This window comes from Adiantum capillus-veneris, chromosome 22 (genome assembly GCF_014529385.1).
Source record: "Adiantum capillus-veneris isolate H3 chromosome 22, ASM1452938v2, whole genome shotgun sequence".
Lineage (NCBI taxonomy): Eukaryota > Viridiplantae > Streptophyta > Polypodiopsida > Polypodiales > Pteridaceae > Adiantum > Adiantum capillus-veneris.
In genome coordinates, this window is record NC_140952.1 from 133,770,080 (window position 1) to 133,914,258 (window position 144,179).

Below are 144,179 nucleotides of genomic sequence, written 5' to 3' on the forward strand. Positions count from 1 at the left end.
TTGTTTAAATAGGTGTTGAGAGTTGAACACATCACAAATTTCCACATTCACTTTGAAGGTTTTAGGTTACCTTTGGAAGGCACCGCCTTTACATGGTTCCAACCTTTGAAAAAGGAAGAATATGTAAACATAGAAGCACTATTGCAAGACTTTGTGGATGTGTTTTCCATGCAAGGGATTAAGCACAATACAACTTCGCAAATCCATTAAAGACAATCAGAGTATATGAGAGTCTGCATTGCGATTCAAGCAGTATATTGAAAGATTTCCACCACGAGAGGAGCCCCAAGAGGATATGCAAGTAGTGTTGTTCATTGAGGGAATCAATAATAAGCACCTCAAGAAGGATTTGCATTTGAAAAAGAGTGTGGCATTAGATGAAGTCACAAGAGAAGCTATCTATTTGGTAGACACCTACACAATCTACGGAGAGGTATTGCAGAATATGAATATAACTTCAAATGACTCACAAACTATAGTTAGCTATGCAAATATAGTGAGAAAAACACCATTACAACACCAAGTGAATATGGATTATGTTGAAGATGAAATTATGAAGAGAATGGATCAAACTTTAAGAGTCCAAAACTAGAGAATACCATCATTAGGACATTGCTTGACATGTGGAGGAGATCATCCCCGATGACACATCAGTGTCCCATGTTGCCACAACAATATCCTAAACATATGTGGTGTGCAATTGAGAATAAGTGGAGAAATCATACCACTGAGGAATATTATTACAAAAGGGGTCAAGTTAGGGAAAAGACTTATCATCCCAACCCACCAGTGAATCCTCGGTATCAAAAGAATAGGCCAACACCACCACCACCAAGATATGCATCAGGATCAATGAATCCTTAGCTAGGATTTGAAAGACCGAGACCAGTGTTGGGGTACCAACCGCCACTGCTAGGTGAAGACCATGCAATTGTGAGGTATGTGTATCCATGGAAATTCCCAAAAAACAACACCATAGTGCTGAGATAGTCATATTACAAAGAGCTATGGGTACGACCATGCATACGATCTTAACCCACTAGTGATATTGGAGTCAAATGACTATGAGAATATCGCTTTATCCTCTAGTAATCCTCACTTGAAAGGGAGAAGTGTATCTTAGAATGAAGGATTTACATTGAGTCAAGGAACACTAATGTTCAAATTAGCAAATGAAGGAGAAACTAAACAAAATGCATATCCCCAGAGATCATTTGCCCGGTAGACGAAACAATAGAGAACTCTCGGACCTTGTTTCAAGTGTCAAGAAGACCATTCAGCTAGAGATTTCCCCACTGACCAACCTAATGCTATAAACAATACTCCTCAAGTGAAAAAGAATGATTGTGGACATTGTGTTGAATGTGGAATTAAACATTTGTACCAGAGATGATGAACATTATGGGGGTCTTGCCCTCTTCAAGTGGTTCTGATTCTAATGCAAAAGTGCCATTGAAGGTGGTAATGAGAGTGCAAGCGAAGTGGCACGCAAGAAAATTAGTGATGACTCTAACAAGTTTGTGAGTGTGAAATCATCAAGTAAATCAATGCGAGATAAACTTAGAGCCCAATATCATAGGAAGCTAAAGGATGTTATAGTTGAGCTATCACAAGCTCAAGAGCAACTACAACAACCGACAAGATCTTCATCTAGTGCGATACTAGAAGAAATACCCAAAACTGAACACAAGCCAAGACAAGTAGAGCCAAAAGATGCTAGCTCAAGAGGTTTGGTCTTAGTTGATAAAAATTTTGAGCCATTGCAAGCAATTGTGAAAGCTTATAAAGAGAGATTAGACAACCAACACATGATGGAGCATTGGTGGATCAATTATCCTAATGCGGATATAGAAAAGCTGAGGTTGGAGTTGTGCAAAAGGTTGATTGATATTTCTCAAGAAAATGACAACAAGGAAGTGGATTGAAATGGTGCGGTTGAACAAGAATCAATGAAAGAAGCCGAAGTTCCAGCTAACGACTAGATTCACAAAAAGAGCTCAAATGAGAGAGATGAGAAAGAGAAAAAAATGGAGATCCAACATCCTCAAGGGATTGGGAATGTGATTATTTGTGGAGAAAGAGAAGCCAAACAAGTGGTAGCAAACACAATTGATGACTATGTGTACCAAATACCTCCTACCGCGCTAGAAGTTAAAGGCAATTGGCGTGAAGAACTTTGGGACATAATTAGGAAGGATAGTGATGACAATCATCAATGGGAATCAGTTTCTATTGCAGAAATGGATCTTGAAAAGGGTATGATGGACTTTGAGTTGCATTCCATGCATGGTGACCAAGGAACAAAAACTTAAGGACTCTACTTACGACCATATGAGGAAAGATCCCACGTTCTGGTTTTGGCATCTTAGAGAAGAGCTCATAAACCACTCATAGATTCTCAAGGATTGCAAGAATTTATGTCCACATTGATGAGATGTATGCTAGCAATAGTTGAGATGTTAAAAGTCAGACCTCAGATGTGGAGGGATGTCGGTAGATGTCTTGAGAAAATGGGAATTAAAAATCCTATTGAGACAATAGGTCGAGAAGTGGAGGATTGGAACAAGTCCAAAAAGGATGCAGAGCCAGTCCCCATAAACAAAGTGGGTGATTATTGTGAAGGTGAAGATGAAAACACTACATTGCCTCTAGAATATCAAGGAAAAAAAACCATAGCTATTCTAGACAGTGGTGTGGGTGTTGCCATAGCCACTAAATATATTTGGGAACAATGGGAAAAACCTAGTAGCAGATTTTGATACTGAGAATAACTATTCTTCACCACCACCTCCTTGGACACCACTATTGCCACTCTCCTTGGTTACTTAAGCCACCCACTCCTCCACCACCCTCTCATCTTCCACCACCTCCACCTATCCCCTCTCATCCTCCCTATCCTTTGCTCTCCATTCTCCTGCTTTCTCTTCCTCTCCCTGCCTCCGCACCTCTTTCTCACTAGCTTCTCTCTCTCTCTCTCTCTCTCTCTCTCTCTCTCTCTCTCTCTCTCTCACACACACACACACACACACACACACACACACACACACACACACACACACACACACACACACACACACACACACACACACACACATCGTATCCTCCCTTGATTTCACTCACTCCCTTGATCTCACTACCATGCCCTCAATTCATTACATACCTTTGCTGATGTCTCCCTCCTTTGGCCTCCACATGTCACTTTAGCCTGCTTCTTTTCTCTCTCTCACCCATTTTCTTTCTCCCTCCTTTGGCCTCCACATGTGTGTGTGTGTGTTTGTGTGTGTGTGTTTGCCACCTCCCCACTCGTGATATCGCTAACGGGGAAATCCAATGAAGGGGTGGGGGAGGGGGGGGGGAAGTGCAAAAGAGATTGGGTGGATGGAAGAGAGAAAGAGAGAAAATTGGGAATATGACCCACAATCTAAAACTTTGATTGACCTATACATGGACTGTACCATGTGGGTAGTTAGTCGTTGTACAATCCACATCTAGTGGCACTAGTCTAGAGGAGAAAAAACAGATGGTCTGTGATGTTATCCATAGGATTGTCCAATTAGAGAGGCAAAATAAAGGAATAAAAAATCCTTTGACAAAGTCTTATGAGATTCTTGGATATGGGCAAGGCCAAACAATTAACCCCATCACAAATGAAGACTCCTTTGGTGAGTCCCAAGGATCCTTTGTGTGTTGTTTTACTTGGAGTCTCAATGCAATTTGAGCCCACAAGCAGTAGCTTTAGTTTCTAGGCCTAGATCAACATTCTCTTGGAGACCAACCTACTCTAGTGATGAGCATGACAAAAAGTACACCCTTGACCTCGATCATTAGTACTACATCATTACCTAGTAGCGAAGGGCCTACAACAATACACAAGTGTGCATCAATCATGTGTACCTATTGTCACTCATGCTTATGTAGCTCTTACACCCCCAATTATTTCAATGGCTTATGCTCCACAATCGCATTATTTGAGCTCTTATTCAAATGGAGCCATGCGAGTTAACAATAACATGTCATATCCCACATATGATATGCTTAGGGCCACACTTGTGAACCTTGGACCATTGCATGTCAAACATTGTACCAAAGCACGGGACCCAAGGACTGGGCATATGCCATATCCAAATGCCAACCCCTATTCACATGTAGTTCTAGGAGTACCTACACCTACTATACCTACTCATTTAGTCAATTTTCAACGTTTTCTCAAACTATTAACCGATCTATCGTGGAGAATATGTGTAGCATAGTGGAGAGAGAGAGAGCTTAGCATCAAGGCGGTACAAGTGGCCAAGCTCACATAGAAATTCAGCGATGACGGAGACAGTTTAATAAATGGGTGCTCTGGTTACAACCAAATCATGATTTCCCTAGAGGGCCAAGCTAAAATTGTATTTATAATAGATTTTAGGGTGTTCACATTTTGTGTTGTAGACTTTGACTTAACAATTTTGCTACTACATTCCAATGATTAATAGACGCGGCTTTCAAGGAGTATTAAGGGAGTTATGTGAAGATTTCCTAGATGACCCTTGTGTTGATTCCTCTTGGAAAGATCATGTCATGTTTAGAGAAGGTGTTTGAATTGATTATATTGCATCTCATTGAACCCTTTCAAATGCCAATTCTGGGTTAAACATGGAGTCAAGTGTCTGAGAATGAAATTTCTACAAATGAGAGCAAAATTAAAGCCATTCTAAAATTGCCATCATCTACAAATTATAAGGGAGTTCAGACATTCATGGGCCATGTTGGTTATTATTGATGATTTATTTTATACTTTGCCAAGATCGCTCGTCCTTCTCATCAAACTTGATGGGATTGAGAAATGTGACCGTAGTTATTATTAAAGAAGGCCTTGAAGAGTGCCCCAATATTATGCCTGACTAATTGGAATGTAATTTTTCATGTGCATATTGATGCATCAAACTTTGCTATCGCGTGTCTTATAACTCAGTCAGAAGAACATAAATTGGATTACCCCATTAGCTTTGCTAGTCAATGCCACCAAGTTTGTGTTTTATGTTGATCATCAAGCATTACTATATCAAGTAAAAAAACCATGGTCCATGAAAATAATTACAAGATGGTTACTCATTCTCCTTAAATTTGATTTTACAATGGTTGTGAGGCTTGAAAAAAAACATGTCATGCCTGATCATTTGTCTTGCATAACAAATGGGGAAGCTCCAATTGGAGTTGATGATGAGTTGCCCAATACTTCCAAAATGTTAACTTTTAAGTTAATGGTTTTCCACCCGAAGAGCTTCAAAAGGATCTAGCTCCAAAATTAATTAAGGAATGCAAACCTTATTGATTAGCTTTTGGAACTCTCTGTAAGCGAGGAAAAGATGACATTTTTAGGCGCTATGCCCGTGAGGATGGGTACTTGTACATTTTACAAGAAGCACATCTGGGTGTAGCCGCGATCTAGGGAACTCACTACTTATAGTAGGGAGATGCCACGTGTGTGTACCAAAACCTCCCTTTTTACCCTCTATATACGGAATATGCTATGTAAATTTTATCCTTTTCCCTTCTTTGAGCCCCCTATTGTACACTCATATGGTAACTCTTAGTGAATACCTCAGGGTAGCGAGACATCATTTTTCAGGGCATTGACTAGTAGAAAGGTGTTACAATCACACTATTGGTGGCCACCTTTTTTAAGGATGCATCTATTTTTGCAAGGGTGTGTTGAATACCAACGTTACAAAAAATTACAACAAAAGGATAAGATGTCCTTACATCCTATTCAGGTAACCCAACCCAAAAAATGGGGCTTAGACTTTATTGGTCCCATTTGTCCTACAATCTGTAACACTCAATCCCACTATATCATCGTTTCTACTGACTATGTGATAAAGTAGGTTGAAGCTAAGGCTACACACAAGGTTTATGCAAGGACAAGAGCTAAGTTTCTCTTTGAGAACATTATTACAGAGTTTGGATGTTCCTTTGAAATTGTGAGTGATAATGATGTCCATTTCATAAATGAAGTAATAAGAGAATTCACATCAAGTTTCATGATACCCCACCACAAGTTTACACCTTATTATCCACAAGCAAATGGTCAAGCCGAGAGTACCAACAAAACTCTAATTTCTATTTTGACTAAGACGGTAGAAGATCATTGTACAAATTGGGAGTTGAAGCTTATATTAGCTCTATGGACTTATCGTAATGCTTATTATAAAGTGGGTATTAATTACACACCGTTCAAGATGGCATATGGCCAAGAATCAATCATTCCACGGGAGTTCATCATTCCCAATCTCAAGTAGCTTCTCAACAAGTTTGGGATGGTAACCCATTAGTCGAGCATTTATATATCCTTGAAAGGCTAGAAGAAGAGAGGCAATTGGCTGTGAAGAATGTCCTTGTGGAGAAGCATCAACAGAAAGAAGTGGTTTGACAACCATTTTAAAAACAAGGATATCAAAGTTGGTGATAAATTCCTCTTGTATGGAGTAAAAAAAAAGAAGAAAATGTTGTAAAATTACCCCACAATGTACCATTTGTGTGGATACTCTAAATAGAGTTGAAACCATTGGATTCCTCAATGGGAGTAAATTCAAAAGATAGTACGCTCCTTTAAGCCAAGAAGAGCTATGGTTCATCCATCAAAAGAAGGCAGCAAAGGCACAAGCAAAGTTGAAAAAGATACAAGGCAAAACTGAGGCTTAAGAGAGACAACAAGGTATTAGGTGCCAATGAGAGAATAATCTTGGGGTTACAGATGCATTTCAATTTGAAATAGATGAAAATTTTATAACTCTGATTTGTCTCTGCAATAACCAATTGAATTTAATAGCTCCTATGGGAAAGTACTATATAGTGTATTATTGGACATAGGAGCTCAACATAATTTTCTATCCTCTGGAATATAGTGTCAACTAGGAAAACTACCCTTATTCAAGAGTATAATCCAAATCAAGGGTATCAATAAGAAAAAAACTGCTATCTTTGGAATCTTGCTATAACATTTATTGATCTAGTAACTTGTGTGTAGCGGAAAATAGCAGGAACATAGTGAGCATTTCATTAGAATAGCTTCCTAATGAGAATAACAAGAGTGCTTGGGTGGAGAGAGCAACCAAAAACATAACACCTAGTTAGATAGCATGAACAATACTTCAAAAGAGAGAGAAATTAAGCAATTGACAACAGTTGAGGACCGGATTTGCATGGAGCCGGTTCCCCCTCCAAAAGGCTTTGTATTATGGTTTCTCCCATCAAGAGAGACATTTTACAATACAATTTCTTGTGTTCCTTCAATACTAGATAGTGCAATGAAGATGGAAACTTCATTCACTATGCAAAACACTTATCAAACACAACATCAATTCCCTCACGGTCTCACACACCTTCGAAGATGGTGAGAGCTAGCAGGACATGAGAGTAGATTGAGAGGAAGAAGGAGTATTCTTACGAGAAAGATGTACATCTCCTCACATAATCACTCATATTAACATAGCTTAGCTTAGTAATTAGCATGGTAGAGGAGATGAGCATGCATTGAAGCTTGGCTCTTGGTTGGATTTGCATCACAAAGCCAAGAGTTGTTGGTGTAGGCCTCCCTTCTGTTGGAATTAGGGTTGCAGAGAAACACACACAGCTTGGAGAAGACGAAGGAAGCTCATGGCACACATTAGAGAGTGTCTAACTTAGTGTGCAATGGAAAGATAGATAGCCCTAGATTGATGGGCGTATATACAATGCTCCAGGGAAAAAACCTCCTAAAGAGGGAAAAAATGCCCCGGCAGTCCTAGTGTGTTCACACAAATCACTACCACATGTATATGGTAACAAATCCACCCTGGAGTGATGCGGTGAACGAGAGCTGGCACATGAGTAAAGGGAAGTGCCATGCCCTGAGGACATGATCAGTACACAAAGGGGAGTAAGCCCAAAGCTTTGCGGAAAGCTTCAAGCTTCTCACGAGACAATGCCTTTGTGAAAAGATCTGCAAGGTTGTCCTGTGTTGGCACATAAGCCAAGCTGATCTCTTGTGCTGAGAGCCTCTCCCTGACATAGTGGTAATGCACCTCAATGTGCTTTGTGCGAGCATGAAAAACTAGGTTCCTCACAACCGCCAATGTGCTCTGACTGTCATTGTAGATAGTGTTAGCAGTGTCCTATCCAACACCCAAATCAGCCATAATGCGTCTGAGCCATACACACTCAATCGTAGCTGTGAAGACTACCCTGTACTCAGCCTCACAACTCGAAGTGGCCATAGTAGGTTGCTTCTTGCTCAACCATGATATACATGAACTGACAAGCATGAAACAAAAACCACTTGTGGACACTCGCGTGTCAAAAAAACCAGCCCAATCTGAGTCCGAAAAAGCATGTAAGTCTGGTGGCAATGATCCCCCCTTGGGATAAAACAAGCCAAGATGTAAAGTGCCACTAAGGTAGCAGAAAATCCTCTTGACAGCCTGCCAATGCTTAGACCCTGGGCTATGCATAAATCTGCTGACCTGTGAGACTGCAAACTGAATATCTAGCCTCGTGTTGCATACATAAATGAGGCAGCCAACAACAGTTTGGTAAAGAGTGACATCAGCAAGATCACCAGCATCATGTAGACTCAACTTCAAACCTGTTTCCATGGGAGTGGCAATAGGTTTGCAATCCTCAAGTCCAAACTTACATAGCAATGTCTCTATGTAACTTTTTTGACACAAGGCAATACCACCATCACACTGCTTAAACTGTATGCCCAAATAATGATGCAACAACCCCAAATCTTTCACCTTGAAAGTAGCATTCAAATCAGCCTTAAATTTAGCAATATGTCTCTCATTTGGTCCAGTGATCAGCAAATCATCAACATAAAGAACCACAATGAGAAGTACATCACCCTCATGCTTTACATACAATGTGCTTTCTGTTGGACTGTTACGAAAGCCTTGTTTGACCAAATGAGTATCAGCTTTGTCATACCAAGCACGAGGAGATTGCTTCAACCCATACAAAGCCTTGTTACATTTGCACACTTTGTCCTCTTGTCCTTTTATGACAAAACCGCGAGGTTGCGTTACATAAACTTCCTCAAATATGTCACCATTCAAGAAAGCAGTAACAATGTCTGATTGATGTACATCCCAACCAAAATGAGCTACCAATGCACATAGAAAATGCACAGTAGTCATATGACAACTAGGAGCAAAAGTCTCTTCATAATCTATGCCTTTTTGCTGTGCATAACCCTTTGCAACAAGTCGACCCTTATGGCGATCGATCTGACCATCGTCCAGGAGGCAACTCACATAAAGTCCATGTGTCATTTTCTATGAGTGCATCATATTTTGATTGCATGGTAGCCATCCAATTTTTTGAATTCAATGCTTCATCAAAAGAGAGAGGTTCCTCAACATCATGTAAGCTAGACATAGCCAAAGCATAACAATCTGATGCATAAGATGCATGGCGAGAGGCTGAACGAGTACGACTAGACAAAGGTGCATCCAATTTACTGTCATGCAAAGTGTGCACCAGCCATTTTTGGCATGCCTCTAGGCTGCTCATTTTCAGCCCTTTCCTCGTCAAGTACATCATGTACATATGCATTAGTAATAGGCTCATCTATAACATTTTCAGAAACCCCCATAAGCTGTACATTTGCCTCATTGGAACTTACATTCGTATGTCCACCATCGAAAAGAGGCAACAAAGTGTCATAAATGTCCTGTGAGCTTACATTACTGTCTCTAGTACATGACAGCAAGGGCTGAACAGAATCTTCCACAAACACTACATCCCGAGAAACCAGAATACGTTTTGTTTGCGGATGATACAACCTGTAACCTTTGCTTTCAACACTATAACCAACAAAAATACATTTGACAGCCTTATCATCCAATTTTTTGCGCTGCACTTGTGGCACCAAAGCATATGCCAAACAGCCAAAAACACGCATGTGCTCAATAGAAATCTTTCTATCATGCCATGCTTCATATGGAGTAATAGACTGCAAAGCTTTCGTAGGACACCTGTTAAGTACATAAGTGGCACACATGATGGCCTCAAGCCAAAAAGAATGCGGCAAAGCTTGACTTTTGACCATACATCGTGCCATTTCTGTTAGTGACCTGTTTTTCCTCTCAGCAACACCATTTTGCTGAGGCGCATAAGGCACTGTACATTGGTGTTTTATCCCACGACTAGACAAAAATGCATTAAATTCATGAGACATATACTTCCCCCTCGATCGGAACGGAGGGTGCCCATAGTACATTTCGAGACATTTTCAGCCATAGCCAGAAATTGTTTGAAGCACATAAAAACTTCGGACTTCGCTTTAAGCGGAAATACCCATGCATGCCTGGAGTAATCATCAATGAAAGTCACGAAATATAGGTAATTGCCCAAGGATGGAGTTTGCATGGGCCCACAAACATCACTATGCACGAGCTGCAATCTGCATTTGGCTGGAATTGAACCATCCTTTGGAAACTTAGAACGCTGCATCTTACCCTAAATACAGCCTTCACAAACATGTTTGACAGGTGCTTCAGGAGGCGGCAAAGAAGCAACCATATCAGATTTCTGCAAACGCAGCAAACTTGACAATTTCAGGATTTCCTTGGGTCATCAGTCTCCAAGTACTAGCAAAAGTCTGGTAGGAATCTGGTAAGGCATCAAGAACAGTCTGCACAAGGGAATTGTCTGAAATGACTTCTCCTGCAAAAATAAGTTGCTCGTTGATATCCTTGACACTAGTAAGGAAAGTGTCCATATCATCTTCCTCATGCATAATCTTCGACTCCAGCTCTTTACGCAGCAAAGCAATTTTAGCCTCATTACGACTTGCATAAAGACCAGCTAGAATATCCCAAGCCCGTTTTGCAGATTTTGCTGAATAGATGTGAGGAACAATGGTGCGCTTCACAGACAACGCAATCAATGCATGAGCCTGCACATCCTTACCATCGCAACGAGCTTGTTCTGCCGTAGGCAAAACAACTCTAACAGCAGCAATCCTTGCAGCAAGACCTGCAACATCCTCAACATCGCCTATATCCTCAAAACCAGGACGTACATCAATGCCCTGCATAATATTCCAGACGCCCTTTGACACAAGAAAGTGTTGCATCATATAAGACCACATAGGGTAATTGTCCCCATCCAACTTGTCCTCAGCAACAAACATCTTGAACACATCTGTGTTGTTGTTGTCAGCCATGGTAAATGCTGCACTTGATGTGAAAACTGCCCAAAAATAGGAGTTACGGAGCGAGAACAACACGTGCTATATAGCACAAACCGTAGAAGACTATAAGGCACCTGTTATGCAGAAAATGGCACTGACAGAAATTCTGTACAAAATGACGGAATAGCTTGTGCAGTACTGCTTGTAGTGGAAACGGAGGTTGAAATGAGCCCGAATAAAAAATCTGAGCAGGCGTGTACTGGAGTAGCTGGCGACTAAGCCCGGGAGGACACAACCTGCTCTGATACCAATTGTTGGAATTAGGGTTGCAGAGAAACACACACAGCTTGGAGAAGACGAAGGAAGCTCAGGACACACAATAGAGAGTGTCTAACTTAGTGTGCAATGGAAAGATAGATAGCCCTAGAGTGATGGGCGTATATACAATGCTCGGGGGGAAAAAACCTCCTAAAGAGGGAAAAAATGCCCCGACGGTCCTAGTGTGTTCACACACATCACTACCACATGTATATGGTAACACCTTCTCACAAGCTTGGAGTAGGTGGTAAGCTTTCCATTAAAGCTTGAGAAGGAGAGAGAGTCTTCTTTACTTCACACATGAGATTGTGTGAGTGTGTGTGTGATAATGCCTTGCAAAAATCAGCCCCCCCCCCCCCCTCTCTCTCTCTCTCTCTCTCTCTCTCTCGGTCGAGCCCTCTTGCTTTTTTCTCTTGCTAGCATCCTATTGGACCTCCCCAGGCTTAGCCAATTGTAATTAAGCAGCATAAGTGATAGCCTTCTGACATGTGTCCCCCTTTCCCCTTTTGTGAGAGATTTAGGTAATTATTTAATTCAACTAAACTCTCATTGGACCCCTTTGCCTCCTGGCCAATAGGAATCAGGCAAGCCATTAGGCTGTTGAATGCTCATTGGTCCCCTTGGGAGACTGTCCAATAGTCTTCTAGAGAGCTTAATTCTTATTGGTTCTTTTATTAAGTGTTTTTAAATTAATTAAACTAGATTTACTCTAGCATAATCCTCATTGGTCCACCTCCAAGGCCATCCAATAGGAATTGGGTACACCTTGTGGGCATCTGGGCTAGGGAGCCGACATGTGTCCCTCATTCCCTTTGTGTAAAGGGAGCTTGTGTGTGTGTGTGTGTATGTGTGTGTGTGTGTGTGTTTCTCTCTCATCCCCTACTTACAAGGCTTGCCCCCTCCTATGTAGGGATTGACAAAGACTTTTTGTGACACACACTAAGCATCCAATTTCCCTAGTGTTTGGCCTTTGGACGCAACCTTTGAATTTTGGAACCTTAGCATTTTGGAAGTCTTAATGGGTTGAACCTTAGGATCTTTTGAGCCCATTGTTGCACATAGCTCTTTTGCAGATGGCCCCCCCTTTGGATCCCTATTTTCCCTCCTTTGGATCCCTACTGTGGCCGGTCTGCTAGCTTAACCAATATTATAGCTTTTTCTCCCTTGTCACTTCCCCATATTAAATGATCAGTTTAACATGAGAAATTCATTTAGGAGAATTAGATATTGATTACTATGAAATTACCTCTCTCTTGAAATCATAGTCGTCCTTGACTATGGGGTAGAGAAGATAAAGCATATTCATTAGTCCTTTTCCTAGCGGGTAGAGGATCCCTATGTTACCCTATGACATCATTCCACAATGGATGACTAGTCCATTTGGCGCTTGAGATCCCGAGGTTGCCGCAAGCATGTCTGCACATTAGTCCTATCATCTTCCATAGTAGAGTGACGAGCTCTCCTTGGTGTTCGGGAGACGTCGTCTCCGCAAACTAAAGTAAATGCTTCCTCTTTCTTCCCTAGTGCAAGGGCTGAAATCACATCTCTAAAATTGGGATCAATAGCATACTCATCTATCATAGAGGATAGATCATTGTGAGTTGCTATGGAAACCGCATTCACTCTCGGCCGTCTTGAGAGTGCATCGGCTACTTGATTATGCTTGCCAGCAATGTGAGCAATATGAAAATGAAATTGCGAAAGAAAATTTGCCCACCTCATTTTTTTGTCGGAGAGCTTAGTCTGCGTCATGAAGTACTTAAAACTTTGGTGATCCGTTCGCAGAATGAAAGGAGTCCCCAATAAATAGTGCTTCCATGAGCCTATGGCATGTAGAACTGCAAGGAGTTCCTTTTCATATATGCCTAGAGCTTGCTCAACAGAGTTGAGCCTTCGACTTTTATAGCCTATGACGTGCCCTTCTTGAAGCAAAACAGCTCCAAGGCATTCACCACAAGCATCGCATTCGACCTCAAATGGCTTTGAGAGATCTGGTAGTGTAAGCATAGGTTGAGAGATAAGCTTTTCTTTAAGCTTTTCGAAAGCATTGTTCTCCTTGGCAGACCATGTGTACCTAATGTTTTTGTTTGTTAAGTCATGTAATGGCCCTGCTATTCGTGAGGACTTTTCTATGAAGCGTCTATAGTATGCACACATACCTATAAAGCTTCTTAACTCATCAAGATTCCTTGGTTTAGGCCATCCTTTTATTACGTCTAACTTTGATGGATCCATTTGGATGCCATCTTGAGAGATAATGTATCCTAAATACTGAATCTCTTGTAAGAAAAATTCACTTTTCTTTTTATTAACATAGAGTTTATTCTCTCTTAGAACTTGAAATATTACCTAGAGGTGTCGCTTGTGTTTGTCTAATCAATTAGAGTAGATGATGATATCATCAAAGAACACTCCAGTAAAGGTTCGATGAGGCCTGAATAGCTTCTCCATCAAGCGGTTGAGTGTGGCTGGTGCATTGGCAAGCCAAAAGGCATGACAATGTATTCGTAAAGACCAAATGTAGTGCAAAATGTAGTCTTTACAATGTCTTGATCAACTATCCTTATTTGATGATAGCCACTTTTTAGGTCAATCCTACTGAAGTAGGTGGACCCTTGTAGCTTATCAAATAGGTCTTCTACTCGTGGAACGAAAAACCTATTTTTGATAGTGATCCTATTTAGTGCTCTATAGTCGACACGCATACGATATGTGCCGTCTTTCTTTTGCACTAGTAGCACAGGAGAACAAAATGGAGATGAGCTAGGCCTAACCATGCCCTTCTCAACTAACCCATGCACTTGCCGCATAATCTCCTCTTATTGAGCTTGAGAAACTATATAAGGAGGTTTGTTAGGCGGTGAACTTTCTGGAAGAAGTTCAATTGCATGGTCATCATTGCCTCATCTAGGAGGTATCTCACAAGGGATGTCGTCAATAAAGACATCTTGAAACCCCTTGAGAAAATTGGATAACTCTAATTCCTTTTGATTGTGTATATTTTCTTTTGCTAAAACAATAGGTTCATTTTGAGAATCTTTAACAAAAGTCATGTACATGGAAATAGAGCTCTTTATTGACTTGTTGAAAGCTTGTGTATGTACAATGGGTATAGTGTTACCCATTTCCTTAGCATCTATATACATATCTTTTTCCTTGAACTTAAAGGAGATTCTCCTTTCAGGGAATTTAACATTGGCAGCCATGTGATCAAACGATGGTGCCCCTAGGATTACATGCTCATGCTTGAGAGGAGAGATAAAGAAGTCCTCTTTGTCCACATAGCTTTGGACATGGAGCCTCAATTTCTCGATTAAGGGAGTGACTGAAGCTTCTTGCCCCTTGAAAGCGCCGTCTGCGGGTAGGACATCTCCCATCTCGTAGGTTTGTATGCCTAGCTTGGTGGCCAACTCTATAGATATAAAATTATGAGTAGAACCGGGGTCAAAGAGAATAAAAGCATCATGTTCTCTTACCTTTCCCCAAGCATGGCATAGAGAAGATCCTTTGTGGTGAGTTTCCTCCTCTTGGATTTCGACCAAGGTAGCTCTAGGAGGATCATGGCGGTTGCTCTTTTGGGGACAAGCACGGTACGCATGCCCTTGTTCGCCGCACTTGAAACACCGGTTATCCTTGCGATAACGCTCAATCTCTTCAAGAGTGAGTTTATTTTTGCCTTTGTAAACTCCCTTCTCCTTAGCTTTGTTGGAATTGCCCTTAGGAGACTTTTGGACATTGTCCCTCCCCTTAGGCTCATTGGAGCCCATGTTTTCAGAGGGCTTAGAATTCCTCTTAGCCCCTATTTGGAAATTGATTCGAGAGGCCACCATAGTATGATGTATTATCGTTGATATGGTGCGTGGCCTTTGGGAGTTGACATACTCCACCATTTCTTTGGTTAAGCCCGCACAAAATGGCTACTTTTGCTCTCCAAAATCCAACTTTTTGAAGATAGTGGCTTTGAGTTGTAGGTCCCAAAACTTGTCTACATATTTGTGGATGGATTCATAGGGAGAGAGCTTCAAGATTCGCCATTCGGTGAGTACTTTGTCTTTGGAATCGATGGCCAAAAACTACTTCATAATGGAAGCTCTTAAAGCCTTTCATGTTCGTGGAGCTTCACCGTTGGCCCGTAGGCTAGACCACCATTGTCTAGAGGACTTTTGAAAGTGCATAGCTACATGGCGTAGCTTAGAGGACTCCGTGAAGCCCTCATCTCCGAACCCCGCATCAAATTGTTGGATAAAGGCCAAGACTTTGTCCGTAGCACTAAAAGTGCCATCATAGGTAAGGAAAGAGATGCTCTTCCCTCCCTCTTTGAATTTCTTGAGCTTGGATGACCTCTTCCATGTGGCATAGGATTTCCTATGGCCTCTTCTTTTTGATGGTTGAAAGGTTGCACCATCACTTTCTTCAGAAGATGAAGAATTTGAGGAAAATGGAGAAGAGGGTGACCTCTTTTTCGCCTTTTTCTTTCCTTTATCTTCTTTGTCTTCACCATCACTTTCATAAGAGGAAGAGGACGAAGAAGATGGAGAAGAGGGTGTCCTCTTTCTTGCCTTTTTATTCTCTTGCTTTTTGTCATCCCTCTTTGAAGTATGGTGTGGAGAAGTATGTGATGGTCTTCTCCGTTTTGGAGGTGATGGAGAGCGTTTAGCCTGTCATCTTTGTGGAGCCATCTCCGCCGAGGTGGCGGGAGACTCACTTCTTTCTCGTTCCTTCGGTGGAGGCTCTTGAATTCTCCTTCGAGAAGGAGATGCGTCATCAAGGAGCAAATTTCTGAGCCCTTCATAGGGATCCTCTTCTTTTTCCCAAATCGGAGAGAGACCTCTTTTGGAAGTCTCACAAGGAGGCTTCCTAGGTGTTCTCTCATCATGGTGGGGAGCTTGAAGAATCCCTTGAGCACGAAGCTGCCGTTGCACCTCACTTTGGAGGGATGGATTGCCCATGGATTGTTGAAGCCTAGAAACTAGATAGCTAATAAGCATCGTGGCATCATTAGTAGCTTGCTCATTAGCAAAATCAAAGTTATCAACATTAATTTCACTCTCTTTACTATTGTCATCCATTCTAACAAATTTTAGGTGTAAACTTTTTAGGTGTACTTTGGCACTTCATGCCCTAGTTGCTACTCCTCTTTACCCCTTTAAGAAAAGCACTCAAGCTACTGTACCCATGGCTCGAATACCATTACTTGCAAGGAATAGAAGAGAGGGTCATTCAACATAAAAACATCACCGGCTCCTATCAAGATTCTAATAGCTCAATAGTGGTTAAGCCGTAGGCAAGCCCCGTAGGACTCCACTATTAAGACCATAGCTCTCGATGGTGATGCCCCGTTAACTGCACAAGGGCAGGCGCACTGCAAGGTTGAAAAATCCCTATTCTACTTACTCACATGCAATTAATAGTACCAACCATTTATAGCTAGCTTGAGGAACTCCCTTCTTGAGTAAGAAAAGAGAAACCTTGTGCTCTGATACCAATGTAACATTTAATGGTCTAGTAACTTGTGTGCCGCGGAAAATTGCATGAACATAGTGAGCATTTCATTATAATAGCTTCCTAATGAGAATAACAAGAGTGCTTGGGTGGAGAGAGCAACAAAAAGCATAACACCTAGTCAGATAGCATGAACAATACTTCAAAAGAGAGAGAAATTAAGCAATTGACAACAATTGAGGACCGGATTTTCATGGAGCCGGTCCCCCCTCCAAAAGTCTTTGTATTATGGTTTCTCCCATCAAGAGAGACATTTTACAATACAATTTCTTGTGTTCCTTCGATACTAGATAGTGCAATGAAGATGGAAACTTCATGCATTACGCAAAACACTTATCAAACACAACATCAATTCCCTCACGGTCTCAGACCCAGGACCTCACGCACCTTCGAAGATGGTGAGAGCTAGCGGGGTATGAGAGTAGATTGAGAGAAGGAGGAGTATTCTTACGAGAAAGATGTACATCTCCTCACATAATCACTCATATTAGCATAGCTTAGCTTAGTAATTAGCATGGTAGAGGAGATGAGCATGCATTGAAGCTTGGCTCTTGGTTGGATTTGCATCCCAAAGCCAAGAGTTGTTGGTGTAGGCCTCCCTTCTCACAAGCTTGCAGTAGGTGGTAAGCTTTCCATTAAAGCTTGAGAAGGAGAGAGAGTCTTCTTTACTTCACACATGAGATTGTGTGAGTGTGTGTGTGATAATGCCTTGCAAAAATCATCCCCCTCTCTCTTGGTCGACCCCTCTTGCTTTTTGCTCTTGCTAGCATCCTATTGGACCTCCCCAGGCTTAGCCAATGGTAATTAAGCAGCATAAGTGATAGCCTTCTGATAGGTGTCCCCCTTTCCCCTTTTGTGAGAGCTTTAAGTAATTATTTAATTCAACTAAACTCTCATTGGACCCCTTTGCCTCCTAGCCAATAGGAATCAGACAAGCCATTAGGCTGTTGAATGCTCATTGTCCCCTTGGGAGATTGTCCAATAGTCTTCTAGAGAGCTTAATTCTTATTGGTTCTTTTATTAAGTGTTTTTAAATTAATTAAACTAGATTTACTCTAGCCTAATTCTCATTGGTCCGCCTCCAAGGCCATCCAATAGGAATTGGGTACACCTTGTGGGCATGTGGGCTAGGGAGCTGACATGTGTCCCTCATTCCCTTTGTGTAAAGGGAGCTTGTGTGTGTGTGTGTGTGTGTGTGTGTGTTGTGTGTTTCTCTCTCATCCCCTACTTGCAAGGCTTTCCCCCTCCTATGTAGGTATTGACAAAGACTTTTTGTGACACACACTAAGCATCCAATTACCCTAGTGTTTGGCCTTTGGACACAACCTTTGAATTTTGGAACCTTAGCATTTTGGAAGTCTTAATGGGTTGAACCTTAGGGTCTTTTGAGCCCATTGTTGCACATAGCTCTTTTGCAGATGGCCCCCCCTTTGGATCCCTATTTTCCCTCCTTTGGATCCCTACTGTGGTCGGTCTGCTATCTTAACCAACATTCTAGCTTTTTCTCCCCTGTCACTTCCCCATATTAAATGATCAGTTTAACATGAGAAATTAATTTAGGAGAATTAGATATTGATTCTTATGACACTTGCACACTCCCGTCATCTATGACAACAAATCCATGGTTCAAATCTTTCTGGTCGTGCCTATTGGCACTATGGAGGGTAACATAAACCTAGGGCACAAGTGGATGTTTGCAACTAAATGTACTATTGATTGGGGGAATGGGAGTTTCACAATGCAAAACCAACCTCTCAACCCTACCACGCAAGGAACATCACCTGAGCTATTAACTCCTGAGGGAACATACAACAAAGAAACATCACAAATCTGAGAAATTAAAACATCTTTTCTTGTGGCACAATCCTCTAAAGCTTCAACTTCCATGGCTTAAACAAATATTGTTACACCAAGGACTCAACCTGAACTGACAAAGCGTACATATAAATGGGTCCCAAATGCTTTTTTAACGTCCCATTTTTCTCTTTAATCTCGTTAAAAAGATAAACCTCTTAAGAATGCATCCACCTAACCTAAGAGATACAAGGTTACGTCATGTTGGGTTCCTAAACAACTATTAGAAGCCCAATGCTACTATGATGAAAATGATCAAATCTAGGTACCAAAATGTAAATTGAGTTCTTTCTTGTTGCCTAAAAAACCATGTAAATAAATCTATCCAAAGCCGATCGAGGATTGTGGGAAGGAAAAGATCACGGAGTACTCTACACCTATCCTAGGGTTTCAAAGCAAGATCAATTTATTCCACCTAGCTCAGGTTGGGGGAAGTAGCATGCAACTTCTAACTCCTCATGTAATTCATCCATCCATGTAGAAGATTCCACAAAACCTCCACCTACCACTGTCAATCCCAATGAAGCTACAAAAATCAATGCCTCCCATTGTAGATTTATTGTCTGATGAAACACTTCAAGTTCGTTCATGGGAGAGTACCTTACTGCCCTTGCAAATCAAGGCACCTTATGTGGTGGAAAATTATTGGCCAAAGTCCTTACCTCTATTACTAACTAGAGTAACTGGTTTCAAAGGGCGATGACATCTTTTTAAAAAGATATGATTTATCCAAGGAAGGTGGAATGCAACTTAGCGTGTATCTTCTTGTGAATTCCATCTCAGCTTTCCTTCCTTGACCTTTTAACCTCCAAATCTTAGGGAATGTGTATATATATATATATATATATATATATATATATATATATATATATATATATATATATATATATATATATATATCCTTATACTTAGACTAGCAAAACAAGAAAAAATAAAAAAGAAGTAAAAGAATGACAGCCATCTAGCAACAAAAGTGAGACATCACAAATCCACAAGACTCACAATGTCACATCATGCACACTAAACAACCCTAGAATTATTAAAAAAATGAGAATCTATTTGTATTCACAGATATGGCTAGTACACTAGAGTCATCCACCTGAACACTTTGTGAGAGATATCCTCCTCACTTTTCTCAAGTATGCACAAGACGTGTATTTCTCTTATATTCAATGAGTGGGATATTTTTACCTACCTAGTATGTGAGGAGAACTATGAGAATTTAGAATGACTGTTGCGTTTAGTGACCACGAATGATCCCTATGTAGTAGAGGATACTGCCCCACTAGCACATGCTTACCCCTTTGCACAAATTGCCTACTCACGCATGGTAGCATAATTGATTAACATAGACATACAAGAGGATGAAGAAGTATTAATAGATGACATTGGAGAAGCCTATGGTCTCACTGAGGATGACTTTATTTATCTTGATGATGAGGATAGAGGCTTACTCTTATGAGTGTCATCCAATCTATACAATATCTCTTGCCTTGATCCTATAGTGTGGTGTAGATAGATAGGTTAGGATTCTATATTTAGTTTTAATTTTTCTCAATAAATGGTTGATTCCTTCTCCCATTGATGTGCCTCCTAGAGGTATGTTGTAATGTTTGCTAATGAGTACATGAAGATGTTGCAGTAGCTCAAATTTTTAGCATCACGGGGTCCTTTTCATGTTCGCACCAAAACACACCAAGGGATTGCTGCCAGCACAAAACACGTGTTTCTTATCCGTTCTTGTTTCTTTTCTAACGTTCATGTGTGCTTGTTTCAAGAGTAGTCCATAACAAAGTATCTAACATACTTGCTTAGTATGCTACTTTAGATTCAATAAAATTTTACTCGATAGTTCCTTGCCTCGGTGATTAGGAGTTCCATTTAAGCTAGTTTAACTGCAATAGAGCGTTAAAGATCCCCTTTTAATACTGTAAAAAGATACTTTTCTAATTCTTTGTAGTACATTAGGCTCTTAATTCTATGTTATGAAGCATTTTGTACAGTGTGTTATTGCTTTCTAGTGGGCTTAGTCCCTCTTGCCCTTTAGATTAAGTATTATCAAGGAAGTTTTACTATTGTGATGAGCCTAGGGTAGGTAAAAGTGTCAAGATGACGCCCAAATATAGACAAATGCAAATCAACAAGCAATAAGAGAAAAAAAATAAGAAGAGCCTAAAAGTGAATTAAGGCCCTACATGGCAACAATGTCTATAAAGAAAACACTTTGGAGGGTTAGCCAAAGGGAATCTATTTAGGCAATGATTTCATGTGTGATTTTCTTTATCATACCTCAACTTGACGGTCTTTTAAGTATAACATCTAGTTAACCCTGGATCATGGAATAATCTGCTCTCACATTTAAAAGCTCTAAATTGGCTATGCAAAATTAGAAGGATTCATTGTGGGATTAACAATTTGACCTTTATAGCCCTACTAATAGTAGAACTAATGAAGCTAGAGTCCTTGATTCATTGGCCCGATTACTCTTGATTCTTACTCACTACATATAATTTTTAACTAGATGTTCCTATGTGAATGCAATTGTTGTGCTATTTTCTTGTGCTTTTGTAGTGTTCAAGTAAAACTGGAAGTCACGATATTGCAGAAGATGTGTCCAATGCTGTTCACCAAGATATCTTGATTGTGAGCACGTCCATGGGTCACTAATCTCATCAAGATGTTTACTCCTGATTCATACTTGATATCAGGTGCAATTCTAAGGATGAAACTTATATCAGGAAGGGGGACATGTTAGCCTATGATTGCATTCTTCTTATTTGTAGTATTTTTAGTCATGGATCGGGCTTGACCCTCACGTCAATGCAAAGTCATTGATTAGTTGATTGCTCATGAGAGGTGCACCACAAACTTTATCACAAATTGGTGTTGAGACTGGCCAAATGTGAACACCTATATGTGAACAAAATGACCCATATAAAAGACATTGTACTTAGTTTTTGGGTTATAAATGTAGATGCTCTTGCTCTCCTTATCTCTTCCTTCCTCATCCTTTGGCTATCCATGTGTGAGCATGAGAGAAAGAGGGTACATGGGCGATCGAGCATTGGCGGCGGTACGATGGTAGTGAGGTGGTATAGTAGTAGAGGGTGAGCTCCCTCTTCATTGCAGCATGAGATTCCCTTCTAGATGTGGTGACACAATGAGGTGAGCGACACACTGTCTGCATCTTTCGAGCTTGTCTACAACAAGGTTGTGTGTTTGTAGCCTTCGTGGCTCGCACACGATGCATAACAAGTCCCCATGTAGTTGACATGTGATGTCTATATCAAGGAGATCTTGAATGTAACAAGGATAATTGATTGAGGCTGATCAACTGATTTCTTAAGTTTCATATACCCCAAAGTAACCATGATTGTACCCAAGTAAAGAAGATCTTATGGGATTTAAAAGGAGCAGAAATCGCTCCAAACAACCAAAAGTGTTTTCCAAAATACTATGAGGGAAGTCATAATATCAGGGATCGAGCAACATTGCGAACAAAATGTCTAGTATGTTGGTATTCCCAAAGAAAATGGTCAAGAGTCTCATCTTGACAAGAACATCGCACATAGCAAGCCGATGTAATGTGACGAGATGTTAGGTAACATCCAAGAGGTAGTTTCCCTATAAGGAATCTCCATAAGAATAAACTCTCTTTCAAGGGAAGATTAATTTTCCAAGTCTCTTGTTGCCTTTTCCACCACCAATGTGTTGGTTTGTTCATGTTCCTTGATGCATTGCAAAGGTAAAAACTCCAAGTATTAGGCTGCATCTTTTGATAGAGATGTTTGGCTAAAATTTGCATGATTGAAATCCCCATAATACGCCAATCCTCATGTCTATCAACAATTGCAAGAAGGGGAATTGACAAAAAAGGAGATAACGTTATAAGGGCCTATAATGCAATACAAGACCATAGCTGCTCATAACATTCAAAAATGAAAGCACCTAGCTTTGATCATTGACCACGTCTTCACTCATCCTTACATTCTTTTGAGAAATGAAGTATCTTCTATGGGGCTCTTTTTTTGCCAAGGTTTTGGAAAAAATGGTGCTGAATGTATACTTTCAAGTGTCAAGGGGTTACTTGTTTGAGCATCTCTTGCATGCCGAGTAATATATATTTTTTACCTCTTTTCAATATGCCAAAAGATACGAAGCAAAGGGGTCTCCTTGTATATGGCCCTAAAATTGTCCAAAACAACCTGCCTAATAGAAGTTTTCCAATTCTCAAAAGTATGTGTCATCATTTGTTGTGTGCACATTGATGCTAACTTTTGTGTCCAAGGTTCTTCTTGTTGAATAAACCTACGCAACAAGTCCTTTTCCGTGCCAATACATGGATATGGATATTACAAATGTTTTATCCCCCATGTTTCTTGGAGTACATAACTTCTCCATGGACAATAATCTCAACCCTTTCTTTTGCTGATTAGCTTTTCCAAATTGCTTCGATATTTCAGACATATAAATATCTATTTTGTACAGAAGCCAATGTATTAACGACAACAATAATCATATGTAAGCAATCAAGATTGGTTGAATAATTTGAAGCCTCACATGCAAAGGCCAAGTAGAAAGCTTCCAATAATGCATCTTTTGTTGTATCCTCTACAAGACCCAATGTGCCTGCTTGCAAGAGGAAACATACCAAGCAAGTGGATATCTCAAATGTCTTTACCTAGCAGCGAACATAATGCCAATGTTTTGCATGAAGAGAAAGTGATTTGGATTTATGAAAATTTACTTTCTGTCAAATTGCTAATGCATACAATTCTAATGCATTATAATTGCTTTGACATCATAAGTATCTTTTTTAAGCATAAACATTGAGTCATTAGGATATTCTTGTTGTGCAAGATGTTTGCATAATGGGATCAATCCATGCAATTGGTTTATTTTTGTTAGATAATCCATATACTTTAAAAGAGGGTGCATTCCAATTGTATACAATAATGCACTCAAAGGGAAATCTTGGCTCACTCATCGACCTAAAGTCCATGCATCAGTAAGTTTGCCATCAATAATTTGTGAGGATTGATTTTGATCATACAACCAACAAACAACACTCCTCACTTTATTGCCAAACCCCAAATGAGCCCCCCGTGAGCCATAGCCATAACAATGGAATCCCAATATATTGAATATTGAATATTCACTTTCATAAGCAAGATATATTTTTTTGTAAATTTCATATATTCAATGCCCATGTATGCATTGGCTATATTATCATTTTTTCCCTTTTGGGAACAAAACCATATTGAATGATATGCAAGCCAAAATAGAGACATTTCTTCAAGCGATCAACACTTTTTCCATCAATTTATAGATGACTCATCAAAGTTATGGGTCTTCATTGGCCAAAAGATTCACATAAAGATTGTTTTGGTAAAAGTTTGACTAATCCCTCCTTCCATAATGTAGGCATCCATTGTGAGTCCCATGCATGATTCATCATGACAAGCAACATGGAAAGCAACGGATGTTTTAACAAGTTCCAAAATTATGCAAAAAAACTACACTGTTAAACTATCCTGTAAGAGATTTCCAATGTCCCAAATGTTTAAAAGACTTTGATCGAACTCTTCTGATGTAAATGGAACCTTCATGCTCAAAGCCTCCTCATTTGAGAGAATAGATTGAACATGAGCCATTAACATTTCCCTAGCATGTAATACACACACACACACACACACACACACACACACACACACACACACACACACACACACACACACACACACACACCTTACATGCATGCACACAACTTACAAAACATTAAGAGAGTTAAAGCTACACGTTGAATGTCCTCCATTTCCTCTCCAACACTTCTAAGGGATATGTATAGTTTCGATTATGCATCATGAACAGTAAACAATCCTAGCCATTGGATCAATTGGTTAATTGGGGTGAACTAGGCCACCCTACATTCACCCTCAATTTCACTTGCAACTAATTAAAACTAATTCAGCAACAAAGATTGCTTATGATTGCATTGAAATAGGCCTTATTGCTTCAAGGCATGTCTCTCATGGCTTGATTAATTCTTGGTAAAACCTAGCCACTTGCTACTCTATAGACATGAGATGTGCATTCTCCAAAGAGTGAGGAACATAGAGAGTAGTATACTTCAAAGCCCAAGAGGTCTCCAGGTGGAAACAATGTTATTAAAAATGCTTTTATTGGTGGGGTAAATGCAAAAACCTTCCTATAAAAAAATTTGTTGCAATGCCAAAAAATTGTTCATCTTGATAGAACAATATGTCGGTGGTAAATATCTCTTTTTCCCTACTTCTTTGATTTGTTCCTAGGATTGCATATATCCTTAGATTCCGCTATCTAAGTGATAAATGGGTATCCATGTATCTAGGATGCATGATACAACCATCTACATAAAAATGTCACGAGTAATCCATGGGGAAAAAAAGGTCTAATCGGACTCCTCTCTATATACTTGTGTCAATATGTCACACGTTCAACTCTGATTTGTTGAGATTGAGTTTATAGTAATCTAAGTTGTAAAACATGCCTAGTAGGCATTTATAATTTTGAAATAGTGAATAAGGTGAAGAATGAAAAAAACGTATACCTTAACCTTAGGAGGAATTTGAATGGTATGGACAATGAAACGGTCAAATAGATTGGAAAGTTAGTGTTGTAGCAACTATATAATGGTTTAGTACAAAGTGGATTTTCTTCCAACATATATGTACCTCTCTTAATGAGGCTTTATCATTTCCTCAATGGTATGTACTATAAGCATTTCATATCTAATTGTGCCATTAGTATTAGCATGCGTCTCACTGTAATATATCAACTTTGAAAAATATCCATGGTATAAATATCTAGTACATGCAAATAATGAGAAAATAGTAAATGACCGCATGGAACAAAACCAATGATATTTGTTGAGCCTATAGAATAAACATTGATACACATCATCATTTATCCATATGATATAAGTGAAAAAGACATGTAGAGATATCATTTGGTCGCACATAACAACAAGAAGCTCACACAATGCAAGGAAGAAAAGGTCAGAGGTCTACTATGACACTACCTTGCCATCAGCAACTGTTGTTTAAGACAAGCTAATATACTTAATTAAGAGACTATAAATGTTTGAGGATATCAAGGTTAGCATATTCAACATGATCCCACCGGGCTATCTACATACATTATTGGGACCCCACCAAGGTACTATCTAATACCCCTCAAGGATTGAAATATCCTTTCAGAGTTTTACTTCTTGAGCTGTAAAATGCAAGGTTAGATGTTAATTTACACATTCTTATATAAAAAAAAATGGATGGCGAAACTCACCTTCACCTCTTTACAAGACATTGTAAAGAAAACTTCGGTGAGTTGCCTAATTAAAACACCAAAAAATAGTAAGGCCATTGCAGATAGGTTCTTTAAGCCATGAGACCAGGACTACTAAAGGACATAGCATTTGCAAGGAACAGTCTCTACCAAGGCTACTGGAGAACATATTCTATACCAAGGCTACCAAAGAACATAGCATTTCCAAGTTAGAACTCGTGCTCGTGGTGGAGTTTGAGAGTTATAATCCCATCGATTCATGCATGCATATTTTGTTTAGACAACCCGAAAATTTGGCTATAATTGAAATCGACAGAGCTATATTGCAACATAATGAACATAATCTGTAGTCCTCAGTTTCAGCAATAGTGTCTCTTAGTATCAGATTGTTACAATAGAGTAGCAATTTTCTTGCACTGTATAAAGTGTGATAAAAACTCTCAGCGGTTTTCACCTCATGTGAAGACACCCTGACAATCTCAAAAGATGCCAATACCATAATTAGCACTAAATGCAACTTGCCTTCTCTATTGTTCCTAATCCAAAGGGAGACACAAATTGTCTATAGACAAAACAATCGGTCGTTTGGCCTTTGTCTCCTCCCTTCTCTGAAAATGAAATGAAGCTTCCAGGAATAATGCATGAAGGTGGGCAAATTGACCTCAGAAACTCGACAAGCCTTCCTCATCTTAGAATGCTTGTTAACATTCTTAATCCAGGGACCATGACTGATTTTTTTTAGTGTGTTCGTTGCTGAAGCCCATTTTGCTCTTAATGATAGTATTGCCCTTCGCTTCACTACCACAAGGCGCTAAGTTTTTCATTAGAATACCCCTTCATTTGGTCTTCAACACACTTCTGCTAAGGACCCCATTCATGCAACACCACGACACATTTCAGTTCTCCCCTGAATCTGAGCGAAATTCATCAGAGTCTCGATGCTGCACAAAATCTTCAGAGTTGGTTCTTGTAGCATACAACTCTAGACCATGATTAGCAGACGACCCCTCAGCCTGCAACATCTTGAATTCCTTTGCAATTACCAAGTCTATCCATTGCTGCATCCTGTCTATATTCTGTTGTACTCGTGTCACCCGCTGTTGTGTGACCTCTTCTGCCTTTTTGCCATATTGCGGCAGTAACTCCTTCACACTGTAGCCCATTACTGCAGCAAGCATCCCTGGCACAAGCATAATACAATCAGAGAAGCAAGTTCCATAGCCAGCAGCAACTTTAAGAGTTGTACATGTTACCAGAGTTTAGATGAAGGTTGCCTACCGATGAGCCCAATCACTTGCGATCTATTTGATGCAAAATACAGCATGCTTAAGCAGAGGCCGATGGGTATCAACATCAAACCTGCACTGGAAGACATTGATTCAGAATTTAACTTAGAACCAAAGTGAACTGATGCTCAGAAGAAACATCCACCCCAACCAAAGTACCTGCAAGAATGTTGCGGGACAAAGGTATCCAAAAAGGTCTAAAGGCATCTGGTTCCGTGAAGCGCAATTGTACCAACGCACAAAACTTCAACATTGTTGATAGAGCATAAAATAGCATGTCTGCCTATTACATCGAAGTTAACCAAGAAAAATGTGCTTGATAGATTGAATGCAAAACGAAAAATGACAAACCAAAATCATGCATAAACCATAGCGGCATTGAATACGAAACTTTGCAGACCCAATGACACATAAACTATGCTTAAACCATTTGTATATCCTCCCCCGTTCCCCTTCACATACAATCATCCCCCCCCCAAAAAAGAAAAAAAACATCTTCAGCCTCCATGTTGCCTCCTCTTCCCCACGCAGTACTAGCTCTTTCCTGCTGCTCCTTGCCAGGCAAATCCTCTCCATGTGCTGCTCAATACTAAGTTTGTTCCTAGAAAGAGTAGTAGACACCTAACCTCAGCAACTTGCAATCACAACTGAGTAATAGAATGAGATTCCGTTAGTCATTAAATGCACCATCTGCAACCTATGTATTTGCTCTAGCCATAACTAATGTAATACTACAAATAACCCATTAAAGGTAGTTGAAATCATCTGAAGGAAAAAAGGTGCAGGAAAATCTGCTCAGTAATAAGTTTGTGCCTGGGAATATTTTTCAATAGAGCATGTGACCTGCCGAAAAACAAATCAAGCTATGTAGGAGCATCATTAGATAGCTAAATTGTCCATGAGGCAGGATCGATGCCAATGAGCATACCAAGCATATCTCTCACAGCCAAATGGGGCCATTAGAACGCGACCAAGTCAGACACCAATCCGGAGGGTAAAGCAACAGATCTCTTCCTAGGGAAACGAGCGTGAAGAAATAATATGTAGTAATGGATTGTGGAATGTATCCATGTATGGTCAATTGGGCAATGAGAGTAATTGGAACTGATGGAGCCTGAATTGGATGAATTCTTGAGGGAATTTGCCAATTGGTAATTGAAGAAGGGGAAAGGAAAGAGTCCAATAAATTTTTCTTGGATACATACTTCGATTTTCTCCCAGATAATTTGAGCTTGAATATTGCTTTGAAGATACATCAGTATAGGGTCAGTTCTGTGTCTTCTGGGGTATGCAATGCTCCACAGTGCCTTTCCTTTTACTGTAGAAGACACGTCATCCAATTTTTAAGGCTCCAAAGAAGAAGAAGAAGTACATGAGTGATACAGGAGAGAAACCACCAATAACCACTTATGGCACCGGGTTTCAGAAAAGAAGGTGGAACTCTTGGCTTGAAGAACAATTGCAGAGATCAGGTAGGGATTCAAGGGATGAGATTCCTAAAGTAGGAGTTGTCACAGGCTTGCCATCAATAGTCACCTAAGCCAGAAGAGCAAGGACAAACCCCACGAGTTCCTGAAAGGGTGAGGGTGATCCACGAATTGGTTGGGGTCCAAGCAGTCCACCAATTCTTGAGGGCAAGAAGACAGTTGCACTTCACAACACTTCCATTACCATTACCACGATTGCCACCACTAATATTTAACCCATTACGAGCCCCATTACCCCCTCAACCATCACCAATGGCTCAATTACTACCACCAAATCCTAAACTAGAGGCAACAAAATTCAGTGGGAAGGAATCCTAGGATGCTGCCAGTCATGTGGGGCAATTTGAAACCACATGGTTTATAAGTGGGCACAACATATTGTACAATGATGCTATCAAGAAAGAGCACTTTGCAACAACATTCCAGAGAAAAGCCATGGCATAGTTTATGCAATATGGAATAACAACTTGCCTAAATTATGATAACATGGTTTATAAGTGGGCACGCCATATTGTACAATGATGCTATCAAGAAGGAGCACTTTGCAGCAACATTACAGAGAAAAGCCATGGCATAGTTTAGGCAATATGGAATAACAACTTTCCTAAATCAAATTTTTGGCAAGATTCAGGACTGAAAAGACATCTGAAGATGTACTGAAGACAAATAGAAAGATTAAACAAAAGAAATTGTTGCAGGAAGATTATGCCTAGCAATTCAGGAAGCTGATGAATAGTTTGCAAGCAAACCAAGGCCATCTTAGAGCAATTGGATGACTACTTTTGTAGGGGATTGAAGGAGCAACTAAAAAATGATGTTGCAAGACATGCACCTCTCACCCAACCTCAAGATTTTGGCAACTTGGTAGATGCACCAATGAGACCTGAAAGGACACAAGTGCAAAAGAAAAGCAAGAAGAAGAATCCAAGGAGGATTCAGACTCTGAAGATGAAGAATCTAATGATGAAGAAGAAGAAGAAGAAGAAGATACTCATGAAGATGAGGACACATGGAGAAATCAAGCCAAAGAAACAAAAAAGAAAGGGAAAGAAAAAGAGCAGGAAATCAGATTTTGAAGACACTCACAACATCAATAAATTGATTTTGGAGAAGTTGAAGGAGATTCAACCTCCGCCATTTGCAAATCCCTCCAAACCATCATTTTATGAGGTATGCCAAAGAACTGGGCATGATTATGATATTTTTTATTACAACTGTAATTTTAGGGGAAGGAGATCACCACATATTCTGACCAAAATGGATTCATGAGCAAATGTGGTGGCACCACAACCCTTCAAGACCAGGTTTCAGAACACAGGTCCACTGAGGACATTTAAACAAGGAAATTGACAGAATATGCACAGATATCTAGAACAAAATAACCCACTTCAGTCATGCACCTACTGTGGGACTTTGGGACACAGGCAACGGACCTGAATGTGAACTGTGTTGCAAACATAGGAATGAAAGAGGAATCCCAATTGTTAGTTTCATACCCACAAATACAGGAGCTGTTTCCTCTAATAAGGGAAGGATGAAGGCACCTGTTGATTTGAATGCAGTCCTATTGGAGAAAATCCCCTCTGATATTGATGATATGAAAACACAGCCCAAGGAGGACCATTTGAATTAGTATTCTGATACAGAACAAACATATTTGCAACAAATAGATGAGGACACACTACATTCTTTTCAGTGTGATTATGTTGAGTGTATTGAGATTGAAGAAGTTTTGGAGAAACCGTTGGAGTTGGAAAGCCTAGCAATCACTAGGTCAACATGGAAATTAAAAGGAAAGCTGTCACAAAAGACGGAAGCGTAAACTGACTTTTAAATGCAATTCATATACTCGAGAGAATTGGAGAGAGAGAGAGAGAGAGAGAGAGAGAGAGAGAGAGAGAGAGAGAGAGAGCTTGACACATCATTGGGGACCAGAAGATGGGCTGCGCCCCCCCCCCCCATAAAGAGAGTATCTTTATCACTAAGGAAGAATCTTTACAAGCGCAAGAACAGGGCTAACGCCCGTCCTCTATTCTTTCTTATTGTTTTGCTGCTTCTGACTCTGAGAGAGATAGAACTACTCTCTAATTGCTAAGGGGATTTTTCCCCTCTTCTGTGAGATTTTGGAAGCTCTCACAAGCGAGAGTCTATCTTCCACAAACCTCCTCGGAAGTTCTCAATTAAGAGAATCTATCTTCTGCTAATTGGTCACCTTCATACTTAGTCATTCCTGCAATAAAGACAAGGGAGAAACACGCAAAATGCACACATATGCTTACCGTAATTTTCTGCACATAACCTGAAATTGTTACCTGTGCACGTTCCAATGCCGAAAAGGCCTTTTTCGCGATGTAATTGCATCAAACTTTGCGTATACATAGGGTAGGCAGAGAAGAATGAGATTCTATGAATGCTTTGCTGAATTTCACTCTAATAGAGGTGATTAGAGGCTGAAAACGGAGAATTTAAAGCCACCACTCTAAAGAAAGAGAGCGCGCGACAAAACTTCTAGAGAACGTGGCTATGGTTGTGAGAGCCCTTGTTCTAAACTATGGGAGCTCAAAGCTACTACATACGTCAAGGGGATGCTCTCAAGCTTCAATGGAGAGTTCCATCGCGTACAGCATACTCACATTTAGGGGGGTAGGTGCACTGCCAACCTCTCAAGTGAGAGAGGGGCTGCTCTCTTATAGCTTGCAGGAAGAGGGGGGAGCTAGAAGCAAGAGAGAGTGAGAGTGAGTCTTGCATTGGTAAGTGTGTCATTTGGCACACTTACTTTATAACTTAAAAACCAACCAACTTTTAACTTTAAAAGTTCTTACGCCATAAATAAATTGTGAAATTCACTCACAACTGAACACATGAATGGTACCTATGAAAACATCAGATGCTTCCCGGCACAATGCCGTACCGGCACTGCTTCTGCATCACCTGTTCACACTTGTCCAGCCATTTTGGTTCGGGCACAAATAATTAACCCTAATTTAATTAGCTGAACCTAAGGCCTTATTAAAAATAATCCAGCCTTAGGATCACTGTTCTAAGGACCCCATGTCATTCCTGTGCTCGCACTGATGCGTGTAATTTTCTGAGCCTAAAATCTGGAACTGTTGTCTACCCCTTTGAAGACCCGATTTCCCAATCACTAGGACTTTAGGGTATTTATTTGCTAGGGTCTGCCTAAGGTGCTCTAGCCCACATTTAGGACGCACCTAAGGCCCTAGAGCTACTAGTTCTATTCCAGTGTGCACACAACTATTTAAGTAATTGCTTTCTAGTAAATAAATTATTTTATTTACAGAATCTGATATAGTTACATCCTCTTGGTTCTAAACAGTTGACCTCAACTGTAGAGCGTCAATATAATTGTGCAAGATGTCTGGGTAATCCTTGAGATCTGACTCAGTCATCCACTGTGCATCTAAAAAGGTGTAATTTTTAAACTTGACTAAATACTTTCGATGTAGTCTCCCGGACTTTAGTTGTCGCTCGGAGTGGTGTATTATCTGTTCTCCTTGAAGGATCTCCTCAGTCTCTTCGACTTCTGAAGGATCTTCCTGTATTGGAACCACGGGAGGAGAACCAACATATGGTCAGAGGAGAGTTACATGAAAAGCATTATGGATGCGCCAATGAGAGGACAAATCCAATCTAAAGTCACTTCATTGACTTTATTTGTAATTTTGAAAGGGCCGTAAAATCTATGGGAAAGTTTAACAACTTTCCGTATTCCGACCTGCTTTTTAAATCTAGCTTTCTCAAACTTGAGCAGGACATATTGTCCTTTTTCAAAGTTGAGGTTCCTTCTGTGCTTGTCTGCTTTTCTCTTCTATTGCTCTTGAGTGTGAAGAATTGCTTGTTGATAGACGGTATCAATATCGCGCACAAATTCATCTGCGGCAAAGATGTTTTCTTGGGTAACCAAAATAGGAAGTAAAAGTGGCTTCCCATATATAATTTCAAAGAGAGCTTTACTAGCTGAGGAATGTTTGGTATTATTATACACAAACTCAACTAATGGTAAGTACTGTTCCCATTCGGATTGTCTTTTTGAAACATATCCGTTGAGAAGGTCTAAAAGAGTGGCATTAGCGATTCCCCTTTGACTATCTGTTTGAGGATGATAAGCTGATGGAAAATCAAGCTTAGTTCCCAAATTCTCGAATAGTGCTTGCCAAAATAAACTAGCCATGCGAGGATCTCTATCACTGACAATAGTTTTTGGCAATCCGTGATGTTTAAAAATCTGAGCTAGAAAGATTCTAGCCATGTGATCAGCTTTAATCCTTGCTTATTGAATCTGTGTCTATAATAGTCCAGATTGTATCATTTCCATTCTTTGATTTAGGAAGGTATGTAATAAAATCCATGGCAATGCTTTCCCATGGCGTGTCAGGCACAAGGAGTGGCTGAAGCTGCCATAAACTTTGTCTCTCATATTTCATTTTTTGACATACTAAACACTCACGAACATATTTTTCAATGTCCGTCCGGAGTGTTGGCCAAAAGAAAAACCTTTCGAGAGCAATAGTAGTAGCAAGAATCTCTCGATGACCTGCATAGGGAGAATTATGTGCTTCTTCCATCACCTTATGCTGTAAAGCTGAGCTATGCATATAGCTTGTTGATGATAAGAGTGTATTATCCTTGATAGAGTAAGGAAGCCTTGAATATCCTGCTTGAAGATCGGCCCAGATTGTAGCAAAATCTGGATCTTGAGGATACATCTCACCAAGAGATTCTAGTTCCTCATGATAAATAGCTGTCAATGCAGCAACCTTAGGACGTTTGAAGAGAGCATCTGCGACGGTATTCTTGTTTCCAGAAGTGTGCAAAATCTGAAAATGAAACATTGAAAGAAAGTTGGCCCATCTCATTTGCTTTTTAGATAACTTTCTCTAATCGTGTTTTTGAAGAGTGACAAGAAACCCAAGAAAGAAGGTCTTGTCCAGCCTCCCCTTGCTCTCTTCTCACTCATTGCGAGCGAAGACTTGGATGTTATGTCTTAATTACAAAATCAGCTCCTAAAAGATAATGGTTCCATATGGAAAGAGCGTTAATTACGGCCATTAACTCTTTCTCATAAATGGAAGCATGCAACTTTGCATCCTTAAGGCGCCGGCTTTCATAAGCTATGGCGTGACCCTCTTGGTTCAAAACTGCTCCTACGCAATCTCCGGATGCATCGCAATACGTCCGTAATGAGTAAATACTTAAGCTTTTCAAAAGCTTGGTTTTGTCCAGATCCCCAATGGAATGGAATCCGCCTCTTCGTCAAATCATAGAGAGGACCGGCTATGGCGGCAAAAGATCGGATGGAACGCCAATAATAGGAACAGAGACCCAGAAAACTTCGAACTTCAAATACAGTAGTTGGCGTAGGCCATTCTACAATTGCTTGAATCTTATCAAGGTCCATTCTCACCTGATTGTGAGATACTATATGGCCCAAGTAATGAATTTCTTTTAAAAAGAATTCACTTTTCTTAGCATTCGCAAATAACTCGTGTTTGCGTACTTCTTCAAACACTGTTGAAAGATGTTTGTGATGTTCTTCTTCCATCTCTGAGAAGATTAAGACGTCATCGAAGTAAATCTTCTATATAAATGTAAAATTCTATCCATCATTCTGTAGAATGTTCCTGGTGCATTAGTGAGTCGGACTGAGTTCAAAAGGCATCACTAAGAATTCATACAACCCAAAGATTGTTCTAAATGAAGTCTTATGCACATCCTGAGGACCAATGTGGATTTGATGATATCCGCTCTTCAAGTCTATACGACTAAAGACTTTTGCTCCTTGTAACTTATCAAGAATGTCATCAATCCGAGGGATTGGGAATCGATTCTTGACTGTGATCTTGTTTAGAGATCTAAAATCTATGTACATACGGAATGTGCTGTCCTTTTTCTGTAATAAGAGGATAGGTGAACAATATGGAGAAGTACTAGGCCTTATTAAACCCTTCTCCAAGAGTTCATTAACCTGCTTGAGGATCTCCTCTTGCTGCATTAAACTCACTCTATAAGGGGGCTGATTTGGAGCAGAACTCCTTGGGATCAAATCAATCATATGATCCTCAGGTCGAGAAGGTGGAAGTTCATTTGGAAGTTGTGAAACAATCTTTAAAACTTTCTAACAACTTGATTCTATTTTTCTCTAAAGAGGAAGAAAGTTGTGAAGAAGACACATCTCTCTCTCTTGCAAAAATTAAGTATGCTGAAACACACTTTTTCATTTCTTTCTTAATTGCAATGTGGTTGGCGCTGGGGATACGCCATTCACCTGCATCTGCAGTTACAACATATTGTTTTCCTTTATGATCAAAGGACAAGGTTTTCTAGAACATAATCAGGGATGGGGTGCATCTTGTAGTGCCAAGGCATTCCCAGAATTACATCACATCCCTGAAGAGAAGCTAGTAAGAAAGATTCTTGATCTTTGTAGTTATCTACCTTTAAATTCAGCTTCCCTATAATAGGAGTAGAGTTGGAGTTTGTCCTTTGAAAGCAAATGAGGATTGAATAGAGACTCCAAAGCGGTTGGCCTGTAAATTGAGATCTTCGGGCAAGCTTCATAGAGATGAAGTTATCCGTACTGTCTAAGTCAAACAAAATAGGGCCCACTAGTTGTTGATGCTGCCCCTTTTGCAAGGCTTCATGCAACCCAGCTTCAAACTTCCGCATCTTCTCCGAATCTTCAATTTTCTTGAATGGGGTCACTCTCAAGAGAACGTCCCAAAACTTATCCATATATTTTGAAACAGTTTCGTTCTCTAACTGAGAGAGTCGATCCCATTCCTTCTTTACTTCTTCCTCATAGTCTGAAGAAAGAAATTGTGCATAGAATCCCTCCTTGAAGGAAGTCTAATCTTGAGGCTTGCGCTTTTCGAGGATCAGAGTCAGCCACCAGCTGTTGGTTGTGCCTTTCAGGTAATTATTGACATGGCGAAGCTTAGACCTTTCTTTAAAATTCCCTTCTACAAATGCGACTTCAAACTGGCGGATGAAAGCTAGAGCTTTGCCGTTGTCTCGCTGTCCGTTGTAGGAATCAAATTTGACATCTTTGTCACATGACTTGAAGGATTTCTACTTGCGGTGCTTCTTCTTATGGTGCTCCTTTCTGTGTTTAGACTCCTTGTTGACAGGAGCGACTTCACTTCTTGCAGCATTGGATCTTCAAGGAACATGTCTTTTGGAGAGACTATATCATCCAAATCTTTCACAAAAGAAAACTGAGGAGAATCATGAGGATTCACTTCTTGAACCTTTGGATTAAACCATACATGACATGACGTTCTGGAGGCTTGTTCTGACTCCTGTGCATGCGGGAGTTCCAATTAGAGGATCTTTCTGAGGTTTTGACCTCTTTGGCTTCTGCAGGAGAAAACTCTCGTGCATGCGGGAGGTTCCGACTAGAGGGTCTTTCTGATGCTCTTATCTCTTAGGGTTCTGTGGGATTTCTCCCGACTCCAACGGCATTTTCTCCTTCCCTTTTTCAAGGGTATGAAGAATCTTTTGAACTTCGATGAGAGAGAGCTTTCTGCAACTCTGTTACCTGCTCTTGGAGGAGAGTGAACTCTATCTCACGTCCTTCCATTTCTGCAGGCTGCCAAGAGTCGTCAATCCCTTAAGAAAGAGAGAGATGACCTTGCTCTAATACCATTGTGCACGAAAGACGGAAGCGTAAACTGACTTTAAATGCAATTCATATACTCAAGAGAATTGGAGAGAGAGAGAGAGAGAGAGAGAGAGAGAGAGAGAGAGAGAGAGAGAGCTTGACACATCATTTGGGACCACAAGATGGGCTGGTCCCCCCATACAGAGAATATCTTTATTACTAAGGGAGAATCTTTACAAGCATAGGAACGGGGCTAATGCCCGTGGGGAAGCACAAAATTAGTACCCTTTCGGATGTGCCTTCTTTTTCCCCACCCTCTCGGCTTTGGTATGTGTGGGTGTTGTTACCCCCCTCATTGTCATAAGCTCCTTAACTTCCTCATCCACATTATCACGGTCTTTAATACCAGATATGCGTACATGCATGGATCGTGTCGTACTCCTTTGTTCTTCTTCCAATGTCATGTTAATGATAGTTGGGGTGGGCGTATGCTCCTTGGTCTTCTCTTCCTTGGCCATTACAAACCACTTCTCAACCTCCTCTCTCGCCTCTTGCTTGAGGCTCTTCTTGACAACTTCAACTCCATCCGTTCTTCTGCGCATCGAGCTTCTTCTCAATGTTCCCTGCGATCTCCTTGGTGATCTCTTCTTTGATGGCTTCCTTGTTGGTGAGTATCTCCCTCTCTTCTTTTGTCATAAGGGCAATCGTGCCTTCCAAAATAAAGATTCTGTTACAAAAAAAAAATTAATAGAAAAAGATCCATCCATTAGTTAAGAAAACTGCCCAAAGGGCTACAACCTTCCCCTACTAGAGAGGGCTACATCAAAATGTGGGGAGACTCTCCCAAGGACAAGGTAAGATATGCACAATGACAAAAAAGAATATGCGCACGCTCGCTGCTGCTCTGCACCCACCCTCGCTACGCCATTGCCATCACTGCCCAGCCCCCCCCCCCCCATGTGCTACTCGCTGCCTCCCTCGCGCTACCCTCAGCCCCCGCTGTCCCCTGCCGCCTGCACTCAGCCCCTGCTGCCCTGTCCCAGCCCGTCCGCCCGCCATCAGCCCTTGCTGCCGCCGCACGCCCCCAGCCCCAGCTCTCTCGCCGCTGGCCCGCTTGCCTCAGCCCGTTTTATCTCACGCCCCCTCGACTCGGCCCGTTCGCCCGTCAATTTGGGCCATCCGCCTCGGTTACTCCCTGCAAATTCGGCACCTTCGGCATTTGTTTCAACTCCTTGGAGCAGTGTTGACGCGTCCTTTTGCAGCATCCTCCCGTCGTCGTCCTCTTCTTACGCCACAGCAGTAGACACAGATGGAGGCTCCAGCTTCGCCACAGAGGGACTCGCCAGAAGCCCCCTCGCCCGACCCCGCTGAGCCCACCATTCGACTTGCTCTCTCGCCTACAGAGCAAGCGAGCCTTGCCACCGAGGTAGAGCGATTGCAGGCGACCTCGGTCATCTGCAAGATTCTCGGCACCCGACCTAGCAGAGGAGAGCTGCGAGACCTTCTCCAGGCCCGCCTTCTCGCAGAGGTGGGAAAGATTTTGGATGTCCAGATTCTCGGACGGGGATACTATCAGATCGAGTTTGAGTCCTCCGAGATGGCGTCCAAGGTCATAGCTATGAGTGAACTGGCTATCCGAGCCTCACGTGCCGACTTTCGACAGTGGCGACATGGTTTTGACCCAGCTTCGGATGTTCTAGTAGAGGAGGCAGACATCCCCATCTCAGTTTGCTTTCCGGGTTTACGGAGAGAGTACCTACCACTTCTTTCCAGGATCGTTCTGCCATTGGGACTGTCCTGGAGACACCTCGCACAGCAGCATCAGTAGCTGCCAAGGCGGCTGGCATTCCCTCAGTTCGAGTTTTGGTCAGAGATACCCACACTCTCTCGAAGGTTATCCTTTTACCTCGGGTTAGTGGGGGTTGGTTTCGACAGAGTGTGGAGTACTCGGGCCTCCTGAACCAGTGCTTCATTTGCCGACAGATGGGCCATCTAGCGAAGGCCTGTCTGCGGAGGAGGCCACGACCTGCACCACAGCCTCAGCCTCAGCCCCAGCCTCAGCCCCAGCCTGCCAGGGCTGGCAGGCAGCCACAGCCAGCGGCAAAGCGTACAGATGCAGAGCCACCCTCCGAGCCTAGGGCTCCAGCGGAGGAGGGGTGGCAGCAGGCCCGTGGCCACCGACGCCAGGGGCCACAACGTCAGCCTGGCACTCGGAGTGGCCCTCAGGTGCCTACTCAGCAGCAGTGGGTTCCCACGGGGAACCGTTTTGGTCCTCTCGAGCAGGAGGAGATCCCTACGCCAACCTCCACCTCCGCTTCTCCCCCGACCCCGCCCCCCCCCGCCCCCCCCCCCCCCCCCCCCCCCCGAGTTCCCCCCCTTTGCCTCATCCTCCCCGTCTTCTGCTCCCGTCGCCTCTCCACCTCGCCCCTCTACCTCTGTCGCCCCATCCCGCCCCTCTTCTCCTCCACTCTCCCCAGCTCCCTCTCCCCCCCTCCTGCTCCAGTTCCTCAGTCGGCTCAGGAAACTGGTCCCTCTCCGACGGCTAGGAGATCTCTTGGCAGCGCCTTTACTACGAGTCGCCTAGCGCGAGAGGGTCAGCCCTTCCTGCGACCCCCTCTGCAGATTCAGACATCCTCCCTTGCAGCCATCCCTCGTGGTCAGACGCCGCTGGGACTTCTTCGACTACGGGTTCACTCGTTTTCTCGGCGATTCCGCAACAGACCATGAGGCAGCCTGTTTCAGGGTCCATGTTTTGTCCCTCGCCGCTAGGGGGACAGAGGCCCTGGACTCAGCAGTTGGTTTCTCCTTCCCCCTCTGTGGTAGGGCCGATACAAAGTGGTCCCTTGACTCAGTGGTGGGATGGCTACATATACAGGTCTTAGATTCTCTCACCACATGGGAGAACTTGGAGTCACAGATATGCTGCAGACTTTGTGGCCATTGGCCAAGTTTGCGGTGACACCCCCAGACTTAGCAGGATGTAGGCACATTGTGGTGTACTTCTTTGCTGATACGCAGTGTTTGCCTTGCTATGTATACATTCATGAGGACTCCTGGACAGAGGAGGTTGCGTTGCGTACGGCTCGCTCTGCTTGGGCTTGGGCTAGGCACTCACTGCAGTCACGCCTATCTAGAGGACGCTCGGATGCAGATTACTCCCCATCCAAGCCTGCCTCGAAGATAGCCCGTCTTGCTGCTGCAACAACATCTGTTCTCTCTCGCTTTCCATGAGGATCGTCTCATGGAACGTGCAGGGACTAGGTGGGCCCCAGTTTCAACGATAGCGGGGCCGATTGCGTCAGGAGCTTCAGCGTTGCCTAGTGGGAGGAGAGATTGATCTCCTCATGCTTCAGGAGCACCATCTGTGTGAGAGATGCATTTTGCGTTGTGGTCAGATTTTGCGTGGACGTTATGATACTTTTTGGTCAGCTGCTGTTGGACCTGGAGGCATCCAGGGAGGGGTATGTATGACTATTGCGGACTCACTGCAGCAGGCCATTGTGGGCAGAGGGATTATTGTGCCAGGCAAGGCTCAGTGGATTACTATGCAGGTTCAGGGTGGCCTGGTGGGCTTCCTGAACATCTATGCGCCCAATGTGGCGAGTGCTCGAGCAGAGTTTTGGTCACAGATTGTCGAGTCTTTGCCACAGGCCGATCATTGGTGTATAGGAGGGGATTTCAACATGTTGGAGGACCCTTCTGACAGGATTGGTGGCAGCCATGCTACTGTGCATGGAGTCGAGTTGGCAGCTTGGGAGAGGTTTTGTATGACTTTGAGGGTCTCGGATACATGACAGCACTCTGGTTTTGTAAGGCCCCCAGACAGTCTTACCTTCTCTAGATCGGACCACAGAGTGGGAGGAGTGAATCTATCGCGCATAGATCGCTTCTACACTAGTGACCACTTCAGTGACATGGGGGGTTCCGTAGGCATCCTGGCAGGGACTTCCTTCTCTGACCATGCACGAGTGATCCTCATAGTGGCAGACAAGCAGAGGAGTGGGAGCACGATGCTCCGCATCCCAGAGAGGGTCTTGTTGGACTCAGCACTCAGAGAGAAGGTAGAGGCTCTCTGGACAGAGGGCATGGACAGATAGGATTCACCAGCAGACAGAGTGGCCTAAGGCCTAGCTCAGCTTAGCCACTTTTTTCTTTAGGAGTCTCTAGCTCGCCGGGCTGCAGCGAGAGAGGCGGAGCACCGTCTGAGACGGGGCATTGCTTCACTACAGAGGCTGCAGGAGCAGCACCCAAACAGTCCATGGTTGGAGGAGCAGTTACAACAGGCTCGACAGAAGCTTGCTAGCACAGAGGAGAGACGTTGTCAGGAGTTTTTTGGAGCAAGGGATTGCGCATATGTACATATACATGCATGGTGCATCAAATAAAGAATTGCCCATTTTTCAGAGCCAGGTGGTTACGTGGGGCCCACATGTGTACAGGTAGGACAGGGTGTACATAGTGCATCGATTTTCACTATTACCAGTACCACTGTGTTTTTTCTACAATAAGGAGGAGTTGGTAGTGCGTAAAACTTCTCGAGGAAGCTATCCGTGGGCCGACGACATGAGGTAAGCAGGTGCGTCAGATGGCATCAAGTGGCGTCAAGAGGTCGAACGGGGTCAATACTTGCACGCGGAGAAGTATGGACACGACGTGGGTGTTTTCTTGTGATACTTATGCAGAAAGGTCATCATGAGGACTACTTTTTGGGGCCACTTCACGTGGTTGCGGGATGCATTATTTGGAAAAACTAAGTGCCAGGTGTACGGATGATGCAAAAAGGTGACAACTATGCACTGCGAGGTCAGTTTTTGGCCTGTTCGGGGTCCGTTTGGGGTCATCTAAAAGGCCACGGGTGCCCAACTAATAAAGCTAAGTGTGGGAACTGAAAAAACTGAGAGAAGACCAGAAAAAACGTGGAGAAGAGAGGAGGAACAACCGCAGGTGTGTTTTTGCTCATTTTGGAGCCTGTTTTGGCCCTAAACTGCTCATCTGAGGTCGGATTTGAGCACTTTGACATTGTAGACTGGGGTTTTGGGCCGTTCCGGACGCGATGGCGCTGTCCATTTTGCCAAATTCCTCACTCTTTTTCTGCTGTTTTTGCTGTGTAAGTTTCTCCTATGAGCGAAGCTTCTGCTCCAGTTTGTGATTGTATCTGGCATATTTTACCCGTATTGTGTGAGTTGCTTGCCCCATTGGTGTTGGCCCAAGCTCTATTGTATCTAAACATCAGAAATTCTCCTCTTTTGAGCTGAGTTTTTGAGTGTGTGTGTATCTCTCTCTGTGTGGACTGGGTAAACGAATAGTCTCTCTCCTCTCGCTCCATCGGTGTGTTCCCTGTCTCGGCCAGGTGTGTTGTGTAAGCCGAGTGGTGCCCCATAGTGTGTGTGTGTATCATTCCAAGAGTGTGTGTCAGGTCGTTATAGAGGCGCTGTGTGTGTTTTCATCCCGCTCACAACGTCATGAGTTTGCCTTCCACCGACAGGCATCTCAGTGGACTCAGGTGGGTGTCAGAGTGACTAGTGCTTTTTTTGAGACAGTGGGGCCTCGGCACTCGCATGCCAAGGTTAGTCAGTTGAGGAGGCCCGATGGGTCAGTTGCTTGTGAGCCCGAGGATATGCGTGCAGTCGCTACTGACTTTTACCGTGAGTTACTGTCAGCTGAGCCTCAGTCAGAGCGGCAGGATGCATGCAGGGAGCAGGTTTGGGCACAGATGCCTTGTCTTGTGACAGAGGAGATGCGCCAGAGGCTAGAAATGCCACTTCAGCTTGAGGAGCTGCACACAGCTCTGAGGGCCCTCCCTCGTGGTAGCTGTCCAGGAGAGGATGGGTTGACTCCTAGCTTCTTCTTGGAGTACTGGGACCTGCTTGGCCCAGATCTTTGTAGTGCTTTTCAGTACATTTTGCACACAGGAGTGATGTCGGACAGCATGAGTTGAGGGCCTGATCTACCTCATTCCCAAGGAGGGTGGCTCCTTGGATGAGATTCGACAGTGGCGCCACATCACCATCCTCAACTCAGCCTACAAAATTCTTGCCAAGGCTCTGAGTTTGAGGATTCAGCCACTTTTAGAGAGCCTTATACATGGGACTCAGACAGGTTTTGTCAAGGAACGCAGTATCCTTGACAACATCTTTACTTTTTGGGAGGCTTCTCCTTTGGCACGGCTCCGTGGTGAGAACCTTGTGATTCTTCTTCTCGATTTTGAGAAGGCCTACGACCGAGTTGACTGGGACTTTCTAGAGGGCACTCTTCGCAGGATGGGCTTCTCAGATGCTTGGATCAGAGGGGTGTCAGCTTTGTACAGACAGGCTCACAGTCAGGTGCTTTTGGCAGGGGGGAGAGGTGAGCACTTCACGCTCACACGCTCGGTCAGACAGGGCTGTCCTCTGGCCCCCTTTCTCTTTCTGTTCTATGCAGAGGCGATGAGCAGATTTTTGGTGTCACAGCAGGTTGGTCTGAGGGGCTTAGCACTCCCTATTCGGGGAGAGGAGCTACTGGACGCTGAGTTTGCCGATGACTCAGCCTTGTACTTAGATGGCCAGGAGGCCAATCTTCACAGATGTGAGCAGGCTCTGAAGACCTTCTGTAGTGCATCGGGCGCACTGATCAACTGGAGAAAGACAATGGCTTTCTCGGTTGGTAGTGCTCCTATGCCAGATTGGATGCCAGGAGAGGGTTTCAGGTGGATTCCCCCAGGGACTGCAGTTCGATTCTTGGGTTGTCAGGTTGGTTTGGACTTGTCTCCCGAGCAGCAGATTGCTCCTCTTCTCCTATCCATCAGGAGAAAGCTGTTACATTGGAGCTCAACACGTCTGTCACTGGTTGGTAGAGTAGTAGTTGCCAACCAGGTGCTGTTGGCGACTATGTGGTACATCACTTCGTGCTGGATCTTCTCGAGTTCTTGTATCAGCCAGGTAGAGAGGCTGATCAAGAACTTCCTTTGGTCAGGACGTGACACTCAGATGGCCAAAGCCAAGGTGGCTTGGTCGGTCATCACGCTTCCTTGTTCTCAGGGAGGGCTTGGGATCATTGATCCAGCACTGCAGAGCAGAGCCCTTCTAGGGAAGTTCATAGTCAGAGGAAAAATTCTTCCAGGTGAGGAGCCCTGCAAGGAGTTCTTGTTGCAGAGGCTTCGTGCCAGGGTGCCTCACTCAGGAGGCCCTTGGCAACCTTCGACCAGATGGATCTTTACAGAGATGCGCCGAGTTGGTTTGAGCAGGAGACCGGAGGACCGCTTCGCTGTGAGTTTGCTTCGTTCTTGGGAGCTCTTACGACGTGGCCTGGAGCAGCGACAGCCGATGTGCACGGAGGAGCGCCTACGGCAACCCCTCGTCTGGAACCCCATGGTTAGCACTCAGAGAGGCCACTTGGTTGGTAGTCGACCGCATGTTTCCTGGGGTCCCATGGCAGCAGGTCCAGCGCGCTCTCTGGGTGATCGGCTAGAGTTCACAGGTTTGACAGAGGAGGTACAGGGTTACCAGCTGCAAGGCATGAGAGGGGTGCAAAGCATGTGTCAGGACATCTCAGAGTCAATTCCAGCTGAGTGGCTCACGCCTCTCGAGCCAGTAGCACCCCGGTGGATTGGAGCCTTCACACGACTGGAGGTTCTCATTTCAGTAAGGGCCTGCTCAGAGATAGTCCCAACCCTGTTCTTCGAGCTTCAGGGTGGGGGACGATTACAGCGAGTTGCAGTAGAGGCCCCGCAGGTAGCAGAGTGCTGTTTTCAGAGGATCCGAGTTGTGGGCATCTGTGGGAGGACTTGCGTCATAGACCCTGACCCAGCAGCTCTTGAGACTGGTCACTGGAGGCTTTGGGCTTGGGAGTGTTGTCCACTGGCACGAGTACAGTGGGATCCTCGTGAGTGGCTATGGAGGGACCCCTTCTCTTCTGCAGACCACCCAGGAGTCCCCTTCTTTCAGTACACTGTTCAGCTTGGACGTCATATACTGGCAGCACAGAGAGAGGTCCTCCCAGCTGCAGCACGTCATTGGCAGGAGGAGGGCCTCACAATCGAGTTCTTGGCAGCCTTTTGGCAGAGGCTGTGGGACTCCAGACAGCCGAGGCGTGTCACTTTGTTTCAGTGGCTAGTTGCACATAGAGCTACAACAGTAGGGAGCTGGCTTGTGCATAGTGGTCTCTCGGCCGCATGTGCAGCCTGTAACCAGTTGGTGGAGAGTCAGCGTCATTGTCTTTGGGACTGTCCCTCGGCCCAGCAGGTGTGGCTACGAGTTCTTCGGCTGATGCTTACTCTCTCCACGGCTAGACAGTACACTTGGGGGGCAGCGGCTTGGTCCACTCTCACGGGCCCGGCACTTCAGTTTGAGCTATCTTCCACCAGCAGGATGATAGTGATACAGGGGGGGCAACCTACACTCCAGCCTGCTACAGAGCTTACTCCTCAGGAGTGGTGCAGTGAGAGAGAGGAGTGTTGGGAGTTCATCGGTGGCCTGACACTCTGGTTCATCTGGCGGGCCCACAGTTTCCGCATTTTTGAGGCACGCTCTGTGCCACCAGCAGAGACTATTCGTGACTTTTGGCTAGAGCTGATCCATACTCTCAGAGGACAGCTAGAGGGACTACAGGGCAGCTCCAACCGCATGTGGGGGCGCCGCGAGGCTTTCCTTCGACTCTGGAGCCCTGGGCCTTTCTTCACCAGTGTCCAGGGTGTGCTTAGATGGCACTACCGACCACCTGTGTGTCTCTTCCCTCCTCCCATCTCTTGATTTAGCCTCATTGTATATATGTTGTTCTTTCATTGGGAGAGTCTCCCCATCATGTTTGGTGTAGTCCTCTCTTGCAGAGGTGGTTGTAGCCCTACGGGCAGTTTTCATTAACTAATAGAAGGATCTTTTTCTCGGAAAAAAAAAGATATGCACAATGATGGCTAAATCAAGATATGGGAGGAGGAAACAACACTGGTGGGCTGTACTACCATCTAGGTGCCCCATGAACCATGATGAAGAAGGGCCCTGGTCGCCAAAGTTGCACGAAGGCCTCACGGAGCTCTCGCATGCGGTCAGAGATGCCCAGGAGTCTCTCAAACAGTCCCCTGAGTGTATGGATCGGCTCCAGTCAAATGTCACGTACAATCTCCATTGGTGACATGGGTTGAGCCTCAAAGATGCAGAAGCATCGGGCCTTCAAACGAACCAAAATATCAAGATATAGAAAAGCTCCCAACAACACTCCCTATCTCTGCTCCACTCTTGAGGTTCAAGCTCTATGGTGGGCTGGAGTGTAAGCCAACCCTCCTGTATCACAATCATCCTGCTCACTGAAGCCACCTCAAAACAAAGTGTTGGGCCCGTGAGGATGGACAAGGATGCAACACCCCAAGTGTACTGGCTAGCTGCCGAAAGTACAGGCATCAGCCGAAGAATCCAAAGCCAAACCTACTGTGCCATGGGCAATCCCACACACAATGGCGTTGTGTCTCAAGTGTATGGCCACAGGCGGTACATGCAAGAGAGTGACCATTGTGCACCAACCAACTCCCAACTGCAATAGCTCAATGGACAACTAGCCACTGAAACAAAGTGACTCTCCTCGATTGCCTGTTGTCCCAAAAAATCTGCCAAGAACCCTCCTCTTGCAAATGGTCCGCTGTAGAAGGAATTTCTCTGCGCTGCCAATATATGACGTCCATGTCGTGCCGTGTACTAGAAAAAGGGGATCCCCAGGTGATCGCCGGAGTAAAAGGATCCCGCCAAAACCACTCCCCAAGGTCCCACTGCAGTCGCACTAGAGGGCGGCTCTCCCAAGCCCATAACCGCCATTATCCTGACTCAAGGGCTGACGGGTCACACAAGTCCTCCACTCATGCCCACAACTCGTATCCGCTGAAAGCAACACTTGGCCACATCTGGTGCCTCGGTAGTGACTCTGCAGAGGTGGCCCTCTCTCTGAACCTCAAAGAACATGCAGAAATCTGTATATGAGCAAGCCCTAAGTGCAATGAGGACCTCCAGTCGACTGAAAGCCCCCATCCAACAGGAAGCCATTGGGCTCAAGAGGGGTGTGCCACTCTGCTGGTATAGCCTCTACAATATCCTAGCACATGCTCTCCACACCCCTCATATCTTGCAGCTGAGGGCTCTAAATCTCCTCAGGAAGTGCTATAAACTGTAGCCAGTCTTGAAAAGTGCGGGCTACACACTCTACCATAGGACCCCAAGAGACATGAGGTCGACTACCAACCATGTGACCTTGTTGTGTGACCAAGGGGTTCCATGTATGTGGCTGCCTCAAGCGTTCTCAATGCATGTGGGCCGGTGCTGCTCAAGGCCACTATGCAACTGCTCCCGCTCCCCAGACCGAAGCAAACTCAAAGAAAAACGGTCCTCGCATCTCTTGCTCAGGCCCACTCTACGCATCTCTGTGAAAATCCAGCGAGTAGAGGGGCTCCATGAGCTGCCCGTATGCGGGACCCGGGCACGAATCTGGTGCAGCAAGAGCTCCTTACAAGGCTCCTTCCCTAGAAGGAGACCTCTGACAATGAGCTTTCCACGTAGAGCTCTACTCTGCCGCGCAAGATTGATGATCCCCAACCCTCGTTGAGAGCAAGGTAAAGTAAAGACTTGCCATGAAACTTTGGCCCAAGCAAACTGTGTGTCTTGCCCTGACCACAAAAAGTTCCTGATCAACCTCTCCAACTGGTTGATGCAAGAAGTGGAGAAGATCCACCAAGACGATATGTACCACATAGTAGCCAGAAGCACCTGGTTGGCCACTACAGCCCTGCCAGCAAGAGAAAGTCATGCCGAACTCCAATGGAGCAGTTTCCTCCTGATGGAAAAGAGGAAATAAGCAATTCTGCCGCTCAGGTGACAGATTCAAACCAACCTTAAAGGGGCCAATTTTTACTCCCTTGTTGCCACCTCTCTCCCCCCCCCCAAACCGGCCTTTCTTGGCAATGTTTTGGTAAAGTCCCTGCTTTGGTATTTAAAATGTAACAAACTGCTGACGTGTCAAAGCCCTAAAGAATGGAGCCAACTTGGAGATGCTGGCCGAGGGGCCTAAACCCTAAGAAGAACAAGTAACAAAAGAAGTCCACCCAACTTATGGGGACCCTGTCCGATGGGGCCCAAGTGACATAAAGGATTAAAATAAAGTAGGACCCGCACACACACAAAAACTGATGACATGGCAGATTTCCGAAAATTGCACTAGCATGATGACGTGGCAGGCTGTATGGATTTCCGCATTTTGCGTTGGCTGATGATGGGACAGCTGTACGGATTTCCGTGATTTATGCTGACAGCTTTTTGGCTTTGCTTTTGGACCAGATGCTTTTGAGTTTGAAGGCTTTTTACTTTAAACTGCTTTTGGGGCCTAGGGCCTTTAAATATGAGGTTAGGGGTCATTCTCTGGCATGCTTCCTGGAGAAGGTGCAGAGTCTGGGGTACTGGCTTGTACAGTGTTGATGCAATATAAAGAAATACTGAAAGGGGCGCCAAGGTTTGGGACCAATACTCTCTGGGGTGGAATTCCGCCACTCCATGTTGCGTGTGCTCTCTCTCTCTCTCTCTCTCTCTCTCTCTCTCTCTCTCTCTCTCTCTCTCTATTTCAGTTCAGTTGTTATTGAAGTGCTAGAAGTCTGTTCAGTCTGTTCTTTTCTATTGGCACGTGGTGCCCGTCTTGTAACATGAAACCACACGTGGCCCCTACTGCTATAGTAACCAACCAAAGGTTTCTTGATTAGCAGTTTACATAGGCTCCAGTGGCACATATCTTCTATGTTGACAATACATATATTTATAATTTATGTTGACACTTTCTCTATCCAAATCAGCTAAATAGTAGGAGTCAAATCCACAATTTAACAGTTAAGTTCACAAGGGTAATAACAATTGGTCTACGAATCAGAAAGAATAAGTTTTAGGATGGGAATGTCAATGGCAAGCATGGCAAGAGGGAGTAGAATTTCAACAAATGTCAGAGGTGAAAAGAGCTAGGGGTAGACAAGGTACAGAGAAGAGATGCAGTTGCTCTAGGTACGCTCCAAGTAGAAGACCTCCAGGATACACAGCTAAGCCACCTACTACTTTAAGCCTAGAGACAAGCTTGACTAAAGTAGAGATCTTGGTGATAGAGAGGGGATATACCTCTACCTACACTGACTAGTCTATTGCCTTGCTTAAATGTGCTTGAAGGCTTCATATGAATGATAGGACTATTAGAAGAAACTCTAAGAAACAGCTTTAAACAAAAACAAGCCCCTAAGATCTATAAACCAGATTTTTTTTTCTTCTCTAAACTTGAGATGACATTCCTCAATAGAAAATGTTGTTTGTTAATGTACTTTACCTTGAGATTTGTATTATTTGACTTTCAAATCTGATAGATGACATTTCTTGAGAACAAAAACCAGAAACCTATCTATCTATCTATTTCTGGAAGTTCTCATTTGAAGTGGACAGAAGGCAAAAACTATTAGAATGCCTCCTACTAAGCTGACCAATTGATGCAAAACAGCAAACAAACCTCTGCAAGTGAGTAGAAATTAAATTCTGCAAGCAAGAGTGTCAAGATGGATGTTGTCAAGATAGCGATCCAAGGAGTGCCAAAGCGAGGGTGCAACCATGTAAAAACTGGAACCTGCCACCAGAAGCTCATGAAGTGTTACAGAATAACTAAGCCTCTTGGCTCAAACAAACAAAGCGATAATCCAACCTGTTCCACTAATGTCATGCCATATATAACACGTGAATTGATGCAAATCCTTGTGAGCAGAAGGCCAACAGCACTAAGTACTTCAGACAAGCCCATCCATATCTGCAAATATATTCCCGTCAAAGTTTAACATAGTTTCCACGAGTAAATTTCTTTTTGCCAAAATTATTGTTTTAAAATCATTGGTGGAGTATATCCAAAGCAAGACCTGCAATGGATGCCCACCAATAAGCTTTGCGGCACTCATGTAGGCCCCACTCTTCCACTCATTGTAATCTGGTAAGACACTCACTCCAATTAGAGTGGGCAGTCCATACACAGCAAGAATTAGCAGTACACTTGCAGCCAACGCACGGGGGTATGAACTTGCCGGGCTTTCTACCTCTGAAGCTATGTTTCCTGCTCCATCAAAGCTGATCCATTGATAATAGGTAGTTCAGATTTTGTTTTCTAAAGCAGCTAATCTGTTTCCTAAGTTTTATAAATGATTGTATTTCTAATACAGAATCAGAAAAAAATTCTCAGATTTTTCTTTTGCACGTGAGTTCTTCTTTAGCATTGACAAGAAAATTTTTTAAGCATTTTATAGATGCATGGGCCATTTCAACTCTAGAGAACAAATAAAATATTAATAGCACTTGTAAGGTTTACAAATTATTCAAGGTTTGTAACTGATTTCCATCTTGTTCCTGGTTCCATATTTTTTTACAGACTCATGGATGGCGCTATTGGGCATGGACTATGTTCTATGACTTCACCTTGGAGAATTTTCTAACTCCTCATATGTACCCTCTCTTGTCCAATTGGAGCCTATGTGGCACAGATTCATGTAGCATTATTGAGAACCTCTTACATAGAAGAAGCTGTGCATGTAGAGCTTACATAAGCTGACCAATCGCTGCAACCATTATACTGCAAGTGGTAGAATTTGTCTTACCTTTCTAGGAGATGCTTTTGGACTTTAGCTCAAGCATGCAAGCCACACAAGGCTACACATGTTATGTCACCTGAACTATGTCTGGTTTTTTTCGTATTGTTATGAATGGTTCACTACATTATCCACCCTAACCCAACGTGTGGTAACAAAGCCAAAAATTAATTCTTTGATCCAATAATACCAATGCTAACCTGTCATGTGCACATCTAACCCTATGTGCATGTGGACAAGCTGACTCCTTCTAGGGTTTAGGACAGCCTAGGAAATGTTATGGAACTCTTGTGAGCCTATACGCAAGATGTGCATGTCCAGGCACTTGGATTAGCTACCTACCCTCTCATTGCACATGAGCACAGCCATTGTCTGCTAGGTGTAAACACTAGGTAGTGTTCCCATACAGTTGCATTAGTACTCAACCGAGATATTTACTTGCATGTGAAGCACCTCTTATAAGCGAGTTCATTAACTTACCAATAAGTGACATTTTATCCAACCAATTAAAATTGTGGGGTTTTTGGCATTGCCCGACCCAGTTTTAATTCATATATGATTGTGCCTAGGGGTCACTTCTCAATAATAAGTCAGTACCCTCAGTATAAGCACCAAGTACCTGCAATACCTCTGTTCCAGGCTTGGACACTCCAAGCGTGAATTCAATAGCAACAGACCAACAGAAACTTAAAAATCACTTATCACAGTTAGAGAGACGACACGCCTCGGCGTAGTTCCGTGCCTAGAGGTATTGGCCCCAAGGTCTGGTGCCCCTTTCAATATTTATTTTTATATTAATGCTTGAGCAAAGTACAATGTCCGAGGGTCCTCTCTGCTCAGTGCACCCAGGCAAATCTGAGGGGGAAGAGAGGCCCTAGTTACAATTTATAGGCCCATGGCCATCTAAAAGCAGTACATGAAAGATTTTTTTAAATTTTTTATTGTTATTATTATTTTTTAATTATTATTATTATTTTTTTTTTTGTAATGAAGATTTAGACGGGCTCGCTACCTGCTGTGCTCGTCTACCCCTCACCCTCCTCGCGCTTCCCTCCCCACAGCCCGCGTTGCCTTGCCTCGCCTCTTCCAACCCACGCGTTGTTCCCCCGACCACTCCCACTTGCCCTCAATTGGCCCTCCCTCAGCCCGCCATTCCTCAGCCCCCTACCCGCCCACCCTCTTGCGCACCATCCATTGCCCCCCCCCCCCCCCCCCCCCCCCCCCCCCCCCCCCCCCCCAAAAATTTCCTTTTAGCCTCGTCAATGGTGTTTCTTGGACTCTACTCGCCAGAGATTTTCAGAGGGTTGTCTTCAATCGGCCCGTTTCCATCACAGCAGAAAACACACATGGAGGCTCATGCTCCACCCCAAAGGGACTCTGTCACAAATTGGTAACGCGGCTACTTGGTATACACACACACACCGCCCTGCTGAGATGCTGTAGTGTCAACCGTACAGTCTCCCGGAATTCTTGCCGCATAATGCGCTAGCAGAAAAGCTGACGTGGCAGTCGTACAGTCTCCGCAATTTCCGGGCTGCTGACGTGGCATAATTGTGTACGGATTTTCAGATTAGTGCAGCTTTTTGGACTTGCTTTTTCCTACGCATATTAGCAAGGGGGAGAGAGAGAATTTTTAATTGCTTTATTTTTGCCAAGCAGTGGCTTGAGAGAGAAAAGCAAACAGAAGTGCTTTATTTGTAAGCTTTTGGGGCTCTGCTTTTGGCATCCCTTGTAACCTTTAAATAAGTGGGCAGGCTTCCCACTTCTCAAAGCATCTGGATGCAGAGTCTGAGAGTGAGAGCCTCCTACTCTCTTGTACTTTGAGTTGCTGATTAATACAAAAAGAAATACCGAAAGGGGCGCCAATATTTGGGGCCAATATCTCTAGGCACGGACCTCCGCGGGCCAATGTCGAATCAATTGTGAACTATGAACTGTTTTGAAGTGAATTCTAGTGCTGTCACGGTAGAATCTCGACTTGGAGTGTCAAGTCTGTTACGGTGGTATCAGAGCACGGCCAATTTCTCTTCTACGGGAAATCCGATCCTTTCTACGCGGCACCTATGGCTTCAAGTAGAGATAAGTCCATTTCCTCTGCATCCGGAGATGCGGGAAGAGATCAAGACGAAGATTCACACGAGTATGGCCCACCTCGGCCTCCTCAGGCAGAGCTAAGAGATGGAGCGTCGACGATTGATCGGCGATGCAACAAAGATGATGCTAAATTTTGCGAAGGACCCGAAATTTGCAAAATTTATGAGCCAGACCTCCTTCGACGAGGTGCATTCACAGTGGCGGCAGACCACAGAACCACCCCTCAAACCTACACTGAAGAAACCTCCTACTCCAAGGATGTATACAGAGCAAGAATTAGAAGAGGTGGTTGATGCACGAATTGCTCGGCTTTTTGACGCACAGAACAAAGCGGAAAAGCACAACAAAAAGCAGAAGAAAGGAACCAACTTCCCGGGTTATTTGGGTCGTCAGTCTACATTTGCATCGGCAAGAAAGCAGAAGAAGCGTGTTCAATTTGAAGGAGTACCCAGTTCTTCTTCCTCTTCTTCTTCTGAGAGTTCTTCTAGCTCCTCTGACTCGAGCGAAGAAGACAGAAAAGGCAAAAAGCGAAGCAAAAAGCAAAGCTTCGGAAAGGGCAAGAAAAAGGCAAAGAAGCCTAAATCTCGCCTAGTTGTTGAGAATTCTACTGAGGACTCGTCTTCGGATAGTTCGGACTCTGACGACAGTAGCTTTTATGCAAAGAAGAAGAATTTTTACAAAGCCAACGAGTATGACTTTTTGGAAGACAAAAGCAAGAAAGTCCGAGAGTTTAAGGAAGATGGACAGTCAATTAAATTTGACACGTTTTCTGGTTATAGAGATGCTTCGAAGGCTTTGTCTCTCATACAACAGTTTGACATAGCTTTCTCTGGAGGGTGTTACTCAGAGCACTCCAAGATTCGGAGGGCTACCTCTTACTTCAAGGGAAATGCTCGCACTTAGTGGTCCACGCTTCTATTGAACAAGATAGCGCGAGTTAAATGGCTGAAATTTAAAAGGCTTTTTATTTCTTCTTGGCTGACTCGAGAGTACGAACGAGACATACGAGCTGCTTGGAACCATCTTCGGATGACCAAGAAGGATACATTGGACGCTTATTGCGAGAGATTCTGGAGCTCTTTTCTACCAGCCTCTTCATTTAAGAAGATCTCGTTTAAAGAACAGATTGAGCGGTTTACCTTGGGACTTGCTACAGAGATCCGAGATCACTGCTTAGAACAAAAGTCAGATTCCATTCAGGAACTGATGAGTCATGCGAAACGGGGTTTTGCCATTCACTCAGGCAGTTTGACCTACCCCACATATGAAATCATGACGCAAAGAACCGAACAAACTTCGGAAAATGAAAGTAGAAAGAAGAAGAGCACCCCAAAAACGAAAGAAAAGGATGCACCACCCCAGCTCACTCGTCGAGAGAGGATCAAGTATATTAGAGAGGGGAAGTGTTTTGAATGCGAGGAAACTGGGCATATCTCCGCGAAGTGCCCTAACAAGGCACCGAATGAATAGGATGAAGAAAGGCCAGAAAGTTCCAAGGCAACTGAGGGACGTGGCAAAAAAAGCAGATTTAAAAAAAAAAAGAATTGGTACCACATTGCGTGGGACCCAAACCGAATCAAATGAATGAAAGTACAAACTTTGCCGTTTTTAGGGCAAAGAGAAAGATCAGGAAGCTCTTTTGAAGGAGCCAAGGCCAACTTCTTTTCACTTGAATTGGCGGCTCGATTTGGAATTATGCCCGACAGGCTGAGGCGACAAGCGGAGGTAGTTCTAGCGGCACCCGGACAGGATGTTGCCATTACACCGATCATTGGCAAACTTCGTTTGCAATGACAGTGGTGTTTAGGGCATGAGGATTTCTACGTAATTTCCTTGGGAGGTTGTGACGTCCTACTCGAAATCCCTTGGTACCACAAGAACAACGCCGTGGTTGACTACGGGGCCGAGAAAGTGACTTTGACAAATGAAGGGCTCAGAGATTGTACTTGATGAACTTCAGTTTCTTTACTCACTTTTTTTTTGATAGATTGAAGGTCGAATATGTTTTGACCTGAACAAAGAACGCCAAGATTTTCTCCACACTCATGCCGATTGCTTTTTAGAGGGCCTGCAAGGCGAGTTGCCACCAGCTCGTCCTGAGGATCATACCATTGATCTGATACTTGGAATCACACCACCGAACCAGCCACCTTACCGTGTGAGCCGAGCCCAAAGATACACCTGTTTCGGGACACATTGTCTCAGCAGCATGAGTGCAGATGGACCCGGCCAAGATAGAGATTATCCGTGATTGGCCCGATTTGAAGATGTCCATGATGTTGAAAGCTTCTTGGGCTTATGTTCTTACTACCGGCGGTTCATCAGAAAGTTTGCAGAGGTTGTTTACCCCTTTGCATTTGTCGACATAGAAAGGAGTCCTTTTCTCGTGGGGATCCACAGAAGTGACTGCCTTTCAGGAATTGAAACAAAATTTGACTACAGGACCAGTTTTTTGACTTTGCCGGATTTGCAAAAGTCGTTTGAAGTATATTATGATACTTGTGGTCATAGTTTTGATGTGGTCTTAATGCAAGAAGGCCAATGTCATTGCCTATGAGAGCCGATTGTTTTCAAGGCCGGAAATTGACAGCACAGATATGTGAGAAAGAGCTTTTGGCAACTATCCATGCTCTTTCTCAGTGACGACATTACCTACTCGGAGCCGATTTTACGGTCTTCACGGATCATCAGAGTTTACGCTACTTCTTGTCATAGAAGTAGCTATCGGAAAAAAGCAGATACGGTGGGCAAACATCTTGTCACAGTTTTACTTCCGGATTGTCCATGTGCAGGGACATAAGAAATTGCTGGCAGATACTTTGTCCCAAAAGCCGTTGGTTCTGGCTATTTCCGCAATACATCATAGAAGCTTCGAGAATATGGTCGATCAATATGCCACAGATACAGATTTTGCATACATTTTCACACGGATACGGGATGGGGAGACAATAGCAGGATATTCCATTCGGGATGCCTACTTGATGAGGAAAACCATGTTGTGCGTTACACAGCCGTTGAGGGAAAAGGTTATGACCGAATGCCACTATCCACCTTTTACGGGTCACTGTAGCATTGCTACCACCTTGAAAGGGGTAGAGAGATACTTCTTTTGGCCGAGACTCAAGAGGGATGTGGACGAGTTTGTGCGCAGTTTCTTGGTATGCAAGAAGGTCAAGTTTGACAGGCATAAAGCACAGGGATTGTTACATCCTTTGCCCATACCCACCCGCCCCTGGGAAAGTATTGCAATGGATTTCATTTTTTATCTCCCGAGAACACAGAGTGGTCACAATGGAATCTGGATTGTTATTGATAGATTTAGCAAACAGGCTCATTTCATTCCAGTGAAGAAAATAGTCAACCCGGATCACTTAGCGAGACTGTTTGTGGCCCTGATCTTCAGATTACATGTCATACCTGAGACAATTGTCTCCGACAGGGACCCCAAATTCACGAGTTTGTTTTGGAAGGCTATTTGGGCGACATTGGCATGCGGTTGCAGTTCTCGTCATCTTTCCACCCGCAGACTGATGGGCAATCTGAGATTGCTAATTCAGTGGTACTAGATTTATTGAAGTCTTGCACCTCGGATCAGAAGACTCAATGGAAAAAGGACTTACCTTTGGTGGAATTTGCCTACAACAACACGATACACTCTTCGACGGGGAAGGCGCCATTTGAGATTATTGAAGGTGCTACGAAGGTTCTAGCCTTTTTAAGCACGAAAGATAAGATTTTTGAAGCCAACGAGTACACATGCGACATGGACAAGGCTTTTGCCAAGGTCCGCGAGGCTTTGCAGAAATCTCAAGAAAGACTAAAAAAGGCAGCAGATCACCATCGTCGCGATTTGAAATTGAAGGAGAACGATTGGGTGCTCTTACGTTTTGAGAAGGCACGCCTGAGAAAGAAAAAGGGAAAGGAGAGGCTTTTTCCAAAGCTTAGTATGCGATACTACGGACCTTTCCAGATCTCCAAAAAGATAAATGATGTCTCCTTCCGATTGAAGCTGCTTGACACTTGGAGGATTCACAATGCTTTTCATGTGAGTCTCCTGAAGCCTTTTAAAGGCGATGTGCCCCATGATGGGGAGCCTGATGAGCAACCCAAAGTGGAAGAAAACGAGGAGATCCTTGTTCCAGAACATATATTGGCACATAAGGACAGAAAGATTAAGGGTAAAGTGAGAAGGCGGTTCTTGATTAAATTCAAGAACTATCCTGCATTGGATGCGAAGTGGATGGAGGAGGAGGACCTAGCAGATACTCCTCAGATTGTGAAACTTTACCTTGAAGCTTTTGGTTTAGTATAGTCTATTCCAAATGGAACCCCGAATTCAGCTTGTTGGTCGGATATCTGGTGCAGTGGGTATGCACAAGAGGGGAGTTACTCCGCTCCTTTGTCAACAGATGCCTCGATTTTTGGTACTAGAGTCACTAATGTCTCTTTGAGCTTCAGGGATACTGAGAGCTAACAGTATTCTGTTGTATCACTTTATGAACTGGAATTCCCGAACATGATACTGACTTGTTCTTGACTTGTTTAAGTGCAAAATTGATAGACGAAATGACTGCAGCATTTTGGTCTGAATGATCTCGATAGACATGGTTGAAATAGGGATTAGTCAATCGCGCATCTATGAGGTCCTGAGTGGATCTAGATGCGATTGCTAATTGCATTGCCGATAAATCATGGTCTCAGATCCGAATGAATGTTGAATGTGATTTGTCATGTGATGTCCTGTGATGTCAAGACTCGAGTGATGTCCTGTGATGTCGTGTGATGTGACTGTCGATGGGTACATGTGCTAGATGTGTGTTCCTAGTGCGTCGGTACTAACAGTCAGTGTCTGCTAAGACAATTTATGGCCTCATTCTGTTTTGCAGGCACAATCGAGGGCGATTACAATGCTTTCAAGAGGGGGGTATGTCACAAATTGGTGACGTGGCTACTTGGTACACACACACACACTGCCCTGCTGAGATGCTATAGTGTCAGCCGTACAGTCTCCCGGAATTCTCGCCGCATAACGCGTTGGCAGAAAAGCTGACGTGGCAGTCGTACAGTCTCCGCAATTTTTAGGCTGCTGATGTGGCAAAATTGCGTACGGATTTTGGCTCCGCCAGAGTGTGGAGTATTCGGGCCTCCCAAATCAGTGCTTTACTTGTCGACAGATGGGCCATCTTGCGAAGGCCTGTCCATGAAGGAGGCCCTGACCTTCACCTCAGACTCAGCCCCAGCCTCCTAAGGCTGGCCAGCATCAACAGACAGAGACACAAGGTCCTCAGGTAGCTTCACCTTGCGAGTCTGGGGCCCAGGCAGAGGAGGGCTGGCAGCAAATCCATGGTCGGCGTCGACAGGGGCCACCACGTCAGCCTGACCTTCCGGGTGGTCGCCAAGCTCCAGGCGAGCAGCAGTGGGTTCCCACAGGGAACCGTTTCGATCCTCTTCAGCAGGACGAGGCCCCAGTTCCACCCTCCACCTCAACCTCAGCACCGACAGCCCCTCCCCCCCCCCGCCTCCATTCTCCTCCCCACCTCCCCCCATCCCACCACAGCTCCCCGCCCCCTCTCTCCCCCTTCCCCACCCACTAGCCCCACTTGCTTCCACTTCTCCTCCCGCTCCTACCTCCTTGCCAACCCATGGGGTTGGACCCTCCTTGGCTGCTAGGAGATCTCTTGGCAGTGCTTTTGCCTCGAGTCGCTTGGCGAGAAAGGGACAGCCTTTCTTGCGAACCCCCCTTGGTGCAGACGTCTCCCTTTGCAGCAATTCCTCGTGGACTGGCGAGCTTCGACATCCGACGACAGGTGGGACTTCTTTGCCTACGACTTCACATGCTTCCTCGGCGACTCTTCACCAGACTTTGAGGGGGCTTGTTTCAGAGTTCCTGTACTGTTCCTTGCAGCTAGAGAACAAGGGTCCTGGACACAGCGGTTGGCTTCTCTTTTCCCTTATGTGGCAAGGACCAGTCTGAGTGGACTCTGGACTCGGTAATGGGTTGGCTGCAAGCCCAGGCCCTCGAGTTCTCTCACCACACGGGAGACTTGGGGATAATAGATCTAGTATAGACTTTGTGGCCGTTGGCCAAATTCCTAGTGACACCTCCAGACACGGCAGGATGTAGACACATTGTGGTACATTTTTTTACCGACATGCAGAGCCCATCATTCTATGTATACATACATAAGGACTCTTGGACAGAGGAGGTTGCCCTGCGTACGGCACGCTCTTCTTGGGCCTAGGCTAGACAGTCTTTGCAATCTCGCCTGTCTCGGGGACGCTCGGATGCGGATTACTCCCCATCCAAGCCAGCCTCGAAGATAGCGCGGTTAGCTGTTGTTGCAGCATCGGTTCTTTCTCGTACTCCATGAGGATTGTCTCATGGAACGTGCAAGGATTAGGTGGGCCCCAGTTTCAGCGCTAGCAACATCCATTGCGTCGGGAGCTTCAGCGATGCCTTGTGGGCGGAGAGACTGATCTTCTTATGATGCAGGAGCATCATCTTTGTGAGAGCCGCATTAGACAATGTGGTCAACTTTTGCGTGGTCGATATGAGACATTTTGGTCAGCTGCATTTGGACCTGGTGGTATCCAGGGAGGGGTATGTATGACTACTGCAGACTCATGGCAGCAGGCCATTGTGGGCAGAGGTAGGAAGACGATGCAGTATTGAAAGAAATTTCCCTGACCGGAAGACTATGTTTACCTAAATAGAGGCAATTTCACAGCAATGTGAAAAGCACCCTAAACCTCAGCACAGATACAGGTCATCATTAAAATAATAAGTTACAATTGTGGAAGAACCAATTTATAATGCCCGGAAACCTTACATTAGCCAAGCAATGTATTTACAAAAAGTTTCCCTACCATAAGGAAGAGCCATGAAAATCTGCTTTTAAAATTATGTACTCCATGGTCTACAGAGTTAAGAGGTTGACATGACTGAGCCTGAGGCCAACTATCAGAAAAAAGAATGCGGTGATGCAATCAACATCACTTACGGAGCCCAAGGTCTAAAAATGTATGGAAAAAATTCTTTTGAAAGCCCCTTGCTTGACAATTCCTTTACTAAATTGTGAATAAAAAAACCTGGCTCTATAAAAACAGACTATAGACAAATAAAGGCAAAATGAAAGAGTCAAATATACACACCCTGAGCTGTTCCACAAGAGCAGAGTTATGAATTTCCCCAAATCAATGTGTTTTGGTGTCTGACCATGTATCCAGTTGAAATTCAACCGAGGAAGGCCCCACACTAACATTGCAGCAAATGGACTCAGAACAGCAGCCATCAACACTAAGGCCGCAATTCCTGACACAAAGAAACAAAATAAACCATGTGAGAGTAAGTTCACAACATTTGTAACCTTGTGAACCAAGTGATGCCAAGCATTGCAAAAGTAAGATTGTGAAGCTTGTCAACATGCATAAAAGCATCTTGCAAACTTTGTTTAGGCGAGTTCCCACAAAATTCTTAAATAAACAATCTAGAAGCTCTGTCTGTAAACAACATTGGCGAGCACAGCAAGCTGGTAAGAAAAATCCCCCGCGCCCCCTTTCCATCTCTATGCCCTCTCGTTCTCGCACCCCCTTACTCTGCCCCCAGCCCCACCTCCTCTCTCGATGGAAAAACAGCAAGTATGGCTTCGTGTGTCCCACATCTTCACATCCACCAACTGCACTTACTCTTTTGGCAATGATGTCTGTATGGAACATGATGTCAAGGGCGACTAATTAGGCTACAAGCGAGTTAGACAGCAACCTATTGACTCAGATTCACAACCGCAGGCTTCTAGCCACTCAGGCTTTGAACTTCCTCTCCACATACCCCTTGGACAGGTACAATTTTCGACTGGTGGGAGTTGATGAGTAGCCTGACAAGCTTGGTTCCATAGGAGAGAGAAACCGACTCTTTCCATTCATGGGCACCACTATAACCCTTTTGAAATGGCACGTGCCACTTGAAGTAGGTTCACTGACACTGTTGAGGCCAGTTTGATCTGCTTGGATGCACCAAGGACGAGAGGCCTTCCTTCAAAAATGGGGACAAGGCCCCTTTCTATTCGTGATGAGGACACTCCACTGGCCATATCAGCCAAAAATACCCAGATGAACCCAGGACAAACCCACACCTTTAAAAGGAATTGCACATCATGGACTGGCGGTAATTAGCACAAAAAAATAGTGTGGATTATAGACTCAAAGTGGTACCCACAAGAGAATATCAGCATCAGCTCCATTGCCCATCCTATAAATTAAATCCTATGTTGTTCCCCCATCTGATTGGCTGTACTGCCAAGTTCCAACCACACCCCCCCCCCCCCCCAACCTTTCCAGAAAAACACACACACAGACACATTGGAGAAGGCTGAAAGGCGAGAGAGTCAGTCATAATGAAACCCAGTACTAGCTAAAAGCATTGGATGGAGAAGATTAATACGCCTATGCACCACTAAAGACGAATTTCTACAATACCGACTGGTCACCACACACCGCACTCCTACAGTTTGTACTTCCTCGAGTTCGGCTTCATTGAGCATCCCTAGAGGTCTCTTGTACACAGTATACATGATACAGCTCCTTTTTGCCCCCCCAAAAAATGAGTGATAGGTCCCCACTGCTGTAGCATGGTGAGATCTCCATCCTTCGTATCAAGAAATACTGACGAGCACCGATCATCCAGACCGAAATCTTGTAGACCTAAGAGAGAAGAGTGATAGGAAGCCACTGCCGCAACATGGTGAGATCCACCCTTTGAGATCAAGAAAATAAGACCAAAAACATTATCTGGCACCTTGCCCATATCGAAGGTATACTGTGACTCACACAACAAGGACACTGTCTCACAAGATGTCTAAGAAAAACTATCTTGTGAGACCACCTTCCCAATGACAAAGAAAAATCAATACGTATCATTGGATCCAACATCTTGCTCTCAGGAAAAAGGTCAATGCAAGCATGAGGAGACATCTCTAGTAATCAACAACCTCTGGTATCAGTCCTTAGAATTGAGGCTTGGAAAAAATGTAAAGGGATAAAACTGAATCTGGGTCTATGCACAAGGCTCCCCAACGATCACAAGCACCCATAAATTAGTTCCCTAGGGACGCTAGTTAAAGAAACAGAATACATCTTTGTTCATGCTATTTTCTTTGGCATGCAAGATGAAACTGAAGCATTAGAGGAGAACGGTGCTAGCTCCTTGTGCAAGAGGAAGAACTCCTCCCAATTCTGCAGCTCACAATCCTCCAAACATACATCCTAAGAAAATTGTTTCTTCAAGTGGTGGATGTGTCCTACTTTGCTGTCAGGTATGCTGGAAAATTTAACAGTATCCAAACAAGCCTAACTAGAGGCAGCAACAGACATGTGCGCACTGCAGCTACGCCACGTGGAGAAGCTAATGCTACAGTCTAGTGTCACTCGTAATTTAGCTTAGGACCTGGCCTAGCACTTTGTGAACCTCTAGCAAGACGTGCATGTTCAGGCAGGTCATATTTGCATACCCTCTCTTGCAGAGTACAGTCAGTTCAGCATATAGGCATGTAGGCGCGTGAACGATCTCTTAAGCCTAAGTGGCATTTTAGCATTATTTGGGAAAATCGTAGAGGCTAAAGGATGCTGCTCGACCCAGCTTTGCTTGGCTATATAAGAGACCGGGGGGTTCACTTCTCAAGTAGGAAGGACCCCTCAGTACCCGCAACACAAGTATTCTCAGCACCTCGGCCTTTCCAAGCCACAGCACTTCAGCGTTTTCACACCAGTACCACCAGCATTTTCAGTACCGGCATTCAGCATTTTCAGCACTAGTACTACCAGCATTTTCAGCACCAACATTCAGCGTTTTCAGCACCAGCATTCATCCTTGAGTCAATAACGTTTTCAGTATCCAGCTTTAGCCTCACAGTACCAGACATCTACCGCCAGTTCCCTCTGCATCTCAGCATCTCAACATTTAGGTTCATTGTAACAGCACTTGTGCAAGTAACAAAGCAAGTACTAGCTCTGGCAACAGAGCAAGGGGGCCCTTGAGGGTGGTTGGGACCCGACATGCGGTGTCGTCTCTCTTTTTCTCTCTCTATCTCTCTCCTTCTCTAGCAACAGAGCAAGGGGGCCCTTGAGGGTGGTTGGGACCCGACATGCGTGTCGTCTCTCTTTTTCTCTCTCTATCTCTCTCCTTCATTGTGTTCATTTCAGTTTCTCTTTTCAAGTGAAGTAAGTAACCTTGTGTTTGTGCGGAGTACTAGATCCGAGCTAAATCCTTAAACACTTCCGCTGCACCTGACAAAAATTGAATGGCTCAATGCCTCATAGATGGCCATTGCACATTGGATATACTAAATTCTCTTTCAATATCATGCACACGTCACTGTGGTTGGTAGCATGGTGCACCGGAACTATGCTAGGCTAAACTGGAAGCGCACCTACCACAGGAAGATGTAAGGCATCCACATCTAAGATGGAAAGCATCATGCTCTATTGGAGAGATGGAAGTGCGGTAAGGAGTCTCGGCACTAAATCTATTGTTGTAAATTCCTTCCTATACTCCAAGAATCTACAGTATATAGCACATCAGTGAGTTGTTGCTAGAGCCAGGATCTGACACAGGCATATGTAGGTGCATAAATACACACGTTCCCTAACAATGCGTCGCCAACTTGTAGTCATAGCCAAAAAGCTCCGCCAAACACCAGAGTGCCAGAGTCGCATATGGATCTCGCCTGTCAAAGTCGACAACAAAATGACCTATGAGACCAAACTGATACAATGTTGGTGGATCTACTACAACATCTGGGTACAAAATAAAATGAAGTAGAATAAAAGCTAAAATGAACATCAATGTCCAAGGATGCCCGACATCGGTCGCTGTACAAGGATGTACTGCATTGGTCGTTGAAGAGCATCGTTGATGTCCGCCTCTGTAAATAGTTGTATTGGATGTCTCCCATGTCGTGCTAGAATAGTCCTGATCCTCTGATGGAGCCTTCGTCGATGTCGTGGTGGCCTTCGTAGACGTGGGTGTCTAGCTCTCCCAAGCTCAATGGCCCTGTCAATCAATATACCTTTAGTATAGGTGGACTCCGAAGTCTGTGAAGCTTGCTCACCTGACTGCCGAGTCTCTGCTCTAAAGAAGTCAGTGATCTCCCTCTGTGAATGTCTCCAACTGTCTAATCTCCTTAAGAGATTCTCCCTATGTTTGCCCAACGCTAACAAAAACAACCCGAGGCATCTCTGATCCTGATATCTCATGACTCTAGCCAGTGGTCCAAAACCCTCTCTGAACAAACAGTGAAAGTGGCTTCGTGTCTCATAGTATACAGGGCAATGACATATGTGATGTAACTCTTATTTGTGGCTCTATATGACACAACTGGCAAATCCTGGCCTCTACTGATACTCTCCTAAATCTGCCAGTCTCAATCTCTAACTGACGCGATGATATGCGCATCTGACCAATAGCATATTGTATCCCATGGGGTAAATGAGTGTCCATATAGGCAGGTTTGATCACATATTATCCTCTGTTAGCTAGAGAAGATGGTCTTTGTAGAAAGCCATCTTCGTGCCAAGCTCTCGTGCCGGCTCTGTCCAAGTCCTCCTGGTTTCTAGCTGAATCAAATCCTGTCTGATGAGGCAGGTAATCCCAATTCGTGTGAGGGGCAATGTCATCTATGCACTGCAGTTGAGCCACGTGGACAAGCTATTGCTACAGTCTAGCGTTCGTCTTAGTTTAGCTTAGGATCTAGCCTGGCACTTTGTGAGCCTCTAGCAACATGTGCATGTTCAAGCAGGTCATAGTTGCATACCCTCTCTTGCACAGTACAGTTAGTTTAGCATATAGGCATATGAGCAGTCACTCAATAATAATAGGCATTTATTTTATTAAGATCGTGGGGGCAAATAGACAATGCTCAACCCAGCATTAAACTCATATCTAAGTGACCCTGGGGGTCACTTCTCTCGTCAAGTCAGTACCCAGTACATGCAATACTAGAACCAAGCACCCGCAGCTATCCAACGTTTTCAGCACCAGTATTCAATGTTTTCAGAACCAGCAATAGTCAGCATTTTCAGCCAGCTGCCTTCAGCATTCAGCCCATCACCAACATTAGAACCAGCCCAGCGATTTCAGTTTCCAACCTTAGCCTCGCAGTGCCAAGCATCTACCATAAGCACCCATCAGCATCTCAGCATCTAGGACCATTGTATCAGCATTTGTGCAAGTAAATAAAGCAAGTACTTGCTCTGGTAACAGAGCAAGGGGGACCTTGAGGGTGGTTGGGATCTGACATGCCGTGTCGTCTCTCTTTTCTCCCTCTCTCTACCTCTCTCTCCTTCATTGTCTTCAATTCAGTTTCTCTTTCAAGTAAAGTAACCTTGTGTTTGTGCGGAGCACTAGATCCGAGCTAATCCTTAAAACACTTCCGCTACACTTGACATTGGTATCAGAGATTTGGGCGTACTTCGGTTTCACGAACGCAAGGGCGGAATCAAGAACCCAAGAACCAAGAACCCAATGAACCTCTTTTAGTTTTTTTTGGTCAAAGAAGTGTCGCGTCCCTGCCCAAACTTATTAGCCACTCCCACGTCCATTGCGCATCGGACGTCTCCCGTCTTCATCGATATGTCTCTGTACAAAGATCGACATCGAATACACGAAAATCCACATCTTGAGTACCAAGATTTGCTTGCCTCGTATGCGGATATAGCAAGAGTTGGTGCAAGGATCCCTAACCCTCTTCTACATTCGCATTCGCATTCGCATGTAGCATGCATCCACTTCCGTCAACATGGATTGGAAATACCTCCGAGCACCCTTACCTTTCATCTTCACCCGCAATGTTTTCAAGATAGGGCTATTCGAGTGGTAGTACTTGCTCGCAAGGTAGAATCAGTGTAACAAACTTGGACACCCCAAGTCGGAATTCTAGCACGACACGAGAGAATGTCACGTGCACATCTAACCCCATGTATATGTGGACAAGTTGTTCCTACTTCTAGGGTTTAGAAAGCCTAGGAAGTGTTCTGGCAACCTTGTGAACCTGTGCGTAGGCCGTGCATGTCCAGGCACTTAGAGTAGATGCATACCCTCTGATTGCACAGCCCATAGCATTAGCATCATGATACAATACCTAGCATGAACATTTTCCACTGCATAAGCCATTTTCCCCATACTGCGTGGGAGCCACCTCTTATAGGACACTTAAATTATTAAGTGACTTATTTAATTAACCAAATCGTGGAAGGCTAAAGGAGCAACTGCTCGACCCAACTTGTAGCAAGTACAAAAGAAGGCCCTCAGGTGCCTAGAAGAGACAGAAGAAGCAGAGGGACACAGGAAGGGTAGGCACCCGCAGCAGACAGGCACCCTCAGGCTCCCCAACGTTTTCTTAGACCAGACCCAGCGTTTTCAGTTTTCAGCCCATAGCAGATCCTCGCTGCATCGATCAACCAGCACTAGATCAACCTGGCGTTTTCAATTTTCAGCCAAGATAGCCAGAGTTTTGCAATTCCAGCCCAGATCAGCCAGCGCTTTGCATTCTCAGCCCTTGCACGCTCGGCGGTTGCATATCAGCCCCGCAGTACCGCCACAGTAGCAGATTCCCAGCAGGACACCTAGCATTTTCATATTTCAGCATTGACCTTGTCGTCGTCGTCGTCGTCGACACCGTCGTTGTCGTCGACAACGTCATCGTCACAATCGTCGTCATCATCGGCATCCGCATCAAGTTCCACACCATCTAGAAGCATTGTACCAAACTTTGTGCAATCTAAAGCAAATACCTCTCTGGCAATAGAAAGGGGGGCCCTTGGAGGGGGGTTTGGGACCCCATCTGGTGTCGTCTCTTCTCTCTCTCTCTCTCTCTCTCTCTCTCTCTCTCTCTCTCTCTCTCTCTCTCTCTCTATGCCATTTCCCTCTTGAATAACAGGTCTTGAGTTCAACTCCTCGTCGGCTAGATCTTTAAGGTCTCTTGGGATAGTTTCCTACGACGTTAAAACTCTCTTCTTCTTCTTCTCCTCCTCCTCCTCCTCCTCCTCCTCCTCCTCCTTCTCTCTCTCTCTCTCTCTCTCTCTCTCTCTCTCTCTCTCTCTCTCTCTCTAGCACTCTCACCCACAGTTTGCATTCCACTCGTGTTTGGTCATTGCACATTCTCTCATTAAGTCAAGGAAGGCTCTCCCTTCCTGTCAGTAAAAGGAAGCTTGAGCACCCATTGATCGCTCATTCTGAGCCATATACCATCATTCACTTCCGCTACTCATTACATTGGTATGAGAGCACTTTGGAAGTGTTCAGTATCATCACTCAACGAAAGAATCACAAAGAACCACAAGATTTTTTTTTGCTTGTTGTGGTCACACGCAACCCAAGACCACTTGGGCGTGTCGATCCCTAATCTATGTTTTCGAAGAGTGGCAAGTAACCCAAGAAAGAAGGGCTTGTCCAGCCTTCCCTCGTTCCTCTTTTCCACTCATTGAGAACGGACCTTGCACTTAGCAGCAGGCCAATCGACGTGAGGTGGTAAAAAGCAACCTTGGTGTGAGAGCAAGGCCGCCAAGGGGTCTTTGCGACTGTCAAGAAAACAAGTACCAGTAAAGTTTTGATTGCTGCCATGTACCTAGCCGGAGATGCCATTAATTGGTATCAAGCTTGGCAAGTCATAGATGGCTAAGCATCTTGAGCATGCCAAGGAAGACATACCCCTCTTTTAGTTGCGTCGACTTCCAAGACAAGCTCAAGGCTCGCTTCATGCCACCACAGTACCTTGATCGATTAAAAGAAGATCGACGTGGTCTTAAGCAAAATAAATCCCCTGTTACATCTTTTTCTAGCAGTATTTTGCAGATTGGCGTGCAATTACGTAAGTCGGATGAGGATCACAAGGAGGCCTTCCTCTTTGGGTTAGACAAGTACATCAAGTTCAACGTGCAAGTTTTCAGCCCTACGGACTATAATGACGCTACAAGAAATGAAGCACAACAAAGGCAAGCAGAAGGAGAACAAGTTGAGTATTTCGCAAGACTAATCGAATGGTAAGCATGGTAGGATCATTGGTAAGAATGACGGTTATTCTTCTTCTCAATCTTCTTCTACACCTAGAGCACAGAAGTCTAACAGTGATGATAAAGGAAAGGCTAAAACTCAGGACACCCCTAAGTTGACACCTGATGAAAAATCTGCTCAAGGCATCATGGAGGTTTGTTAACTCTTGAAGAGCGAACCGAATATGCACGAGACAAGAGATGTTTTGAATGTCACACTAAAGGTCACATGAAACGTGATTGTCCTAAGAAAGAAGACCCTAAAGAACCCACAGAATCCACATTCTCTGTGAATGCACTTAGTGAGCACACTAATGTGTCTGAAGTTTCTCATGATCATGTAGATGAGTCTCTCATGTTGTGTTATGGTCATGTAAATAGTACACGCATGGTGATCTTGTTTGATTCGGGTAGTATGCATGATGTGATTAGTCACTCTCTCATGAAGAGGGCACGTTTAGAAGCTCTCCAAAATAGATTCCATTGATATCTCTAGATTTTCTCCTAGCATGCACTCTTTGTTCACGCATGAATGTCCTGATGTGACAGTGTTAGTTCAAAATGCCGGTTTTCGTCATCGTTTTGTGGTTTCTTCTCTAAAAGGATTTGATTTGATTTTTGGCATTAAGTGATTTAAAGGTTATAACTCACACATTGATTGGAAAGAAAACTCTCTCTCTCTCTCTCTCTCTCTCTCTCTCTCTCTCTCTCTCAGTTGACGGAGCACCTCCCGTGGTCCTTCGCTGTGACAAGAACATTCCTTCTTTGCCATTAGTCTCTCACTCTCATGATTCGAAAGAGGTTAAAACACTTAGTATGATTCTCTTAGTACACAGTCTCACAGTCTAGGAAAGCATGAGTCTTTGCATGAACAGAACTCTCTTGCTGTCATGTATTCTCCGAAGCACGACACGCACTTTTTGCATGATAGGGATGTGATTGTTCGTAAGGAGCAAATTGGTGGTTTAGATGATGATGTTTCTAAACACGCTAACCTCATTGCAAATACGATCCGTCCCGCAGGACGGATCTTGGCTCTTGAGTCGAGATCCAAAGAACCCATTCAGGAAGTATTTTGTCTTTGCATGATTAGTCAGTACACATTGTTCGAGTGTCCCATTAGTGAGAGTCTCTTGTATTTTCGTCACCATCTTTATGTGTTCCCTTTTCACGAGCATGTCATATTGCACGATGCACTTGATTCACTCACGGGTGAGCACGGATGTATGCAGATCACTCTCGAAAAGAAATTTTGCTTTCAAGGGATTGACAATGTCTCACGATTGTCCGTTTCGTCAGTCGCTTTTACATGTTTATTCCTTGGCATGACATAGTCACAAAAGAGCACGAGCACGATTCTCCATCAAGCATTGGCAACTCCATTGTGATTTTCCACAGTTGATAGGTTTAGGTCGGAAAGTCAAGTTTCGATCTCAGTTTGGGCATGTGTTTGGTGAACGGCTTGGCACTCCGTCAGTTTGTTCATCTGCATTGCTTGCATGCATTGCATGCACACTCATTCACGGAGATTCATATTTCAATCACTCTACATGGAACGGGTATGTTTATGGTTTTGTGTTTGAAGTGGTTTCAGGAATTTTTCTCATCGGAGATTCTTGATGAAAGTGGACCCACGACCATAGACGAAGTTGGAGCATTGGAGCTACACCAGATCATTCTGTCGCTTTCGACACGGCCCAAAGAAGCAAGCATTGCAGACCTTCCTGAAGTTCAAGTATCGCTCGACCCACGTAGCAGAGTGGGCCGGCGAGGAGCACTTTGGAGGATCCCAAGAGTTGTTGACAGACTTTACGAACGCCATACAACTCAATGCCACTATCTCACCTTAAAAAGGGGGGATGTCACATGCACATCTAACCCTATGTGTATGTGGACAAGTTGTTCATACTCCTAGAGTTTAGGAAGCCTAGGAAGTGTTCGGGTAACCTAGTGAACCTCTGCGCAGGCCGTGCATGTCCAGGCACTTAGAGTAGTCCAGGCACTTAGAGTAGCTGCATACCCTCCGATTGCACAACCCATAGCATTAGCATCATGATACAGTACCTAGCATGAACATTTTCCACCGCATAAGCCATTTTCCCAGACTGCATGAGAACCACCTCTTATAGGCCACTTGAATTATTCAGTGACTTATTTAATTAACCAAATCATGGAAGGCTAAAGGAGCACCTGCTTGACCCAGCTTGTAGCAAGTACAAAAGAAGGCCCTCAGGCAGCTAGAAGAGACAGAAGAAGCAGAGGACACACGAAGGGCAGGCACCCGCAGTAGACAGGCAGGGACCCTCAGGCTCCCCAACGTTTTCTCAGACCAGACCCAGCGTTTTCAGCCACAAGCACTAGTGTTTTCAGTTTTGAGCCTGTAGCAGATCCTCGTCACATCAATCAACCAGCTCTAGATGAGCCTGGCATTTTCAGTTTTCAGCCAAGACAGCCAGAGTTTTGCAATTCCAGCCCAGATCAGCCAGCGCTTTGCATTCTCAGCCCTTGCACGACTTGGCGGTTGCAGATCAGCCCCACAGTACTGCCACAGTAGCAGATTTCCAGCAGCACACCTAGCATTTTCAGATTTCAGCATTGACCTTGTTGCCGCCGTCGTGGTCGACATCGTCATCAAGTATCACAGCATCTAGAAGCATTGTACCAGACTTTGTGCAATCTAAAGCAAATACCTCTCTAGCAATAGAGAGGGGGGCCCTTGGAGGGGGGGTTTGGATCCATCTGGTGTCGTCTCTTCTCTCTCTCTCTCTCTCTCTCTCTCTCTCTCTCTCTCTCTCTCTCTCTCTCGCACACTCACCCACAGTTTGCATTCCACTCTCGTGTTTGGTCAAAGTCAAGGAAGGCTCTCCCTTCCTGTCAGTAACATGAACCTTGAGCACCCACTTGTAGTGAAAGTGAATGATGGTATATGGCTCAGAATGAGTGACCCATTACAGAGAATCACTTAAAATACTTCACAACTCTAAAATTTGAGTCGACACGCCCGGCGTAGTTCCGTGCCCAGAGATATTGGCCCCAAAAACTGGCGCCCCTTTCGGTATTTATTTTTATATTAATGCTTGAGAAAAGTTACAACTCCTGAAGAACCTCTGCTCTCAGACTCTGCGTCCAAATGCCCATCAGAGTGAGGCCCCAAGGATCTACTTATTCTTACAAGGGATGCCCCAAAAGCAATTAAACTCAAAAGCAGTCAATCCCAAAAAGCATCTGATCTAAAATCTACCCCAAAAAGCAATCAGCGCAATTTGCGAAAACCTGTACTGTTGGCCACGTGGCACTTGTCAACGCAAATCGCGGGTCCTATCGTACAGTCTGCCATGTCAGCATACCAACGCAAATTTCGAGCCTATCCGTACAGCCTGCTACCACGTCATCATTTCCCTGTTCGATCAGTACTGCCACGTCATCGTTTTGTGACAATCAACATCCAAGGCTAATATTTTGCGACAGTAGTAAGGCTACCTAGTAACTCGTATGGTCGGTGTTTACATCGCACAAGTATCTACATCCATAGTATCCATAAGTTTGGGAGAGTTTTCATCGGCTTACGCATCCACAAGCATCAGAAGCATTCAACATCAAAAATACAGAAAGTATCCACAGGTAGAAGTTCGGCAGTTGTGTCTCACCTTTACCAGAGGGGAATGTCACATGCACACTGCAGTTGAGCCACGTGGACAAGCTACTGCTACAGTGTCCGTCTTAGTTTAGCTTAGGATCTAGCTTGGCACTTTATGAGCCTCTAGCAAGACGTGCATGTTCAGGTAGGTCATAGTTGCATACCCTCTCTTGCACAATACAATCAGTTTAGCATATAAGCATATGAACAGTCAATAATAATAGTCATTTAGTTTATTAAGATCGTGGGGGCAAAGAGACACTACTAAACCCAGCATTAAACTCCTATATAAGTGACCTTGGGGTCAATTATCTCGTCAAGTCAGTACCTGTAGTACCAAAACAAGCACCTGCAGCAGTCCAGCGTTTTCAGCACCAGTATTCAGCATTTTCAGCACCAGCGTCCAGCATTTTCAGCACCAGTATTCAGTGTTTTCAGCACCAACATTCAGCTTTTTCAGCACCAGTATTCAGCGTTTTCAGCACCAGCAATAGTCAGCGTTTTCAGCCAGCAGCCTTCAACATTCAGCCTATTGCCAGCAGTAGAACCAGCCCAGCGATTTCAGTTTCCAGCCTTAGCCTCGCAATTCCAAGCATCTACCACAAGTACCCATCACCATCTAGGACCATTGTATCAGCATTTGTGCAAGTAAATAAAGCAAGTACTTGCTCTGGCAACAGAGTAAGGGGGCCCTTGAGGGTGGTTGGGACCCGACATGCCGTGCCGTCTCTCTTTTCTCTCTCTCTGCTTCATTGTCTTCAATTTAGTTTCTCTTTTCAAGTAAAGTAACCTTGTGTTTGTGCGGAGTACTAGATCCGAGCTTAAACCTTAAACACTTCCGTTGCACCTGACAGACAAGGAGGGTGTTTCCAACGAGTAATGGAAGGGGGGTAGTCTGTCCATACTCAATTCATGTAGCTCAAACAAGGATGTCATTTGTGCATACCAACAAGATGTGTGTCCCTGTGAGGCAAGCTGTTGAGAAGACTCCAAAGCTAGGCAAGCATATCTATCTTTGGGGAGATCCCAGATACTGTGTATAAAGATCTCATAAAGAGAGATCTGGTAAGTGCCTCTATGACCAGCGGGGGAGCAGCAAGCTCTGCACGAATAATCACGTGTAGTACAGAGGCCTTAGCTTTAGTCATTCAGGAAATCATAGAGACCAAAGGCCTCTCCATATATCTCCATCCATCAGTACTAGGTAAGTGCCTCTATGACCAGCGGGGGAGCAGCAAGCTCTGCACGAATAATCACGTGCAGTACAGAGGCCTTAGCTTTAGTCATCCAGGAAATCATAGAGACCAAAGGCCTCTCCATATATCTCCATCCATCAGTACTGCCAGCTCGGCTATGATGGTCTACTGATGGTCCCCATGTCATGATGTGGCAGTTGTGGCAAAACTGCCCGAACGCACAACTGATGACGTGGCAAAATTGTACGAACAACGGGCTGTACGGACATGCCCGAAAATGGCGCTGACATGCTGACGTGGACTGCTTTACGGATTTCCGTAAAAAGTGCTGACACATGCTGACGTGGCAGCAGTACGGATTTCCGCAAATTCCGTTGGCAGCTTTTAGGCCAGTAGCTTTTGAGTTTAGTGTTTTCGAATTGAATGCTTTTGGGGCATCCCTTGTAAGAATAAATAAGATCCTTGGGGCCCCACTCCGCAGAGCATTTGGACGCAGAGTCTTAGAGTAGAGGTCCCGTGGGAGTTGTAGCTTTGCTCAAGCATTTATATAAATCCCGAAAGGGGCGCCAGATTTTGGGGCCAATACCTCTTGGCACGGAACTATGCCGGGCTGTGACAACTCAATTTTAAAGTGTGATAAAGTTGTGAAGTATTTTCAATGATTCTCTAGTGTGTCGTGCCAGATTTCCGACTTGGGATGCCCAAGTCTGTAACAATGGTATCAGAACACAGCCGATTTCTCTTCTACCGGCAAATCCAATCCTCTTACTGCGACACATGGATTCAAACGATGAATCACGCAAGAATCAGACGAACCCACCCGACAACTCCGAATCGGGCAAAAGTACGAAAAATTCAAATGGACAATCGGAACAAGAGTACAGGCCTCCACAACCTACGGAGATCAATTGATGGAGATGCAATGTCAACAGCAGGTTGATGATTGTGCAAAGCAAATGGCTCCAGTTTTCAAAGGATCCCCAGTATGCCGAATTTTTAACCCGACACTCGATTGATGAAGTGCATTCCCATTGGCAAAAAGCCATCGATTCCCCATTACAGTGAGCCCTCAAGAAACCTCCTGTCCCACGGATGTTTACTAAAGATGAACTCGATGACGTTGTTGAAAGACAAGTCAACCAACTTTTGGAAGCGAAGAAGCAAATGAAGAAACGTAACGAGGAAACAAACTACCCTAGCTATTTGGGTCGTAAATCTTCTTTTGCGGAAGCCAGAAAACAGAAGAAGCATGTACGCTTCGAGGGATTGTCTAGATCGTCCTCATCTTCTTCTGACGGTTCGAATAGCTCTTCCTCTTCTAATTCGAGTGATGAGGATAGAAAGGGCAAGAAATGACGAAAGGATCAGAGATATGGAAAGAACAAGAAGAGGGCCAAGAAAAGCAGACCCCACCGCAGATCTCGACACTTTTCAGACAGTTTTGATGAGGATTCATCCTCTCCTGCGAGTTCAAACTCCGAGGACCAGATGTTTTATTCGAAGAGAAAGCATTTCTACATAGCAAATCAATATGACTTCCTCGAAGATAAGAGCAAGAAGACCAAAGAATTCAAGGAGGGTGGACAAGCCAGAAAATTTGATACCTTCTCAGATTTTTGAGATACGCACAATGCCCTCGCTTTTATTCAACAGTTTGACATAGCTTTTTCTGGAGAGCCGCTATACAAAGCACTCCAAGATTAGAAGGGCAACATCCTATTTGAAAGGAAATGCACGGACATGGTGGTCCACTCTTCTGTTAAGAAAAGAAGCACCGACAAAGTGGCTGAAGTTTAAGAGACTTTTTATTTCTTTGTGGCTCGCTCAAGAGTATGAACAAGACGTGATTACTGCCTGAAATCATCTTCGGATGGAGAAGGCGATTCTGTTGTGGACTGCCCAAAAAGATACGAGAATACTGCTTGTTACAGAAATATGAGTCCATACAGCAATTCATGGGACATGCTAAGCAAGGCTTTGCTATGCATTCGGGTAACTTGACTTACCCATCAGATCAACCCTCAACAAGTGACGACAGAAGCAGCAGACAGAAAGATACACGACCCCGACTGACAGAGAAACAGAAGGACGGATATCTCAAAACGGGAAAGTGTTTTGGATGTGGGGAACAAGAACATATATCTGCACGGTACCCTAAAAAGGCACAAGAATGAGACCAACTAACAGATTGAAAATAGAACTAGAAGAGGAGATACTCGCTCCAAAACAGATACTGGTTAGAAAATTGTAGATGAATTGGCAATATTTTGCTTTATGAATTGATGAATGAATAATTTTGATATAGAACTTTTCAAAGATGACTTTGATTTATGTTTTATGGAAGATCCTACTGTTTGTGAACAGAGAACAGGTGAAAATCAAGAATAAGACGATGACAAATTCGGAGCAATGACAACTCCAAATTGAACCCAATCACGATCATGAATCTTGAATGATGATGATGAATGATTGAATGAAACTATAGAGAGCGCATTAAGAGTTCCCAAGGGATGAGATGGCCACACAACGATAAGATGACTAGAACCAAATGATTGAAACACTTTGTTCAGTATGAACTCTGTCTGATTGATTAACTGGAATTCCCAGAAATAATTACTCGCACATGGGATTGTGTTTGAGTGCAGGATTGAAAGATGGAATAATTGACGAAATGACTGCAACATTGCAACATTTCGGTCTTGAGAAACCTACGGACATGATCACAATAAGGATTTGTTATTCCGACATCAGTGGGGTCTGGTGTGGATCTAGATGCGATTGCTAAATACGTTGCCAGGAATCATGATCCTAGATCTGAATGGATTCTATGTGATATGATGTGAATGTGATGTGACTGTCGTCTTTGTACAAGTGCTGGATTTGTGTCGTCTAATGCGTCGGTACTTAGAGTCAATGTCTACTGAACTTGTTTATGGATTATGTCTGATTTTACAGGCATAATCAAGGGCGATTACATTTCTTTCAAGAGGGGGGTAACTTGTAAGTCACAAAATGATGACGTGGCAAAACTGCCCGGATGGACAACTGATGATGTGGCAAAACTGTATGGACAGGCCCGAAAATGGCGCTGACATGCTGACGTGGACTGCCGTAGGGATTTCTGTAAAAAGCGCTGACACATGCTCACATGGCAACAATATGGATTTCCGTAAATTCCGCTGGCAGCTTTTGGGCCATTGACTTTTGAGTTTAGTGCTTTTGAATTGAATGCTTTTTGGGCTCTGCTCTTGGGGCATCCCTTGTAAGAATAAATAAGACCCTTGGGGCCTCACTCTGCAGAGCATCTGGACGCCGAGTCTCAGAGCAAGGGTTCTTCCGGAGTTGTAACTTTGCTCAAACATTAATTTAAAAATAAATACCGAAAGGGGCACCAAATTTTGGGGCCAATACCTCTGGGCACGGAACTACGCCGGGTCGTGTCGACTCAATTTTAAAGTGTGATAAACTTGTGAAGTATTTTCAATGATTCTCTCATGTGTCGTGCCAGATTTCCGACTTGGGGTGCCCAAGTCTATAACATCCCATATCTACACCCCATAAAGCATAGCTGAAGTAACCAATGTGTCAAATAGCTAAAGCTTTGTTCGAGGTTCCTGAAACTCCATGCCCCCCAAAGTTGCATATGCTCTCGTCAGTCTGGTCTCTGCTGCTCTCCTCAAGGAGAACTTTGGACCACTGAAGACCACTCCTAGTTAAGTGTATCCGTCTATATACTCAACCATCTGCTGACCATATGAGAGAGAGAGAGAGAGAGAGAGAGAGAGAGAGAGAGAGAGAGAGAGAGAGTTGCTTAGAACCAACCAACTTGGTAATGAATTAGACATATACTCAACCGTCTACTGACCATATGAGAGAGAGAGAGAGAGAGAGAGAGAGAGAGAGAGAGAGAGAGAGAGAGAGAGAGAGAGAGTTTCTTAGAACCAACCAACTTGGTAATGAATTAGATTGAGTATACAATGGAGGCAAAGCAGTGCCTTTATATCTACTTGGGGGCCCTTAAGTACCTCCCTCAATAAATTGCCCGACCCAACACCATGTCAGTCAGCTAAGTAACATAAATACCTAAAGAAGACGAATTAAAATAAATAGGACCACATTCGGCATTCACTTGAGATGCATAAACTTTAAAACCCTCTCTGCAGCTCATAGTGGACAAATGTAGGAAGACCAAGTCGATGAAGAAGCTATCATGGAACCAGAGCACCGGCCGTGATATTGGATACACCTCAAACTTGCAACCACTAACTTGTGACCGAAAAGAATGCCATTTTGAGCACCGGTTGCCTCATAGAAAGTTGAATTGTAGACCAGATTACATCGTCTGCAACTTGATCAATTGTGCAGCCATGGTCTTTGAGTTTCCTTCTCTTTGTGCATCCACCTCCTCCATGAGATTACCAATTCTTTGTATCATCTTTATGTTCTCCTCATTGGAAGAGTTTTGAAGTTGGTCCAATGCTCATTAAATTTCCTTCCTCCTCGCAAGCTCTTCAAATAGAGGATGTACAATCTTTTACAATATCCAAGCAGCCGATTGAATCTATCACCGACAAACTACACAAAGGTAGTGATGTTAACAAAAGAAGGAGGCACACCAGATGCTGGATCGGGCGGATAAAGTGTCCCCTTTGTCACGATTGTGACTATGCCATGCCAAGAAGGACCCCTGTGCTTGGATGGTCACACCCCTTTGCTCAAGAGACGTGCCTCTTCGCCAAAAGCCACACTCCTTCGACGACTGGTCACACCCCTTCGCTCTACGAGTGCGACTCTTCGCCCAATGGTTGCAACTCTTCGCCGAAAGGATGTGTCTTTAGGTCTAAAGTCGCGTCTCTTCACCATGAGACGTATCTTTTCATTTATGTCTCTTCGTCTCCTATATAAGGAACCCTTGTATCACACATTCGATCAATAAAACCCAGAGTCTTCTCTTCTGACTTGGGTTTCTAAGTTCAGTTCAAGTTTCTTAAGTCTTAATCATGAGTTTAAGTACTTAGCACCTAGAATCCTCACAGTGGTATCAGAGCAAAAAAATTTCCCGAGACCCTACGGTTGTCAGCCTCTCGCCCTTGACGCTACACTCTCCCCCCCCCCTTCCCGGCGTTGTATGGAATCAGAAGAACGGTGGCCTACGCACACATCTCGACATGAGGTAACATAAATACTTATGTTCTTGTATAAAAAAAACATAATACAATCAACCAGAAACAGCAGCATGACTGTGTGCATAAGTGATTCGCGTGCTGCTGCATAAACAAGAGCGGAAGTGTGTGCCTTTTCAAGTGATAAGGTGTACCTGTGAGTACCCCTTCGTGTGAGCACCCTTTGGCGGACTTCCTGCTCCGACGGACTGAATTTTATGCGGGCTGCTTTGCACCCCTTCACCGGTGTCTCTTCGTTGGTGCCTCTCCGCATGGTACGCCCAACCCAAACGGCACCCTTCTCACGGGCATAATCAGCGCAGCAAACACACGATGGCAACTTTTCGTCAAAAAGATGCTACGCAAGGCAATCATGCAGCGCTGCGTTAAATTTCCAGTCCAGCCAGCGTATTTTTTTTTAAGCCCAGCGCTGAAGTTATTGAATTGGGCCTACCCTTTAAAAAATTTTAAGGGCATTGGCGGGCCGCCCAAATAATTTAGGTGGGCACCCATTCGGTACCAAACATTAAAAAAATAAAGAAATCATCACCAACGAAACAGCCAGCGAAACAACCAGCGCAATGACACTTCGGCACCTGCGGGAGCAACTTCTGCCGCCCTCTCTTCTACCAATTCTCCACGCTACACAGTCAGGCCTTCGCTTGGTGCACGCGCGGAATTCTTCGCCATCATGGCCGACGATGCTTTCGACGTTCCATAGGTCTCTCGTACATAGATGAGATTCCTGACGCAATTTTGCCGGCGCACCCGCTCCCGACACCAGAGGTAATTCTTATTTCGGATACTCCAGAGCCTGCACAATTGGCCGTACCCGCACTAGAGATTATTATTATTCCGGACTCTCCAGAACCCGTCCCAAAACCTGTTCACATAACTTGCACGTGTTCGAGTTCCTTTTGAGGCGTAACCATGCCAAATTCTCAGGATGGAGGTAGTCAATCTGACGATGCCCTTACTCTTATCAAGGAGCAAATGGCCACACTTTCCATAAGCCTCGCATCACTTCACACTCGCTTGGATGAGATGCACACAGAAAACACTTCTCGAAGTCGACCTATTGGTTCTCGGACTACACATGTTGATTCAACACCTTGTTCCGAAGCTTCAGTGGACGAACCAAACGAACCAGATCCAACTGAAGAGGTAGACAATCACGAACTTCAATTACTTTATAAAAATTTTAATGCTGCAAAGAAGAAGAAGCTTGATGTTCAACTGCCGGAACCGTATAATGGTCGCCGCGACAAGTGCGTGCTGGACCAATGGCTATTCAAAATGGAGGTTTCCGGCGGAAAATCACGATGACCATTCCTTCTATGATTGGGACGATTGTTTCGTCGATTCTGATTATTTGCAGAAGAGGAGGCTCTGGAAGTGGCTGCTTGTCAAGAAGATTGGGGTCGAAAAGAATTTTGTCCACAGCAGAATATTGTCTCAAAGATTGAGATCTTGAGAAAGAATGCTGATTCTGACGACCTTGTCCTTGGTAATTACGCTGTGAAGAGCTTGCAGAATTGGAAGCTCGATCACCAGGAACATTTGAAGCTTGTCTTCCAAGTTTTGCGAACCAATGTGCTATACATCAATAAGAAGAAAAGTGATTTCTTCAAGAATCAGGTGGAATACCTTGGTCACATTATTTCTGCTAGTGGCGTTGCAGTCGATCCCAAGAAAATACAAGTCATAGTGGATTGGCCTTTACCGCTCACCATCTCAGATCTACGCTCTTTTTTGGGACTTATAAATTTCTATCATACCAAGGTCCACAAATTCTCAGACGTTGCAGCTCCTTTGTCTGAGCTTACCAAGCAAGATAAACTTCAATGGACTGAAGAAGCAAAACAGTCGTTCAAAGCCCTTAAACACGCCTTGACGACAACTCCAGTTTTGGCTATTGCAAATCCCACTCAACCTTTTCAGGTCATGACCAATGCGTCAGATCGTGCTTCTGGAGGTGTTCTTATGCAAAATAAGCGTGTCATTGCTTTTGACAGCCGCAAATTTTCAGCCGTTCAAATGAGATACCCTGTTTATGACAAGGAATTCTTAGCCATTGTTCATGCTTATCGCACTTGGAAACATTATCTTCTTGGCGCAGATTCCGTGGTGAAGACAGATCATCGGTCACTTACATACATTTTTACTCAACCAGTCATGAATCCTCGTCAAGGGCGATGGGTTGAGTTCTTGGCAAATTTTCATATGATGATTCAATACATGCCAGGCCTTGCAAATGCAGTTGCAGATGCCTTAAGCCGCATGCCTCGTGCTATCAACTTTGCCATTTCCGGTGTGCAGATGGAAATACCTGCTTCTTTCAAGCATGAGTATTTGACAGATAGAGATTTTAGGGATGCATTTCAAGCTCTTAAATCCTCTACTCCGAATCCTACAGAGATGAATATGTTTGCAGCTTACACCATTGTCAATGACTAGCTATATTACATTGATCGCATTTGTGTTCCACACAATGCACCATTGCGGAAAATTTTGATCCAAGAACATCATGAAGTCCCTTTTGTTGCTCATCCAGGCATCAACAAGACATACAAATTGTTATTTGCAACATATTTTTGGCCACAAATGCAGCAAGATGTTATCAAGTTTGTCATAGCTTATCATTCCTGTCAAACAATGAAGGCTTCTCGACAACTTCCTCAAGGGTTACTTCATCCTTTACCCGTACCTCAAGAAAGATGGGAAAGTGTCAGCATGGATTTTATCACTACATTGCCTCGTTCTCAGAAAGGCAATGCACAGATTCTCGTAGTGGTTGATCGGTTTTCAAAGATGGCACACTTTATTCCTTGCAAGAAGGCTGCCTCGGCTCCAGACGTTGCGCAATTGTTTGTGCAACACATTTTCAGATTACATGGATTACCAAAGTCTATTGTTTCAGACAGAGATCCAAAATTCACAGGGCATTTTTGGACATCCCTCTTCAAATCCCTTGGTACAAATTTGTTATTCAGCTCAGCATACCATCCTCAAATTGATGGTCAGACAGAAAGAGTGAATCAAATTTTGGAAGAAATGCTTCGACAGTACATACAAATTCGATTGGGGTCATGGGAAGAGTATTTGCCACTTGTAGAGTTCGCATACAATAACTCTATCCGTTCAGTAACTGGCATGACTCCATTCCAAGCAGCTTATGGGCATACTCCTCTTATACCGACAAACTTTGTTCTTCAACACAAAGTAGCTCAAGCAGATCAGTTGGCTCAAGAACTGCAAGATGTACTTATTCAAGTACGTGACAAGTTGGTTCATGTCCAACAAAAGTACCAAAAACAAGCCAATAAACATCTACGACATGCAGATTTCCAAGGAGATTTGGTTTTGTTATATATAGCACCTCATCGCTACACGACTGTGAAATCGGTCTTTCCAAAGTTGCACCCTCGCTTCTATGGACCTTTCAAAATAATCAAGAAGTACTCAGTTGTCAGTTACAAGTTGGAACTTCCACTCTCATGGGGAAAACTTCATCCAACTTTCCACATTTCTTGGCTCAAACAGTACATACAAGGAGATTCGCCAATTCCAGACTTATCTTCTTATGTGCCAGAAATTGAGGATGAACACATAATTCTTGTTCCAGAAAAGATTCTTGATGTTAGACAGAAAGAAACAAGACGAAAGATCACAAGAGAATTTCTTGTCAAGTGGATGGATCTTGATGAGTCAGACTCAACTTGGCAGACGGATGAAGATATGCAGCAGTACCCAAACCTTCTTCAAGAATTCTTTGACAAGCGGAAGACTTTCATCTGAACACGGGGTTTTAATTTAAATGGGAGGGAATGTCACGATTGTGACTTGTTACACTCTTCTTGATTCATTACAGATGCAGATGCGAAGTGTGACTAACCCAGGAGGACTCCTGTTCTCGAATGGTCACACCCCTTCGCCGAAAAGACATACCTCTTCGCCAAAAGCCACACTCCTTCGACGACTGGTCACAACCCTTCGCCCTACGGATGTGACTCTTCACCCAATGGTTGCAGCTCTTCGCCGAAAGGATGTGTCTTTTCGCCTAAAGTCATGTCTCTTCACAAAGAGACATGCCTCTTCACTGATGACTATTCAATTCCTATAAAAGGAACCCTTGTATCACACATTCAATCAATCAGACACAGAGTCTTCTAAGTCTTGTTTCTTAGTTCAGTTCAGTTTCTTAAGTCTTAATCATCAAGATCCATCCACTTGACAAGAAATTCTCTTGTGATCTTTCGTCTTGTTTCTTTCTGTCTAACATCAAGAATCTTTTCTGGAACAAGAATTATGTGTTCATCCTCAATTTCTGGCACATAAGAAGATAAGTCTGGAATTGGCGAATCTCCTTGTATGTACTGTTTGAGCCAAGAAATGTGGAAAGTTGGATGAAGTTTTCCCCATGAGAGTGGAAGTTCCAACTTGTAACTGACAACTGAGTACTTCTTGATTATTTTGAAAGGTCCATAGAAGCAAGGGTGCAACTTTGGAAAGACCGATTTCACAGTCGTGTAGCGATGAGGTGCTACATATAACAAAACCAAATCTCCTTGGAAATCTGCATGTCGTAGATGTTTATTGGCTTGTTTTTGGTACTTTTGTTGGACATGAACCAACTTGTCACGTACTTGAATAAGTACATCTTGCAGTTCTTGAGCCAACTGATCTGCTTGAGCTACTTTGTGTTGAAGAACAAAGTTTGTCGGTATAAGAGGAGTATGCCCATAAGCTGCTTGGAATGGAGTCATGCCAGTTACTGAACGGATAGAGTTATTGTATGCGAACTCTACAAGTGGCAAATACTCTTCCCATAACCCCAATCGAATTTGTATGTAATGTCGAAGCATTTCTTCCAAAATTTGATTCACTCTTTCTGTCTGACCATCAATTTGAGGATGGTATGCTGAGCTGAATAACAAATTTGTACCAAGGGACTTAAGAAACTTGAACTGAACTTAGAAACTCAACTCAAAAGAGAGTTCTATTGATTGAATGTGTGATACAAGGGTTCCTTATATAGGAGACGAAGAGACATAAATGAAAAGACACGTCTCATGGTGAACAGACGCGACTCTAGACATAAAGACACATCCTTTCGGCGAAGAGCTGCAACCATTGGGCAAAGAGTTGCACCCGTGGAGCGAAGGGGTGTGACCAGTCGTCAAAGGAGTGTGGCTTTTGGCGAAGAGGCACGTCTCTTGGGCGAAGGGGTGTGACCATCCAAGCACAGGGGTCCTTCTTGGCATGGCACTTCGCGTATCTGCAACTAGGAGTAGATGTATTGTTGTTAACATAGTCACAATCGTGACATTCCCCCCCATTTAAAAATGAGAGCCCGTGTCTCTTCGTTGGTGCCTCTCCGCATGGTACGCCCAACCCAAACGGCACCCTTCTCACAGGGAATAATCAGCGCAGCAAACACACGATGGCAACTTTTCGTCAAAAATATGCTACGCAAGGCAATCATGCAGCGCTGCGTTAAATTTCCAGTCCAGCCAGCGTATTTTTTTTTAAGCCCAGTGCTGAAGTTATTGAATTGGGCCTACCCTTTAAAATTTTTTAAGGGCATTGGCGGGCCGCCCAAATAATTTAGGTGGGCACCCATTGGGTACCAAACATTAAAAAAATAAAGAAATCATCACCAGTGAAACAGCCAGCACAATGACACTTCGGCACCTGCGGGAGCAACTTCTGCCGCCCTCTCTTCTACCAATTCTCCACGCTACACAGTCAGGCCTTCGCCTAGTGCGCGTGCGGAATTCTTCGCCATCATGGCCGACGATGCTTTCGACGTTCCATAGGTCTCTCGTACATAGACGAGATTCCCGACGCAATTTTGCCGGCGCACCCACTCCCGGCACCAGAGGTAATTCTTATTTCGGATACTCCAGAGCCCGCACAATTGGCCGTACCCGCACCAGAGATTATTATTATTCCGGACTCTCCAGAACCCGTCCCAAAACCTGTTCACATAACTTGCACGTGTTCGAGTTCCTTTTGAGGCGTAACCATGCCAAATTCTCAGGATGGAGGTAGTCAATGTGACGATGCCCTTACTCTTATCAAGGAGCAAATGGCCACACTTTCCATAAGCCTCGCATCACTTCACACTCTCTTGGATGAGATGCACACAGAAAACACTTCTCGAAGTCGACCTATTGGTTCTCGGACTACACATGTTGATTCAACACCTTGTTCCGAAGCTTCAGTGGACGAACCAAACGAACCAGATCCAACTGAAGAGGTAGACAATCGCGAACTTCAATTACTTTATAAAAAATTTAATGCTGCACAGAAGAAGAAGCTTGATGTTCAACTGCCGGAACCGTATAATGGTCGCCGCGACAAGCGCGTGCTGGACCAATGGCTGTTCAAAATGAAGGTTTACTTATCAAACACAAACTTGGTCGAGAGTAAAAAAGTTGCACTTGCTAGTTCTTTGCTCAAGGACACAACATTTCTTTGGTGGTAACGACGGGTTGCTGATGGTAAACACACACCTTCTTGGGATAAATTCCGACGTGCTATTCGCAAGGCGTTCGAACCTGCCAATGCGGATTTTCATGCCCGGTCCTCTCTTCGCCGCCTGAGCCAGACAGGTTCCTTGGCCGCGTACATCACAGAGTGCCAAAGGCTAACTTTGGAGATAGAGACCCTTAGTCCCTCTGATAAACTTCACAGCTTTATCGACGGACTCGAACCCAACCTGAAGGATGATGTGCACAAATACAACCCTACCACCTTGGATACTGCAATTACCTATGTGGAGCGTCTTGGCGATAATCGGTGCCCTAAACGGAATCTTCTCCCTGGTGACAAATCTTCAAACAGTGCTCGTTTTTCACAACGCGATCGCAGAGACAGCTATAGCCAAAGTTAGCAACATCAGTCTCAGTTCAGACAGCAAGCAACGCAACCTTATTCAACTTCAAGGTTCTATTCTCAAGATCGACAATCTCAAAGCAGATCTTCTTCACATATTCCTCTACTTGATCGTGGTAAAGGACGTGATTTTTCTCAAGATCGGCATTCCAATACTCAGCAAGGCTCTTCGTAAAATGGATCTTCGACTTCAAAGAAGGAAGGATTATGTATAGTTTGCAGTGGTGACCATAGATGGTATCAATGTCCAAAGAGACCAAATCCGTCTAATTCGAAAAGAAATTCCAACGCGGAAACATCATCGAATTTTGAACAACTAGATTCTGCTAAGGATAAAGGAAAATATGTGGTCAATACGATTCGTGTCTCAAAGGATACGACTATTCTTATGAAGCATGCTCAGTGCAATTCTTCAGTTTTGGAGCCTCTCTCAAAGCAAGTCTTGAGCCTTTTTGGAACACTCAATGGTCGCTCCATCAATATTTTGGTGGACAGTGGATGCTCGAATAATTTCGTCGGCACTCAGATAGTTCAACAGCTTGGCTTACCAACTCAAAAGACATCTCACTTATATGATGTGGAATAGCAGATGGATCAATTTTGAATTGTGATCAGACAGTTCAACAGTTGCAGTTCGAGATTCAAACTTATGCAGATCAACTGGATTTTGAAGTCATGCCTTTATCTTATTACAACATGATTCTTGGTCAGCATTGGTTATTCCAATATGATCCAGCAATTAGCTTTCGAGGACATACTATCAATTTGTTCAAAGATGGACGTGAATTAACTTTACACGGGCTTTCTCATGCGGAAAGAGTAATTCAAGCCTCACGTGTACGAGTCAAGCGACATGATACAGTGGATTATGAAGAGAATATGATTTCCGATATAGATGCAGATATTATTATTGATGAATTTTTGAATTCATTAACTTCTCGTGAATCAATTGATGAAGACAAAGATAAGAAGATAGTTGCAAATTCCGAGTCTGAAGACGACTATGCTTTCTTTGATTCTTTACTGGATGATGATATGTCAATTGCAAGTCATGAAGTGACAGTTCCTGAAGATGATTCTGAAGAATTTTGGGATTCATTTTGGAAGATGATTACAGTCTCAAGCCAAAGTTCCCTCCAGTGATTACTAAAGTTGAAGTCACCCCATCTGAAGAGTACCTTGAGAAGATTTCCTCTTTCCCAAATATTTCGCAATTACTGGAAGATTTTGAACCAAAAATCTTACATCACACGAAGGATTTTGAAGATCAACCTCTTGTTGCAGTCAACCTGATTAAACCAGATTCCTCTAAAAAGTCTTTGAACAATGCAATGATATGGGACTTAGCAGTCAAAGCAAAAAGGTCTCGCAAGAGGCAAAGGTTCAAGACAAAGGTTTCAGATAACTCAAAGATTGAAGATTTTCGAAGATTCAATGCTTTTCCAGAGTTCTATCAACATCAAAAGTCATTTCTTTGACACGGGCTCTCATTTTAAATGGGAGGGAATGTCACGATTATGACTATGTTAACAGCAATACATCTACTCCTAGTTGCAGATACGCGAAGTGCCATGCCAAGAAGGACCCTTGTGCTTGGATGGTCACACCCCTTCGCCCAAGAGACGTGCCTCTTCGCCAAAAGCCACACCCCTTCGCTCTACGGGTGCGACTCTTTGCCCAATGGTTACAGCTCTTCGCCGAAAGGATGTGTCTTTACGTCTAAAGTCGCGTCTCTTCACCATGAGACGTGTCTTTTCATTTATGTCTCTTCGTCTCCTATATAAGGAACCCTTGTATCACACATTCAATAAATAAAACACAAAGTCTTCTCTTCTGAGTCGAGTTTCTAAGTTCAGTTCAAGTTTCTAAGTCTTAATCATAAGTTTAAGTACTTAATTAAGGATTAGCACCTAGAATCCTCACACCCTTGACCCATATGTCAATAGCCTTAGCTCCCACCATTTGAAGCTGGTTGTGCGGAATGGTAGCACGTTTGCTCCAAGAGTGAACTATGAACACATCATGTCCAAGATTTTACGAGATAATGATCTTTGAAACACATCCTATCCATAATGAGGCCAACAACAATGGATTGTGTGTACATCCATAGTGTTTTAAATAGGTCATGTTGATTCCTTGCTAAATGCGATGTGCCTTTAATTCTGACACACTTGTTTAAACACCAATGACTTGAAATCGTGCATACGGGTCCAAATCAAATATTTGGAGCTTCAATTGTCCCTCTCATGTGCCACTCTCTAGCTAAAGCATGCGGCAACCGCCCCCGAACTATAGACTCAGATTCTCGACCATTGTGGCCGTCCCCACTTAAGCCTTGTCGATCATCTTGGTGGAAACACCGTCTCTGCTGTCCTCATCCAGCTTGCCTTTGTCCATTTGTGAGACTCAAACCTTTTCTTGGGAGACTAAGAGAGCTTCCTCCTCAGTGAGAAGATGGCTGAGATGATCAAAATCCAACTTTTCCTTCGTGATTTGCGAGCATAATGCCCTGGCCACTATCTCGTACTTCTCGGGAAACTTCGCAAGCACCAAGGCAACTAACTGAGTACTAGACAATGCACTATCTATAGCCAGGAGTTGATCTTGGATCACCTCCATTGATGCCAAGGGTACGCCGGAACAACCTCGGAGGGACTTCAAGTATTATGCAATGGCAAAGCCAATGCTTTCCACCATTCTCGTGAGCTTTCCACCATTCTCGTGAAAGCACTACCTGCATCAGATAATAGCTGCTCCAGTGGTCCATCTTCAATGCCCAACCAATTTCCAAGCATTTCAAAACACACCAAAAAAAAAGCTCCCCCAAGCAGCATTTCATGGCTCCCCACAACCGGCATTTCAAAACACACTGGCAAACCGAAAAAAAACGCAACACTTGTCGAAGCTTCTCAAAACACGGGCAAAAAAGAGTAGCGTTTCAAAACGCACACTACAAGAAATGCAGTCGCTCATGACGGCGTTTCAAAACACTGTACAAAGTGAGCCTCCCCCGATTGGAAAAACTGTTGCAAATGGATCTCTTCTTGCAGCTACGTCTCAAAACACTCGGGCACCCCGGCGGAAAACGCTCGCCAAACACAAGGGCGTCTCGAAACATTGCTAGGCAATGAAGTCCTCCCTGCCGCCTACGTTTAGAGGTAGAACCTAGGGCCTTGCCTTGCTCCTTGCCACCTTTTGAAGCCGCCACACCTTCCCTTCTTTGCGTAGTCGATCTCCCTCCGATCAATGATCAAGATTTTCTAGACCATGTCAAAGTCGACGATGCGGAAGCAGAGAGAAGAAGAAGAAGAAGAAGAAGAAGAGAGTTTTAACGTCGTAGGAAACTATAGAGAGAGAGAGAGAGAGAGAGAGAGAGAGAGAGAGAGAGAGAGAGAGAGAGAGAGAGAGAGAGTCTGAAACCATGTCAAAGTCAACGATGCAGAAGCATAGAGTTAGAGAGAGAGAGAGAGAGAGAAAGAAAGGAAAAAAGAAAGAAAGATTTTTAATGCATATGTGAGGCCGAAGTTGGCCCATGAGACAAATCAAGTATACATGTGTGTATGTCCTCTATCTATCGGAAAAGACAAAACAGTCCAAATTGGTAAGAATAAGGATAAGGATAAAAACCTTGGTTTGTGATGGGATCTATGGGGAGGAATGGAACTCTAGTACTAGGGATATATGCTCAGATAGTACAACCATGCAAGTGCATCAAGCTAGCTAGCCCCATCCTCTGTCAATAGGAGGTGTAAAATGTGGTGCATGGGAGGATCATGAGCAAGGGTTGCTCGGATGAATGCAGATGGGTAAGTCATCATGGGGCCATCATCTGGGATCGTCTCTCCTCAGTAGCTCGACGTGCTAGGGTTGGGATCTCCTCAATCTATCTACGGTGGAGTCGTGGGGCCCGGCATCCAGTAACATGTGGGCATCGTCTGGCCTGGGCTCGTCTGAGCCTGCTGGAGAGTCACTCCCCTCGGTGGATCTGGGAGTGGAGGGGGTATGGTCCTCTGGAAAAAATCTGTAAGTTGTGATTGTCTCCACCCCCCCCCCCCCCCCCCCCCCCCCCGTGTCTCTGTAGGTGGTTGTAGAAGTGTATCTTTGTGCCTCTGTATCTCCAGCAGGTATTGCCCCAATTGTCTCTCATCTCGAGAGTGCATGATGGGATCTATAGGGGGGACTGGAACTCTAGTACTAGGGTATGTGCATGTCTATATGCTGAGGTAGTACAACCATGCAAATGCACAAGCTAGCTAGCTCCATCCTGTCACTAGGAGGGTGTAAAATGTGGTGCATGGGAAAATCGTGAGCAAGGGCTGCTCGGATGAACGCAGATGGGTGAGCCATCATCTGGGCTCGTCTCTCCTCAGCAGCTCAACGTACTTGGGTTGGAATCTCCTCAATTTGTCTACGGTGGAGTCGCGGGGCCCGGCATGTAGTAATACGTGGGCGTCCTCTGGCCCAACTCGTCTCAGTCTGCTGGAGAGTCACTCCCTTCGGTGGATCTGAGAGTGGAGGGGGGGTGGTCCTCTGGAAAAAATCTGTAAGCTATGACTGCCCCCCCCCCCCCCCCCCCCTCCTTGTCTCTGTAGGTGGCTATAGAAGTGTATCTCTGTGCCTCCATATCTCTAGCAGGTAGCGGTATCAAAATAGCCAGCCCTTCGTGCGGGGCTCCTGAACGTGTACCTGATGACATCTCCGCTCTAGCATGGCCAAAGCTGCATATTCTCAAGTGAGTCTGTCAGTTGCGGCCTATGTTATGGAGAAGAGTCCCTGTTTGCCAGTGAAAGTAACTCCCAGGCAGACAAAGGAGTTGCCCACCTCAATTGGGCCTCCTGCTGCTCTAAAAGTGGCTGCTCGCCAGACTGATCTGGAGGTGTGGAAGATCATGACCTTAGTCTTCCCAAGGTTCACTATCGGTCCTCTGTGTGTATAGAGCTCATCCAAGGCGCTCAAATGGCCTCTCGGGTGACTCTGAAATCAAAACAATGTTGTCAACGTAAAGCATAACGTGGATTGGGATACCTGCTAGGTCAGCTCCTGCTCCTCCTGCTCGTAAGATGTAATCGGAGATTTCATCGATGTAGAATCCGAAGAGGCTCGGGGAGAGCGGGCATCCTTGCTTAACACCAATGGTGCTAGCAATAGACTCTGACAAGCTGCCTAGACAACGAACTCTTCCAATCACTCTCTCTTAGAGAGTGTAGATGGCCCATATCATCTCTGATAGTATTCCCAGACTCTGAAGCCGTCGAAAGAGCCTCTCCTATGGAACTGTATCATACGCTTTGCAGAAATCCACAAAGCAACAAAAAGTTTCTTCTTCTGCAACTTTGCTCCATCAATGAGGGGCACAGGATGAAGATGTGATCGATGGTGGAGAAGGTCCGCATGAACCCTACTTGACCGGGAGCCCATAGGCCCTCATTTTCTTCATATGAACTGAACTCAATCTCAAGTACTGCTCCATAAAGTTTGGCCATTGTATGGCTCATGATAGTCCTGTAATTCCCTCGGTCCGAGGTGTCCCTAGACTTGTGGATTGGCACAATGGTGTGTCGAGTCCATTCCTCTCGGAAGCCCTCCCCTATAGCCCGGTTGAATACACGTGCAACCAACAGGGCTATAGTGGCGGCTGCGTAAATGAGGTGCTCATTCTGTAATCATGTATGATCTGAAGACCGGCAGTGCTGTAGACAGTTCTTGATCATCTCTATTGTGAAGAAAGAGGAGCTCGTGGATCGGGGCCCGGGTGGTTGTGGAATTAGAGGCTGGTTTGGTACCTCATAGAGTTTCTTTGCATAATCGTGCCAGACCTGTGGATCCTCAATAGGGTAGGCGATCATGGCTCTCGAAGGGTGCACCATGCTGTGGCACTGTCCATGCTCATGAATAGGCGGTATAGCTCTAGTTCCCGTGCCTCCTCAAAGGCTCGCCGCTTTTGCATGTGAGTATCTTCATCTGTTGCCTGGCCTCTCGATCAGTGATCTCCCCTAGGGTCCGCTCTGCATGCAACTGGCGATTAAGGTCTCTGCACTTATCATCATACCAGCTGTTTTGTGGCATAGTCCCTTGTGGGGGGGCTGTGTGGGTGTTGTACGGGAAAGAGAATGGCCGATGTCTGACGGATGGATGTGATGTCGGAGGTGACCACATGTAGTGGTGCAGAGGGGTGGAGTAAAAGGAGTTCCTTGTCGACCTCTGTCGAGTATAGGGGGGTTAGCTCATAAGTGAAATGAATCGTGGTGTGTGGGGGGCGTGTCGTGGGTTAAAGTAAGTGAGGCCGAAGTCGGCCTGAGACAAATCAAGTATACATATGTGTATGTCCTCTGGAAAAGAGAGAGAGAGAGAGAGAGAGAGAGAGAGAGAGAGAGAGAGAGAGAGAGAGAGGCTCAAAACCAACCATCTTGGCAATGAATTAGATTGATAATACAATGGGGGAAGAATAGTGCCTTTATACCTACCCTGGGGCCCTTAAGTACCCCCCTCAATAAATTGCTCGGCCTAGTACCCTGTCAATAAGTAACATAAATACCTAAAGACAAAGTAAAAAAATAGGACCACATTGGGCATTCACTTGAGGTAAATTAATTAAATAGAGCCAACATGATACACCAGTATTACGAAACATATAGCCTGAGCTGGCTTCCAATATTATGGGGTTTGGAAGGGCCTCACAAAAAGTGTACCTAAGCAGCACTTTAGAGACAGCCATGTATAGATCCATGAATTTGCAGTCAATGCTACCCTCGAGCTCACTATCTTATCCAAGTAGCTTAGAATGTCTTGCTAGGAAACAATCCTAGATCAAGCCTCACAATGTTGATTGTCAAATAGTGGCCTTTGCTACATGATTTCCATGAAAAAGAAGATGTGACATATAAATTGCATTACTTCAACTAAATAGGAACAACTTCAACCAACGGCAGTGAAAGGTGCCTGCTAGGTGCCAATTAATTATTAACAAGTACTCACCAATGATTCTAATGCCGGTTATATTTAGCACGGTGACTAATACAATCAGTAGAATTCTGATGGCAATGCTCCATGCGTGCGAAATGCTGTGATTATTGCCATACAAAAGGGATGACAGATACTCCACAAAAAGCACAGCATAAAGTGCATTATCTAGAACACTGCAAGTGAAGGCAAAACAGCTGTTGACAAAAGACCAAAAGGGCCCAAAAGCACGGTAAATCCACAGGACATGCCCTCCAGTCAGAGGGATCATGCAAGATAACTCTGCAGTCATCAATGCTAATGGAGCTGACCATAGGACTTGGAATAACAAAAGCCCAATCTGCATCAATACTGGACCCACTGCGCCAACAGTGCCTTCAAAACCAAAAGGACCCTGCCAATGTAATGTATTAAACTGAGCATAGGTTCCTTGTCTTGTAGCCATAATTTACACACCAAATACAACAGCCCACCAAAACTTACACTGGTGACTGCAAAGAAGGTGATGCCAATGAGATGGTAGACACGGAGAAGCCGGAATGACTGCTGCGAGCGGAGCGCAGCAGGGATGCGTGGGGTTTTGGGGGGCGGCATGTCGGAGGATGGGAAGCTGCCCCCACAGAGTGGCGCATGTTCGTCATCTTTCTCATGGGTTTTTCTGTCTTTGGCAAAGATATTCTCAAATGCAAACAACACAGAGTTCTTCCTGCTCAATTTCTTGTGTAGACCCGGAGATGCAGATGATGAAGTTGGCGCAACACCATCTGCATTTCCATCACTCGTATTGTTGGATGGTCCACACAGTGAAGAGGAAACTTGGCTGTTTTGCGCCATAGCTGAGCTTCAAACCAAGTTTACCTGCATGCAGAACAAGAACCTTGGGGTGGTGCACCAAGAAGTTTGCGTTTATTCACATTTTATGCTATTGCCGCATCTCCCAAAATGTAAACTTGAAATCTATATCTATATGTATTCTATACCAGCAGTCCGAGTACCCTCTACTCGTGTCAACGTCTATGAGGTGAAGGCTAAATGTCAAAAGTGAGGTTCTGAGAGAACCTCACGTGCACGGGATAAAGAGAGAGAGAGAGAGAGGCCGCCTTCGACTGCCGGCCATACTCGTTCTAACTATGGATAGATTTTGTTGCCACTGCATTGCCATTAGAGCACCCAATCTCAAGAGCTACCTTAACGTGGCAATTTTTGCATTGTCTCGCACTAGAGGGCCACTTGCTTGCGGCCCGTGTGCGCTCTCTCACAAATCTCTTTCTCTTGCTCAATTTGCTCTCTCCTGCCTACCATAGGGCGTCTCTCTCTCTCTCTCTCTCTCTCTCTCTCTCTCTCTCTCTCTCTCTCTCTCTGTGTGTGTGTGTGTGTGTGTGTGTGTGTGTGTGTGTGTGTGTAGACACCTGGGGCAAAGACAAGGGATCGACGGTAGGGCGCAGGATCGGCGGAGCGGTGCAATTTGGACCATAGAATATCCGGAGCAGGGGGGGTAGGTTTTTATAGTCTAGGTCTCATGATCCTCGCAGCGATGCGCGCTAGGTGGGTTGGATAGGGTGTTGCACTATCGGGTGGTAGGTCAGGGTTCAAGGTGCATCCTTGACGACTAGAACCCTAAATCTTTTTTATGGAACTCCATCAACGGCGGATTAAAAATCCGTCGTTGATCCCTTGTTTTTGCCCCGTGTGACATATAGACGAGCCCCCCCCCGTCTCTTGACGCATGCTCTCTTCATATGTGATTACTTTTTTTCTTTGTAATTATTTGCTAGTTTCTACTTTGTTACATGGTAAATTAATCTATAAATTATGCTTGGTAGTCATTTGAGTAAGTAAAGCTCGTAAAATATTGTTGCTCAAAGTACACCAATTGTAAGTGATCCCTCTCTCTCTCTCTCTCTCTCTCTCTCTCTCTCTCTCTCTTCCAAGTTTTAGTAGCTTCTTGACATGCTCTTTGTCACAAACACACTCACATGTGAGGTATTGCGGGAGCGCATGCGTGCGAGTGCATAGGGCGGTGCAGTGCAGCAGAGACTCTAGTTTGGTGTATTCTTTGTAGTATCCAAAGAATAAGGGTTAGTAGATAGTGATGGGCAGTCGACCAATTGGCTTGAACCCTAACAATCTCCCACTTGAAGGCCAACGTGGCCCAAGTGGGTATAAGTGTAAGGGTTGCATGTACAATTATACAAGTGTGAAGCATGACCATAGCTTCACCCTACGCCCATCATCTCTAGGCAATGTTCAAACCGCTCTAAAGATAGACTCTTTGTCAGAGCATCCGTTGAATTCTCATCTGTGTGGACTTTAGCTAACTCAATGTGTTTGTTAGGAAAAATATCCATATCACATGATAGCTAGCCTCGATGTGTTTCAATTTGGAATGAAACATGGAGTTCTTTGCTAACACAATCGCACTCTGGCTATTGCAATGTAGCATTGAAGTCTGATGTATACCAAGGTCTCCCACTAGGTGAGATAACCACACAGCTTCCTTGCTAGCACTGGAAACTGCAACATGCTCAACCTCAGTGGTGGAAGACGAAGTGCAATTTTGGAGACACGATCTCTAAGAGGCTGTCGCTCCAACAAACAAGAAAACAAAACCATATGTGGATCTCCTAGTGTCCACACAGCCCCCATAATCAGAATCAATGTAGCAACTATGGATGCATCATTGTTCCCAAAGCATAAGCACTTGTTGGTTGAACCCTTGATGTATCTTCACTGCTTCCCAATGCTTTTTGCTCGGATTTTCCATATACATGTTGACCACTCCCACTGTAAATGCAATGTCTTGTAGTGTGCTAACCATGGCAAACATGAGACTGCCAACTGTCGAAGAATATGGCACCTTTTTCATCTCTACCTTTTCAACATCCGATTTGGGGCAATCATCAAGCTTGCCAAATTTTAAATTTGCAGCCATTGAAGTACTCAATGCTTTCTCCCTTTGCATGTTAATGTTGCAAGACCTTGTGACTATACTCTTCCTGTGATAGTTCAAGTATTCCATTTACTATCTCTATTGATACGGATACCAAGAAAGTGATATGCATCGCACAAATCTTTCATGAAAAATTGCTTGATTAAGGCGTCTTTGAGAAGTATAATCTCATCTTTTGACTTCTCGGCTATAAGCATACCATCCACGTACAAGATTAGAATGATGAGGGAACCATCGTTCAACCTTCTTGTGTACAAGCAATGATCCTCTTGGCTTTGTACATAACCTTGAGATTGAATGTACTCATCAAACTTGATGTACCACTGCCTTAAGCTTTGCTTTAGTCCATGCAAAGATTTCTTGAATCTACACACCAGTTCTGCCATTGTTGGCTTCTCAGGCTTTATCTCAAAACCTTTTGGCTACATCATGTAGACATCTTCTTCAAGATCCCCATGAAGAAATGTCGTCTTCACATCTAACTAGACCAATTCCATGTCCTCTATGGTTACTAGAACAAGCATAAGACGCAATGTAGTCATCTTGACCACTAGAGAAATATATCTCATCAAAATCTATGCCTTTTTTTTGCTTGAATCCTTTAGCAACCAATCTAGCCTTATACTTAGGCTTGGGATCTTTTTCCATGTGCTTTCTCTTGTACGCTCATTTGCAAGGCAATGCTTGTTTACCCTCTAGTAACTCAATCAACTCCCAAGTCTCATCGGCTAAAATCGAGTTATACTCAAATTGCATAGCCTGCTCCCACTTTTGGATGAAAATTCTCAGGTGCACAAATTACACGATTAGATCTTCTAAGTACCTGACTGCTAGATTTTGCTCTTTCTGGAGCAATATTTATTTGTGTACTAGTGGAAGGTGCATCACTAGCACCTCTAGCATTCTACATAACTGGTGGTGAGGCAACATCCTCCAACCTTACTTTGCATCATTGGATGTCTATGCATCTTAGACTCGTTGAATATCACTTGTGAGCTGCGTATAACCTTCTTAGATTCCGGGTGCCAGAGACGATATCCCATCTCTTTGTCCACAACATATCCAATGAAGATGTACTTGTGTGATTTGGGGCCTAGCTTTTGCCTAAGCTCTTTTGGCACATGTGAGAATGCCTCACACCCAAATACATGTAACCTATCGTAATTAGGTTGTTTGCATGTCCACGTCTTCTGTGGAGTCTTATACTTTGATGGTGTACTAGGTGACCGGTTTATCAAGTAAACAACTGTCATAACAGCTTCGTCCCAAAACTCCTGAGGTAAAGTGGTCGTAGACAACATAGAAGTCACCCTTTCCTGGATAGTCCTATTCATCCTTTTTGCCACACTGTTCTGAGCATGTGTGTAAGGTATGACGAACTATCTTGTAATGCCTCGTTTACTGCAAAAGTCCTTGAACTCAAAGGAGATATACTTGCCTCCATTGTCAGTTTTGTAAAACTTTAATATTTCTACCTCATTGGTTGTATACCATTGCTAAGAACTTCTGAAAGACACTAAAATTTTTGCTCTTCTACTTCAAGAGATAAACCCACACCTTCCTACTAGAGTCATCTATGAATGTTAGGAAGTATAGTGCCCCCGGGCCTAGAGACTTAACATGCATAGGGTTGCATAAGAAGTCGCTATGAAAAAGATCTAGAGGGATTCCTAACTCCTTTTCTAAAGTCATTGAGGTCAACCTAGTCTTTTTCCATAAATGTAGTGATCACATTTAAAAAAATCAGAAAAATCTAACACAAGGGTATAGCCAAAACACTGCAGTACCTTCATATCTTTCTAACTCATATGTCCCAGCCAACAATGCCACAACTTTGTAGACTGCAGCTCAGCTACACATATAGAGTTCTCTATCATTGAAGAGACATAGAGTGAATATTTTCCATAAATGTAGTGCTCACATTAAAAAAATCAAAGTAATCTAACAGAGGGATATAGCTAGAACAATGCAGTACCTTCATTTCTTTCTAACTCATATGTCCCAGCCAGCAATGCCACAACATTGTAGACTGCAGCTCAGCTACACATATAGATTTCTCTTTCATTGAAGAGACATAGAGTGAATACAATGAGTCAGACTTTTGGCCTTTAAGCATTACCGAGTTTCCTTTCTTGATTAGCCAAGAACCATGTGCGAAAATAGTAGTGTAACCCAAATCATCTAATTGCCCAAGAGACATCAAACTCTTTGTCAATTTGGGTACATGTCTAACATTTTGTACCATAAACCCGATGCCATTATGCATACAAAGTTTTATGGCCCCGATACCGCATATATCGAGTTCATAAGAATTACCCAACTTCACTATACCATGTGTAGCAATATATGTGGAGAACCGCTCCTTATGAGGAGTCACATGAAAGATAGCACGTGAGTCCACTATCCAATTTTGGACATAACACTTGTCAAGAGCTAACAATGCATCAAGACTCAAATATGAGGTGAAGATCAACACATCAGGAATAGTCTCAATAGCTAGAGACTCAACAACATTAAGTTCTTCTATCTTCACAGTGCTCTTAGGTGTGTGAGACTTCATTTTTTCTTTGCCCTTGTCATGCTATAATGCACGAAAATCTTTTTTCACATGTCCCTTTTTATAAAAGTGATAACATTCAACATTCTTCATGTCTCTCCCAAAACTCTTGCTATGATTGTTCTTACGATCCTGAGAACGACCGCGACTACGACCACAGTGCCTTGGCTTGTCACAATTGCTACTAGCCATATACGCATCACCATCCCTACTCACATCAAGAGACTGACGTATAATTTCCTTAGTGAGCAATGTGCTAGTAACATCACCACTAAAAGCAATCTTGCCGCCAGGTGCTGAGTTACCTATGGTTGTATTGAACGTATCCCATGATGATGGAAATGAACAGAACAAGAAGATGGCCTTCATCTTCTCATCAAAGTTAAGACCTTTGAATGTCATAAAATATAATATCTAGCTTTACCAAATGATTTTCTCATATTAAATTGATCATTTAATGTGGGAGAATAAACAGGAACAAGAGTTATAATAGAGACATGTGCTTCTAGACCTATCTCAACACGGGACCAAAGGGAGAGATGGTTGCATCTCAATAGGGGTTCAAAAGGAGATGGTCTATCAAAGAGAAATGTACAATAAGTGCTTCTAGATTTACCTCAGAGATGGTTACATCTCAATAGGGGTCCAAAAGGAGGTAGTCTATCAAAGAGCAATGTGCATCTAATGGAGCTTAAAAGACCTTAGGGTTAGCTTCATTAAAGATCTCCAATGGTTAGTGTTAAAAGTCCTTTGACCTTAGGCAAGCTAGGGTTGAGCTTGAGATGGGAACCCGACCTAAGCTTGAGGTGCTTGTCATGCTTGATGACTAAGGTGCGTGCTTGATTACTAAGGTGCTTAAGGTGCTTGTCATGCTTGATGACTAAGGTGCTTGAGGTTCTTGTCATGCTTGATGACTAAGGTACTTGAGGCGCTTGTCATACTTAATGAGGAAGGTGCTTGAGAAGCTTCCCATGCTTGGGGGGTAAGGTGCTTGAGTAAAAAAGAGACCCTAAAAACTTAATGAGGAAGGTGCTTGAGAAGCTTCACATGCTTGGGGGGTAAGGTGCTTGAGTCAAAAAGAGCCCCTACAAACTTAATGAGGAAGGTGCTTGAGAAGATTCCCATGCTTGGGGGGTAAGGTGCTTGAGTCTAGAAGAGACCCTGCAAACTTAATGAGGAAGGTGCTTGAGAAGCTTCCTATGCATGAAAGTCCCAACGTTAGGGGAATCTTTGACTTAACCTTCCACTCACCCAAAGGGCACCCCTTTTCTCAAAGGGCACATGGGACACATGTCAGACTCTTCCTAAGCTTAACCATATGGTGTGCTTGAATGCTATTGGTTGGGCTAAAGAGGGGTCCAATGAGCTTCTAGTTCCATCCAATAAATATCTAGATATTTTCAAGCTCTCTCTCTCTCTCTCTAAGGGGTAAGGAGGACACTTGTCCAAAGACTACCCTTGTACTTGAATGCATGCTGCATGTGATTGGCTAGGGGTGAGAGGGGTCCAATGAGCTTGAAACATGTGTAAAAGCTACAACTCACCCCAAGCAAGCAAGGGGGGTGCTGGGGGGATATACACCACACACACACTCATTTTGTGGATGATTCTCACTTGGTGAAAGTTGAGCAACTCCACCTCCTTCTCCAAGCTTGTGAGAAGTAAGAGCCTACACCAACACTCTTGGCTATGGAATGCAAATCCAACCAAGAGCCATGCTTCAATGCTTAAGCTTGCTATCTTCTACATCTTCATTACTATGCTATTATGTATGCTCGCAAGAAGAGTGATGATAAGTGAGGAACTATTTCTTTCTTCTATGAAATGTTTCTTCTTCCTCTTCCCTATCCTCATTCCTCGCTAGCTCTCTCCACCTTCGAAGGCGTTTGAGGCCTTGGGACTGAGGCTTGGGATAGTTAATGCTTTCTACAAATTTTATGTTGTGCTTGTGATGCATGAAGCTTTCCATCTTCATTGCATCACCAAGGTCACAAGGAACACAAAGATTGTACTGTACCAAGTCTCTCTTGATGGGAGAAACTATAATACAAATGCCTATTGGAGGGGGGACCGCCGGCTCTGTATGAATCCGGTCCTCAATTGTTGTCATGTTCTCTAAACTCTCTCTCTTGCAAAAGGATTGTTCATGCCAAGTTAACGAAGTACCATGTTTATGTTGCTACCATCAATTAAGTTCACCCGCTATGCTCACAAAAGCAATCTCACAAAAGTGCTTTATCTAATTTCCTAATTTCGCTACTCTCAAAGTTTATAGGCCATTTCCATTACATTGGTATCGTAGCATTTGGTTTCTCTTTTCTTGCTTAAGAAGAGAGGTCCTTAAGTAGCCTATTAATGGTTGATTTTGTTAATTATATTAGGGTAAGTGGGACTGGGATCTATTAGCGGTTTTGTTGAGCCCACTATGTGGGATATGGTGCACACCTCGGGAGCTTTGGTTTCATAATGGAGTCTTTTTAGACTTGCCTACGTCTTTACCATTATTGAGCCATAAGAAGTCCGAAAGGAGCTATCCCTCGGCAACTTCGCTATGTTACATTCACTCCACTACTCTCTATAATTAACCAATTCGAGCCGTGGGTGTAGATACTTAAGTGCCTATTTTCAAAGGCTAAGAGAAGTAGCAACTAAGGTTTTGAATTGCCAAAGCATACACTAAGTAAACACATAAGTTTAATTAACATGGCTGACAATAACCAAGAGAGTAGAACGAACATTGATAACTTTGATTTTGCACATGAAGGTGCTAATGATGATACCCCAGTTTGTTAATTATCTTGTCACTAGGTTGCAACAAGCTATGGGCAACCCACTTTGCAAACCGAAGTTACTCAACAACTTTGTGCTTATGGGATTTTCTTCCCTCTCCCAGAGGAGAGAGAGCTTAGGAGGCCTCTTGATGAGACCCCCAAAAGAAGACTCTCTCCCATACGAGAGGAGGAATCCAAAGATCAAGAAAGTAATGAATCCCTAAATTCCTCCAAAGATGTGGCTCCATGAAGAAGGCGGACTAAACGATCGCCAACTCCTCCCAAGAGGAAACGGTTAACCCATAGTCCTTCTCCTCGTCACTCCAAAAGGGAAGAGAGAAAACAAAGGAAGAAAAGGGCAAGAAAGAGATCACCCTCTTCTCCTTCTTCTTCACCTTCCTCCTCTACCGATGAAAGCTATGGCTATTTTCCTAGAGAATACAAGAGGGGAGGACATCGCAAATCTTACCCTGCATGGCGAAGGTCACAAAAGCTAAAGAAGAGAAGCCCCAATGACATGAAAAACTCTACGAGTTTCCATCATGAAGCAATTCCTTGCAAGTGATGCAAAGGACAAAGTGCTTACCAAATGGTGAAGTTTAAAGCTTCTCTCTCATGAGTCTATCCACAAATATGTGGACAAGTTTTGGGATTTACATCTCAAGGTTACTGTCTTTCAAAAGATAGACTTCGCCGAGCAAAAGCAATAATTCTGTGCGGGAGTACCCAAAGAGATGGCCGAGTGTGTCAACTCTCAACGGCTTGGTTCTATCACCAAAGTAATCCACCACACCATGGTTGCTTCGTGCATCAATTTCCAACAAGGGGCTAGATGGAATGTCAAGCCCATGGAAAATAAAGACACAAGTGATGCCAAGAGGAAAACCAATGCCCAAACTTCTTACCAAGGCTATTCCAACAACAACAACAATCGATCCAAGGAGAAGGGAGTTTTACAAAGGTAAATATAAACTCTCTCCTAAAGAGCTAGAAGCTTTTTGTAAGGACCACAAATGTTTTAAGTGTGGGAAGCAAGCCCATGGTTATCATCCTTGCCCCAAGAGAATTTCCCACAATGAGACTCCTAGAGCCTCTATGTTTGAAGCTCCAAAAGAGGATGCTCATTGCCTAGGATTTCTCCTTTCCTATGCTTGGGGAAAGATGGAAGAGCATGATGCCTTTATTTTGTTTGAACCTGGTTCAACTCACAACTTCATATCCACAGAGTTGACCACTAAGCTAGGCATGCAAGCCCATAAGATGGGAGATGCATTGAAAGCCAACGGAGCTATCAAGGGACAAGATGTCTCTGTTACTTCCTTAATTGGAAAATTAAGGCTTCATGTCCAAAGCTATGTGGACAAAAAGGATTTATTCATCTCCCCTCTCAAACATGAGAATGTTATCGTTGGGGCACCATGGTTTAACCGCATGGCTTCCAACATGAAGCTCCCTAAAAGGAGAATCTACTTCACCTACAGGGAAGAGAGCATGTATATAGATGCTAATGAATTGGGGAACACCATATCCCTGCAATAAATGGATTCAAGAGGAATTAAAGTTGTCTAATTTCCTAAATGGATTCCAAGATGTTTTCATTGATGACATCCCTAGTGAGCTACCTCTAAAATGAGGGATGATGACCATGCAATTGAGCTCCTACTAAGAAGCTCACTGCCTAACAAGCTTCCTTATCGAGTTTCACAAGCTCAACAAGAGGAGATCATGAGGCAAGTGCATGAATTGGTGGAAAAAGGGATGGTGAGGTCTAGCTCCTCTCCATTTTGTTCACCATTTCTTTTAGTGCAAAACAAAGACGACACATATCACATGTGTGTCGACTTTAGAGCACTAAAGAAGATCACTATCAAAAATAAATTTCCCGTGGCCGCAGGTAGAAGATCTATTTGGTACTTTACAAGTTTTGGCCTGGCAAAGGCTCCAAACGCATTCAAACTTATGATGGAAAACTTTTCAGGCCATTCAAATACTTTTGAGGACTACAAGCGACACCTCCAAGTAGTCTTTCAAGTTGTGAGAGTGAATAAGCTTTTCATTAATCAAAAGAAAATAGAATTTTTCCTACAAGAGATTCAATATTTAGGTCACATTATCTCCAACGATGGCACCCATATGGATGCAACAAAATTAGAGATAATAAAAGGATGGCCTAATCCAAGGAATCTACAGGAGGTACGAAGCTTCATAGGTATGTGTGCATACTATAGATGCTTCATTTAAAAACTTCTTGCTAATAGCAAGCCCATTACATGACTTAACAAAAAAGAACGTTAAGTATTCATGGACTGCAAAAGTGTAAGAAGCTTTGGAAGAAGCTTAAGGAGAATCTTATCTCTCAACATGTGCTCACACTACTAGATCTCTCAAAGCCATTTGAGGTCCAACGTGATGCTTGTGGTGATTGCCTTGGAACTATTTTGCTTCAAGAAGAGCATGCCATAGCATATGAGAGTCAAAGGCTCAACTTCGATAAGTGAGTATTGGGCAAATACAAAAAAGAGCAACTAGCTATTATATATGCCCTAAACACATGGAAACACTATCTCTTGGGGACTCCATTGATTCTACAAATGGATCACAAAGCCTCAAGAACTTCATGACGCAAAGCAAGCTCTCCGACAAACAAATGAGGTGGGCAAATTTTTTTTTTCAGTTTAAATTTCATATTGTTAACATTGTTAACAAGCACAATCAAGTGGTCGATGCACTTTCACAATGACCAAGGGTAAATGTGGTGTCTATAGCAACTCACAATGATCTATCTTTTATGATAGATGAGTATGCTACGGATCGAGACTTTAAGTATGTAATTACAGTCTTTGCAATAGGGAAGAAAAAGAACCATTCACCTTGAAGGACGGTTATCTTCCAAATGGCAATAGGCTATGTGTTAACCACCCATACAATAAGAAAGTCATGTATGAATCCCATACTTCTTCTTATGCGGGGCAAAAAGCGAATCCATAATCTACTCTTCAAGGAGTAGAAATGTATTTCTGTTGGTCTACCATGAAAAGTAAACATACAAGAGTATGTTTCAAAATGCGTGGTATACCAAAAGTTGAAATTTGATCGAGGGAAGCAACTTGGATTATTTCAGTCAACAGGCTTAGCAAGAAAACACACTCGATGCCTATCAAAAAGACTATTAAGGCACATAAAATGGAAACCCTCTTTAGATCTCAAATTTTCAAGTATCATGGCTTTCCAACATCCATAATGTCGGACAAAGATCCTAGAATGACCAGTAATTTCTAGAACGGTCTCTTTGAGATCTAGGAAGTAGATTAAATTTCTCTTTCAGTCTATCATCCACAAACGGATGACCAAAGTGAAATAACTAATCTAACAATTCTTGATCTACTAAAAGCCTATGTCATGGAAGTGAATCAAAGTTCTCAATGAGAGAAGTACCTACCTCTTATGGAGTATGCGTACAATGACATTGTACATACTTCTATGGGGAAAGCACCTTTCGAGGTTAAAGAGGGAAGATCCGAAAGTCCCTTACTACTTAAATTACATGGGAAGATCTTCACTGTTGATGAATATAGCCGAGACTCACAAGAATCTTTTCCAAAGATTAAAGAGGTTATATCCATCTCAAAGCAAAGGCAAAAAGGGCTACTGCCTATAAGCATAGAAGAGCCTTAGCCTTTAAGAAAAATAATTGGGTCTTGCTAAAGTTTCTCAAGGCTCATCTAAGGCATACTACGGGCAAGAATCCTTCGGTCCATCAAGAGTATTATGCTAAACTAGCAAAAAGATACTATGGTCCTTTTTAAATTCTTAAGCCAATCAATGAGATGGCTTATCAATAATAGTTGCCCAACCATTGGCTCATGCTGCACAATGTTTTCCATGAGAGCCTACGTAAGCCTTATAAAAGGAGCGCCACCAAAAGAAGCAATAGTTGCAGACCCTCCAAAAATCGAAGATCAAGAAGAAGTACTTCAATTTGAGTCCATCCTATGACATGAACACAAGGTATTAAGAAACGGTAAGATTATTTGACGATATCTTATTAAGTTTAAGTATTATTCTTTTAAAGATGCTAGATGGATGCAAAGAACCTAGCTTAAGGATAATATGAACTTTGTCATGCTTACAATGGTGCCTTAAAGTAAGCATATGAAAATGCATTTTAAATGAACAATGTTTTTGTATTATAAGACTTGTTCTCTTTTTATTGTGCACAGATTTAAATAGTATGCATGCTTAGGATCATGTTTGTTGTGACCACGTCTCACAAACACCAAGTAGAACTTGTCACTCTACTTTGGAAGTATGATATGGACTAAAGAGCAGACATGCTTGCGGCAGCTACGTCTCCCAAGCACCAAATGGACTAGTCATCCATCTTGGAATGATGTCGTAGGGTAAAAAGGGGTCCTCTACCCGCTAAGAAACATGGACTAATGACTAGGCTTTATCTTCTCTACCTCATAGTCAAGGACGACTATGATTTCAAGAGAGAAGTAATGTCATAAAATATAATATCTAACTTTACCAAATGATTTTCTCATATTAAATCGATCATTTAATGTGGGAGAATAAACGGGAACAAGAGTTAGAATAGAGACATGTGCTTTTAGACCTATCTCAACAGGGGACCAAAAGGAGAGATGGTTGCATCTCAATAGGGGTCCAAAACGAGATGGTCTATCAAAGAGCAATGTGCAATCAGTGCTTCTAGGATTACCTCAACAGGGGACCAAGAGGAGAGATGGTTACATCTCAATAGGGGTCCAAAAGGAGGTAGTCTATCAAAGAGCAATGTGCATCTAATGGAGCTTAAAAGACCTTAGGGTTAGCTTCATTAAAGACCTCCAATGGTTATTGTTAAAAGTCCTTTGACCTTAGGCAAGAGCTTGAGGTGGGAACCCGACCTAAGCTTGAGGTGCTTGTCGTGCTTGATGACTAAGGTGCTTGAGGTGCTTGTCGTGCTTGATGACTAAGGTGCTTGAGGTGCTTGTCATTCTTGATGACTAAGGTACTTGAGGTGCTTCTCATACTTAATGAGGAAGGTGCTTGAGAAGCTTCCCATGCTTGGGGGGTAAGGTGCTTGAGTAAAAAAGAGACCCTACAAAATTAATGAGGAAGGTGCTTGAGAAGCTTCCCATGCTTGGGGGGTAAGGTGCTTGAGTCAAAAAGAGACCTACAAACTTAATGAGGAAGGTTCTTGAGAAGCTTCCCATGCTTGGGGGGTAAGGTGCTTGAGTAAAAAAGAGACCCTACAAACTTAATGAGGAAGGTGTCATGGAGGCTTGAGAGTCGGTCTTCTTCAGTTTCCTATAGGAAATCACTAAGGAGATTCTGGAAAGTCTTGGAAGATCTTGGAAGAAAGTTTTGGACGACTCTAGAAGACGACATCATCTCTTATGACATTAATCTACACCATAGTTGATGTCATCGCTTGTGTCATCATCTGCATCATCGTCTATGTCATCACCCGCATCATCGCTTGTGTCATCGCATGCATCATCACTGATGTCATCGCCTCTATCATCACTAGAAGGCTCTAGAGGAATCTAGAAGATTTCTAGAAGGTTCTAATAGTATCAAGGAGATTCTAGAAATTTCTAGAAGCTTGGAGAAGATTCCAGAAGAATCTAGAAGTTTCTGGAAAGCTCTAGAAAGTTGAAGAAGGATCGAGAAGGTTCTAGAAGACTAGAAGATCAAGAAGGTTCTAGAAGATTCTAACCTCCTCAAGAAGAACCTAGAAAGTCCTAACCTCCTCAAGTAACCTCCTCAAGCACTAGTATAAATAGGGGTCTTGAGCCACAAGCCCCTTAGTCTTGCCAACACCAGTTGTGAGGCTCCTATGAGGAAATCCCTCTTCTAGTTCTTATGTTCAAGTCTTGTCCTTGCAATCAAGCCTTGTCTTGTACCCAAGTCATGTAATCCAAGTCTTGTATCTAGCTCTTAATAAAGTATTAAGTCTTATAATCAATATTAAGCTTATCATCAAGTCCAAGTTCTTGTACATTGTGAGCGCCTCCTCTTGCTCTATATGTGCTCATAACAGTAGATGTAGGTGATGTCATAAGCGATGATGCCGTCTTCTAGAGTCTTCCAAAACTTTCTTCCAAGATCTTCCAAGACTTTCCAGAATCTCCTTAGTGATTTCCTATAGGAAACTCAAGAAGACCGACTCTCAAGCCTCCATGACAGAAGGTGCTTGAGAAGCTTCCTATGCATGAAGGTCCCAAAGTTAGGGGAATCTTTGACTTAACCTTCCACTCACCCAAAGGGCACCCCTTTTCTCAAAGGGCACATGCGACACATGTCAGACTCTCCCTAAGCTTAACCACATGGTGTGCTTGAATGCTATTGGTTGGGATAAAGAGGGGTCCAATGAGCTTCTACTTCCATCCAATAAATATCTAGATATTTTCAAGCTTCTCTCTCTAAGGGGTAAGGAGGACACTTTTCCAAAGACTACCCATGTACTTGAATGCGTGCTGCATGTGATTGGATAGGGGGGAGAGGGGTCCAATGAGCTTGAAACATGTGTAAAAGCTACAAATCACCCCAAGCAAGCAAGGGGGTGCTGGGGGGATATACACCACACACACACTCATTTTGTGGATGATTCTCACTCGGTGAAGTTGAGGAACTCCACCTCCTTCTCCAAGATTGTGAGAAGTAAGAGCCTACACCAACACTCTTGGCTATGGAATGCAAATCCAACCAAGAGCCATGCTTCAATGCTTAAGCTTGCCATCTTTTCCATCTTCATTACGATGCTATTCTGTAGGCTAGCAAGAAGAGTGATGATATGTGAGGAACTATTTCTTTCTCCTATGGAATGTTTCTTCTTCCTCTTCCCTATCCTCATTCCCCGCTAGCTCTCTCCACCTTCGAAGGCGTTTGAGGCCTTGGGACTGAGGCTTGGGATAGTTAATTCTTTCTACAAAGTTTATGTTGTGCTTGTGATGCATGAAACTTTCCATCTTCATTGCATCACCAAGGTCACAAGGAACACAAAGATTGTATCGTACCAAGTCTCTCTTGATGGGAGAAACTATAATACAAATGCCTATTGGAGGGGGGATTGGCTCCGTATGAATCCCGTCCTCAATTGTTGTCATGTTCTTTAAACTCTCTCTCTCTCTTGCAAAGTTTATGTTGCTACCATCAATTAAGTTCACTCGCTATGCTCACAAAAGTAATCTCACAAAAGTGATTTATCTAATTTCCTAATTCCGCTACTCTCAAAGTTCATAGGCCATTTCCATTACATTAGAAGTAAGCTGTGAAAAAACATTGTTGAACTCATTCAAATGAGAGCTAACACTGTTGCCTTCTTTCATGTTCATGCACATAGGTTTCTTCATGAGAGAAACCTTGTTCAAAGCATGTTTACCATCCCATGCTGCACATCAAGCATTCATAAACTTTGACATTGGTCTTATCCATTATTGTGAAGTAAATGGATTCACCAAGGTGCAGGCGAATGGTCATCATAGCATGCTCATTCAGATCTTCCCATTGATCATCAGTGTATGTATTCTATTTTCTCTCATGCAATGGTACTATCAATCCTTATTGATCAACACATCAAGCATACGTTGCTTCCAGATTGCAAAGTTTGTGCCATCAAACTTCTTAATGTATTAAGCATCCTTATCCAAAGCACTACTACTAGAAGCCATATTTCAAGAGAATGTTAGGGTTCACGCCAGCCGCTCATCACTAACTACTAACCCTTATTCTTTGGATAATTTAGAGAATAAGGAGTGGTGAGTGATTACTTCTCACCGTGAGCTCCATTAAACCAGAGTCTCTGATGTATTGCATTGCATCGTGCACTTGTACACACACGTTCCCACATCGCCTCACAAGTGGTATCAAAGCTTCTCCCACTTTGGCATCTTGGATGCAGTTTATGGTTGAGATTTTTATTGAGATTTTGCTCTAATTACATAGGAAATTCTATTGGTTCTTAGCCAGGTTTTATGCACTTTGTAATAGGTGCTAGAGGGCCGTTTTAGCCAAATTTTGGCTTGTGCCTATGCGGATGGTCATTTTGCTTGCACTCTCATTGCGTACGGTCACGATTTATGCATGATTGGTTCTTGGTTTTGGCAGAGGGTTATGCGCTTCATGCAATATTTTGATAGTTTTGGTAGTAGGTGTTTGATGAGCTTATTTTTCTTGTGCATTGTGTTGAGCGGTTATGCTCTTGCGGATAGTGAGTTTACACTTTATGTGGGCTGATCTCTAGACTCATTTTGTCATTTTTGTGCTCAATTATGGTATCTTGTAGTGACAATTCATTATTGGGATACCCAGGTTGGTGTATTAGGAAAATCTTAGAGGCGTAGACATGTGGTTTGCTGGCATAGTGGTAGACCAAGGTACATGAGGAGACATTGTTTTAGGCCTTGGAGACAACGGAGGATTCCATTGGTTTTTTCTAGGAGTACGAGTGTGGTAGACACTCGTACTTTCACAGGTTCACCCAAATATGCGTGAATTTTGTCTCCGGATTAGCAGCTGGACAATAGTGCTTTACACCATGTTGTTCCTCGTAGGGAGCGATTTAGCATGTTTTTTGCTCTAATATAGGATGGTGTTCATGGTATGGGTGACATTCATTTGCACTTCACCAATGGGAGTATGCTTGTGCTCCATGATGTTCAGTATGTGCTTGATGCTAGTAGGAGTTTGATCTCCATCTTGCAGCTGAGAGATCATGGGTGTCATGTTCAATTGACTGATGAGTCTTACTTGATGAGGATAGTTTTGCTTGTGATATTGCAAGGCCATTGTGGTGTGCGTTCGACTCTTCTCTACGTTCTTGGTTTCAGAGATGCCATAGTTGCCATGCAGACATTTGCAGCCTAGGCGAGTCCATTTTATTGATGAGCAACATGACACTTCACTTGTTGTGCTTGCATGCAGGGTCTAAGGACAAACATGTAGAGCAGGATAGCTTTGAGTGCACGTCTAGATCAATCACCGATGGTGGCGACAAATTTTGATGCTTTTCTACTCAGAGACCAGAGCAGCGAGTCACATGTGCGAGGCGGTGCAATCTCAGTGACTTTGTAGGCATGTACTCAGCGAGAGACTGGACAAATATCTTTTGCAGATGAGCTCCAAAGTGCTGTGCCTGACATGTCTGTACATGTAGAGTTAGAGCGGCCATGCTCTAGTGAGACACAATGGAATGATCCTCTTAGAATACAAAAATATGTAGGTTCTCACATATGGTTAAACTAAATTTCATTTGCCTTATGATTTTGTGAAGTGGGTGGATTAGTGGATATGTGCTACATTAGTAATGCACATACCTTTAGATTTATATAGAGTGTCTCCTCACTATTCAAATATACTACATCTAAAACATAACTTATAGAATGAGACAAAATAAAACACAAATAAGACAAAATCACATCTTCATATTTCATTTCACTGTTCACCTAACTCTAAGAAACTTGCACAAGGATGTATAAAATATGGCTATGATGCATGAAATGTGGATGGGTTACCTGACTTCATGGGTTTGCATGATATTGAGAGCCAAATGGGTGGACCAAGCACTAAAAACATGGGTGAAACTTGAAGTAAAAAAATTTGAAAATAGGCTTTGAAACACGCCAAAAATCACTTCCACTTCAAAATGTACATTCAAGAGGGAGCAACGGGTTTGGAGCACTACGCAACCACACAAGGTGCATCATTGGAAAATTAAAGAATTGATAGGGCTTACCAAGACTTGGGTACCTACACAATGATGGGGTGAGTCAACCTTTGCCAAAGAGGTTTGGCAGATGGACATTATATGTTTCAAGCTAATATGTGAGCCGATAGAACATGTTGCATAAGAAGAGGGTGAGGTGTCTAAAACTGATGCCATTAGAAACCAAGCCCACCATCTAGTTGGGCCCTAGTTAACTTTAGTGATGGCTTTGTATCCTTTGGATAATAGGCATTAAAATGATCATGGGTGAAAGAATAGAATAGCCTCCTTTTAGTCTGTCAACAAATCAATTAGTACCTCTTGAAAAACATATTGCATATATATGATAATTAGTATCCTTTGTGATCAATGTTAATTTTTGCAAAATATGCTTGCAACTTGCATTGCAACACATAGGATAAAGAGACCAAGAAGGATATGTATAGCTCCATGATAAAGCATTTATACTTCTCCCTTTTCCCAAACATTCATGTGCATGCTACACAATAGATAGCTCTTTCAGCTTACACCAATGCATGGTTCTTACATACACAAATGGATATAATTCCATAGGTGGCTCTCATTAGCAACCTTGGGGTGCACTCATGTGACAAAACCCCCCCTATGGTACACTCACATGACACTATACAATAACTCTTAGTGAATATCTTAGGTTGATAAACTTGTTCTGATTCCCACATGTCAAAGCTCTTGTGGATACAATGATTGGATACATCCATGATTATTGATTCCTAGGTATTTCCTATAGAAAGCTAAACTAGGCCTAAACTACCCTTAGCATGTACTCCAAATAGAGAATTTGGCATCCATGTCTTTTATCTTGCTTTGTCTCGTTTTGCTCACTATTTCCTTGTTATGTGGGCTAGCAATATCTCTTTAATTTCTCTATAGCTCCCACATCGTCGTCACCATCGATTTTGCTCATTTTTCTCTCCCTTGACCCTCTGTCGGCCTCGACCTCTCTCTCTCTCTCTCTCTTCTTTCTTGATCCTCTTGATCCTTTGTCAACCTTGGCCTCTCTCTCTCTCTCTCTCTCTCTCTCTCTCTCTCTCTCTCTCTCTCACGCGCGCGCGCGCACGTGCACACACACACACACACACACACACACACACACACACACACACACACACACACACACACACACACACACACACAAGGAGAAGTATACACCTAAATCAATTTACATCAAGATTAGTGCTAACAAAAAGAGAGATTAAAAAAATTATAAACCAAGATAATCTTTGCCAAAGGTCCAATTCTTACGCAATCTATATCAACTTTGTCAACTATAACACATGGCAAAAAATGTGTCACAAAATTGTACAATCTTGGGATTTACTCTACGTTTGGATATGTGCGTTCATGGCTAAGAGCATTGTAGACATGTACTTTGCTTAGCATGGGTTGATGTATGAACACGTTTTCATTTTGGCTCAATCCAAGAACTCTCAAGAGAATGAAGTACAAGTGCTTGCAAGCCAAATAAGATTTTTTCTTGGCTCTCTATCAGTGAAATCAGGGCATGTGCAGTAGGGCTCATCCTTGATGTGCACCTCATACACCCCCAAATGTCCATCTACTGTGTGATGCTCAACCTTGAAGACTTCATGTGCTTTGTCTACAATGCATTTCTCTTCAATCACCTTAGCCTTTAAACAAAGAGCAAGACCAATTTTCTTAGCTGCCTCCTCTGAAATGGAAGTCTGAAATTTGACTCTTATGCCATTTCTTAGTATTTAACCATTGCTACTTGATTTTGTTGAAGCGCAACAGGAATCACCTCCACCCCTGGGAGGAGTTCGCATTGTTGTTGCAATCTCTCGATCTTTTCCAACTGTCTTCACTTGAAATCCTCCTTCAAGTAGTACCTCAACTTCCTCATCAGAGTGAGATTTGTTACTAGATCAACCGACCAAGTTGTTGGAGGAGGACCTGGCCATGGTTCTATATTATGATCCACCACATAGCAATGAATAACATCTATGGGACATAGCCAGTGTCTTGAGTAGCCCATTTGGATGTTTTCTATACCCCTCAAAGAATGGTGCAAGAGTCCATTTACTACATGCCACAATATTTTGTCCACATCTTTTTCCACCATTGGAGGTGTCACTACATGTCACACGACTGCCGAGAGGAGTTCTTCCGATTGCCCACATAGCTTCATTGACCTTTCATTCCAAAACACAAAATCTCATCTTCTCTTTGAAATTCTCACTTCCATCTAATACCCCTAAATATTCTGTGAAAATGATCTTCCTTGGCCTTCCGTGTGTTGTGCGGTCTCATGTTTTTCCAGATGTAGCCTCATTTACTACTCTTATCACTTGTGTTGGACTAGAGGAAACTCTTTCCTTGAGCCTCTCTAGTGAAGGACCCTTTCCAATATATTTACCTTGAGAGTAAGAAAATGCCTCCGTGCATTGTAGTATTGCATTTGCCATATCTGAAGTACATGTGTCATACAATGAGATTTTTTTTTGAACCCTTCGTCTGCAAGCCAGCTACCATGCTTGCTCTCAGTCGAGTTGGTTCTTGGAGTGTTTGCCCCATCAACACTTCCCTCTATTGCTGTCATGATGCTCCCCCAATGTGCAATACACACCTCTCACCAACTCAACCAAGAGTCCATTGCAGGGGTGTTTTTATCCATGCAATTTCCATTTTTCCACCATTGTCGAAATAGATGAGACTCCGCTGCAGTTGCCCCTTTAGAGGGGGCTATTCGCACATATCTTTGTGAGTTTGTTGAGATGAAGACACAATGTACTTTGTGGTGTGTGCCACCATGGTTTGTTTCCAATGAAAAAGGCAAGATCGCTCTTGATGTTGTAGAACATTGTCTTTGCCACCACTGAACATGTGTGAACTGCATTCCAGTTGGCTTGAGCTTCGTCCGCTGTGAATCTATGGAAATCCGATGTCTCACATCCATGACCTTCCATAACTTCATATATGCAATGCCAGAAAAGAATTTGTGCTTCCATGTCTTCATCTTTCATCTCACAAGTTGCAATATTGAGGAGATCCTGCATGCTGCAACATAAGACAAGCACATTAGTAAACTCGTTATTGGTTGTATCTTAGGATATGCTAAACTTTTGAAATACGTTCCTAAGACAACAAACCCTGGATTGTAAACATGGCATGCCATGGTCACCGAATCCGCCACTTGGTGAGTGTGATCAAATGTAGACATCTTGAACACAAATCACCGCTCCCCTTCAGCTCCTTGCTCGAGAAACTTGCTTTTGTGGAAAAAAATCATGTGTGCAATCTCCTTTTAGCCGTAGCAAGGAGTCCACACCAAAGCTCTCATTTGTTGGCCCATTCCTACTTGTAGCCACGGACCTTCGAAACCTGTATTTTAGAGTTAAATTACTTTGAAATATTATGTCCAAACAAGAGAAACATGTAAGCATCCTCACCATTTGTCCTCCACCAAGGGACCCATTGCCTCAACAACATTTAGAAATTCTTTCTCACCAAGTACATGGCTAGAGCCCCCTCTTGCATCAAAGTTGTTGTCACAATTTCCTTTGCCACACACATTTGTGTCTTTCTTGCACTTGCATGTCTATCCACATTGAGAACTCGTGCAACCATTTCTTTGGTTTTATCGGTGAGCCCTTTTGACGACCCATCCCTAATGTCATGTTAGTGAGTTCCTTGATGTACCATTAATCTGCTCATGCTTTCATCCCTTGGCATGACATAATATACAAAGCAATCACATGTATGCAAACAAATGGGCGGTTGACAGTAATAGTGGCAAGTAAGCTTGCTACCAAGTCCGTTGCAAAACTCGCCCATGCAAGGTAATTTTAGCCTGCTGCCATTGAAATGCGTTGTGTTTTTCCCAAAAGTAACCAATTTGAGACATTTTAGAGCACATGCACACTACCACCCCCATTTCCCTCCGCCCCCCCGCCCCCCGTGTGAACCGGCCACCATCCCCCCCATCTTTCTCTCTCTCTTTCCCCATGTGACCCCCATCTTTCTCTCTCTCTTTCCCCATGTGAACCACCCCCCATCCCCCATCCCCCCCCCCCCCCCCCCCCCTCTCTCTCTCTCTCTCTCTCTCTCTCTCTCTCTCTCTCTCTCTCTCTCTCTCTCTCTCTCTCTCTCTCTCTCTCTCTCTCTCCGTGTGAACCGGCCACCATCCCCCCTATCTTTCTCTCTCTCTCTCTCTCTCTCTCTCTCTCTCTCTCTCTCTCTCTCTCTCTCTCTCTCTCTCTCTCTCTCTCTCTCCCCCATGTGAACCGCCCCCATCCCCCCCCCCTCTCTCTCTCTCTCTCTCTCTCTCTCTCTCTCTCTCTCTCCCCTCCCTCTCCTCCCCTCGTGTGAACTGCCCCCATCCCCCCCCCCCCCCCCCCCCTCTCTCTCTCTCTCTCTCTCTCCCCCCCCCCCCCCCTATGTGAACCTCCCCCCACCCCCCCTCTCTCTCTTTCTCTCTCTCCCTCTCTTTCCTCGTGTGAATTGCCCCCCCATCCCTCCCTCCCTCCCTCTCTCTCTCTCTCTCTCTCTCTCTCTCTCTCCCCCCCCCCCCCCCCTCTCTTCCCAGCCCTGTGGGAACCAGCTCTATGCGGGCCGGCGGTCCCCACGTGGCTGGGGAGAGAGAGGGGGGGGGGGGGGGGGGGTGTGACAGGGGGTGGATACGTGGAGAGAGGGGGGTTGGGACAGGGGGGGTTTTACATGGGATGACAACAGAGGGCGGCCGTATGGCCATGTCCACGTGGATTGCGGGCGACCCGCAGTCCATTTCCATGTGGACGCGGCCCCTCTTTACCCTCGTTGAGTTTTTCCCTTGCCCCTTGTGCCCACAGTACATGAGGTTCTAATGGAGGGGGTTGAGCAACCAACCTAAGCAGGCTTCGAGTATGCTAGGAAATAAAACTAGGTACATACAATAGAGTTCTTTTGGGTTTTCTCATAGTGTGCTCAGTGTTTGCAGTTTGTAGTGGAATAATAGTCTTTTATGGTTGAACATAAATGTTTAACTAGGGCATGGACAATGATGGTGCAACCAAGGTCGACCATAGAAGATGGCATGGGTAGGTATGTGCAGGCTAGGGTTAGCATGGCAAAGGACAGGAGCAGCTACAAAGGTCCTGGGTAGACAGGTATAACAATGGATATGTATCGCTGATGCGGTTTGTAGGCCAAAAAGGGCTCCAAAAGGGGCTAATTTGGGTAACAAATGAAGGAGGCTCAAGGTGCAATCTTTTTGCCTTGATATATAGAGCTTGAAGTGTTGAAGGAGTAGGTCCAGACGGCTCATCAAATAGAGCTGCGATGCCCAAGATATTTGAGTTTGAAGGTGCAATACATTGTAGATTTGAGATGGATAGGGTAGGTGGAGCTAGGTGGTCCAAGCTAGTTTGGAGCTGTGGGTGTGTAGTGCTTGATTTATGGGGTCTGTTTGGTCTTTTCAGGTCGGCAATCTGAGTCTCAGACATCAAGTTATTAGCAGTCAAAGTTTTGTTGAGGGCCAGGTTTGTGCCGGGTTGGTCGCATTGATAGACGTGTCATCTGATGATTTTGGAGCCCCTCCAGGGATTGTATGCATTCTATGCGGTGTGTGGAGCTAACAGAAATTGATTTCTTGTCAAATAGAGTTATGGACTGCAAGTTATGGCCGGTCAAAGATTGGGTGCGGTTGCTCAAGGATGGTTGCAAGTGATTTTTTTAAGTCTTGGTCGCATTGGTTGGCGGGCTTGTCAAGTTCCAAAAGCATCGAGGTCAATGAGAGACACGAAGCCGGGGACCGTGTCCGCATGTGGATTTTGCGAGTTTATGATTGGAGTTGCATGTAGGAAATATCATAGTTTGGAGTGAGTGCCAAAAATTAGGAGTTTTGGGAAGGCAAATGGTAGATTTTTTCAAAGATTCAAGGGTGAAGAGCCAAGAGGCCACCACGTGGCGGGGAATTGCCCCATAAGCAAAGCTCTAAGCTCGCATGGCGGAGTTTATAGGCTAAGCCGTGATCCTCAATGGAGTATCAAGGGGAAGAGAGAGAGTTCTCCCTGCGTGGTTGAGCACTAGCGATGGCGCTCGTCCTGTGGGCGCTGAGAGCACACATACGGGCGGCAACTACCGTTGTTTTGGCGCATCCGAGCGACACGTGGCAAGGCTGGCGGAGCGGCCGGTGGCGCCAATGGACAATGGTGGTTATTTTGATGATGTGGCATATTGTAGGGATCTGTCCCGCACCCGTTGGGTCTAATTTTTTGAGGAGAGGAAGAGTCCCCACTAGCGACGCTAGTGCTAGGGGGACTGTCCCGCGGTAGTTCTATGGGATGTGTGTGTGTGTGTGAGAGAGAGAGAGAGAGAGAGAGAGAGAGAGAGAGAGAGAGAGAGAGAGAGAGAGAGAGAGAGAGAGAGAGAGAGAGAGAGAGAGAGAGAGAGAGAGAGAGAGAGAGAGAGAGAGAGAGAGAGTCCAAGGGGGGAGCCATGTGCAAAGAGGGGTAAATGGGAAAGTCCAAAGGGCAGTCAAGGTGGGCGGCCAAGCTGGGCGAACAAGAGCAAGAGGAGTTGTCCACCATGCAAACATACAAAATGAGCATGCCAAGTGGGTGCGCTGCACAAGCCGGGAAGCTCGCTTTTTTTCTCTTTTTGGGCTTAGCCTCTCCTATGAAGGAGATGCACGTAAAATTGAAGGGGATTTTTTTGGCCAAGGGAAGGGCTTTTTTTGGCACTGTGAAGGCCTATAGACTTCTGTGTAGAAGCTTGCCATTGAAGCTCTGGAGCGGTTGTACTATCCCTCTGCTAAATAATACTAAGACATTGTCCCACTTCCTTGTGTCGCTTCACCCCATCCCCTCCCTTTTCTCTTGCTCTTTGTGTGCATGTTGGTGCTTGCGGAGGTGTGTGCCCGCAACATATAGTGTGTTGCAAAGAGGGCAACATTGGGGTGTTCTGTAAGTCGGGAAGGGTGAGCTGAGCTGTTGGGATGCATTCAAGCTGAGTAGCGATTTTATAGGGCATGAGATTATTGTTTTGTGTACATAGGTTATGCTGATAGTGCAAATTAGCCAATTTGAAGGTGTTATCTGAGAGGTTAGGGGTGATGTGGATACCTTGAGCTATAGGGAGGCATTTTACTGTGTGTTAGGTGTGTTCCCCATTCCCCCTCTCCATCTTTTAATGTCCCCATTGAGGAGCAGCTGATTGCTCATCGGTTTTGATGCAGGAAGGTTTTCTCCACCAAGGAGAGATGGTAGTGCGAGTTGTGGACCAATTTTCACCGAAGAAGAAGACCTGGAGGAGTGGATGGACAATTTTGAGCTGGATATGCTACTGCATATGCCAAATGAAGATAGCAAGATGCAAACGATTTCGCTGCTGATGTGGGGAAGATCAAAGACATGGTTCTATGCCCTGGAAGGAGAACCAAGACTTATGTCGCCTGCTTTGCGGGCTCGTTTTCTACATGATTTCCGTTTTATACAAGGTTTTGGCTTGAAAACGAAAAAATGGATTACCCTATAGATGTTTACTGCGGAGATGCGTTGAGCAAGGTGATTCCAAATGTCACTTGGAGTCACAGAGATCTAGTCCTTCCCAAGCTTTGAGATCCCGGGTGTGTCCGAAGCGAACCATATCCATTGCTACAGGAGAAAGCGAGGGAAACCACCCAGTTTCTATTTAGCCACCCGAACCACTTGACTCCTTTTCACTAGCTAAGAAATGCCACTACAAACAAATGCTTGTTTTGACAAGAACAAAATTGAGGTACCTAACATTTTATTAAATTTTGTGTTTGACATAGTTTTGGCTCACTTTGGCACACAAATGGCAGAAATCTCGCAGTACTTACCGATGTATGCCATCTACGGAAGGCTATCCTGGATCCGAAAGATTTCTTTTGGGTGAGTTTATGACACTTTGGCATCCATTTTAAACTTGATAAGCACTCACTCAATCTTCTTTGCATGGTATTTATGTATTGCAGGAGCCTTCAAGTGATCCAACATTTGATTGGGTCTCTCTCACACTCCGACAAATTGGATTCTAATTAGCGGCTTGGAGGGGTGCGACTTGTGTAGGCAGATCTTTCCACACATTGCAAACTTGATTACGACATTGGTGGCATACCCCGATGGAATGTATTCTCGGTCGAGCTCATTGCCAATGTGTTCACCTTGGCTGTAGAGTTTTTACTATCGGATGATGCAATAGTCATGGCGTGTTGGACATACCACTTGGCACTCATCACTGAGGAGGATTGCTTGCACGATTTTTGCCATCTTCATACTATTTTTCTCCGTATGGTGTCACTTACATACGTTGTGATAGATGACTTCATGGATCCAATAAGTTCTCAACCATTTCTCCACAAATTTCATGGTTGGTAGATATTGGTGTATTTTTTGTTTGAAACAGTACCCATATTGCAGGTCGTGACCTTATTGCTGGCCATGTTCACACAAAAAATTGAAGGCCTTCCAGTGATTCCACTACATGATTGTCAAGCAAGAGATGTGGCAGGTGACAACGATGGGTTCAAGTTTGATTGTTACATGATCCGAGAGCCACTACGAGACTTTCCATGGATGCTAGATGCCCTTAGAGCACCATTTTGGCATGGAGTGGAGAAGAGCGAGTTCTTTGCTCGGTAAGTCGAGAAGGATACTTTTATGGTCAATTTTTTCCATTGAACTAGTCCGCTAATGTGCCATTGATATGTCTGCTAATGTTTGTGCTTTTGTAAACAAGAGGTAGTAGGTACCTTCACAAAGGTTGGGGATGTAGTTTTAGATAGTCTTGCAGGTTGTGATGGCTTGGCAATGGAGTGCAAGCATCTACAATGATATTGCATCAGCATTGATCGGGACAAGAAATTGTTTTTGGCACGTATTCAACTACAACAGTGTCTTCCTATTGGTCTAGGATCGACTCATCATGTGTGCGAGGTATCACGTAGAGCACATTCACAACCACCCCCGTCTCCTTTACAATGTAGCCAAGAGTCGGTTGTGCCATCTTCTCCTCCTCCAAGTAGACCTTCGGTCATAGTTCTAGGTTGGCCAACCGCTCTATCAACCGCTATTTTCCACATTGCCCATGGGAGCCCCACCTGCACACGCCTCAATAGCACAACCCCCACAGGATTTGCGGCCATTGGGAACCTAAATCTTGACTTGTATTGATTACTGTATATTAACTTATTCTCTATGTAATGGCACACCTGAAATTACTGGCTGGTCATACTATGTTTTAATTTTTTCACAATCTGCTATGTGTTTGCCACTATGTTCTTTTTTTTGTTGTAACCATGTTTAATTTTTGAACGCAAGTCAACCGATGGTGGTTTTTTTTTCTTTGTAATATTCTAAGTGAAAATATTACGGAGGACATGGTGCGAATGACCTTTGAAGTAAAGATGCTTGAGTTTTTTTATAAATAGCCAGAAGAACACTACTTTCATTCATTCATTCATGCGTAAGTGACGCTTTCATTCATTCATTCATGCGTAAGTGACGCTCATTAAGTATCTATGTTTTAAAGTTATTCCTTTAGTTTTCTCTCATTCACATATTTACCATGCCTAAGGGAAATTGTGGACAACGCGATCAGCGTGTTCAACCCCCTTCTCATGTTGACCCCATCAACAATGTGTATGCCAATTACATTCTCAACAATGTATATGCTATGAATGTTGTATGCACAACACAGAGTGCACACAACAACACAGATGCTCTCCGTGCATTCGACGAGGCCACAAGCTCAATATTCAACACCATGCAAAACCTTGATTTCAATGCACATCCAACCAAAGGGGATATCGATCAAGTTGCCGGACTAGCCAACAATGCAAGTATGATTTGGGGGACTACCCCACAAGAGTGTGCATGATTTGAACGACATGTAGAGGCTTAAGTAGAAGTGTGGATGGCATACATTGCTGTGCAAGGAATAGCCAATGGAGCCAACAACAACAACAACAACAACAACAACAACAACAACTAGATCTCACCTTTCCTCGCTAATGTTGGAGAAATAAGGCCTTGACACCATACTAGCATATTGTATTATTTTTTTCTCCATATCTATCTTATTGTAGTTATTGTTTTACGTTGTGTACTTTAAACCCTTTTAATTCTAGTTTGTGGTTTTTGGTTGATGGCATAATGTTTGAAAAGAGTGTGTACTCTGCTATGGGTATATTTTTCATGTTTTTATACAAATGTGCATGTGTATAAGTGCTCACAAGTGTGACAAAATAGAAAGACACTTATCATGTTGGTGGTTAATCTTGTTGCCCAACATATAACACAACATTTGAGAAGACAAGTCACATGTATGAGCGAGAGGATACTGTGTGAGAGAGATTTATAAATTGTGAATTTTTGAGAGAGAGAGAGAGAGAGAGAGAGAGAAAGAGAGAGAGAGAGAGAGAGAGAGAGAGAGAGCGACGGAGGATCATGAGAGAGAATAAAGTTGACAAGGGAGAAATAATCTTTTTGGAATCTGCTCATCGGATTCCAAAAACGAGCTCACCGGAGAATGCTTGCAAAACATTAGAGGAACATACCAAATCTTTTTATAAAAATCATAAAAAAATGAATGTTTGTTTAGTCATTTGATATCACTGTTCAAAGTAAATTATAGCATTAGAAGGGAAGTTGCAGCCAGCAAGCAAAATTCTCAGGGCTCAACACCAATAATTAAAATATATAGGTTATATAGGATGGAAAGGATGATGGCTAACAAGCTAGAGCTAGATTCTTTTGAATCATTTGTTGTTGGTGATGTTGATCATCTACAAATAAATTATTCTAAAGCATTCACTAGTGAGATCAAATCACCCACCCTTGGACTACCTTCTCCATGACCTCTAGCATCATCCAACCCCAATACCTACACTGTCAACAATATGAAGTGGGAACTTACTATCACCATCACTGCCTATGTAACTTGCTTCTAGATTATCCACGTGGCATAAATAATATGATGAATCTAGCCATAAAGACCGCACAAAGACCACTTTTATTACGCCATGGGGTTGCTATTGCTACACAGTATTGCCATTTGGGTTGTCAAATGGACCTTCATTCTATCGAGAGAGAGCAAATTGGGTGTTGGAACCATTCATTGGTAGTTGTGTTAAAGCTTTTATGGATGACTTCTGTGTTTATAGCAGTAGGGCTGAACACCATGAGAAGCTGCAGATGGTGTTGGCTCGATATGATGAATGTGGAGGACAACTAAATCCAAAGAAATGTCATCTAGCACAGCCAAGGGTGAATTTGTTGGGCCACATGGTGTCAGAAAATGGCATTGAGGCTGATCCAGACAAGGTTAAGTCTATTATTCTTCTTCCATCACCTACGAGTACGAAGCAATTGGCAACCTTTATACACAAAGTGAAGTATATGGCAAGGTTTATTCCATTGTCTTCTCAGATTCTTTATCCATTACAACAAGTGGCAAAGCATGATCCATTGCAATGGGATGACAAGTGTGAAGAAGTGTTTCAAGAGGTGTTAGGGGGGTTGTCAGCCATGTAGGCTCCTGATTGGGAGAAAGTGTTTTATGTAAATCCATCAGTAGGGGATGATGCCATTGGAGCCATGCTATTGCAAAAGGGGAAGGGCAGCCATTATATGAGGCCAGTGTATTGTGCAAGCCGAGTGAAGTTGGTAGCGGAGAGAAAGTTCTCGGAAGTAGAGCTAGTGATGGCCAGTGTAATATTTGCTTGTCGACGATTTCGTCATTACTTGCTACCACGACCTTTTGTTTTCTTGACAAGTTATGCCTTTTTGCCACAATTAATTAATGGTACTAACATGTCAAATGTGGTGAAGAAATGGGTAATTGAGCTGCAAGAGTTTTAGTTTTGTTTTCTAGTGGAAGATAGTACAAGGGCTACCCTAGCTGATTTGTTGACCTACAAGGAGAATCCCCTTATTGTTAAGGAAGAGGTGGTGAGAAAGGTAGTTGAAGAAGTGCCACAGATCAACAATGCACTTGTGTTGTTCTTTGATGGTTCATACAGAAAGAGCCATGATGTAGCTTCAGGGGGTATAGCACTTTATGATCCAGAGGGGAAGCTAGTATGCAAGAGAGAGTTCAAATTGGATGCTCATAGTAACAATGAGGCTGAATATGCTACTCTGGAAGCCGGATTACACATTTGTTTGAAGCATGGGGTTTGAAGGTTGAGCATAAAAGGTGATGCCTTGTTAGTGGTGAAGCAAGTGCTGGGCGTGTGGAAGAGCAAGAACACCTCATTGAAGGAAACGTGCTTCAGAATTAAAGGCCTTTTAAAAAAGTTCGAAGCATGGATCATCAGACACATTGAACGTGCTCTAAATGGAGAGGCACATGAAGCAGCTCAAGGCATGATTGGGGAGCTATTTGTGTTGAGGACCACTTTACCTCTTTATCATGGCCGGGAAAGTTTGGCTCAAGAAGAGGAGTTTTTGCTAACAGGAATCATTCCAAAGGAGATTCATAAGTCTAGGAAGTATGGCTTTGTGCGTAGAGCATATAGGTACAAATTGATTGGTGATGTCTTATACATGAAAGGGGATGATCTCATGTTGAGACGTGTACCTTGGCGGGAGGAGCTTTACAGAGTGTTGGAAGAGAATCATGAAGGCACATGTGGTGGCCATTTTGCTCTAAAGATCACCTTGCATAAGATTTTGCAAGAGGGGTATGTATGGCCTTTTTTGCACAAGGATGTTCACCATTGGTGTAGGTCTAGCAATAGGTGTCAAGCATTTGGGAAGAGAGTGTTGAAGCCAGAGCTACGAAAAACCATTATGGCGTTTGATGTGTTTGAAAAGTGGGGGATTGATGCAATAGGCCCATTACCTATCACAAGCAGGGGCAAAAGCTATATCTTGACGGCAGTGGACTATCTCTCTAGATGGGCAGAGGCTATAGCAATAAAACAGATCACTGCAAAGGATGTGGCAAAATTTGTGTATGATGAAATATGTTGCAAGTTTGGGGTGCCATTAGAGCTACTTTCAGATAAGGGGCCAGGATTTAGAGCTAAACTGCTAGACTTCTTATGCACAAAGATGAAGATTAGGCACCAGAATACCACGCCTTATTACCCGCAGTGTAATGGCTTAAATGAAAGATTCAATGGTGAGTTGGTACAGATTCTTTCGAAAGTGACAGAGCACGAAGGAAAGAATTGGGATTTGGAATTGCCTAGTGCATTATGGGGTTACCGTACTTCGGTGAAGATAGGTACAGGGTTTACTCCATTTCATTTGGTATATGGAAAGGAAGCACTATTGCCTGTGGAAGTAGAGTTGCCTGCAGTAAAGATGCTAGAGAAGCTACTTGGGCCGTCTAGTAATGCATTCAAAGAGAGGCTCTTACAGTTACAGGAGGTTCAATTGGATAGGATGAGCGCATTGGAGCATTATGGGCAGATGCAGGATAAGGCTTTGGCAAAGATAAATGAAAAGGTCAAAAGTAAGGGTATCAAGAAGCATGACTTAGTTTTGCGTTACAACAGTAAGCTTGACAACACCTTCCAAAAGAAGTTTCAGATTAAGCGGGAAGGCCCTTTCAAGGCAGTGGAGTGTTTTCCAAATGGTACATATCAGTTGGCTAACCAAGATGGGATTCTACATAAGTCAAGGGTAAATGGATTGCGTCTTAAATTATATCATGCAAGGTTAATGATGGTGGACCAAGATGAGCTGTCTGTGGAGCAAGCAATGTTGGTGAGGGATGAGGAGACCTGTGATGTGGCGAGTCTCATATCTCTCTTTGCTGCTGCTGATCATGAATGATCTAGTAGGCTAGGGGATGGGCAAATTATGTCAGGAGTTTTTTGGAGCAAGGGATTGCGCATATGTACATATATATGCATGGTGCATCAAATAAAGAATTGCCCATTTTTCAGAGCCAGGTGGTTACGTGGGGCCCACATGTGTACAGGTAGGACAGGGTGTACATAGTGCATTGATTTTCACTATTACCAGTACCACTGTGTTTTTTCTACAATAAGGAGGATTTGGTAGCGCATAAAACTTCTCAAGGAATCTATCCGCGGGCCGACGACATGAGGTAAGCAGGTGCGTCAGATGGCATCAGGTGGCGTCAGGAGGTCGAACGGGGTCAATACTTGCACGCGGAGAAGTATGGACACGACGTGGGTGTTTTCTTGTGATACTTATGTAGAAAGGTCATCATGAGGACTACCTTTTGGGGCCACTTCACGTGGTTGCGGGATGCATTATTTGGAAAAACTGAGTGCCAGGTGTGCGGATGATGCAAAAAGGTGACAACTATGCACTGCGAGGTCAGTTTTTGGCTTGTTCGGGGTCCGTTTGGGGTCATCTAAAACTTGTGTGCAGCTTTGGCTTATCAAAATGATGCTTCAATGCATCCTAGAGTTCAAGTGGAGCTTAGAGTGGATAATAAAAGTGAGACGGATAAGTTGAGCAATGTGATGCGCATCAATATGCGAGTTCACCCACCACTGACCTCCCTAAGCTTCTCCTAAAATGTAGAATTTTGTTGATATGTATTTTGTGGTGGTTTGTAGGTTGAATGATTCTGGATATGTCACCACTTTATACACTAACATGTTGTGGATGGTGTGTGCCATGGGACTAGCTTCAAAAGACGCCTTGGTTAAGAGGATCAATTTCATAGTCTACAAATGGATGCAACCGGATATTGAAAAGAAATTTGGAAAGAAAGCGTGGTATAACTTCCCAGTACCAGTGATGTCACAATTGCTTAATCCGGTGGGTATACGTTATTATGTAATCTTCATTTTCTCAACATGCACATCTCATAGGTTGTAATGTATCATAGGACAAGTACGCTATAGCCTTGAAACAACTACAAGCTGGAAAGGACACTATGCTACCTTTAGAGTTTCAAAAACGCCACAAGAAGGCTTTTTTTGAGGCAGATGGTCCGAGTAGAGGAGGACAAAGCAAGCACTTGCTATCGTCCATCCCAATCTGGGCAATGAATGGTGGAGGTAAGAAAGACTATTGTGGATTGCTATTTTATGTCCAGTATTGATTTGATTGTCTGTTCAGAACCCTGCGGAGTATTGAATGCACTAATCGGCCCAAGTGGATTACTGAGGATGGACTGTACGTTTTGGCATGTGTCGATCTTCCTCCTCAGAAGAAAACTTACATTCTTCGAGCAATGGCCTCTTCTGATCTAGTAAATGTCAAAAGTTTGGATATTCCATAAACAGGTAATATCGTTCATTTTTTTGTGCAATAAAAAATGATAAGTTTCGCTCGTTGTAACTGACATCATTCTCTCTATCCTGTATTGCAGATGACCATGTCTCATTCCATGACTGGATGCGTGTGGAGGTTCTATGGAACACCATAGAACGCGAAGCACGTTTTCTATACAATAGCATGAGAAATATCACATCCAAGCTTGGTGTTGGAGAGATGCTTGATTCCTTTCTAGATGAAGCAAAGTTGACTCATAGAAATGAGGCGTTCCAATACGAGCTCGGTAAATTTAAATCTTTGGGAAGAGGTAGCTTGGAGCTTAAGAAAGCGCTAATGGACGCCGGTCAAAGATGCCTTTGCAGGTTGGAATATTGCTATGGGCACTTTTGTCATCCAAAGGGCTCAAAGTATAACGAATGTAGTTGGACTAATGTCTTCTAGTTTTTGTAGGTGGTTGACTAGGCGTGGCTTCAACGTTAGAAGCACTCGAACTCTATCTGACCTATTGGACATCTCGAAGAAAGAGACTATTTTCAACCCAGTGCAGTTGGCACGTAACTTGAACAAAACAATTTATTTCTCGTGCCCTTGGTTCCTTGAGTATAAGGAGGGCAGATTCCCGGCCAACAAAGAATTTCAATATAAGAATGATGTCAAGGAGAGGGAGGAACGTGCTCGGAGGGCTATCCGAGTGGAGATGCCGGAAACACCTACAAAACCCACTATAGCAATAGGAACAACCACTACATCTAAGAAAGTCGGCCAAGTATCGTATTCTAGAGTATGTTTAGAGCTTGGAACATTTCGAACTCGTCATTTTGAAATTGTGACTTTGCTAACAGTTATGTGTTGCAAACTGGGACCCCGAAAGACATAGGAAAGAAACTTTCCTTGAGTGAGCTAAAGAAAAGAAATGAGTTGCAAACTACTTGCATTAATCTAGTTATTGCAAAATCCAAGAATCTTATCTTAACAAGAACCATTTTAACTGTTACATAATATAGAGCATGATGGGGTTGGGCCAACTGAAAAAGAGCTTAAAGAATTCTCCTAGTCGTTGGAGCAATTGTTAGATCAAGATGGAGATCAGCAGATGGTGGCGAGCACTGATCTAGGTTTTTGCAAGAAATATGGACACATGGCTAGATACAATCTAAGAGGGTCAATGGATCATGCAATACGATGGAACACCATTGAGAGGTACGTCTATTTCTGTGTGATTGCTTTTTTTGTGTAGGGTAATTGATAACTCTACTTTTCTCCTAATCTCACAAGTCCTCTTGTTGCAGGAGGAATGAAACGTGGACATTGCTATCTGTATCAAATATTGAACATGTACACCAAAAAGGGAGATGTGGTAGTGCAATATGGAGGAGACGCATGTATTCTTGCTTTGCTTGGTAGCCACACGGGAAGATACTTCAAGATAATGGAGACTAATGAATCATTTTTGGACGAGCTTCCAAAAATTATGAAAGCATAGGCAGCGCGGCTAAGCAAAAGAAAAGCATTAGAACAATGATTTTGGATATGGATGAACACTAGTTGACTACAATTATATTTGGGATGTACAGTCTAAAAATTTGTAATAACTAAAAAGGATGTGCATGATGGATTCTATTGTCGACTATAGCTACTCTCTTGTTTTTTATGTGACATTGATATGTCTTCCGATGTGAAAATGTGTTTGCCATTCCAAATATTGGAAGTTTTGAATGAAAATGTTTTCTTCTTTCTTCTGATCATAATATTGTAATGTCAAATGTGTTTTGGCAAGTAGGTTTGGATCCCATATACCCACAATGATTTTAGAGAAACTATGCAATCCTCTCAAAGTCGAGCGAGGAGTGGTTTTCTTGGCAAACAAAACCCAAGGATTGCATGTTTCTAGAGTGTTGAGGAGGCATGGTTTGAGTTTGGGTGGTCGGATGTAGGTTTGCCCACATATGTTGGACAAAGAGGAACAGAGAAGTGTGTTTCAGAGGGGAGTTTAGTGAGGTTGCATTGGCCTATAGGAGAGACTGTCTTGGCAAATGAATTTGGATCCCGTATATCCATGGCATTAGCAACACACACCTCTGATCTGGTTGCATTTGGGTTGCCTTAGTTACAAGATTCAAGGGCAACGAAAAAATGCAACGGATTTTAGAGAAAATTTGCATTCCTTTCATAGTTGAGCGAGCAGTGATTTTCTTGGCGAAAGAAGAAAATGGATTGCATGTTTCTAGGGTATTAATAAGACATGTTTTATGTCAAGGTAGTCGAACTCTCGGAACACTCATATATTTGTCAAAGAGGGACAAATGAAATGTGTTCCAAAGGGAGTTGAGTGACGAACAAATGCAATGGATTTCAGAGAAAATGCGCATTCCTCTCAGAGACAAGTGAGGAATGGTTTTCATTGCAAACAAAGAACATGGATTGCATGTTTCTAAAATTTTAAAAAGGCATGCTTAGTGTCAAGGTGGCTGAACGCTCGGAACACTAAGATATTGGTCAAAAAGCGACAAATGGAGTGCGTTTCAAACGAAGTTAAGTGAGGCTGTGTCGGCCTATACCGAGATCCAGCCTTGGCAAGTGGATTTGGATCCCGTATACTCATGTTTTGAGCGACACACATCAATGATCTAGCTATGTTTGGGTATGGCTATAAGATTAGACGGCAACGGAAAAACGCAGCGAATTTCATAGAAAATGCGCATTCCTCTCATAGTCGAGCGAGAAGCAGTTTTCTTGGCAAACGGAACACATGGATTACATATTTCTAGAGTGTTGAGGAGGCATGTTTAGTGTCAAGGTGTTTGGACGCTCTAAACACTCAGATGTTGTTCAAAGAGGGACAGATGTAGTGCATTTCAGAGGGAGTTGAATGAGGCTGCGTTGGCCTATACGGAGAGTCGGTCTTGGCAAGTGGGTTTGGATCTCGTATGCACATGGCGTGAGCATTACACACCAATGATTTTGCTGCATTTGGGTCAACATGGCTACAAGATTCGATATGTTATAGCTTCATAGAAATTACAACTCCTCTCATTGTCAAGCCAGGAGTGATTCCCTTGGCAAACGAAGCACATGGATTGCATGTTTCCAAAGTATTGAGGAGGCATGTTTAGTGTCAAGGTTGTCGGAGGCTCGAAACACTCAGATGTTGGTCAAAGAGGGTTAGATGAAGTACGTTTCAGAGGGAGTCGAGTGAGGCTACGTCAGCTTATACGGAGAGCCGTCCTTCGCAAGTGGGTTTGGATTCTTTATACCCATGCCGTGAGCAGCACACAACAATGATCTAGCTGTGTTTGAGTCGCCTTGGCTATAAGATTTCACAACGACCAAAAAAACGCAGTGGATTTTAGAGAAAATGCACATTATTCTCAGAGTCAAGCGAGGAGTAGTTTTCTTGGCAAACGGAAAACATGCATGACATGTTTCCAGAGTGTTGAGGAGGCATGTTTAGTGTCAAGATGTTTGGACGTTCGGAACACTCAGATGTTGTTCAAAGGGACAATTGAACCTCGTTTCAAAGGGAGTTAAGTGATGAACAAATACAACGGATTTCATAGAAAAATGCGCATTCTTGTCAGAGGCAAACGAGGAGTGGTTTTTACTACAAATGAAGAACATGGATTGCTTGTTTCCAAGGTGTTAATAAGGCATGTTTAGTGTCAAGGTTTTTGGATGCTCGGAACACTAGGATGTCGGTCAAAGAGCGACAAATGGAGTGCGTTTTAGAGGAAGAGTCGGCCTTGGCAAGTGGGTTTGTATCTCGTATACACATGGCGTGAGCATCACATACCAATGATTTGACTGCATTTGGGTCGGCATGGCTACAAGATTCAACATATTATAGTTTTAGAGAAATTACGCACTTCTCTCAAAGTTGAGCTAGGAGTGATTCCCTTGATGAACAAAGCACTTGGATTGCATGTTTCCAAAGTATTGAGGAGGCATGTTTAGTGTCAAGGTGGTCGGTGGCTCGGAACACTCAGATGTTGGTCAAAGAGGGATAGATGGAGTACGTTTCAGAGAGAGTTGAGAGGAGGCTGTGCAAGCCTATAAGGAGAGCCGCCCTTGGCAAGTGGGTTTGGATTCTGTATACCCATGGCGTGAGCGGCACACAAAAATGATCTAGATGTGTTTGAGTTTCCTTGGCTATAAAATAAGACGGCGACCACAAAAATGTAGCAGATTTTAGAGAGAATGCACATTACTCTCATAGTCGAGCGAGGAGTGGTTTTTTTGGAAAACGGAAAACATGCATGACATGTTTCCAGATTTTTGAGGAGGCATGTTTAGTGTCAAGATGTTTGGACGTTCGGAACACTCATATGTTGTTCAAAGGGACAAATGAACCGTGTTTCAAAGGGAGTTGAGTGACGAACAAATACAACAGATTTCAGAGAAAAATGCGCATTCCTTTCAGAGGCAAGCGAGGAGTGGTTTTCACTACGAAAAAAGAACATGGATTGCTTGTTTGCAAGGTGTTAATAAGGCATGTTTAGTGTCAAGGTGTTTGGATACTCGAAACACTAGGATGTCGGTCAAAGAGCGACAGATGGAGTGCGTTTCAAAGGAAGTTGAGTGAGGCTTCCTCGGCCTATACCGAGAGCTAGCCTTAGCAAGTGGGTTTGGATCTCGTATACACATGGCGTGAGCATCACACACGAATGATTGGCTGCATTTGGGTCGACATGGCTACAAGATTCAACATGTTACACTTTCAGAGAAATTACGTACTTCTCTGCAGAGTCGAGCCAGGAGTGATTCCCTTGACAAACAAATCACATGGATTGCATGTTTCCAAAGTATTGAGGAGGCATGCTTAGTGTCAAGGTGGTCGGTGGCTCGGAAAACTCAGATGTTGGTCAAAGAGGGATAGATGGAGTTCGTTTCAGAGGTAGTTAAGTGAGGCTGCGTCGGCCTATACGCAGAGCCGACCTTGGCAAGTGGGTTTGGATTATGTATACCCATGGAGTGAGTGGTACACAACAATGATCTAGCTATGTTTGAGTCACCTTGGCTATAAGATAAGATGGCGACCAAAAAAATGTAGTGAATTTCAGAGAAAATACACATTACTCTCAGAGTCGAGCGAGGAGTGGTTTTCTTAGAAAACGGAAAACATGCATGGCATGTTTCCAGAGTGTTGAGGAGGCATGTTTAGTGTCAAGATGTTTGGACATTCAAAACACTCAGATGTTGTTCAAAGGGACAAATGAACCGCGTTTCAAAGGGAGTTGAGTGATGAACAAATACAGCGGGTTTCAGAGAAAAATGTGCATTCCTTTCAGAGGCAAGTGAGGAGTGGTTTTCACTACAAACGAAGAACATGGATTGCTTGTTTCCAAGGTGCTAATAAGGCATGTTTAGTGTCAAGGTGTTTGGATGCTCGAAACACTAGGATGTCGGTGAAAGAGCGATAGATGGAGTGCGGTTTAGAGGAAGTTGAGTGAGGCTTCCTCAGCCTATACCGAGAGCTGGCCTTGGCAAGTGGGTTTGGATCTCGTATACACATGGCATGAGCATCACACACGAATGATTTGGCTACATTTGGATCGACATGGCACAATTTCAGAGAATATATGTACTTCTCTCAGAGTCAAGCCAGGAGTGATTCCCTTGACGAACAAAGCACATGGATTGCATGTTTCCAAAGTATTGAGGAGGCATGTTTAGTGTCAAGGTGTTCAGTGGCTCCGAACGCTCAGATGGTGGTCAATGAGGGATAGATGGAGTTCGTTTCAGAGGTAGTTGAGTGAGGTTGTGTCGGCCTATACGGAGAGCCATCCTTGGCAAGTGGGTTTGGATCTCGTATACCCATGGAGTGAGTAGCACACAACAATGATGTGATTGAGTTTGGGTCGCCTTCCCTACAATTTGATGGCGATGAAAAAACGCAGCGGATTTCAGAGAAAATGCACATTACTCTCAGAGTCGAGCGAGGAGTAGTTTTCTTGGCAAACGGAAAACATGCATGACATGTTTCCAGAGTGTTGAGGAGGCATGCTTAGTGTCAAGATGTCTGGACGTCCGGAACACTAAGATGTTGTTCAAAGGGACAAATGAACTGCGTTATAAAGGGAGATGAGTGACGAACAAATGCAATGGATTTCAAAGAAAAATACACATTCCTTTCAGAGGCAAATGAGGAGTGGTTTTCACTAAGCATGAAGAACATGGATTGCTTGTTTCCAAGGTGTCAATAAGGCATGTTTAGTGTCAAAGTGTTTGGATGCTTGGAACACTAGGATGTCGGTCAAAGAGCGACAGATGGAGTGTGTTTGAGAGGGAGTTGAGTGAGGCTGCCTCGGCCTATACCAAGATCCGGTCTTGGCAAGTGGGTTTGGATCTCATATACACATGGTGTGAGCATCACACACCAATGATTTGGCTGCATTTGGGTCAATATGGCTACAAGATTCAACATGTTACAATTTCAAAGAAATTACGCACTTCTCTTAGAGTGGAGCCAGGAGTGAATCCCTTGACGAACAAAGCACATGGACTGCATGTTTCCAAAGTATTAAGGAGAAATGTTTAGTGTCAAGGTGGTCGAAGGCTTGGAAAACTCAGATGTTGGTCAAAGAGGGATAGATGGAGTACATTTCAGATGTAGTTGAGTGAGGCTATGTTGACATGTTTCCAGAGTGTTGAGGAGGCATGTTTAGTGTCAAGATGTTTGGACGTTTGGAACACTCAGATATTGTTCAAAGGGACAAATGAACCGCGTTTCAAAGGGAGTTGAGTGACGAACAAATGCAGCGGATTTCATAGAAAAATGCGCATTCCTCTCTGAGGCAAGCGAGGAGTGGTTTACATTGTGAACAAAGAACATGGATTGCTTATTTCCAAAGTGTTAAAGAGCGACATATGGAGTGCATTTCAAAGAGATTTGAACCTACCTTTTTCTATGGATACCACTTATCAAACTTGCTTGCTGACTAATAAACGACATTTTTACCAATTTGTATAAGGACTGGTGTTTGCATGTAAAAACTTGTCATTTGTATGAAGGTGGGATCAAACTCAACCATATGCACGCTAAGCTGTTCTGATAGTGGAGACTTTTTGAAGTCAAAATTTGAATGTGGATGGCGATGCTTATAGAGTAAGTAAGTTTAGTGTATGCAACATGTTTCAAATGTAAGTATGTTATGTCTATGTGGTGCTCCGAGTGTTGAATGAATCATTTGTAGCTTTGTCTAACGCCATGAAGGTGATTGATGTAAATGTTGGCAAATTTTCTTATCTGAAGTGACCATTGTCCTCTTGTAATAATAGGCCGATAACATTAGTTGATTCATGAGGTACATGATTATGTTGAGTGCCTACTTGTAGCATGGACAAGAGAGTGCTAAGAGCCAAAGCTGATTTGCTGTGACAAACATCGATCTTAATGGTGAATATATCTGGCTTGAAAGTATTTCAGGTGGACATATCTAAAGTGAAAGCTGAAAAGGACACAGTGAATAGGGTCAAATGTGCTCTCAATAATAGTGTATATAGGATTATTAGCAACAAAGTTTGGCTGCCAGGTGGTGCAAAAATTGGAGGGAATAATAATAAGAATGTTTTTTTGTAATATTTGTGTCTTGTTGTTTGTGTCAATTTTGGAGACCATTCAAGGACTGGAATTGTTGGCTGTAAGATCAGAAGGTGATGGAAAAACGCAACGAATTTTGTAGAAAATACGCATTCCTTTCATAGTCAAGCGAGGAGTGATTTTCTTGGCGAACGAAACACATGGATTACATCTTTCTAGAGTGTTAAGGAGGCATGTTTAGTGTCAAGGTGTTTGGACGCTCGAAACACTCCGATGTTGTTCAAAGAGGGACAAATATAGTGCATTTCAGAGGGAGTTGAATGAGGTTGCATCGCCTATATAGAGAGTCGGTCTTGGAAAGTGGGTTTGGATCTCGTATACACATGGCGTGAGCATCACACACCAATGATTTGGCTGCATTTGGGTCGACATGGCTACAAGATTCGGGATGTTATAGTTTCAGAGAAATTACGCACTCCTCTCAGAGTAGAGCCAGGAGTGATTCCCTTGGCGAATGAAGCACAAAGATTGCATGTTTCCAGAGTATTGAGGAGGCATGCTTAGTGTCAAGGTGGTCGAATGCTTGGAACACTAAGATGTTGGTGAAAGAGTGACAGATGGAGTGCGTTTTAGAGGGAGTTGAGTGAGGTTGCGTCTGCCTATACAGAGAGCCGCCCTTGGCAAGTGGGTTTGGATCATGTACACCCATGGCGTGAGCGGCACACAGCAATGATCTAGCTGTGTTTGAGTCGCATTGTCTATAAGATTAGACGGCGACAAAAAATGCAACGAATTTTATAGAAAATGCACATTCCTCTCATAGTCGAGCGAGGAGCGATTCTCTTGGCGAACCAAACACATGGATTACATCTTTCTAGAGTGTTGAGGAGGCATGTTTAGTATCAAGGTGTTTGGATGCTTGAAACACTCAGATGTTGTTCAAAGAGGGACAGATGTAGTGCATTTCATAGGGACCTGAATGAGGCCGCGCCGGCCTATACGGAGAGTCGGTCTTGGCAAGTGTGTTTGGATCTCGTATACCCATGGCGTGAGCATCACACACCAATGATATTTCTCCATTGGGGTCGACATGGCTACAAGATTCGACATGTTACAGTTTCAAAGAAATTACGCACTCCTCTCAAAGTCAAGCTAGGAGTGATTCCCATGGAAAACAAAGCACATGGATTGCATGTTTCCAAAGTATTGAGGAGGCATGTTTAGTGTCAAGGTGGTCGGAGGCTCGGAACACTCAGATGTTGGTCAAAGAGGGATAGATGGAGTACGTTTCAGAGAGAGTTAAGTGACGCTTTGTCGGCCTATACAGAGAGCCGCCCTTGGCAAGTGGGTTTGGATCCCGTATACCCATCGACATGGCTACAAGATTTGACATGTTACAGTTTGAGAGAAATTATGCACTCCTCTCAAAGTTGAGCCAAGAGTGATTCCCCTGGTGAACAAACCACATGGATTGCAAGTTTCCAAAGTATTGAGGAGTCGTGTTTAGTTTCAAGGTGGTCGGACGATCGGAACACTGAGATGTTGGTCAAAGAGCGACAGCCCGGGGGATTCACCATGGATTACTTTCCGCACCACGTAAGTGCAAGGGAGGGGTTAAGCGCATAAGTTAGGGGCAGGCCCCGAATAATTTATCTCCCAAGCTTAAAAATAAGGGAGGGGGTATCATATTTGGGGGGGGGGGGGGGGGGGGGGGAGAAGTGAGAAAAGGGAGAAATGAGAGGAAGTTTTGTGTTTCAAAATCATGGCTTCCCAAAAGAGTCTGCCCTCAAACTTGTGAGTCAATAGCTACAAAGATACATGCAAGAACTGACATTGCTTTGTATCAATTTATTGTTTTCTGATTATAGTTCATTTGTTAAGGGATGAAAGCTATAAAGAAATTGTATAGATGCAAATTTACACGAAGAACCTAGCACAACTTTATAACCATGTTTTTTGTGTAATTTAGATGGGTCATAATTGGACAAGTAGCTAGAGTGCAGGCTGAACAGACACGGTATTGAGGATACATCTAGTTATCAACATAAGTGGTTTCTTAGTATGTTGCTAGTCACTATGCTACACGCTCTTTGAATAGTTTTACTCAGTTAGATCATGTGAGACCTAAATTTTATATGTAAGATAGGGGTATGATAGTTTTTTTCATTGATTGTCGTATAATCGTAGAAAGGGGGGTCATATTCCATAATATGAGTCGTATATAGGGGTTTTATCAAAGTTGTCCGCTCACAGGTGGCGTCCCGTTTTGTATACAGAGTGAATCCCCCGAGTGCGACAGATGGAGTGCGTTTCAAAGGGAGTTGAGAGAGGCTACGCCAGCTGGATAACAATAAAAAAAGCTCGCTCCAATCATTCCAGTCACTTCATGGGTGAGCTTTTTTCTAAAAATATGGCATTTATGGAATATTTGAAAAAAGCTCACTGTGGAGCTCGCTCAAAAAGATCACCCCATATCTATCCCTGAATTACAGAATGATGTAGTGTCAACGGATGATGAATGGTTGGATGGAAATGACCTTCGCATCACGGTACAACTAAACAATCATATCACAAATGCATTAGTAGATACCGGAGCTTGAATGAATGCAGTCAATTATTCCACTTACAAGAAAGCTACGAATCAGTCTTTAGCATCGAAAATATATGCTATCAAAGGATGCAACAAAAACTCAACACCGATATTGGGAGTAGTCAACTTGAATGTGATAGTAGATGGATTTTCATGCCCACATCAATTTTTATGCATACCATATGAACATATGAATGAAACGATGATTCTTGGAATCTCATGGATGCGGACATACAAGGCAGTACCAGATTGGGACACCAACCAACTCAAGCTATCACTTAAAGGAGAACAACTCTTAGTTCCAATTGCACTGAGCAAAGAGAAATGGAAAAGAGGTCGGCCACAAAAGAGTAATCAATTTACGTCAACCTCTGGATAAACAAATGCTACAAGTAGCATGCGAGGAGTCAAGAAAATTTGGGTACCAAAGCACAAATTAAGGACAAGCCGTCTCATTGGGTGCCCAAAAACTCATCTACCATACTGAATAAAGCTTCACATTTGACAACTCAGAGAAAAACCTCTTTCAGAAGAGACACTAGCACTCGATGGGTTTGAAAACCAAAGGAGCATTTATTTTCTCCACCAGCTGTTAAGTCAATGAATCAGTGAAAGGTTGAATCTCAAAAAACTCAACCACAACAGTTCATCAACGGAAAAACAAAATACCAATGGAGAGTTAAAGCTCAGCAACCATCACCACATTGATACCTACAACTCAGGAAACAGTGTGCCAAAGCATCCAGATGGGTACAATCAAGCAAAGAGCACACAAATTACAAAATCTTCCATTTAGAAAACAACAACAGGAAACCTCAAACAACTGAAACCCTTGAGTTAACTATTTAAGACCCAACTCGTGCACCGCATACTAGTTTGAATTGCATTGACCTTCAAAGTACGATAAAGCCAACCACGGCTATGCATAGACACAATTTTTCAATCCATCCACACAGTCGTCCCGTAGTACTCCATCCACGAGGGGTGGAAGGAAACTTCATTAATTACGGGCAATGTTTGAAGAGGGAGAAAAAGTTGGATGTTAACGTGTGGTTTTTTACAAAATTACCTAATAATGCCCTTAAAAATCACCACTTGGGGAATTTTAGCTGATAACATCTCCTCGATAAGTGTAAATAGTATATATATTATCAAAAAATACATCAAAAGATAGCTTTTTTTTGCTTATTTTTATCAATTTTTCTTGAGATTGGAGCTTAAAAATGAAAAAATCCACCAAAAAGTACTAAAATAGTGTTATTCAATGGATTTTCTTAATTGTTGGTTTTTCAATTTGCTTTTTTTAGTGCATTTTATTATTTTATTTTATTTTTTCAGTAAACAAGTCAAAAATTAATAATAAATAGCAAATGAGCTTGGATGGAAAAATTGAAGATATGCTGAGGATTAGAAGAACAAAACGGACAGGCACAAAAAATTTCAATTAGAACGACAAATGGAAGTGGAAAGCCTAAATTAGGCCGCCTGGGCCTGTTTCTGCAAATTCTTGTAGAATGAGCGAACGGAGTGCAATTGAGGTAATTTTTTAGTCTAACGTAGATGTCACGGTTTAGTAGGACCAACAGGGTAATCTAGGGGAAAATAGTTTTCCTACTAACAAGGGAATCTAGGGGAAAATAACTTGAGAAGTCCGAGTATAAATATCCAAGGTAGCCCAAAATCACCCCATTTCCACTAGTCACTCTTGGAGAAGAGAGCTCTCTACCTTCTTCACGCGCGATTTTCGAAGTCCACAGTCGTCCATTTTCAGCGCCGTCTCACACGAGAAATGAGGGGTAAGTTCTAAACTCATCAAAGAACGTATCTATACAGTCGGGTAGCAGGTCTAGGCCCATGAAAAAACCCTAGAATCCCAGCTATGGACGAATTTCTACGACACAAAGACGACCCTAGCGGCCTATTAGCTCAACCGTATTGAACTATAGTATGCCCCTAGATAGTAGAACACTTCCATATCATTAGATGACCATTTGGAAGTCGAGGGGGTCCGAAGAAGTAAATAATCTAGGTTTTGGCCACATAAAAAAATTGGATTCTGACTCCACGGACAGCTTATAGACAAGGTCTATACACAATGTACCTAGATGGTTTCAAGAAAACAGTCAAGGAAAGCTCTCAAACAGAAGGAAACAACTCAAAGACTACAAAGTGTCAAATTTGACATATGAAGTCAAACTGACTCCGAATGAGCCCAAACTAGATGAGCAGCATCAAAGACTATGTAGCGGACAAGTCCATGGCTTCAAAAGTGACCAAAAAACTTTACCTACCAAGTAGTAACAAAAACCGGTGATTTAGAGTTGACAAGAGCACGAAGTGAGCCGACACGACCAACTCTTATCAAATTTATTTTAGGACTTGTTTTAGATGTATTGAAGATGTGTAGGTCATAAAATTATCTTTTTAAGTAGAAAATACAGTTGTAGTTAATAATCACAATTATTTACTTTTGTGCACAATTGGCTTGAAAATCATCATGTCACTTCACTTGTACACATCCATCTCATGCCACATGACACTTATGAGCCCAAAAGGTCAAGAAAATCTCATATTTTTGTCAAAAAACACATTAAAGGCTCTTCTGTCCAAATTTTGAGTTAATTGTCACATTTTTTGATCCAAATCATCCCATATCTCACACAGAGGCTCTATAGCATGTCTAGAACCAACTTGCTTTGTTCAAATTGATGAAAAAGTTAATAATCACGATTATATACTTTTTCATCAGAATAAGCTCAAATTTCAACTTTGACGTTATGGGATCAAAGTACATGTTGTGACAAGCCTAGTAATCAAGTTTGATCACATTTGGATCACAAAAACCAAAAATCCCTTCATATCTACTACTTTAGAGTCTGAAGCCTAAATTTGGCACCATTTCCACTCAGGGCACTCAAATGAGCCCACACTTCACTCAAAGTATCTAAATCACATATATTTCAAGCCTATGATGTCAAAAATGCAAAAAGTTGGAAAAAAATCCCAGCTATAAATAATCACAATTATTTACTTTGGTTGTAAATTTTGCCTGGATTGCATGGTTTTGATCTTTACATGTTTTTATGCATCTATGCATGCTCCAAAATTGATTTGAAGCAAAATGGACATCATTTGCCAACAATTCAAACACAAGACATTTCAGAGCGGAAATTGTGGAATTTTCTAACTTTGACAATGTATTCTCCTATTAGGTGCAGTGCAAGCGGCTGAGAAAGCAAAGAAGAGGATAACTCAGAAAGAAAAGCTCCAAGAATTGGCTAAGTTGGAGGTGAGTTTAGTGAAAACGTCCAAGGTAACCTACCTATCAAAGGAATAGCTTGAAGAACACAATACTATAGTCTTCACTGGCAGATTCAAGAGTGAAGATGGAATTCAAGTAGAGTTGCAGATGCTACCAAAAGAATTTTATGATGTCGTCGCGAAGCTAGCCAATAGAAGGTTAGGACTTTGAGAATTCTACGATCAAGAGCCATTTGGAGTAGATTTCTAGCAATCTTATGAACTGTTATCCACAATCAAAGAGGATGAATCAGCTCAGATCACGGATCAGCAACACCAAAAAGTCAAAGTGGTAATTAACAAGGAAATAGTGGCCGAGGCATTAAAGTTGTCAACTGAAGGAATGACAATGAGGGCTAGAGATAGGAAAACAGTTGGTACATTCACCAAGGATACAGTTGCTGCCACCTTCTCTGACCTAATTCTGAAGCAAGTGGAGGATCCCACCCGTCTTTATCATCAACACTTCCATTTCCTCTCAAAGAGACCGCCAAGATACACTACTCCAAATCATGTAGTTGCAACCACTTTCATGCAGGTGTTAAAGTCAACAACAAGGAAAACAATAGATCATGCTCAGTACGTGCTTACAACACTTAAGAGCACAAAAAAGGAAGGAAAGGTAACATACACGGGCACTCCAAAAGTTCTAACACAAATCGCATACCATGCTATTGGAATGGCCGACAAATTGCCGCCAGCCCCGGATCAGAATACATGGATAGTATCAGCTCAACCCTCTCACTAGATCAAAGAAGAAAACGATATATAAATCAGATGAAGAATCGGCAGAAAGCTCGCCTGAAGCCCACAACAGATAGTGAAAGCTCTGATAATGAGAAAAAGAGGGCAAGGAAAGAAGAAATGAAGAAGAAAGCAGTGGCAGATCATCAAGAAGAATCGCAACAAAAAAAAAGCAAGGTTAGAAAATGAGAAAAAATCATTTGAAAGAAGTCATCAAGCTGCAGGAGAAAACCCGGAGTCATGGAGCCCGAGGAAGATCAAGGGTCCGAGGACCAAGAATCTCGATAAGAAGATCAAAGAAGATCCAAAGGATTTTCATAAGCAAATGTATGCAAAATTCGAAGCTTTGAAGATACAAGAAGCTCTAGAAGTGCAAAGGAAAGCAAGAGAAGAGTCGGCTGCGCAACAAAGGCAAACAGAAGCTACACAACAAAGTGAACCACAACATGAACAAGGAGAGATGTCTCCAAGAGCCACTTCGCCCACCACTGAACAATAAGATCATCACATGCCTAGTCCAAGTCCTTCACCCACTGCCAAATCCAATGAATACGAGGAAACAAAAGGGAAAGAAAAACAAGCGGAGGAGGAGGCCAGTTATGAACAACCCAAGGAAACAAACAAAGATGAAGCTGGACCTTCTACAACAACACAAGCAGAATTACCTGAAGAAGCTACAAAGCCTCAAGAATATTGAGTTGAACCATCTACCAAGCCAGAAGCAGAATCTGTTGCATCGTCAAAAGAGCCGCAAGTCGAATCTGTTGGAACATCTAAGCAGCCTCAGGTAGAATCTAAAGAATGAGAAACTTATAATGAAGTGATCATCCAAGTAAATGAATATGCAAAGCAGATGCATATGATGATAGAAAAGATGCAAACAACAGCTCTTAGCCGCAGTGCTAAAGCTAAAGAGTTGGAACAGGTAATTGATGCTCTAAGAGAGGATGAACATCATCGAGAATCTTCAAGAACAGATCAAAGAGCTCAAAAATGAAGCAAAGAAACACCAAAGTGTCAATGAGAAGCAACAAAAAGAAATGGAAGATTTAGGAGAGCTTCTCACAAAGTTGTCAGATGCATGCAAAAGCAAGGACCAACAGCTGACTAAAGTAACCAACAAACTTTTAATCACTACTCAATCAGTCCAAAAGCTCCAAGTACGATCAAATGTAGCCAATGCCTCATTGCAATACTCAGAGAATCAAATCAATGGCCAAGCGGCATTCCTAAACCAGATCAGAGAAAACCCAGCCGTAGCTTCACTCAAGGGGACAGATGAAGTCTACAAGACTTTGGAAAAGAGAAACAAGGACCTAGAACTTAAGTTGAAGCTGGAACAGACACAAAGACAAGACCTTGCCTTAATGCGGATACAAAGAGAAGAGTAGTTGCTCAAGGAGATCGAGGAATTAAAGAGAGCTAACCAGCTGCTGAGAGAAGGGCATATGAAAGCTCAAGAGGAGGTAGGAACCTCTAAACAGCCAAATATAGACATACCATCAGTCTCCTTTGCAGCTATAGAAACACAGCCAATAAAAGGCCAGACAGGAGATTCTGAATTCCAAGTACCAATCACTAAAGAGGAACAAGTGCCAATGGTCCAACTTTCTAAAGCTGAAGAAGATACACTTAAAGAACAGATTTTCCATGAAGTGGATATTGAATGGAAAGCGGCAATGGACTGGTAGTTGAGAGTTTTTCACTTAGTTAATCTAACATAATAATTCACTCCCAACCAAATCAATGCTCAATGGCATCAACTGTCGCTGCCCTACCCTTTGATAAATAAGAGCAATCTTCAATTGAAAATAGCCTGAAAAACCATCACACACACTGTACCTCTCATAACCTGCCACTGAATCCGAGATCTGATCGATGAATGGAAGAGGATATGGGTTCTTCTTAGTGGCTGCGTTTAAGGGTTTAAAATCTACACAAATTCTCCACTTCCCATCCTTCTTTGGACTGACTACAACTGGACTCACCCATTCTGTGGTCTCCAAAGGGACTATGAACCCTGCTTTCAATAAATTGTCCACCTCTTCTCGCAATGCTTCCATTTGCTCTTGACCCATCCTTCTTAGCCTTTGCCGCACTGGCTTAGCACATTCTTTCAGCTCTATATGCATCTCTTCGCCCTTGAACCCTCTGATCTCTTCATATGAAGTAATGAACAAATCAGGAAAACTTGCCAGCATGTGCAAATATATATCCTTCTCCATAGCTGAGAGGTCTCCACTGATCATTTGTGTCAACAATTCCTGCTTCTTTGACAACTCAACCTTGGTTTGCATTAGCCCTTCAATCACTTCATAAGGCCCTTCACTTTCATCTTCAACCTCATTCGCAAATGCAACTAAACCAAACTCCTGGATTTCTTTGTCCATCAAAAGAAATGCAACATCAGCATCCTCATCACTGCTGGTAGTGCTATCACTGTCCTCATCTGTCACCGTGGAAGAGTCTTCATCACTAGACTCATCCTCATCTTCATAAAGCTCCTCTAATCGTTTCCTTGTGTCCACATTATAAAGCTTCTTGGTACATGTCTTTCCATAGAGGCTAATCGTACCATGTCGCCAATCTTGAACAACTCCCACTGCACGTAACCATGGTCTGCCTAGTATAATAAGATATGCTCCCAACCCTACTGGCATCACATGAAAATCAACCACTGCCTTTGCATCATATGCCTCCACTTCTAAGCTCTTTACAACACTCAAGCATTTTACTTTTTGATGGTTTGCCAATCTAATCCGGAAACCTGACACCCCAGCCACTGTGAGACCCATCTTCTCAACGCATGAGTGTGTTATGACGCATATTTGGGCTCCGCCATCCACATAACCTTGTCCCAAATTTTTCCTTTTATGCCACACATCTACTATTGGACAAATGTTTGGTAGCTCATCCATTGCCAACACCTTTACTGAACCTCTCTCTGGCTCTTTCTCCATTGGGTTAACCATCCTCTTCCACTGTCGCTTTAGCTTAGGCACCATCTCTATAAGCTGCCCAAAAGTAACATCTGTCTTCCTGCTCGTCAGATCCTCCTTCAAGTCATAGCTGAATTGCCCATCCCCTAGTGGAAAATCTGAAACATGAAACTTTCGACGAGCTCTCCTTTTCCTCTTGGCCTTGACATCATCGCCTTCATGGCTCTTTCCTTTCTTCTTACTAGGACCTGGGGCACTTCTCCCTTCCTTATCCTCTGTGGTCCTCTTCCCAATAGGCATCACTAATGTATCCTCTAGCTTTGATGCCTTCTCCAAGGTGACTACACTTAGCACTTTTGTCTTTCCCTTTTCCTCCTGGGTCAGTCCACTGGTTCCTTCGTCTCCCTTAATTTCGATGCCATAATCATTTGACCTAGTTAGCACCTGTCTTGGCAATGGATACATGTCTCCCCCCATCCTTGGTGGCTTATCACATTGCGGGCTGATGTGACCCAACTCACCTTCCTTTTGCACCAAACCTTGTACTTCTTGCCACACTTTGTCAGGATCTTCTATCTTCACAAACTCCACTTCCAACCCATGCCGTAGATTGTCCCAACTCAATCTTACAGGTGGATCAGCCACATGCAACTCCTCTTCAAATGCTTTAGACCAAACTCGTGCATCACTCTTCAAAAAAATTTGGAGAAGACGTAACATCTGCACAGGGTCATGAATCTGGTTGCTAATGCAGGCAACCTCCATCTTTTCCAAAAAATCTTCCACATCTTCATCACTTCTTCCATGAAACTCCGGATAAGAGAAAGCCATGGCTACCCAAGTTACAATGCTTTGAGAACCCCTTTGAACACACGTGCAAGAACCCAAAACTTTTGACTACCCAATCCCCATAAACTTCAATGGAGCTCAACTTTAGATAAGGACAAACACATGCACATCAAATGAGTTTTCATAGTTGATCATCGGAATTACAACGGGCAAAGGACATTCCAAGATCTCTTGTAATCTTCTTGGCCCGAACATAAAGACTATGGCTGCTGGAAAAAAATCTTCCTTGACACATGAACATTTATCTGGATTCTTTGAGTTAAATGAAATGGAGTGAATTGAGGGCCATTTTGATCATCGATTAAAGCCAACCATGAAGCTCCTAAGAAGGCACACCTGACTTAACCTCTGATTTTGTAAAAATTTCAGCAGCATAACAACATAAATGGCTCAAAAGACCAAAAAACCAGCCATCATAACTTGGAAAAACTTTGGCAGAGTTTCCCCAAAAATAGAGTAGTAGGAACCCAAATTATAGACTGTATATGTATGCATAAACTGTCAACAATAGAACCCGAGCATCAAGTAGGACTCACTAGTACATAGCCTATGGCGAGGTCACAAAAAGGGTGCTCTAGCTACCTGTATCACCGAAAGGATCTCCACATTTGAGAATCCCCCAGCTCAATAAAAACCTCACGCTATCGACCCTCACACGAAGGCTAATGCAAATCGTGTAAGTCAAGTCTCAGAAATGACTATCTTCCAGACCAAGTCTCAGAAATGGCTGGGACTGCCAAATACAACCAAGTATGGCTCCACAAATGCGTACAATGGCAGTTTCCACAAGTAACGTACAATCCAACAGACAATGCGCTTAAATAGGCGCCAAGTGATGCATACCCACAACAACTGCAAGTGACATCACTGCTAGTATATCACTGTACTCTAGCTACCTGTACCTGTGTGAATCACCTGTACCTGTACCTGTACCTATAACCTGTAACCTGTAACCTGTAACCTGTAACCTGTAGCCCCGAATCTCGAAGCTTGAAGCTCGAAGCAGAAGGTACTCGAAGAAGATCCTCCGTGGGGGCGCCAAAAGAATGTGAGCGGGATGAAAACACACACACCGCCTCTATAACGACCCGACACACACTCTTGGAATGATACACACACACACACACACACACACACACACACACACACTATGGGGCACCACTTGGCTTACACAACACACTTGGCCAAGACAAGGAACACACTGATGGAGCGAGAGGAGAGAGACTATTCGTTTACCCACTCCACACAGAGAGAGAGACACACACACACACACACACACACACACAAAAACTCAGCTCAAAAGAGGAGAATTTCTGATGTTTAGATACAATAGAGCTTGGGCCAACACCAATGGGGCAAGCAGCTCACACAATACGGGTAAAATATGCCAGATACAATCACAAACTGGAGCAGAAGCTTCGCTCATAGGAGAAACTTACACAGCAAAAACAGCAGAAAAAGAGTGAGGAATTTGGCAAAATGGACAGCGCCATCGCGTCCGGAACGGCCCAAAACCCTAGTCTACCATGTCAAAGTGCTCAAATCGGACCTCGGATGAGCAGTTTAGGGCCAAAACAGGCTCCAAAATGAGCAAAAACACACCTGCGGCTGTTCCTCCTCTCTTCTCCACGTTATTTCTGGTCTTCTCTCAGTTTTTTCAGTTCCCACACTTAGATTTATTAGTTGGGCACCCGTGGCCTTTTAGATGACCCCAAACGGACCCCGAACAGGCCAAAAACTGACCTCGCAGTGCATAGTTGTCACCTTTTTGCATCATCCGCACACTTGGCACTCAGTTTTTCCAAATAATGCATCCCGCAACCACGTGAAGTGGCCCCAAAAGGTAGTCCTCATGATGACCTTTCTGCATAA

General features: G+C 43.5%; 1 protein-coding gene and 1 pseudogene across 3 annotated transcripts; one reads left to right on the plus strand and one right to left on the minus strand.

Annotated features, from left to right (window-relative positions):
• Positions 1–26,515: 26,515 nt before the first annotated feature.
• On the minus strand, positions 26,516–92,102 carry LOC147430257 (polyamine transporter RMV1-like). 3 transcript variants are annotated; one of them, XM_086494749.1, is made up of 10 exons: positions 92,005–92,102; positions 91,630–91,910; positions 91,162–91,540; positions 59,402–59,561; positions 49,436–49,640; positions 49,228–49,329; positions 49,039–49,152; positions 27,604–27,727; positions 27,437–27,517; positions 26,516–27,338 (listed from the first exon to the last, which is right to left on the minus strand). In XM_086494749.1, the coding sequence occupies exons 2-10, from the start codon at positions 91,738–91,740 to the stop codon at positions 27,055–27,057; spliced, it is 1,560 nt and encodes a 519-aa protein (XP_086350875.1). In that variant the 5' UTR covers positions 91,741–91,910; positions 92,005–92,102; the 3' UTR covers positions 26,516–27,054. The 3 variants fall into 3 exon arrangements, 2 of the variants coding, with proteins under 2 accessions (XP_086350875.1, XP_086350874.1); XM_086494748.1 differs by having other exon boundaries at positions 91,630–92,095; XR_015185773.1 differs by having other exon boundaries at positions 27,289–27,338; positions 27,437–27,522; positions 91,630–92,095.
• A 32,202-nt stretch (positions 92,103–124,304) lies between these two features.
• LOC147430258 (uncharacterized) lies at positions 124,305–125,402 on the plus strand (annotated as a pseudogene).
• The last annotated feature ends 18,777 nt before the right edge of the window (positions 125,403–144,179 follow it).

Bases quoted from the DNA above. Each gene is read 5' to 3' on its own strand.
- LOC147430257 (XM_086494748.1), bottom strand. From the start codon at position 91,980: ATGGCGCAAAACAGCCAAGTTTCCTCTTCACTGTGTGGACCATCCAAC. The intron at 49,641-59,401 runs GTGTGTATATTT...TCAATGGATCAG, and splicing joins CTCTTGTGGAACAGCTCAGG to CTTTGATGGAGCAGGAAACA. The intron at 49,153-49,227 runs GTTGGATTATCG...TTCTGGTGGCAG, and splicing joins GCATGACATTAGTGGAACAG to GTTCCAGTTTTTACATGGTT.